Source organism: Rhea americana, unplaced genomic scaffold (genome assembly GCF_003343005.1).
Source record: "Rhea americana isolate MKP2758 unplaced genomic scaffold, rheAme1 scaffold_46, whole genome shotgun sequence".
Lineage (NCBI taxonomy): Eukaryota > Metazoa > Chordata > Aves > Rheiformes > Rheidae > Rhea > Rhea americana.
Genome location: NW_028186601.1, coordinates 4,366,387 through 4,510,565, shown reverse-complemented (window position 1 = coordinate 4,510,565; position 144,179 = coordinate 4,366,387). Strand labels below are relative to the sequence as shown.

The 144,179-nt window shown below is 36.5% G+C and overlaps 2 protein-coding genes across 2 annotated transcripts in view; both read left to right on the top strand.

Annotated features, from left to right (window-relative positions):
* Positions 1-11,551, top strand: part of LOC146589411 (regulating synaptic membrane exocytosis protein 2-like) — a 242,157-nt gene extending 230,606 nt beyond the window's left edge. Inside the window, exons 17-19 of the mRNA XM_085316248.1 lie at positions 489-645; positions 5,573-5,689; positions 11,443-11,551. Coding sequence (XP_085172374.1) covers positions 489-645; positions 5,573-5,689; positions 11,443-11,551 — 383 coding nt within the window. The remainder of the gene's footprint in view (positions 1-488; positions 646-5,572; positions 5,690-11,442) is intronic.
* A 20,527-nt stretch (positions 11,552-32,078) lies between these two features.
* LOC146589410 (regulating synaptic membrane exocytosis protein 2-like) lies at positions 32,079-128,416 on the top strand. Its single transcript, XM_085316247.1, has 7 exons — positions 32,079-32,155; positions 32,681-32,860; positions 33,980-34,089; positions 76,033-76,133; positions 93,684-93,856; positions 114,378-114,660; positions 128,138-128,416. Exons 1-7 carry the CDS (start codon positions 32,079-32,081, stop codon positions 128,414-128,416), a joined length of 1,203 nt encoding a protein of 400 aa, XP_085172373.1.
* Positions 128,417-144,179: the final 15,763 nt, after the last annotated feature.

Genomic DNA, 144,179 nt, shown 5'->3' with positions numbered 1-144,179 from the left:
AGAAGTTGCTATCCTGTTTTTTTTTAATTGAATTTTGGGTAAGTTTTTAATCTTGGACATTTCTGTGTGTAATGTCATGATATTGCATATTATAATTTGCTATAATACAGCTTTTAATTACAAAATGCAGTAATTATTTCTGTATGTTATTTATTCTAAAGAAAAATCAGTTTTAAATGACTGTTATTAATGCATCATATTTGCCTGAAGTAAGTGGTAAATATGCCACTTGTGTATTATAAATGCCAGTTATATGCCTAGTAATTAGTTTCTATAAATTTGAAGTATAACTATAGGAACTAAAGCTGTACTTAAATTAAACATAACAACAGAAATCATGTTTACATACATACATATATATTTTTAAAAGCACCATAAAGAACACATGGCATTCTTGATCAAACTCTATCACATTTATAATTGCTTCAGATATAATAGAAAAGAAAAATGTAGTTTCGGTTTTATTTAATATTTGTATTTCCTTTTAGACTATCGACATAATGGGAGAGACCTTCAAAGTTCAACGCTGTCAGTGCCAGAACAAGTTATGTCATCTAATCATTGCTCTCGATCAGGGTCCCCTCACCGTGGAGATAGTATAGGACGGACTAGATCATGGTCTCCCAGTGTTCCTCCCCCACCAAGGTAAATTGTTATTTAACTCTTCAGGTATATAAATTAAAGTGCTATTGGTCTTGTAAAAATACTAGAGAGAATCACTTGACTTCCAAAATGACAATGAATTAGGAATATCCTATGAAATTATGTAAGGCCAAGAATGTTTATTATACTCTGTATTGATGTTTTGTAGAGATTCACCTTATCTGGTCCTATTTTTTCATCAAAAATCAGAATATATTCCAATCTAAAGAAAGAAAAATATTTATTCCAGATTTTCATTTTCAAGAGTTATTTGGAAGGTTTTGTATTTTACAGCATGTGATGGATCTTCATTTTCTTAGCATTTGTTTGTCAGTGTCCGTTTTCAGTCCTCCTGTCTGCATAGGATAAGGGTTCTAGGAGGGACATAGTTCCTACCTATAGTAGTTTACTTTTTAATAATTTCTTCAAACTTAAAACATCAACAATAAATTGACACACATATGATTTTGCATTGAAAACTGCTCACTCCTGATCTTAGAAAACCTCTGATAGCTATTTATCGTGTGAAACAAAGAGCAGAACATTTCCTGTATAAACTGGCCATTTTGGATAATAACTTCTAGTTGATAGACTATATTGTTTAATTCAGAATTAAGACATTTCCCACATAGATAAACTTTATTTTAGAAGACACAAAAGTATGGATGTAAGAGGAATGAAGCTTTTATTCTAGCCTTTGTTGTCACTGTCTATGGTAGGTTCTCAGCTGGTGAAATTCACTGGAATAAACAGAGTATGTCCTTTGCCCATAAAGTTTACAATTCCCATTGAATACTGAAGATTTCATATCCAGTGTACCTTTCTTCTACAGCCATTTTGATTCTCTTCTGTTCTGCTTTCCTGTTACTTCTGTTACTTTTGTTAGGTTAAAATTCTCTAGACTTCTTATTCTCTTACTTATATGTTTACTTATCATTTCCTCTAACAAATAGAGATTAAATGATACCACTTTCCATTAGTGAAGTGTGAGCATCCCAAATTATCCCATATCATCACAGCTAACTGGCAGAAACTGCAGGTTTCCACTTGAAGTCTTAAAAATATGTAAATATAACTTTGCTTTAAATAAGACATACTGTAATTAGATAAATAGATAAGGGGCCTGTTCTGATTTCTATTACATAAATTTTAAACCAATTACCTGTATTAAATTTCCTAGAGTTTTTTTCAGGTGGACATAGACATAAATGTGAAATAAAATGTGGTTTGTTGTACTATCTGCATTTTGAGTAGAACTTTAAACCAAGCTAGTAATTAACAATTGTCTAACATCATTAAAAAAGCCTTTTCATCTTCTTGTAATTTTGCCAGTCTTTATGAAATATTTCTTGCTTCCTGTCTGTCCTAAGCTATTTTTTTAAATATTATTTTGAACTTACAGAGAAAAATGTTTCAGCTATTTCCTACAATGTTACAGTCAAATACATTACTTATCAAGTATTTCACTCTCATACTCTGAATCTTTTCTTTGAGGATTCCTGGAGAATTGCTTGTTAGAACTTGAGACTTCATAAAAAAGAAGGACCATAACCTTTTTTTAAGTTAATCAATCACATCTGCACATGTTTAGTTGAGTTTGTTATATACGTGCTGCTGTAGACATGTTCTAACTGCAGTAAGCACGCTGCATGTCCAGAGATCTCCCAGTTACTTATTGATGCATCTGCAGGCAAGAGCTCTCTTGGGACATAGAAACGCAATTTACTATTATGCCTTAGTAGCAATTTTGCAAAGATGATTCAAGAGCTTCCACTAGACCTAGTTAATAAACACGTAGCTTAAAGCCCTTAAAATGGACCAAAGTTAAATTACATAGTAGCTAACAAGAAAATTTTATTTTGAACACCTACATTAGTAATGCGGTAACTGTTAAGTTGCATGGTTTTACCTCTGACAGAGGTGAGAACAGATTAAAAGCCTCTAGTAGAGAAGCAAATGCCTCCTGTAATGTTTTCAGCTAAGACTGCATTTGAAAAACAGGATGATGGTGAAATACAGAAAGCAGATAGTCTGAAATGATGTGGTAAATCCAATAGGATGCTGGTCATTCTGTACCATCATCAGCTGCAATTACAGCTTTTCACTTGTCTACCTGTTGTCTAGTTGTTTTACTGCATGCTCATTCTGTCAATTGCAAGGATGCAAGGATGTTCTAAAGGAGTGATGATATATAATGTGAAAGGAACTTTTCTTATGTAACAAGTTTCGTTGGAGAAAGTGTAAATGTCTTTTTCTGGTAAATAGTAAATCTAGCTAACAAAGGCATCCTTGGCAGAGTGGAACAGAACTGAAATAATAATAATGCTTTGTTTGGAGTGAAACAAATACAATTGTGTAGGACTTCAAAAAGCAGCAAGAAGTCAGAATCTGATACAATGCAAAAAATTAAGAAAGAATGATTTATTTAGGACAGTAAGCCAAGAACACAATCCTATTGAAAACAATTTGAGTGGACAGGTTGATACTGAGTTTTTCCATACTAAGACTAGGAGCAAGAAGATACTAATAGTGAAAGTTTGCTCAAGAGTTCTGTTGTGTGGGCAGAGCAAAGGTCAGATCTTGGGAAGTTTTACAAAAATACGACAGCATTTAGAAAACTTTTATGTATAAGTCTTTTGATATTTAAGTCAAAAAAGGGCAGAATGAAAATAAAGCTAACACTACAGAGAGAAAAAAAAACCCAAGGTAGGTAATTTTCTTGTCTGCTGTTACAAAATAATGGAATGAGATGGCCTCAGGGAGAACAATGAGAAGTTCAGTGCTGGCCATGTTCAGTAGCAGTTGATGACTGGACTTCTATGACCAGCAGTAGTAAAATGAAGTTTTGTTTTGTGTGAGAAGGGGATAGGGTTATCAGCACAAAGATGAAATTTAAAGCTGAGTTTGACACTCATATCATCCAGAGATGGGATTGCAGCATGAAAAAAGGAGCTGGGAATGCTATGGTCCAGGAAGAAGATAAAACCCAGTAAATAAAATTCTAAAACACTGTGAGATAAATAAAGACACTGGAGAGGACAGGCTCAGGAAAGCCCAGTGATTACAGAATGGTTGATAATTTTCAAATGCAACTTTCAGTTTGAGTGAATGCATCACCTGGGAAGATGCCAACCAAGCAAAAGAAAAAAAGTTGTTGAATCTTAAGTTAGAAAGTGAATACTTAAATCAGAGTGCACTTTAAAATGAAGGGGAGGAAGAAGGGGGCTTTCTTTTTTCTTTCTCTGCTAGGGAGCTATATCAAAAATGTTGATCTATTTATTTATATTTAATTAACAGAAAAGGCCAAAGTATGCATGGACTGTGGCAAAAAGAACCTGAAAAAAAGAGAAATGGAGGGAAAGAGTTAGACAGAGACTAGAATTGAGAAGGGAAGAATGGGCAAAGAATGGTAGAGGAGGCTGATCAGTATCCATTTTAGGGTGCAAACATGCATGAAAAAGAGGCAATAGTATAAAAATAGTATAAAAGAGATGGTAAAAACATGTACGGAGAAGCAGCTCTGGGCTAGATGGTTGCTGAGTGTAACAAATTATACTAACTTTGAAATAAAAAATATAAAAAAAGGCAAATACAAAGTTTACTATCTCCTCACCATCTGGCCAGGATTATCAGACAATAGATTTTTCTCAAGAAGTAAGTTTTCCCAGGCTGTATTTACCAATATATATTATTTTGGTAAGTATAAGTCACTCTAAAGTGATAGATAGCTGGGATTACAGTCAAGAGAGCCAGAGTGGAGAAATACAGTTACTTTTTTAGGAAGGTAGTAGACCTGGAAGTGAAAGTATATCTGTAGTACAACGTCATCATAGGACTTCCATGCAGAAATAGTCGACCGTGGCAGCAGCCACATGGGATACACATACCAGTCATAACACTGGTCAGGACTGGTGAATGGGAAGGATACTGATGATATCAAAACAGCAGACAGCGCCAGGGGATGACACAGGACCATGAACAAAGTAGAAAGGTAAGGAGGCCCACATTTAGGGAAGAATACAGGAGAGAACAGAAGGCAAAAGAATTTATAGGTCTAACTTCGGAATTTTTGTGGAAGAAAGTGTGCAAACCCTCTTTTTCCAGATCCCTACAAAACTATCCTATTTTATTTATCTGATAATTGTAATGGTTAACTATTGTCTTCCTGTTTTGCCATTCTTGCAGATTTGTTTTACAGAGCAGCAGAAGTGAGGTCAGCAGATATCAGTAGATATTAATGGTTAAAATGGAGCAAACCATTCTGTAGGCAAAGCCTTGGTCTCAAATAGGACTAAACTTAAAGGGTGATTGTACCCTTGAACCATAGTTACACTAAGTATACTGCTTACTGTTGCTATTGGAATAGAAAAGCATTTAATTACAAAATGCTATCTTTCCAGATTCTCTGCTAGTGAGATTAGAGAATAACCTTTTCACAGCAAAACAAATGCCTCCTGTTTTATTCAGACAGCAAGTGTGGTCAGCAGGCTGCACTCTGCCTTAGCAGTCAGGAGTCCTCATTGTGCCTCCCTACAGTTTATACATTTCTCACATAGCCAAGCCCAGTGGCTCCTGGAAAATTCCTTACAGTATATTTTTCAGGTGTGAAGGAAATTCTCCTTGAAGGTACTAATCTGGAAAGAATGATCAAATTATGATGAAAAGTAACCATTTAAATAAAATACTGAAATTCGAACATGACCTCCTCCCCCCACATACCCCACATGTTGTGTTACTACCTTTTCCTATAGGAGAAAAAAATTCAGGAAAGGTTTTTACTGTGAGATTTAAAGTCATGTCAGAATACAAGTGTACAAAAGACAGGTCAACTAAAACATCTCATTGCTGTCATTTTTACTAACCGTCTATACATAGCAGTGAAATATGCAGCTGCACTCAGAACTCAGAATCTGCTGCCTTTTACTTCTAGTCGGAATGTGGATCAGGGACTACGAGGGACTCGATCCACTGCTGCACATTACAATACCCTGAACCGCATGGATAGACACCGTGTGATAGATGACCACTACTCCCCGGACAGAGAGAGGTAAATATCTGACGGGAATTAAGAACAGCTGTAGCTTACGCTCATCAGCAGGAGTTATTTCAGTGTCATAGCTCACTAAAGTAAACAACCAAAGTGCTTAGCTAATCCCACAGATGATAATTTCCTTGCTGATTTATCCATTGGTTATATGCTGTATTAAAACATATACAGTGCACAAAAGGCTGACAAACTGACAACTTAGTTTATCTTTGCTAAGAGGGAAGTTGAAAAATCTGTGAGAAATTGTGCTATATATTAGGTTAGCTGTCCTTTTTATAAAAAATATTTTATGTACTATACTAATATATTCTTCAAGGGCTGAATATTTTTAAAAAATATAATAATAGACTTAGTTGATAATTTTTGTGGTTGAGTAAAGAAACGTAGACTAAAAATTTAAGCTCAGTATTAACATAATACTCATATTGGATGCAGTGGAGTTCATAGACATAACAGAAGTATATTCTAGCACTGTGTTTGTCTTTTCTCAACTTTATGAGCCATTTGGTGATAAAATCAGCTGCTGTGGGAATGTATGTTAGAATAAAATTGGGGTCATTCTGTTTTGAGACACATCTCACCATGACTAACATGTTGCTTAATGGAACTTCCTAAAGAGTGAGCAGAGCTGAAGCAACCTGTATGAATTTTACAGGCTCTAGTTGGCTAATGTAGTTAGTTTTCCTGAATTAACCAAGATGGTGCCTTTGTACAGTTAAAAACAAATATTGAAAAGGGCTTTACCGCCTCATTGTCTTTAGGTTGGAAAATTAAAAGAAAAAGCATTTGATACCTTTAATTTTGAAATGCTTCTGCCTGTTGTATATGTAAAGTTGAAAACCTACTCATAATCAGAGGAATGATTGCTAGATATTGTCCCATTTATTAACTGCACATAGGAAGTAGTAATACTGGTATATTTTTTAATCTTGTGTAGTGCTACTTGAAGAGTGCTTGAAGTTAATATGTCCAGATTATTCCTCAAGTAACATCAGAGCAAACAGTTGCAGTTGCTAACTGTAATGCAAAGAAGAATTTAACAAGTCAGTGGGGTTTTTTTACTAGAGATATTGAACAGAAAGAACGAATATATCTTGAAAGAACATTAATGTGATGCTCAATAATTGTAAGGAATGTAGGACAAAAATCTTCAGGAAGAAACAWATTTATAATTCATTTTTATAAGAATATAAGATAGAAAAAAAGAGTATCAAAACGAAAAATATATGCAGGTCTATTCAAGTGATTTTCAATGAAACTTTTGGCCAAAAACGTCCAAATGGGTAAAAAAATAAAGATGCTGAAATATTTATCATCTAGAATGTTTACTGTATTAATTAAAGGTATAAGTAAATGATAGATGAACCTCATTTTTATACTAAACTATTTTATATTTCTATCTATATTATGAAAAAGAAAATGCTATTTAGTTGTCTGATGAGGCTATTTGATTTTCATATAGAAGGTAATAACTTCAGGATTCTAAGCCATTTCCTTGAAAAGAACCCAAAATATTCTTGGAAAATATTATGTTGCTATTTAGACCAGTCACTCGTGAACTAGGATCTAAGTGTATCCTTGGCATCTCTGTCTGTCTTACGGAATGCTGTTGCGTTTTTTCACCATTTGCTGCATTTGCTTGCTACATCCCAGATACTCATGTGGCAGTAAGACGTAGTCTGAAGTACAGTACTGCAGTCTTTCCTCATCCACTTCAACCAAATCTCCTCTACTGCGTTGGCTTGAGTTAGAGAAAGGAAATAATTTTTTTTGTAGAACATGTCAGAAAAATAATGTCAGAAAGTTGTTGGTGATGAAATTTTGGATGTTAAGGACAACAGGAAGAGCTTCTTCAAATACATCAGTAGCAAGAGGAGGACTAGGGAAAATGTGGGCCCGCTACTGAATGGGGCGGAGGCCGTGATGACAAGGGATACGGAGAAGGCAGAATTACTGAATGCCTTCTTTGCTTCAGTCTTCACTGCTAAGGGCAGCCCCCAGGAATCCCAGAGCCTGGACGTGAGGGAGAAAGTCTGGAGAAGGGAGGACTTTCCTTTGGTTGAGGAGGATAGGATTAGAGACCTTCTGGGCAAACCTGACATCCACGAATCCATGGGCCCGAATGGGATGTACCCACGGGTACTGAGGGAGCTGGCAGATGTTGTTGCCAGGCTGCTCTGCATCATCTTTGAAAGGTCCTGGAGAACTGGAGAGGTGCCTGAGGACTGGAAGAAAGCCAGTGTCACTCCAGTCTTGAAGAAGGGCAAGAAAGAGGACCCAGGCAACTATAGGCTGGTCAGCCTCACCTCCATCCCTCAAAAGGTGATGGAACACATGTGGAGAAAAAGAAGGTGATCAGGAGTAGCCAGCATGGATTCACCAAAGGGGAAATCCTGCTTAACTAATCTGAGAGCCTTCTAGCTGGGTAGATGAGCGAAGAGCAGTGGATGTTGTGTACCTTGACTTCAGCAAGGCTTTTGACACTGTCTCCCATAACATCCTCCTAGATAAGCTCAAGAAGTGTGGGTTAGAAAAGTGGACAGTGAGGTGGACTGAGAAGTGGCTGAAAGTCAGAGCTCAGAGGGTCGTCATCAGTGGCATGGAGTCTAGTTGGAGGCCTGTGGCTAGTGGCATCCCCTAGGGCTCAGTACTGGGCCCCATCCTGTTGAACCTATTCATCAGTGACCTGGATGAGGGGACGGAGTGCCTCCTCAGCAAGTTTGCTGATGATACCAAGCTGGGAGGAGTGGCTGACACACCAGAGGGCCGTGCTGCCATACAGAGAGACCTGGCCAGGCTGGAGAGCTGGGCRGAGAGAAACCTCCTGAGGTTCAACAAGGGCAAGTGCAGRGTCCTGCMCCTAGGGAAAAATAACCCTAGGCACCAGTACAAGCTGGGGGCTGACCTGCTGGAGGGCAGCTCTGCAGAGAAGGACCTGGGAGTGCTGGTGGATGACAAGTTGACCATGATCCATCAATGTGCCCTTGTGTCCAGGAAGGCCAATGGTCTCTTGGGGTGCATTAGGCAGAGTGTTGCCAGCAGGTGGAGGGAGGTGATCCTGCCCCTCTACTCAGCCCTGGGGAGGCCTCATCTTGAGTACTGTGTCCAGTTCTGGGTTCCCCAGTCCAAGAGAGACATGGAACTACTGGAGGGAGTCCAGCGTAGGGCTACAAAGATGATCAGAGGGCTGGAGCACCTGCCCTATGAGGAACGGCTGCGAGAGCTGGGCCTCTTCAGCCTGGGGAAGAGAAGCCTGAGGGGGGATCTTATCAATGTGTACAAGTACCTGATGGGAGGGTGTCAAGGGGCCGGGGACAAACTCTTTTCAATTGTCCCATGTGACAGGACAAGAGGCAATGGGCAGAAACTGAAGCACAGGAAGTTCTGCCTGACCGTGAGGGGGAATTTCTTCCCTGTGAGAGTGACGGGGCACTGGAGCAGGTTGCCCAGAGAGGCTGTGGAGTCTCCTTCTCTGGAGATCTTCAAGGCCCGCCTGGATGCAACCCTGTCTACCATGCTGTAGGTGACCCTGCTTTAGCAGGGAGGTTGGATTAGATGATCTCCAGAGGTCCCTTCTAACCTTACTGATTCTATGATCCTATGAATTTCCATGTGACAATTTTTTTATAAGTAGATACTTGCTTGTTAGTGTATTCTGAATCTCTGAAAGCAGGTTTGTCATCTATATTTTCTAAAACACATGCACAAATCTTCCTGCGCATGCATGGTGAGTGGCTTGCTGAGTAATCATATTTTTTGACTAATTATGCCTCTGTTGTAACACACAGTCTCTGAAGCATATTGGTTCTAGGCAACACTCAAGAGAATAGGAATTGGAAATAGGAGAAAGAAATAGGAGATATAAACTTTTATCATGATTTATATTCCTTATTAGCCTAATAGGTTAAGTTTATGAATGGAAGGATTATTAAATAGATTTAAGATTATTTTACTGAATATTTGTGTGATGCTCTCTGTGTTATATAATAAAAAATGTTGGTGCACACAGTGACAAGTCCCTAAAATAGTGCTTTAATAGTATTAATTCTGAATACTGCCTGAACTGCAGGCAGTGTGGAGAAGTGGAAAAACTGAACTTTTATGTAGGTTTATGTATCTTTCTGTCATCTTTATTTTGTCCCACATTCTCCTCCTCCTTTGTGTACGTCCCCCCCCCCCCCCCCCCCCCCCCCCCCCCCCCCCCCCCCCCCCCCCCCCCCCCCACCCCCCCCCCCCCCCCCCCCCCCCCCCCCCCCCCCCCCCCCCCCCCCCCCGGCCCATAATTTGCTTCTCTATGCTTCTCTACTGCTCTGAGAGTTTATTCATTTCGTAGTGTGTTCATCTCTTAGAGCTACTTGCGAAGAAGGAACTTTGTTTTAGGCGTGCTTAAGCACTATGTTAGGAGATGATTGAGAGCATGAGTGTTAACATTCTTTCCTCAATTTTCTAGATCATAGCTTAGAGCTGTCTAGCATATATGGCATTAAGGAATTAGCTGGAGTGACATATGTGAACCTCTAATGACCTCAAGTCTCAAACAGCCAGTTTGATCTCAGAATTTTCTATTTAAACTGTGGATATAATCAGGTAGATTAGAGGAATAACATGAGAATCCTAGCATAAGTCTAAAAACAAGACATCTGCCAAAAATCTATCGATGTGTATCATTGTGAGTGAGATATCAATAGTTCATGAGAAAGACTTAAGACAGTTATAGCAAATTGTGCTCAACTGTACGGGAAATAATGCTCTAACCAAATTAGATATTATTAAGCAAGCATTAATGTCACTATATTCTTTATCAAAGATGTGCTCTCCCTGAGGCATGAAATTACTCATGGTAAAATTAGCACATGTATAGTAACCACTGCATTCAGAGAATACTTGCCTTCAAAGTATAAGAAATACTCCAAAATTCTGTATGTACCTCTACTAGGTACCTACACGAAACAAGTAAGAAAAAGGATAATATTTTAGTTAATCATTTATAATGTAACTAATCGTTTTCAGGTATATCACAGAGGTAGAGATACTGCAGAGTAAAAAGGGGTAGCTGATGTTTTATGTGGAAGTTCTGAGATGGTATTTTCAATTTTTGTTTGTGTTTTATGATTGGTGTGTTATGTTATTGTTCCTGTGTTTCCACAAAGACCCAGCAAATTAGAAAAAATCAGGAAAAAAGAGCCAAATGATGAAAGAAATGCTTAAAGTTTGCTTATAGCTGTGTTGTGAAATGATATGAATCTACTTAGTAATAGCAGTGCCGCTTGTAAGTACTTTTTGTCCTTTCAAATTGTTACCACGCTCATTAGTTTTATGTGGTACTTCCTAATAATGTGCATCTGTCCATTAACATATACACACATCTTCTGTACACACATCTTGTGCGTATGCATATAATTTCAAATTAAATACATACGTACTGTAGTTGGAGCAAATAGGGATTACTCTAGGTAAGATGGTTCTACTCTTGCTATAAACAGACTGCTTTCAGTTACTTGTAATGTTACCAAATAAAATTTTCTATCCCAGAGCTCTAACTTATGAGCCCAGTTGGATTTAATTGCTGAAGAGATCTCAGTTCTAGCTCTCTGCCATGTTCTGGCCTTGTTACTACAAGGATGGCAGAAAGGACAGTGTTTTCTCTGTAGCAGCTGTGGTTTATAGTGGTCATATTACTTGACAGAAAAATCCCTGTTAAATTGCAGTGGTGGACAATTCCCCCTGCCACCCTCTTGCTGCCTTTGCTACAGGGTCCTAACCTCCAACAGCGGCGTGAAGCTGGAAGGGAGCAAGAAGCAGAGGGTTCATGAAAATGCTGCTATGTCTGAAAGGACTTGGGATACAGAGCCTTCAAGCTGAATTAAAAAAAAAAAAGGAAAAGTCATTGATACATTTCTCAGAATAAAATACACATGCAAGATGCCCATATTAAAAATAATGGAGTTGTTCTGTTAAAAAACTTAGTACTGTGTCCTTAGGAGATCATTGTGATACTGTGATACTGATTTCTCATAGGAAGTCATCTCAATTTGAAAAAATAATGAATGTCAGCTGCGGATTCTCTGCTGATAATTGCTATTGTTTGGCAGCTAAATTCGCCAAGCGGTCAGTTGCTGCAATGAGTTGGAATATTTCTAGGATTTAATCTGCCTGAGGAGTGAGCAGGGGTTTCTGTACAATTTGTATGACAGCAAGCATCCGTACCATTATGGGGTGGAAAAGCTGTTGATGTTTTTACTTAAAGAAAACTCATTTTCTGCTTTAAAAAGACTAAACTATCAAATAAAACCACTCTGTTTATCTTTTGTACAGAATGCAGCAGGGAAAATTGTGTAACCAATGTTTTATTCATAGATGGCATTTGTCATTTTCTAGGACTGTGTGCTTGACTGCACATTTTATTAATACAGTTTTTTAGGTGTAATTTTTCAGGCACTTATAAAGCAACATGGAAAATATTCCAAAAACCAGCACGTTAGCTGCTGGTAACTTTGTTCATTGGAGAATCAAAACTTTTAAAACTGTATCACAGGCCTCAGCTGTTTGGAAAAAGTAACTGACTGTAGTAGTTAACATCTTCAGAGCGAGTAAGCTGCTAGGAGAAGTCGCACACCTTTTCCTTGAAGGCCCAGTCACTTTATCAGTTCCAGCTTCCTCCTCCTTGAGCCTTCTGGGCTTGGTTTTGCAATCCTAACTTGATCTCAGGCCCACTTTCGTACTTGATTCCTTACTATAGTGCTTTCTCTAAATTTCATAGGCCAGACCCATTTCTTCTCCCTCCTCCTACCTTCAGTGGCTAAATTCCATACTAAATCAGCCCAAAGAGACAGCTGTCCCTCTCTTTTTCAACCAGGTTTGATTGGTTCAAGCTGTGGTTTGGGAACAGAGAGTCTTGTCTTGCATTCAAAAATACTTATGGCTGCTTCCATAAGCCCGAGATTGTCAGAACATAATAGTGCTTCACTCACTCATCCTTTCCACAGAAGGATTTTGGAGTCATTTTCGCACTCTAATACAGAGGCTGGAATACTAATTGAATTGTGGGACCTGGTCACAGAGAACAGAAATTGAAAGAGAATGGTTATTTTCTAATGCCTCATCTTCACTGCTGAATAAAACATCCCAAGCTGTGAAGAGCAGATTCAACTCTGCTTGCACAGTAAGAGCAGGAAGTTGGATAAGAGATCGTACAGTGAGGCACCGTGTGTCCGTGTGTGTGTTTTCATGTGGGCTTGTGTGACTATTCTGGCAGATCTAGCCGGCATTTGGAGTTCGGCAGCCTAGTTGGTCTAAATCATTAGCTTGGTTTAAATCAGCTCTGTTCTGTTACCTTGTTGGTTCTTTGAATTTTTATGAAGGTGTAAGGAAATGGGCAAATTGGTGAGTGATATCAGAACATTTTAAGTCATCATTTTCTATTTACTTTGAAAACTGAAAATTATCACATCTCTACATACTTGGAATGTTCTTGTCATAATAATGGAAATTRTTTTCACATGACATTTCTGTGTGTGTGTATGTATGTATGTTTACATTAATGGTCATATTTGTAAAAGCTGTAACATTGTCTCATCAAACTGATTTCATTATCTGGATATAAGCGAAGTGAATTGCTGCTGCAAATGCCCTCTGTATGCTATCTGTAACAAGATCTGTAATCTTTCAGAAATTTGTGAGGCTGCAAAATGATACTTTCATTTTGCCATTCTGTCAATGAACATAGTTCTGCCATTGACTATTGTACTCCAGCAAATAAGAAWTATGAGTAAAAGGCTAAAAGCCTCAGTGAAGGTTGCCAAAGAAAGGTTGGAGTTCTTCTATCTTTTTAAAAATCTGCTGTATCTAAAATGTATTGATGTCTTCACGATATTCCATGAGTTCCCACCTACATGTGCATGTGATATTATGATTTTCACGAACAATTCAGCAGATGTGTTTATTTGAGGTGATTCTGAAGTTGTTCTGCATTTAGGCAAAGCCTGATGGCAGCAACCAATTACACTGTGCTCTAGGCTAGGTATTAGCCAAGTGGAAGTTTTGCATGTCTCAGTTTCGGACATTGAGAATCAAATCAAATTYGGACAGTGAGAATGAGGTAAGTTTAGGCATTGTGGTGTTTTGTGGGTTTTTTGTTGTTAACGTAGTTTTAAATATAAAGAAATTACTTTAAGCTTAATACATGAAGAATAATAATGAAACAAATAGCAGGGTTATGCTTAGAAGATAGATGACATTTAAGCGTTTTGCTGTGCATGTTGTAATATATAAAGCACAGAAGCATGTGCTGCATCCTGAGCGCATACCATCACGTTTTGGCTTAGATGATGTCAGTCATTCTCTCTTCCATCAAGATATGGCATGCARCCTTCCTTTGTTTTTTACTAAGCATACATAATTTATGGAAATCATCACTCAGTTTCCAGAGAAAGAGACATATTTATATGACTAATATCTATATTTTTATTATTATAGTTAGAGGTCTTATGAAAATGCACAAGGATTCTTAAGGCATATTTTCTTGATCTATGATGAGTGTCTTGTACTCTAAGAAGTTACTGAATTTATATGTAGAACTATTTTTTCATGTAAATAACTTCACACACTATTCTTATGTTGCACTTGTAAGAACATTTTATTAAGAGTTATTCTCTATAGTGAGTTAGATAACATGGATTACATGGACTCTAAAGAATAGGGGAAAGTATAAATAGCCAGTAATGCCAGAGGGAAAGGTGAAGTGTAAGCTAAGGTTTACCTGAGTTCTCTGTACAGGCAAACAGAATTCCGAGCAAAGAGAAAGCTTATTTCAAACCTGATTATCAAAATCAGGTCATGTATGAGGCTGGATCTAAATGCCAGCTTATACTGATTATGAATTTCTGAATGTGAAAAATTGCTTGAACTACCTTAGGCTCCCATGCAAAAGTCAATTCAATACAAAAGTAAACTTGATAAGAGCTCTAGAGCTCTGAGTTTCTAGAAGTTTTAGGGAAAAACTTAATACCAGAATTCTGGCAGTCAGAATCCTAAGCAGAGCATTACCTGGTGATGTTTTGTTCAGACGTAAATAAATGAATGGAACAGTCACAAGTGCTCCTTCTTAAGATAGTGAGTTAAGCTGCTTGTAAATAGCAGTTGCATTGCCATTAAATTCATGTTCTATAACACAATTCGAGTTCTATTTTATAAAGCTTTTCCCTTTAAAAACTATTTGAATATATTATATTTATTTGATGCCTTCCATTTTTGAAAGGCTTTCAAGAAAACTTGTCAGCTCTTCACTGAAAAGACAAAGGAGGAAATGAAAGTGAACTGTTAATCTTGAAATGTCATCTACCATCTGGAAGGTCTTAATTAGTAGTTAATGCTAAGGTAATATTTGCAACAATATTGAGATATTTAATACCAAAATTTCAGTTCAGTCATTTAAAGACTTGTTCGCATGGACATAGCTTGTAAATAGAGTGATGGAAATGGAAATGGACTGGTATGCAGTTCTTTGCCATAACTGCACATGTGATAGTTGCCATAGGGTAAATGCCTACGTTTTTATTTAGTTGTTCTTCCTATGGGTGTGCTTGTATTCTAAAGCAAATTTTAAGAACATGATGGAATTAGTTTTTAATGCTTCTTGACAGCATGTTGAATGCCGGACAGTGTTACGGGGAGACTGTTTTTGGTACTCAAGTCTGTACAGTAGTTCGAAGCTCTTAATACTGTTTTCAGCCTGCAGTGCAGCTCTGCCATTATTTTCTTAATTGTTAAGTTCTTCGTAGGAACTCATCCTCCAGTTTTCAAAGATGTGCTGTGCCAAATTGAACCTTACTGAGTTATATAGGCTTGCTCATTGTTGTAACAATCTGTCTGCAAAGTCTAAATTGCATAATCAGGGACTTAAGTTAAAAGCTTTTTACAGTGATGACTGTGCTTTGGTGTGTCTTTAGAAAGCAATGAGCACAGAAATCTCTTCTTCTACATATGATTAATATAATATGCTTATAAAGAATACTTACATGTGACTAATGATATATTATATCCACACAGAAAAAACAAAGATAATATGTGTAGGTAATATAGCTACATGTAAATGTGTATCTCATTATTAGAAAATCACTAATTGTAAAAAAAATTAACAAATGAGAAGTAAAAGCATGGAAGATACCTGGGGTTTTCCATGCTTATTACAAAATCGGCTTACATTTCTAATGTGGGCTTTTGTTATTGGACATTGCATTAAAATACCCCAACTTCAGAGGAGATGCAGACAAGGGATTTTTTTTGCAGTGTTATAATTTATTGTAATTTGAAATTGAAACACTATTTTCAAAACTGTTCTTTCCTATACTGTGTGCATATATTTATACAAAGAGAAATAACATCATTCCCCTTTTCAAATAATCATTGATAATTTGAAGAATTCTTCATGCGATAGCGAATACAAAGCAATATAAAACAAATTACAAAATTGTTGACAGGTTTTCTCAAAATATAAACAAAAGGTAAATACTTTTTTTTCATTATTTTGAAATATGTGCATCTCTTCTGTCATACTCTATTGCAGCTGTTACATAGATTCGTGTTATTTAAATAACAATGGGGCTTTCCTCTAAATTCATTTGTTATCTGAATAACATGTCACTTCTAAATATGATCAAGTTTTGGATATACTGTGATGTGCAGTGATATATTCAATTCCTAAAGCTACAGGTGGTTATGTTCATTACAGTTCACTACATAAAAATTTGAATTGATCAGAAAATGTATTTTCTGTTCTGCAGGAATTACCCTTTTCCCCTCAAATAAATGAGTACATAAATTGCTATGAAACTAAAGTCTGCAGGGCTTCATTTAGGACCACTGACCTCTGGCTAAAGGTTGAAAGAACTGCTTACTGTAGAAGAGGGAAACCTCAGTAGAAAGATAGTAATAGACTTTAAGTATATGTAAGCTTGTTTAGAAAGCAGGTGATACTTGGTTATTAGCTGTGCCCTCCAGAGATAAAACAAGAATTAGTTGGTTTAATTCACATCAAATGGCTGTTAGGATAGATATTAGGAAAACATCCACTCAGGAACAGTAAAGCTCTGGAAGAAGCTATGTGAAGATATTACAGAGTTCCCAGTGCTTACAGCCTTTCAAACAGACCAGTTAAACTTCGGCCAAAGATATTATTGGTATTGAAGTTATTATTGCCTTCAAGCAAGGGAACAGGCAATATGACTTTCTGCGAGTCTATTCAGCCAGAGATTAATACCTTCTTTGTCCTACCTGAAATAACTTAAAAGATTCCAAGTCTCTTGCTGGCTTTTCAGTAAGGTAATTTTATCCACAGGGTAATTTTATCTTTAGAACTCTGTATCAGATTTATACTTTTGTTAATTATTTCAGTGCTCTACAAAGTGCTTATGTATTCCCAGTGTTCTCAGATCTTTATGTTTCTGTTGTGTGATGCATATTCTTCTCCATCTTATTGTCTCATATATGTATTTTTCTTTCTGCCACGTACTCAGTCATTACGTTACTCTACCTCGTTCCCAGTACACTCAGTCCACAGATCACCATCACAGAGATGCCAGGTACATACTCTTCTCTGTGTGACCCTGYGTGGATAATGCATGTGCCTGTGTGTACGTTCATGTCCACTTCTTTCTTTATCAGTTTGTGGATAGTGGTAGAAAACCTAGAATTATTGTACTACTATCAGCGTTAGTATGCTTAGTAGACTGTGTAGACCATCACTGAGTAATTCTTAACTTTTTGCTTCTTTTTTTTTTCTCACTGCCAAAAGTCTATAAGCGATGGTGAAGGAGAATAATGTTATCTTGATATCATTCTGGTATCTTAAAGATGCAATAAAATTATTTAAATCAACCAACCCAACTAGTGGTATTTTAATTTTAATATTTGGAATGTAATATATGTATGATTGTGTTAGAAGTTACAACAGATAAGTCTGAAGTGTGATACATCTCTTGTAGTCTCAGCTGCAGGTTAATATATCTTAATTTTTCTTACGTAATTTTGCTAAATTCACCAATGTTCCAGTTCTGTTGCAATTCTGTTGTTGAATTTTCCTGCTTTTCATGCTTGTCCTCATTTCATCTTTGTGTTGCTTTTCATTGTGTTCACCCTTTATGTTTTGGCAGCAAGGATCACACTATGTATCCTCTATTTTGTGAAGATGCAATCAGATTGCTTCGCTCCCGTAAGATGTGCCGTACCTATTCTGAGGGTGCTTACTGTGATCTTGAGAGGTATAATTGGAGTGGAGCGTTTTGTCTTTTCTACCACTTATACTTTGATAGTGCTGTTTGGTGTCCAAACTAGGAATGTGACCTATGTTTTAAGTGATAAACACATAAAGTGAAGATATTTTGTGGTATTCCGGGAGTCAGTTCTAAGAATGACTACCCTGGAGTTTGGCTAAATCCAGAGAGAAGCTGAACAGTCTTAAAAAAGTCAGTTTCATAAATTGGGTTATATGGATATTATAAATAAGTGTCTTTGTATAACCGTTATTTTTGAWGGAGTTTTCTGAAGTGCTTTTTGTACTTATTTTTCTCTCTGGAATAATGAGAAAATGCCTATTTATTTCAAAGTACTCAGAAATAGTYTTTTTGAACTTCCTTCCTTTGCTTAAATGAAAAATAGAGTGAAATGTACCAGTATTATTTATGTTATACATATTTATATAATACCTATTCTGTAATTTATGAATACTTGTATACATTCACAACAGCTATGGGTGATTACAGAACATCAGAGTTCCTATTGATATAAGGAAAATATGGCAGAGGGAAGTTGAGCCTGTGATAATTTGTATGAAATGATTACACATGAAATACAGTGGATTTTAAGAAACAGTAAGACATGCTGGTGTACTACAGATGCAGAAAAATACTGGTGTAATTATGGTATTTTCATCAAATATTGCAGCTCAGGAAAAAGTTGACATGGATGTGTCTCAATAGAAAGAATTATGTAAAGATTCATATAAATAAACTAGATAAACTGAGTTAATTAAAATAAAGCAATAGCTTCTAACCTCAAATAGTAGATGTAATGGTTGATACTGCCATTGCTTTACAAGACAGGCTAGGTACAATTTTTCATTGAAAGAATTAAAGAATTTTTAATATAATAACTTCATGACTACCTCTGGAAATCATTTTCTCTGAGACACTAAGTGTGAGACACTAAAGCAACACCAAGTGTCACTCTGGTTTCAAACCATACAAACCCCACCTTTTAGTATGTGTAAAACTGGCTTTGGATACAGAAACAAAATGGAATCCAGAATTGTTACAGTATTATAAAAGTACTCCTCCTGAAAAAAATCTTGCATTGCAAAAATTTTCCAAAGCTGTAATGTAATAGACACTATAACCTTTCTAACTCACCTAAACATTTGTGTTGAAATTATGTTGTATTTTATGAAGCTTAATCTGAAGAAGCTGTGTATTTAATAGTTTAGTCCACATGTAGGAATTTTAAAAATGAGAGGGATTTTTTTTTYCTGAACATTTGTGAAGGAATGTACCCAAATATATTCTGCTTCAGTATTTAGTTTTTGTATACTGTTATGATGACATTTGCCTTAGTTTGTCTAATCCAATTCAGGTTGAAGGCCATATCCAGCTATCCAGATACTGCTGAAAGTTGGAGCTTTTATCAGATTGTCCTAGTTTGAGGGTCTTGCCTTGCAAATCTTTATCTTAGTTTCTGTAAATTTAGTCTCTGAAAAATAAAACAAAAACCAAGGAAAATAAAGGRCAAAAGTGGTAGCACGAACATACAGAAGAAAAAGCTGGGATCGAAGTAGTGAGATGGAGTAAATCTTTTCCAGGGCCTTATTTTAGAGGAATCCTATTAAAGCTAATWCCTACTGAGGTCTGAATGAAAATCCTACATGGAGTGGAACATGTCTTACTCACCTCAAGTGTTAGAGCAATATTTTGGGAATCCTTGGGCAGTAGAACCTGATCCTGGACTTTCTAGCCCTCTTGAATCCAGGCTTCCTGTGGGTACGTTAGTGTTCAAGTTAAATGAGTCATCTCACCAGATATGAACTACCCTGAGTACTTGATAGTCAATATGACTTTTCCTGGTCTTTCCTCGTCTTTTTTCCAGTCATCCTTTTTGTCTTCCCATACTTTGAAAGCCATCCTGCAGGTATTTAAGAATCAAATAAATTATAATCATTACCTTATGCCTGATTATCTTTATAAATACCCTGAGTGTTTCCTCTTCTTTATTTTGTGTTTTGGAAATATATGAAAGATATTTTTAAATTTATTTCCTTGTCTATCTTTAAACTTTTTATCCAGTTTAGTGCTTACCTAAAAATACATTATTTTTCTAATGGAAGACCTTAGTCCCATCTTCTTAATCCYGTCAACTTAATCAATCAYGCTGATATTAAGCAGTCACCTCTCYTGAYGTTTTTTATTTTCACTTTTTAAAACATGTAAAAAAAGAATTGTATTTTCCACTGTTAATCAAAATAGTAAACATCATTTTTCTGCAATGTCCAACATTCRAAGAAGAGTCTTGCATCTAGGATAGAGATTGTTGTCTTGTACGTCATTATGAATCTGTCAATGTGAATGTCTGTCAGGCAAATATATCATACGGATACATCAGTCGAGATTACTTGCCRCCTTCTTTTTCATTCATGACTCCTTTTACTGCTTACAATCATTCACAGMCAGCTCCTTAACTGTTGCAGTCTTTTCTAATTTTTTTTTTCACAGAGCTGACCAATTTATCTTCTTTGCTGTTTTCTCTACWGAGGGTTGCTTCACTTACTGTCTTACCAAGTCTGATATTCTTTTATGTTCTAGGATGCACTTACACTATGAGAACCCTCAACTCTGAGTTCGTTCTTAGGCCACGGTGCTGTCATCATTTTGCCTTTGTGATAGTTCCTCCCTTTTGAAGGAGCCCAACCACTGCCCTCCGAAAGGAAACGGAGGAAGCATTGACGGGATAGTTTGCTTGGGCTTGAGAAGGATGGTGGGGGATATGTGTGGCCACAGTGACTTTATTGCTCTTGGGTCCCACTGCTTTCTCAAGAGCTCTCTGCTGTCCAGAGCTCTGTTAAAACTTTTGATGATCTTTTCCAGGTAATAGTCAGCTGCCTACTATTCAGCCTGGTAGCACTAGCTGGCACTGCTGCAGTCACTTGGAATAAACTTACATAAGAGATCGTTGTTGGACAGACAGAGCTTTACTTGCCCTTTTATTTAGATTCCACAGTTCATAAGTCTTATACAGTTGTACCGGTCTAGTTCATAATTTGACAGTCGCCCATTTTAAATTGGCTGACACGCATATGATCTCAATGACAGAATAACATTCCCAAGATTTTCACCCCAAATTTATCAAAAAATAAAAATAAACTGTTTTCTAGGTTTTCTAAGTAGTTCCTCCCAAATGAAAATCTGCTGAAAGCATCACTGTGTTGAACTCTTCCTTTCTCAGCTTTCCTGTCTCAGAGAGCACTATACTGCATGCCATTTCACTTTATTTTTTTTTCCTTTAATCTCTGAGATTGAGTTTGGAGAACAATAAAAGCTGGTTTATGCACATTGTGTGCAAGATGGATAGTTTACTACAGGCAGCATTTCTGTTGCTTCTCTTAAGCAAGCAAACTTTTGCTTGCTTTTTGTTTATTGACTTTAATTTTACCAGTGAGAAATTTCATAACAGCCATACGCTGTTTTTGCTGAAATTTTGCAATTGCATAAATACTGTTTTCCTGCTGATGTAACTTTACACTCCTATGAAATGTGTGCATTGATCAAATTTCTTTAATATGTTGCTGATTATTTCTGAATATAATTCAAAAGTTGAACTTCAAAATGACCTTATATATGAATATATAAGTTTAAATATATAAGTTTATATGAATATATAAGTTTAGAAGATATTGCTGAACATAAAGTAGATAAATGCACTCTATGTACATTGCTGTCTTAATTATACAATGAGGGAAAACACATAATAAAAAAATACTATTAAAATGTCTGAAATATCTGTGCTGTTTATTCCATATTCAGGAGGACTAGGCAGGAGAGAAGAGTGCCTAATACATATTATGATGACACAACCTATACTCCTGAAAGGTATTTTTATTTCTATAATAAAATAGATGAAGTAGAGTGATGTAACAATTTTTATGAAGTGTATTCTAAAATTTTAATTGGCCAAGATTCATGATATTTAAATTTACAGAGTGCTTCATGGAATATTTCTTTTAAAACACAACAACTAATCTCCAGAGTTTTAAATACCTCATTTTTTAGCCCTCCATTGCCTCTACTCTGGATTTGTTTAAGAAAGCTCTTATTTGAAAAAAGGAGGGCTAGAAGATATGAGAGGAAAAGAAATAATACAAATGAATTCAGTATAACTGAAGGTTTTTCCCCGCTTAGTCACAACATACTTCTAATAGCTAACATTTTCAGGCACTATGAATAATTAAAAGCAAAATTTACATCTTCAATTTCAATTTTTTACTATTTACTTAAAGAATGTCTCAACCTTTGACATATTAGTGCCCTTACTGAAGTGCCCTTACTAAAGAAGAATTGAATGTCTTCAAACTAATTTTGAGTGTTTACTCTTCTGGGACTGAAAACACTATTGTTCCTCCTAAATTTTGGTATCACAGTGGACATAATCTATCTCAAATTGGGAATGTATTCTGAAAAATTTTGAGAAGTCTCTAGAAATAGTTATATGATAATAGCATTCCACATTTAGAGAGAAAGACAAAGTCCAAAAAGAAAGAAAAGAAGAAACAAGTTGATATTTCATTTTGTACAATAGATCTTTTATATTTCAGTATCCATTTGTAGGACTGTGTCTGATCTCTATCTGGAGTATGGGAGCAAATAAAGCAAGCAATTTTTACTAATAGGAGGAAATTTTGTTCATTTTCATTAGGTCGCTATGAAGCTAACCTCAGTTTTAAAGATACTGATGATCAGAGAGAGTATAAATGTATACCTGTCCTTCTCCAGCTGTATTCTAATTAAATTAAACTGGGCTAACTTTCATCTGGTTGTGACTATAAACCAGTCAAAAATGCTATTACCTATTGCATCCAATATGATGTACAAGAAACAAGAGCAGCTGGGTTTGAGTCATGTATACTGTGCTCCATATGATCTTCTGTCTCTGTTTCTTCAATATAGCGATCAGGTGTTGTGAGATTTTGTAGTTTGAGAGCACATCTCAAAATCTCAGATTGTGAAATCTGAGAAGCTAAAACATCTGTCCTACCAGGACTCCTGGGAGCAGATTCATCACAACCCTCTGATAAGTCTATTCAAGTCACTGAAAAGTTAATTGTGCAGACTTTGGTTGGGATTTTCAGTACAGACAAAGGAAGATGTATATTCGAGTTGGGAACACTATTATCCATTAGCCTTTTGGTTCTTACTCATTGTCATGTGGAAATCATTGCACAGCGGGACTGTTGCAGTTCCAGTGCTATCCCTGAGCATGATCCTGAAAATCTGGATCTCCAGATAAGGTGGAAGTTGAGTTTTCTTAACCAAATATTGGATGATTTGGATAAAATTTCAACATATGAGGGTAATGGAACAGGAACAGATTATTCCAGAGCTTCTGAAATCAAAGCAGCTTTTTTTCGTCCCATTATTTCTTTTCTCTACAGTTCTACTTTAAGATAAAATGTTTCTATACTTGTTTTTATGAGGTCTCCAACTGATTTTGCTGAAATGATACTGCAAATGTTTAAGCTAGGTTGCCTGTGTTTAATACTGGGCATGATAACAGAGGCATAAAATTTGTTTGTTTTTCATCATTTGATCTGAGTGGAATGTGAGTTTTCTTCCACTTCTTAAATAACTGTGAAAACCAACTACTGATCAAATAGAAAAGTAAACAAAGTTGTAAAGATTAAATATTTAAGTTAAGAGCAACGTTTTATACTATTGGTTCACGGAATATTATTTTAAAGTTGATGTATCTCTACACATATTTTTAATTATTTCTTCATAAGTAAAAGGAAGTAGAAGGAATTAGAGAAAATGATTTCAAAACAATTGGAAAGCTCCCCATTTTATTGAGAAGTGCTCATGTCATATGAATTAGAGTGTTATTTTATTGCATATRTTTTTTTATAACCCTTCTTTATTTTAACCGCATTATAAAGGTGGTACAATGGTGCAAGTTCATGGGCAGATCATGTAGTCAATGGTTCAGCTGAAAATTATGGGTAAGTAAAGAGCGTAGAGTTACAGATACAGCTAAAATGTGTTTTATAGAATTGCTTTATTAGAGTACGAAGTTTATTCCTAATAGGTACATTTTCCTTCATGTCTGTCTTTCTTGACTCAGAGAAGACACATTTTTGTGCTAGTCTTTTTTCCAACATTAAACATTTATAACTTTTATTCAGCTATAAATATAAAATGAACATTGATTATGTCTGAACTATTTTTAAAACATGTTCTCAATGTTCAGAGCTTTTTTAAAGAAAAAGTGCTTTCTCTTTGAGGGATAATACCCGCCTGCCTTCACATGCAGGTACATGTACCTTTGGGACATAATACTCCTTAGCTTTAGGAATCCCAATTCCAACTGTGTGAGCTCTCTCTCCCCTGAGATTGGTGCGTAGTCCATGCAAAGCCCATGTGTGCCTATGTACCTACCAGCCCTCAGGTCTGCCCGACTGCACTTGCCTCCTGATCAAGAGAACGCCCAGATGTTCCTACAGAACTTGCACTGTCAGAGTTCTTCAGCTTTACTGTTTCTCTCTCATTTTGTTTTTGGTCTTGCAACATTTTTTCTTCCATATTTTTACTTCTTCTTTCCTTTGCAAATGTGAAAAAAGMCTGCTTTTTTTTACCCTTCTATATCTTGTAAGTAGGAGCTGCACTATGTCAGTGACATGTTTTGGCTGGCTAAGACAAACATGTGATATAGTCCAAGTTGATGGAAAATCCTAAAGTCCTTAAGTGAAACTCCCAGTGAGCTGCTGGGAATTTTTCCTTAACGAAATTAAATCTCAAAAAAGTTTTTTCTTAAATTATGCAAGCTAATACTATTAATTGGTATCTCAAATGCTGTAATTTCACAAGTATTTAGTAACATATGAATTGTGCATAAGTATTGAATTAGTTACATACTTTGGCTTAATTTTTATTTATTAGTGAATTTAATAGTGAACCTATTTTGAAATTTGTGTTTTTATTTGTCCTTTTTTAGCTGCACAAGTAAATACGTTTCTCTGGAGAAATAGTCATGTTCTCGAACAGATAGTTGGAAGGTTATTAAGCTGTACTCATTTTAATGTAACTATATATTGTATACTGTAACTGTATAAAACGATCCTATATGTTGGAAAGAGAAGTATAAGGGATTAGTTACAGTTTACCAAGGCTATTTAAATAAAAGTTATTCATATTTTTCAGTGTTTATTAGTTAATACAGAAGTTCYCTTAATGGAAGTCAGAGAGTGAGGGAGACCTTAAATGACTTTGCCAATTTGAACTTAAAAAATTCTAGTAAAAAACCCCAAATTAATCCTCCAACATTTTATTTCTCTGCTTTCTGGATAGGTTTATAAGAGACATTAGAGCAGCCACACAAACTTATTTGGGACTGTATTTCTTCCCTAGCTATTTGTGCTAATGTTCCATTGCTTGCTGGCTCTTCAGTTCTGAATGTTAGTAGTATCCGCTTTATGAGTACTTACGGGGAGTGTCAGGCATATGAACTCTTCCTGAGAAAGTACACAAGCATACTGGAAATAGCCAGCAATAAAAATGCTGGAAAGTGCTCAGTGTTTTTTTTAAAAAAAAAGTTCATTCTTTCATTTTTAATAGACATATTACATAGTCTTAGATTACTATTTTAGTTTGGTATTACTTTAGTAATGGTTTTGTTTAGTCTTACTTCACTTTTTAARAATTTAGTACAATATAGATGCTAGCGTAGTTTAGTATCGGGAAAAAATAACAGATTTGTAACTTGAGAAAGAAACTTTTATTTGTTAGTACACTCTGTCCCAAATTAAACTAAGCTCCAAAAAGCTATAGAAAATGGAATAGAATATGAGAACATTTGTTGTGAATCAATATGACATTTAAATAGACCATAAAACATAAAACATWTTTTAATAGAATAAAGACTACAGAAGTGGGACAAGATCTGTTAATATCAGTGGATTTACAGAATGGTTTTAATGGAAACAGTACTTTATTATGCTTATTCATGATTTAAGGGCTTAAAGGAYAATATAGACTTACATAACTTTGTATCTTCTAATGATCTGATTGAAATCCTGGCCTTGGGAAGTGACAAAACTGAGGTCAGAGTTACAGGTCTGCTCCTATTGCTAAATTTAAGTAGATACACACAGATCTGTAGAATTAAGCCTTGTTTGTGACATTTTACTAATTAAATGTTTGTCATATTATCAGTTTTTTWAAATGTTACTGAAAAGAGAGACCAATTAAATACAGTGTACTATGTGTAAATAAAGTTAAATTAAAGATTTGAGAAAAAAAAAGAACAAGCACTTCTCAGATTTAGGGCTTAGTGCTGTACTGTACCAAAGCATATTCAGGCACATCCTTAATTTTGAGCCTCAAACTAATTCCTTTGATTACTCTATAGTCCGGCTATTCTGCTGGATTGAACTTGAAGGTTTAAGGCCTGCTGGGAAAAGCTTCTATATGCATTTCCTTATGCATCACTTATTCTGCAGTCCTGAAATAGATGTTCATTAAAACTCTAAAATATTGCTGCCATTGCTCATACATCTGTCTTCATGATATAGCGTTCCAGTGACTAGCTAAAATAYGTTATTCTGAGGTGGACAAAATTGTATAATGAAATTATAAGGCCGGAACACTCTTACTTTGGAATATTTGTAATATTTTTATTAAAATTTATATTATTATCTTTGAGAAARGTACATCTGTATATTCACTAATAGAACTGGGCTGAGAAAGGGAAGGAGAATCTCACCTCTTTTCCTTGAGAAAATTTAGCTCCCAGCTTTTGAATGTCCTGTATCATGATCTTCAGTGGGTCATGTCGTAGAGATGGAGAGATCTGAGTCCACTATGTGATTTTTTGTGATTTGTGTCAGTTGAGGGTCTATGTTAAAGGTACTGAGAGCTGAAAATAATTGGTAGAATGTGAAGTACTGTAAAAGGCAGCTATCTCCCTGTAGATTAAAGTATAGTTTATAAGTACCAGAAACATTCATGCAAAAACAATAGTTTCTTGTATTGCATTTACAGCAAAGATCTGCTTGCATCTCAAATGTTCAAATTAGTAGTGAAAGAATGCCTCCATACATTTCATATTTTAGGCATAGAATAAAAACATGAATAAATGTTAATGCTAGCAAGTTAATAAGACAAGACAATAAATCAGTAAGGCATAAGGCAACATATACATTGCTTGTATTCATTGTTCCATCTCTGTGTATGGAAATGTTAGCCTGAAAGGGTCATTTTTTTTGAGAAATTACCTTTGAGTAAAATACTGGAAATTGATACTTTAAGTTATGCTAGCACTCATTGTGCTGTGTATGCTTTCATTTGAATGCAGTTATTAGTATGATTTGTGACAACTGGGAGTTTGGAAAGTTCAGAAGCCTTATTCTCAACAGCATGCGATTTGCTTCCTCCTTTTGGTTAACATTGAGACTTTCTATGAGGAAAAAATCGTATTTTTACTATTTTTTCTTCAAGTGTACTAATTTCTTTTCTGTTTGTCCAACACTCATAATTTGAATGCACAGAATTAATAGGCTCCAGTTTTACAGATGGATAGGATATGAAATGTTTCAGCGTATCAATTCAGTGTTAACTGACAACCAACACTGCTTATAGTCTTTATTGACACTTGATACTTGTACTGGCTAGCCTAACGCTCTCATTGCATTCATAGAATCATATAATAATTTGTATTGAAAAGGACCTCTGTAAACAATCTGGTCTAACTCCCTGCTCAAAGCAGGGCACTGATATTATAAACTATTTTACAATCTGTTGATGAAGAAGCATGTTGTGGGGGGTAAATCTATACAKATATAAATTTATGTGCTTTCTCTTAGCATTTTTGTAATTATGTCATGCTATCGTGTGTTAGCATGATTAGGTGTGTCTGCATCTGAGTCATCGAAGTGACTGCARTGCTATGTGCCGATACCCAAGCAGGCTGTAAGCAAATGGGTTTCCACACCTTTAGCAGTCTGTGCTCAGCAGCTGAAGCATAGTGTGCCTGGGACTGCAGCTGAGTCTTCTGCTTCAGTTGCATAGCTGAGTTAGCTAGTAGAATAGTTCAGATACTGGCATGGTACGGTTTGGTCTCTCCTATGACTGTGATGTAGACATACCTGTAGTTGTTGCATCCTCCAGAGTGTAGTGTGTGTGTGAATACAGTATATATATGTGTGCATAAAAATATATATATACATGTGTGTGTGCATATATACATACATACATACATACATATATATATATATATATATATATATAAAAGCAGGATTGACTGTTACTGCAGCAAAAATATCATGCTTTATTTCTTAGTTTTTTTTTTTATTTTACAAGAGTACCTAAAAGCGTTAAATTTCTGGCATTTAAAAACTATGGCAGCACATAATTTTATATGAAGTTTCTCTGTTGTTTTGAGTGAGTGACCTRGAGAAGCTATCCAGTCACCACTTTACCTAGCTACTTTAACAGTGTACTACTTCTCATTTCCCCATTTCCTATTACAGTACTTATATCTCAGATTTGTTAAGCTTCATTGGTACTAGAAGTCTCACTTGTTTGCAGACTTGCTTATCTGTGTTATGCTAACAGACGATCTTGTGTCTGTGACTAAACAGCAAAGTTCCTATAGCTAGTAGAAGAGTAACATGTCCAAGGATTGAAATCCAGCAACCATCCACAGACACTGACAGGTATTACCATTGTATAGTAGCTGGAGTTTGAAATTATGATCATTAGAAAATGTATTGCTGTATTTTTCTTGTTCTGTGCTCAGTGTTTCTAGATGAAAAAGGATGAATGAGGAGCTGAATTATAGTATGCTATAATTCTACTGCAATTCTATTTTTATTTCTTCAGTTTTTTGTTACAAGAACCTAATACTTTTAAATTTTTGATTGGCATGATGTCATAACCTACTTTTTAGTCTTTCACCCAGTTAAAAGAATGTTGTGTGGGGGTTATCAAATGAACTGATTTCAGTTTGGGAAAAAGTAATTTATATTCCTATTGTAAGCTTTCATGATAGCTTACTGCTCAAAAATGTTCATTTTTATAAGGCTTTCTGTATATATAAGTTTAGATCAACTCTCCTTTTTATTTGTTAAGTAACAAATCTGAAAAATTAAAAATTAGAAATGGTTACTTTCTGCATTGGGAAGACTTAGCTTTGGAAATTCTAGAATATGAATAGAAAGCAGTGCAGATAAATTAGCAGTTAATATAAAATGTTGTAGTGCCTTTTGTTAGATATTTTAGTTACTAGAATATACAGCAGTTCCTTGTTATGATGGGGCTCATCTTCTAAATTTTTATGGGTTCAGAATATAAATTTTTAACTGAAAAATCACAGAGCTTTTCTGCATGGTACCTTAGAGAGAGCTCAAATAGCATCAGAGTGATAGATGCTTGGTTGGTTAAGAAATAAAAACCTACTGCTCTACTCTTCCTTCAGCATATGGGAAATTTAGGCTCGCAATATGYGCTTTGATAGGGGACTAGACCACCTACTATGCGTGTTTTCCCTAGCAAAGGTAGAAGGATGCAATGGTTGGTGATAGTAAAAGGAGGCTGCTCTTTGGCATTTCCTTAACTATGTATTTTTTAATGAAAARTCTGTTAGTGATAAAATGCTCTAGCATACATTAAGAAATTATGTGGATATTGAATATTTTGAACTTTGACTATTATCTTTTCCTCTTTAAAAATTAGTAATTCATATTTTATGAATTATAATCAGGCTGGATGGAACTTTCAGATGTCTCTAGATAACTTGGGAAATAAACCCTCCTAAAGGTTATCTGAAAAGYCACAATCTTTTGTTTTCAGTTCATTGATGTGTTTTTAAAATTCCACCTTCCACACTTATGRCTGGATTGTGACATTAATGTGTAGCTGTGTGTTGTGGTAGGTAGGTTCATTGTCCAAGCAGGTTATTGGAGTGGTATTTTTTCTATAAAAAGGGGACAATTCATCTCTGAAGACCTGGGTCTTACAGCACATGCGTCTCYTGTAGAAAAAGAAAAGGAATATGTGAGGACAAAGAATATGGCTAGTTCCCTCCACACCCTAAATCCATCTCTTGAATTGTTCTGCGAATTGGTATAACTAAAAACACACAGTGATGCTTTTAAGTGGAAGGCTGTACTATACTTCCCTAACACTCCATTTTTTATTATGGGTACGAGAGGGTTGCAGCATGTAATCCATAACTTTAGGGTAACAACTCAGTTTCACCTCACRTTTTAATTAAATCCTTCCATTTACAAAAGCAACAGTGGTGCCAAAGCTTGGTCAAAAAGCAAAAGCTTCACTGCCAAAATCCATGTTTTCCTTCACTTCTAGGAACTCCTATTTATTTTTTCACCAACAGTAGATATATATATGTATGTTACATTAACTGTTGAATATAAAATTTCTGCAACATTTATTTCTTAACAGAATGGTTAGGTATAGTGGCTCCATGCTCAGCAGAACATGCATACCAAGCCATTAATATTGGGCCTGACAATAAAAGTGCCTTTCTGTCTTCCGAAGCATGCAATGGATCAGGTCCATAGTTTCCTAAAAATACTTTCTACATAACTGATAAGGAGAATGAGGCCTTAGAAGTAATACAGGAGAGAGGCTTAACATCTCATAAAGTTTCTGCATGAATTCTGTGGTTGCTGCTCACCTGATCCTCCTAATGTTCTGCCTGCTGCTGGGAGAGAAGGATACCTAGAAAAAGGAATTGCACCTCTTGCCAAGTTGCCCAGTTCCTGCCTCACCCCCTGCTGCAGTGTGCACCAGCAACTTGCCAACTCTTTGAAATAAGTAGTAGTAATATAGCTCTCTGTGTGTAGGAGACCAAAAGAAGAAAGAAAGTCTCTATTGGCTCATCAGTGTTCTTACACATATGGGTGCACAGGATGGGGGCTGACTCAGTCTGGACCTTAAACATATTCTCTTTYGCAATTTTGCTTAATTTAGGAATTGTTTTTCTGAGAATTTATTTTCWTAGCCAAAGAAAATTATTTTTAAACACCATGTAGATGGTCGACTCCTTTCTCACCTTCTGTAGCACTGAAGCCCCTCTTAAATGGTTATCTAAGCTAAGCAACATCCATTTCAAAGCTAAGGTTATGTTTCTTTGTTTGCCCACAAATGTAAAAGAAGCGAGACAGTGGATGTTTTTGCTGATGAAGCTTCCCATTCAGAAACAGAACTGGTAGAGACAGAAGAAGATGTGAGGTAATTCTGTTGTGGTTTTGTGCCAGGCTCATTGTACTTTCCTCAAATCTTTAGTGCTTCAGCTTATAATTACCATTACGTGTCTTGCTGTGGTGTGTTTGCTTGTTAGGAGCTTTAGATGTAGGTTCCTGGTGAATGGCATTATTCTGAACTTGTCTGTGGGAGTTCCTTCTAATTCTCTAGGAATCCAATTACTACCTCATGGAAAGCATGAAGAGACACTCATTTTAATGAATGTTTTATCAGCCCCTTCAGCTAACTTAGCAGCCCTTTACTCCATCTCGGTATCGTCTTCTAGAAATACAGTGCTATTAGTAACATAAGACTCTTCATAATAAGGCTGTATTACGTCTCTCTTTTGATACTAATTAAAATTTGGCTTTATGTAATACTGAAATCATTCAGTTAGTCCTCATGTTAACTGGCTCATTGTAAAATGCGCAAGTTAGCTCAAGAAAAAGACCTAAAGGGTCTGTGTTCACCATTTATATTCTACAGCAATTCAGTTCCTCAGAGCTGGAAGGAGTGGAAATTTAATAAGTAGCTCCACTAAGGTATAGATTTTTCTTCTGAGGTTACTATAAATTTATAAATTCTAGGATTAGCRAATTTTACACCTTGCAAACAAACCAATTATATTTTGATGACAGGTGGCGCTTAGTTTCTGAAAGTAATGGCATGATTAATCACCTGTGATAGTAGAAGACCAGATTGGTTGATCCAGAAGTTTACTTCTATTTGGTTCACTTTYTCCCCATTGCTTCTCTAAAGCTGACTTTTCCCAACTACAATTTTGGCACTGTTCTTACAGCTGAGAAGATTTTTTTTTTTTTAATTACAAACCAAACTATGTAGTTGGTGGAACTTCTGCAGTCTGAGTACTGCATATGAATCCATTACTAGAGCCCAGCTTATGTTTTGGTGAACATCATGTGTCTAATAATGTAGTTAACATTGATATATGGTAATTATAACATCTGGCAGTATCTGAGCTTGATGGTACTTGCTGTGGAGTTTATCCCTATGAACACTTGTTCAGGAGAGCTATGTCTAAAGATAATAGACTCTGTAAAAAATCTACTCCTGAATCCTGAGTAAAAATGTGCAATGAAAATGCACAATTAAAAAAAAAAAATCTTAGCTTTGATGAGAGTTAGTATTATGTCAGCTATCTTTTCCTCCAAGATGGATGTATAAATTAACAAAATAAYAATGTTTTTACCCATATATTGTCAGGAAACAGACTATTGCATGGATAGTCATTACTGAGACATTGGAAACATTTCAGCCCATTTATCAAGAGTTTTGATCAAGCTAAAGCATACATCTTTTAAAAAACACTGTATGTTATCAAGAAGCGAACTCAGAAAATCTACCAAAATAATGTACATAACAAAATGATTTTCTCCAAACAAATATCGTGCAGCATATTTTTTAAGTAACAGAAAAGTCAAAGGTCAACTGAGCTGCTTTTTGACTAACATTACAGGAATTGTGAAGCAGCAGATAGACAGCCATATCAAAGATCCAGATCAACAGAGCAACGTGCTGTGCTAGAGCGGACCAACTCCCGCTCCCGATCCACAGAGCGTCCTGACTCAAACCTCATCAGGTCGATGCCTTCATTAATGACGGGAAGATCTGCCCCTCCTTCACCTGCCTTACCGAGGTGAACCAGACAAATCAAGCGGACTAATCCCCTTCTGCCCCTCTCCCAGCTCACCATTTTATTTTCCCAATAGCTAATTGGTATCGCCGGTCATCCTTAGCTGATCACTAGTAGCAATAGATACTAACCTCCTCAGTGCCAACACACTATTTATATTCTACTGTGGATATAATGGTGTGGCTGCCATTGTAATTTGTTTACTAACAGTATTTAACAACATTTGTTTGTGATTTCTCATTTATCAGGAATCCTGGATGGGTTTCCCGCATAAAGCACCTCATAACTATCACATTCTTCTCTTACAGAATAAGAACTTGTTTGTTTTCATCAGACATCGCTTAAGGAACAACCATCATAAAAACATCAAAGGAAACTGTTTTTTTTTAAAAAAAAGTTTCTTTAAATGGATTGAACCAACTTTGTGTATTAACTACCATTTTAATCACCATTTCCTCAGAGTTCATTTTACTGTGCCATAGTCTGTATCGTTCCTGTTTGAGTACAGTTCTGTGTCTTTACTGATTGACACTTGCAGATTTCTATAAACTACTCTTAGCTTAAATAACTATACTACAATGACATAACAAGATGAGTACATTTTGTCTAGCTGAWACTCAGTAAAGCCTCTCCTTGTTTTAGGACTACAGAATACACTCTTCTGCTTTCTGAAAGTGGGAGTTGTTAACATCAAGAATCAGATCCCAGTGCCCTCTCTCAGTTTGTTACTTTATTTTGTTTAGTCAGATCCCTATAATCTCGTTGCCACTCAGTGGAAGTTTAATTAAATATAAACTGAGTAAAGATCCTAGAATTTGGCCTGTACATAATTTTACGTCTATGTTGGTATTATATCCATGTGTACACACAATATACACAAAATAGATTTTTTGACTTGTCTGTGCAAACATGTAGCCTATGGGTCCTTAGCCTTATTTTTGCTTGAGGGAGATTTCTCTTTTTGAGCAGGTCTTTTTCTGAAAAGAGATAATAGTTTTGCTATGGGACTGCAAGGGTCCCAAGTGACCTAAATCTTCTTAGAAATTTTACCAGATCTTTTAGGTGTTTAAGGATGAATTTGTCATTTAATGGCTATGGTTTGTTTCGATATGTGTCTCATAGGTCACATCCTCGGACCGGATCTGTTCAAACAAGTCCATCAAGTACTCCAGTAGTAGGGCGAAGGGGGAGGCAGTTACCACAGCTCCCACCAAAAGGAACGTTGGAGAGAAGTAAGTGTATGTTTTTTTGCTTAATCACATTTCAGAATAGCTCGTGAAGATTATTATGTTTCTTCTGGTGTTGTAGCTTGAAGCTCTTGAGCTTTTGTGCATAGAAATAGGAGTTGATAGTAGTTTTGTATTCTGTACTGTATTTTCTTCTAGTATGTTTTAACATCTACAATGATTGTGATTGAAATGAATCATCAGCAGTACAGTAATCATTAATAATACAATAAATATGAACCAAATCGGACTGTTAGCACGATCCTGTTCCTTTTGAACTCAATAGGTGTTTTGTCATTGACTTCAACAGGCACAGGAAATGAGCTTTTGTATGTTGTTTAGTGATAGAACTCTGGCTCTTCTGAAAGTTATTAGCACAGTTGATCACTTGTGGGCTCATACGCTGTGTACCACAGAGTAGTAATATAAAACCTCTGCACCTTGAAACAGGAAGAACAAGAAAAGAGGTAGTCTTTAAAATACAAAAAGGCAACAAGATATTTCATGATTCGTGATCCTGTAAATGTGGTTATTTTCAATGTTTCATAAAAGCACTGGTCGGTGGAAATATTTTACAAAATGTTTAGAAACAAGAATGGAAACAAATCACTCTTCTACTTCTGGTATCTAGATGCGTTGTGCAAAATCAGTCTAAATGGCCATATACACTCCTTTATTTTTTTTTTAAATCCTTCTGAACATGTATATTGTATCTTTTATAAAACTTCTGTTGTTTTTAACCCCTGTGCTTTGGTTCCCTTTTTTGTTTTTGTTTTGTTACTTTCCCTAGACAATGGAGACAAGGAGATAGAACCTTTTGAAGGTCTGTACATAAAGGAGGGTTTGTTTTTCACCTGAAAGCCTTTTTGAGAGGCATATAGGCAAAAATAAACCCAACTGCAATTGATGTTGCTTGATTGCATAGACTTAGCCTGAATTACTGTGATATACTRGTTAGTCTTTTTTTATATTCAGGTCTGTGGCTCATAAATTGTACAGGGTTCTACATTAAAAAATAGAGAAAAAATAATATTATCTAAATATTATCATCATTGGCAAAGTACCTAGGCAGGTACCCATCTTTAAACACCAAAAACGTACACTGCAGCGAAGAAGTATTTCAAGTTCCATTGAAGCCAGTTAACCTGTGTACATCCCTAAATATTTACGTTGCTCTTTTCAGGATTAGCASTTTAAGAACATATTTAAATTTAACACTTCAGGCTACTTGACATGGTTAGTGTTAACTACCATGCATTTAATCAGAATCTTTTTTTTTTTACAATATTACATGTATAATGTTATATGGTTACCTAAAGCAGTTGCTGAATTAATAGGTAATTTTTAAATGATATAGGAGCAAAAATTGTTTGAATCAAGAAAGCCTTTTGAAAAAGTGATAGTACTTTTGCTTAAAATTATATCCCCTTATACAGTTAAAACTATTTAAGTTGCTTCATAACAAGCCATAAGATATCAATTGCAGTCCTTGATTATACTGCTGAGGGTCTATATGTAGTAAAATTTGTATCTATCCCATCAGATTTTTTTTTATAGTATTTACAATGTTTATGGTGTTTATTTCCATTTTGGAATCAAAATTTCATGAAAACTTATTTTCTCAGATCATCACCCTAGTGTATACATTTCTCCGTTGTCTTATGTGTTGTGAAATGCTTATATGAATTAAAACCCAGCTGTGCCAGGAACTAATTGCATCTGATCACATGATGTTTGCTCTCATTGTTATATATGCTTTCATGTTTTATCAGTTTTCCCTACTCTTTGCTTAGTATATCTGTTTAGACTGTGAGCTCTCTGGGGCAGCAATTGTGACATACTGCATATTTTTTACTGCGTTTGATTAGAGAGACCAGCAGTCTTATTTACATCATAAGTTCATCATAGAAAAATATAATAAATACATTGAAAATAATTATTTTTATAGGAACGTTAGAATTGTTTYCTCCGGTAAGTACTTGTGGGACTTGAGAAGCTGTAAACATTTTTTTCAAAGACTGAGTACTGTTTTATTGTACCTTTGTCTAAGAGTAGTCATTTGACAAATCTGGGTTACAGAAAAATGTGAAATCGATAGATACTAAAGTTTTAATATACAATCAAAGGATCATCAGAGACTGAAGCTACAATGCCTAGACACACTTCATGTTACATTTTGTTCAAATAAAGGCGTTGAATACTGTAATTGAAAAAAACATAACACATGCTTTACAGGCTTTCACACATGCTACATAAATTTCTGTCATGAATTAAGAGCTCATATTCTATTCAAACCATGTAATTCTATTTTAAGGCTTTTGGTATTCTTCTTTAGGGTAGTGAACTATTTTCTTTAAAGAAGTAACACTCTACACAAGGAAGAGATTATTTAACTTTTGTCAGKGAGAGAAACTAATTGCGATTAATAGTTATTTTTTACTGCAAATAATTGCATTTGCAAAAAAAATTGTAAGTKAATGAAGTGCTGGTGATAGTAACGCTGAAATTAGTAGAATCAAAAACATTGACTATAGTCAATATAAATAATAATAATAAAGAAAATAAAGCAGGAAATAAACCTGAAAACTTGATAGTCGTTCCAGTGCATTGTTATGTGTTACTGTATGTTTTGACGATAATCAAGAATTGTCACAATACAAAGGAAGCATGTATGGCGATATTGGAAAACATTATTTTCCCAAGTGAGTAGTCTTTTCTGTCGTTACTGAAACATATCTTTAACTGAAAATGAGAAATAGGATTTGCTATTCCATGGGAACATATTCTGAAGGTTAAGTTTTCTGAATTTTGAAATAAAATGTTTTAATATTGACTAGATGAAGTTAAAATGCTACTGAAGAAAAGAGTTAATTGTAGATACATTACAGACAAAAAGGAGTTAGAAGTCATCTCAGTTTTGTGAAAGGAGAAAACCCACCCGACTATGTTTATAGTTCTTACAGTATTTGCATTTGATCTTTATAAATTTAAACAATATATATTTGTTGCAGGGTTGGAACTGCATTGCATTTTTTAACAAGTAATAGAAATGCTGGGACTAAAGTAGAAATAAAGGATTGATTTGCAACTGGGGAGATTTTTTTTTCTACTGCAGCACTTAGTGCAATGCAGTATGTGCCGTGTTTATGCTGTGGGAATAGAACTGGAAGGGAAAGAACCTACGGGGAAAAAAACCTCTGAGTAACTGCTCTCTGCATTAGGATCAGAATTAAAAGGCCTTGGTTTGAGGTAGATTTAATTTAGTGAACTGTGTTATGTGGTTGCAGGTTTTTGCTCTAGGGTATGTAGGTTGTTCCAGAATAATCTATTTCAAAAGAATGTAAGTGTGTTTGTTTTAAAGAAATTTGGCTGTGGGTAGCCATAAAGAACTGTTAGTAACAGTACTGCATCGACCTGTATACTTGTCAGTGTCCAACATAGTCAACTGGAGAACATCCATGTATCATTAGCTATGTCACACTTCAAACCTTTTATGCTCATCARATGTTGGGTACTTCCTTAGCTTCCACAGCTCTGTTGCTTCCAGTGTCTGATTTAGCCTTTTTAAGRGAGAGAGACTGGCTATCTCTAAAACACATAGAGTTATATTACCTAGTCAGAATATAACATAAGAATATAGGGGGTTTTGGTTTTGTTTTTAAATATTGTTAAATTATTATGTTTTCATGCTAAAATACTTTTAAATCTTGTTTTAAAAAGTCATTTCGGATCACTGAAGGTTTCTACCAGATTTTAACTTTTGAGATGCCAAAATATGCTTTTTTAACCTTTACTTTGTTTTGTATGTTTTCAGGTTATGCTAGATCTAGAGACGTTTTGCTTAAAGTTAACATTTGTAGAAAAACAGTAGTATTAAGTGGAACTTGTTTTTTTGCATTGGAATGGAAATGCACCTTTTACATGTTCTATTTAATGAGCACTATCAACAATAACTGAATACTGGAATATTTATAGCTCTTAAGGGTTAACAAGATTGTTTTCCCTTATGTGTGGCTATAATATATTTCTTTATTCTTACTGGCCTTGATAGAAGAGTAAGCTCAGTGACTGACTGCTGCTGCTAATGAAAACAGAACACCATGAAGAGATATTGACAGTATTCAGTGTTAACCCTTTCAATTTGCTGTTAATTAATTGTAATGAAAGAAGTAAGTATTATTTTCTGAGATAGAGTTTTTCCTTTCCTCTTAAATATAGCTCCTCCCTGAAAAAAAAAAAAAAAAAAAAAAAAGCCGATCAGCTGAAAAACTGGAAATTATATCAGAAAAAACTACTATAATAAAATTTTAAGGTGTAAAAATGAAGTATTCAGAAATTTAACAAATAGTAGAGCTCTGTCAGAATTTGCCCTTCTATTTATGCTCAATGATACAGACTTTAATTACATGGTCTTGTCATATTCTTGTATCTTGGGCAAGTATTTTAGAGAGTGTTAAAGCTGATGTTAATGCTGATTAACTGTCCCCTCTTAATTTCAGGTATGGATGCTGTTATTCTAGAATAAAATTATCTACAAATGGAATTAACAGGGGATTACTGACTAACTTTGATCAGGGATAGCTATCAGCCATAACTCCAGGCTTTATATATCTCAGATACAATTACAAGTCTGTCAGATGAAAATGACAATATATTGTCAATTGTATTGTTGACACACTTTATGCAGTAAGGAACATGAGTTACCGAGATACTCTGATGATTGGGAAAATAAAATTACTCTTGAAGACAGAAAGAAATGCTATCTATTTTAAGGGTTTTTGTGTCATCYGCAGTATAATTTGTGTTAAATGAAACATAATTTTGCAAATTGAGAAGGAATTTTATTATCTTTTTCAGTCCTTTATAATCTTTTGATGGGGTATAGAAGAATACTATTATAATGCAACTGTAGAGAACCAGTATTCATACTGACCATAATTCTGTCATATTCTGGCAACTGTGATTTAACAGGTTTAAAAATCCTGTAATGTGTTTGTAAAAAGTTACAGCTTACAGGTAGTTTGTTCTGTAGAATGTGATTGATCACATATATCATATAGGATAGGAACTTGGACTAACGTGAGCTTGGCAAGGAACTTGATGACTTAGTCAAGCAGTAAAATAAAAACTGAAGATATATTACTCTGCACCCACTTTTTGTGTGTATGTTACTGTGGTAGTGACTATGCAGTCTTAGATACTTTTGCTCTTKCACAGGATAACTCCTGATTTTGTGCACTTGACAACAAAGTAAAGAGAATGGCTTAGTTAACATTGGCTACTAGGTTGCCTTTGGAAAAATGCATGAAATCACCTTAGTTTTTTTATTTCTATTAGATATTTGCAAAAATACACCTTTAGATTTTAGTTGTGGATGCTTAGATCACTATCCTGAGAGGTTGAAGAGTTCAATCTGTACTTGTTCTAAGGGCTATTAAATATTTTATCTGCAGCAGTACAGTGTCCATCGAAAACCTTGAGAAAATGTTACCTATAATACAGGGCTAAGATGCTTTCTTGAAAGGTGTGAAGCAACGATTTGTACTTTTATCTTGGACTGACAGAAGGAGGAATTGAATCTCTCTTACATGCCAGTTTAAGATCTTAACTTCCAGGTCTAGGTCTACAAAAAGCACAAAGAAAAATGAGCAAAGAGCCATACCACTGTGCTCATGACAGCCACTCTTTATTTCTGTTTTAGGGTATTGTCATGCCATAAACATTCTAGTTTAATTCTAGTGGAATTAAATTCTTCTTTTTAAGTCTTTGGCATGCCTCTCCTACATGATTTTTTTTTGTGTGTGTGAGATAAGGCTGACTGTATAGAAGTTGTCCCTACTAATTATTTTACAATGTACAAAAAATAAATTTTCAATTAGAATTTAATTTTTTTTTATTTTGTCATAGATAAAGAGCAGAAACCTGTTTAGAAGTTAGTTTCCATTACATTGACATTAATTATTACCTAAATCTCTCTGCTTGGTAACAATAACCCAATAGAACAAGAAATTTCCAAATTATGATTGCATGCTAACTAACCCCAAAGTCAAAGAATTCAGTGAACTATTTAGTTGCACAAGTAATGAGTTCTTGTGCACAAGTTGCACAAGAACCAGAAGAAATCTGGAAATAGAGAACACAAAAAGTGTTGACAATAAATAACATCTGAACCTTTAAAAACTGTACTGTATGGTATCACATCAAAACAACATTCAAGTAATAACTGTCATTTAGATGAAATTAGACTTATGGTACAACAAGATATTCAACTTAGCACTCTTTTATATTATTACTGTTGTTACCAGGGCATTAGATGAGTTTTACCACAAAAAAAAGTTCAAGTTCTGTCTTTATTACTTAGACAAAATAAGTATATTTCTTCACTGCTGTTTCCAACTGTTTCAGGATTCACTAACATTTAGATATGCTCTAGGCCTCAGGTCCTTTCTGATTGTAGTTCCTGATGGGGAAGTGTGTATCTTTTCTAATTGTTTTGAAATCCAGGTAGAAATTACATTTTTCCCCCATATTAGAAATGATTAATGATTTAAACACACTTTTAAATATGCTCTTTGTTAATGGAGACTTGAACTTACAGTTCCAAAAGAACTAATGCACACTAAGCAGAGGATGCTTTTAAACCAGTTACCTGTGAATATATCTCTGCTTTTTCTGATTTAGTACTTACTGTCTGATTTCCAGTGCTTCAGTAATTTTGTGATAAATTGGCAAACAGGAATATTAAGGATCATCATTACTTGTAGAAAGATTTCACTGGAATAAACCGGAGTTATTAATAACACAAGTATTTATTTAATCTGTGATTCACTCACAGAGTAATTTATGCTACAGATGGAGAGWTTGTATGCTATTGTGAATGTTTTTTGTTTGATGTTTATCTTTTATTTGATCAGGTTGTAATAAAGCATGCATGTTTTTGTCTTTTTTTTTTTCCTTTCTTATATTTCCTTATACAAATGCAGCAGGAGATGAAGAAAACAAGCATGCGGGAGTTCAGGAGTCAGAGGTCGAGGCAGGTCTGTCTCACCACAAGTGCTTATCTCCTTTAGAAATTTTTCCCCCTGAACATGTAGGGAAGCTTTGCCAGCCAGCTTGTAAATATATTACAAATCAAAAGCTAGACAAATATTTCATTTAAGAACAAGACAAAGAAATTCAACACAGAATAGATTACCAATCTGCAAAAATCACTTAACTCTTTTTTTTTATAGATACCTTGTTCTATGAAAGTATTCTAGTTTGTCTATGGTCAAGTTTCAGCCTTCTGACTGAATTAATACCCCTTCAACATAGTACCTTCTGCTTTCTCATTGGTACTTTTGACAAGCAAGAAAGTTAACATTATTGTGTCATGACACTTTTTCATCCCCAGTTTGTGTAGGCACGCAAGTGCTGCTGAGCAAAAAGAGTAGGAAAGTGCACTGCATTGAAGTACTTGGAGTATTTTGCATAATGTCACTTATCCTACTTGAAAGAAACTTCAGTTGGTAGAAAAAGGAAGCTAGTGTGATGAGAACTGATAGATGAAGATCTAGAGATACCCATTTTTTCCTTTTAAATCAAWCAAGTAAAAAACCTTTTTTTAAACTGTCTCAAATACTAAGTGATTAAAATATAGTTTACATTCTAATTTCAGAAAACACACTTCCTACATTTTCAAAGACCTGCAGAGATTTAGACTTCTTCAACCATCATTTTTTTCTTGCCCTTAAGTTTCTTTCTCAAAGGAAGAATAATAAAAACATAAATGTTCGCAGTTAGTAGGTCAAATTCTATTAGCTCTTGAAGTAAGATCTTTTCTCACAAGTAGTATCTCTGCTGATAATTGTCTTTGACATTATATCAACTATGGTGGATGTGGAAGAGCAGCACAGCTGTACTTTTCTGGGTTTAAATATTTAGGGCTAGATCCAATACTAAAGTTAAATGTCTAAAATTAAGTGCTGCTGTTCCTACCTGAAGGCCTATGGATTGAAGCCCAGACAAGGGTAATAAGCTGAGGTTACTGTTGCAGTTACATGGAGAGAATTTAGTGCTCTAGAAGGGTGGTCTATGAAAACCAAAATACTGAGCAAGAACTCCTCTAGGACTAGCTGTTAGGAAATGTTATTATGTAAGCCTGAATTATGAACAAAATCTCACCCCTCCTTAAAAGTAAGGGTGCCTGAATTACAGCCTATTTGCAGTCCTGTGCCCTGGGCCCTGCTGTTGTTGTTCTTCAGCAGAAGAAAATGTGGATCACTATTCTTTTCTTAAAGTGAAGATTTAGTGTGGGTGGGCTCATTAATTGTTCAGAGATCTGGAGGCTATAGTAGTCACCCAGGAGTAGGGAAACAAGGATGCTAGGAATTTCTCTATCTCCAGTGGATCAGTTGTATTTTAGGAGAAGTCAGATCTGTTTGATGTATGTTATGCATGCGCCAAACATATGTGGCAGATTATGTTGCTCAGAGGACTTATATCACACTTAGTCTAGTTTCTGGGTCTCCTGAGAGTTATGCAGGAGTTAAGTGCCTGGGAAGTTGAGGGCTCCTTCCGAATGTCAATGATGAACAAGAAGTAATGTTTGAACAAGGAGATTTGACAGCTGCAAAGCTGGATATTTTTGGAATTCTAGTTTGCACTTAAGCATCCAAAATGTCCTTTTAGACCTTGACCTTCCTGTTTTTCGTTGTAGTGCAGCTTAAATTTTTTTGCTTTTGTTTTGATTTTGTGTACTGTCCATTTGTGTGTGTGCTGTTCATTGTGTGTGTTTTGTGATAGTGCAAGCATAGTGCATGCAATTGTGCTTACATAGTTTGTGAAGTATTTGTGTGTGCTATGGTTAAGTTGTTCACCATAGTACTAGTTCCAATTGTTAATCATCATTGTCTGTTTTTAACGTCATAAAGATAATGAGGAAAAACATCAAACCCCACCTATTAATGGGAGAAAAGGCAAGTCGATGATATTTCTAGTGAATTGTGGGTGTTTGAGAATTATTTACTTATTATTTGTTGCATGTGTGTGCGTTGCTGTGTTCTATTAGTTCAAAATTAGTACCTTCGTGTATGTTCAATTTTAATGTATTGTTTTACTTCTTGTACTTAAAAAAATGTTTTTAGCTATGGTTTTAAAGTCTTACTTGGAATCAAAAATATTTTTTTACACTTACCTGTATTACTGAAGATGTAGTTTACTTGTAGTCATGAGGCCTATTTAGAATMAATAGGATAGTTTTTCTGTTTTTACTGAATCAGGAAATCCCAGTCACAGAATCAAACAGACTGGATGACTGGAGCACTGGAATGGAACATACGCTGTATCCCAGACTTGCTGCACAGGTCAGATGCAGTCTAAAGAATTTAGACTGACATGCAGCTTTTCAGAATAAAGGGACCCTAGTCAAAGGAGTGATCCAAAGTGAGTCTGCTTAACTCACCTCCAGAAATATACATACACTTTTCTGAAAAACGAGGATGTAGTTGTCATGCCAGAAGGACCCGTTAGCCTGCTGGCTGAGCGAAGCATCTTCCGTCTAAGACTGGGATTCTGGGAAATGCAGCTTGTGCTTTGGATGCCTGAACTACTAAACAGGAGGCCACAAATTTTGTTTGTGCTCACTTTTCCTCTGACTCAGTGGATCTAGACTTTGCGAAGAGACCACAGCAGCTTCAGAGTTTTACATGAAGAGTAGACTAAATGTGTATTTTTTGTGAGCTGTGAGAATACCCAACGTATTTATAGATGCTATGAGTACTTAGGGAGAGCAATACTAGATTTTAATTAAATTCTAATTTGAGCAAAGTTAAGTTTAAGTAATACATTGAGACTGCTCTACTTGTAGGTAGGCACATCATTGTAATCCTTCGCTCTGAGAAAATGGTGACGCAAAACAAACAAAAAACCCAAAGCRGATATAAAACACCTGTAAGATACAAATTGTCCAGACTGAGGAACCTATATGCAGCTGAAATTCCTTATAAGTAACTGTTTTATGGATTTAGCTCTAAAACTACCTGGAAATAGGATAGATGAGAAAGAAGCTAACTGTTAATTTACCCCTAGTAGCTTCAAATTTGASTGATTTATACAAAATGTGAGATGGCATCTTTCAGAAAAATGTCATAGTGTAAAGTAGCATTTCTGAAATGGGTACATCACAATGTGATGTTGTTTTGTSCACTAGCCAGATGGAGTTTGTCTCTTTTAAAGTATAATTACAAAGCCAACATTTCTTAAATAATAAGAGAATAAGAGAAGTAATAAGAGAATAATGTCCATAGTTTTGTTATGGACAGCATTTGAATGTAAATTTGAGTAATAAGAAAATGTACAGGTTATTAGTTAGTTAGAAGGAACAGATATTCTGAAGTACCTAAAGCTTTCTGAAGAAACAAATCTGCTTTTTTTCATCTGTCTCTAAGCATTTATTGCATTTTATTGGTTTGTATTAGTTTTTAAAACTAGTGGCTGGTTTTCAGAATCATTTTTTCTGACTGATTAATTTTTTAATATTTTAGAATTGTACCATAAACTTCGATCTTGACTGCACTTAGAGAGGGCAGAACACCTGCACTTGCTGGCAGAGCTTTTTTGTGGTATGCCTGGCCATGCACTAATCAATTATCTTTCTGAAATTCAAGAAATATTTGGTGATTTACTGAACGAATACTCCTTTATATAGGGAAGTACCAGCACTTTAATCTAGGTGACTATTCTGAACTAGGCAGCTGTGCATTATAGTATTCAAACATCAAACTGGCTAGTATTCAAACATCACTTCCTCCAAGCTCAAGAGCRGTGCATCCCTATGAGTAAGAAGTGCAGCAAAAGGGGCAGGAGACCTGCATGGGTGAGCCAGGAGCTCTTGGCCAAATTCAGACAGAAGAAAAAAATTACACAGAATGTGGAAGAGGGGACAGGCTACTTGGGAGAATTAYAGGAATGCAGTCAGAGTATGTAGAGATGCGGCGAGGAAGGCTAAGGCCCAGTTGGAATTGAGTCTGGCAAGGGATGTCAAGGACAACAGGAAGGGCTTCTTCAAATACATCAGCAGCGAGAGGAGGACTAGGGAAAATGTGGGCCRGCTACTGAATGGGGTGGGGGCCCTGGTGACAAGGGATACAGAGAAGGCAGAATTACTGAATGCCTGGACGTGAGGGAGAAAGTCTGGAGAAGGGAAGACTTTCCTTTGGTTGAGGAGGAAAGGATTAKAGACCTTCTGGGCAGGCTAGACATCCACAAATCCATGGGCCCAAGTAAGATGCACCCATGGGTACTGAGGGAGCTGGCGGATGTTGTTACCAGGMCGCTCTCCATCATCTTTGAAAGGTCCTGGAGAACTGGAGAGGTGCCTGAGGACTGRAAGAAAGCCAGTGTCACTCCAGTCTTGAAGAAGGGCAAGAAGGAGGACCGAGGCAACTATAGGCCGGCCAGCCTCACCTCCATCCCTGCAAAGGTGATGGAACAACTCATTCTGGATGGATTTCATCCAGGCATATGGAGGAAAAGAAGGTGATCAGGAGTAGCCAGCATGGATTCACCAAAGGGGAAAAATCCTGCTTAACCAACCTGATGGCCTTCTATGATGGAATGACTGGCTGGGTAGATGAGGGSAGAGCAGTGGACRTTGTGTMCCTTGACTTCARCAAGGCCTTTGACACTGTCTCTCATCCTCCTAGATAAGCTCAGGAARTGTGKGTTAGAWAAGTGGACAGTGAGGTGGATTGAGAAGTGGCTGAAAGTCAGAGCTCAGAGGGTCGTCATCAGTGGCATAGAGTCTAGTTGGAGGSCTGTGGCTAGTGGCATCCCCCAGGGCTCAGTACTGGGYCCCATCCTGTTGAACCTATTCATCAGTGRCCTGGATGAGGGGACAGAGTGCCTCCTCAGCAARTTTGCTGATGATMCCAAGCTGGGAGGAGKGGCTGAYACACCTGAGGGCTGTGCTGCCATTCAGAGAGACCTGGCCAGGCTGGAGAGCTGGGCAGAGAGGAACCTCCTGAGGTTCAACAAGGGCAAGTGCAGAGTCCTGCNGGGCTGTGCTGCCATTCAGAGAGACCTGGCCAGGCTGGAGAGCTGGGCAGAGAGGAACCTCCTGAGGTTCAACAAGGGCAAGTGCAGAGTCCTGCACCTAGGGAAGAATAACCGTAGGCACCAGGACAAGCTGGGCGCTGACCTTCTGGAGAGCAGCTCTGCAGAGAAGGACCTGCAAGTGCTGGTGGACAAGTTGACCATGAGCCAGCAATGTGCCCTTTTGGGAAGGCCAATGGTCTCCTAGGTTGCATTAGGAAGAGTGTTGGCAGCAGGTGGAGGGAGGTGATCCTGCCCCTCTACTCAGCCCTGGGGAGGCCTCACCTCGAGTACTGTGTCCAGTTCTGGGTTCCCCAGTACAAGAGAGACTTGGAGCTACTGGAGGGAGTCCAGCGTAGGGCTACAAAGATGATCAGAGGGCTGGAGCACCTGCCCTATGAGGAACAGCTGCGAGAGCTGGGCCTCTTCAGCCTGGGGAAGAGAAGACTGAGGGGGGATCTGATCAATGTGTACAAGTACCTGAAGGGAGGGTGTCAAGGGGACAGGGACAAACTCTTTTCAGTTGTCCCGTGTGACAGGACAAGAGGCAATGGGCAGAAACTGAAGCACAGGAAGTTCTGCCTGACTGTGAGGGGGAATTTCTTCCCTGTGAGAGTGAYGGGGCACTGGAGCAGGTTGCCCAGAGAGGCTGTGGAGTCTCCTTCTCTGGAGATCTTCAAGGCCCGCCTGGATGCCACCCTGTCTACCATGCTGTAGGTGACCCTGCTTGGGCAGGGAGGTTAGACTAGATGATCTCCAGAGGTCCCTTCCAACCTTACTGATTCTATGATTCTATGATTCTGTAGGTGACAAGAGGTGCTATCATGCTTGACGTTGCTTTAAATGAGCTCATGCAACCACTTTGGCACATTACATGATGACTGTGCGGGCACAGCCAGGGCTGCAGCTCAGCCAGGAACCAGAGCAGGCGCCAAGGGGCGCACGAGGCAGGGCCTTGTCCYGCAGCCCACAGGCAAGGGAGGGGGAGGCTTAGGCTTCTCCCAGCTCTTTCCTGAAGGGCTCGGAGGCCGGCTGAGGTGCCRGCTGCTACGCTCTTAGTGGGTGAAATGTGCTCAAGGCCCTGACGAGACCCACATTAAAGTCTTAATATTCTAGGGAGCATAAAAAATAGTGCACAAATCAACAGAAAAAAAAATCAACCAGAAAAATATTTATCAGGTATATCTAAGAAACATGCCAAAGAGGTAATCATTTCACTCCAGATATCTAAAAATTCTTTATATGAATCATTGTTACATTTCAGAATTTRTATGAAGAAGTTTCATACATGAATTCCACATCTACATTATATGTCTTACAGGTGCATATGCTTGTGTGCATATAAGTGCAGAAAAAAATAAAATCTGCACCATGTTAAAGTTTTTTTCCTGCATTCTGCAGGGTGAATTTGCAGGCTTTTTGCATTGGCTTACATTCATGCAGCATGCACACACTGCCTTGGGACTGAGAAAGCAAACTGAAGAGAGACTGTGCAAAAGAGATGCAGAGCAGCTTTCCTTTTTTTCTACATATATGTTGGCCATTACTTGTAATTTGCCTTATTTAAATAGATGCTAAATTAATTGATCACTGGATTCTGGAAATATTCTGACTTGTCTTTCTGTTTAGCTTTCCTAACAACATGAGGATAGCTATACCAGGTCTGACGAAAAGTCCGTCTAGCCCAGTGCCTGCTCCTCAGCAGGCCAAGCGTGCMTGCTGGGGAAAAGGAATACAAGCAGAACAAGCAGGTAGCAGTGCCTGTCTAGGTGAYTGGATTCCCAGTCTCCTACTACATGTGCCTCAGGGATCTGCAGAAACGTTGRTGGTATCTTTTTGTAGTCTCTCCATCTTTATCCTAAGCTTTTTTCTACCTTTTTCTGCGTTTAGCAGTTCTGCCAACACAAACCTGCAGTTCTTAACCAAAGGGATGAGCTGCTGACCTGAGCTATTCAAAATGTGCCTATTCATWACAGACCAGTAGGCCAGCTGGATCATACTCATTTCTAACATGTTTCAAGCATTTAACCAGAAGAGGGAGCAAAACTGTCATATTTTAAATGCAGATAAGAAGATAYAAAAAACAAAGAAACCTCCTTCAAACAGTCATGGAAAAAAAGCCTTGATAGTGACTTTGTGATATTTAAACATATTTAATTGAACATAAACATAGTTGATGTAGCATTGACTGACTATATTTTTTTCTTCTTATTCATCTGGTACATTTAAGTGTTTATAATGTTTCCCCAGGTTTAATAACTCTATTAGATTTGTTTAAACAGTAATATGATACTTTGATTTATAGCTAAAAGAAGTAGAGTATCACCTGCTAAGTATTATTGCAGCTAGTATTCTCTTTGTGATCTTGCTTGAGTAATAGTACATCTAGAGTTTTGCTTAAAATAAGCAGAGTAGAAGATTCTATAAAATTATTCCCATACAGAAGGACCCACTAGTATAGCATGTTAATAAAACTTCAGAACAGAACCAATGGAGATTGCAACTGTAGATTATGATGAGGTGAAACTGGCACTTGATGACTAGGCTTGTTAAKTGATTTGCAGATACAGATAATTAACATATCCTTAAGTCAATTCGAAGAAAATACTCATAGAGTAAAGAAATAACCTACAGTGCACTATATTTTGTTACACTAGTAATGATAATATAAAATATAGCTATATGGCAATATTTTTATTACCTACCTGATGACTTTCATTAAAGTYGTTTTAATGTATTCCCACTGCAGCCCCAGGGAATAAAGCCCACAGTTTTTTTGCAGAATATGCAGTTCAGTAAAGAAGACGAAATCGTAACAATAAGTAATGAAAATATATCAGAATTTTTATTGCAATGCTGACATTAGTTAAAAACATTATGTAAGTGATGCTTAAGTAGCCATTTACAAACAATAATTTATTTAGTTAAATATGCTGTTAACATAYTCCAAAATTCTTCTGTTGATTTGGTTCCAGTTTACAGACTAGCTTCTTGTGAAGTTGTGTGCAGATGCTGTGCATCTGGCTCATAACAAATTGCAAAGGAGGGATGCTGCCCTGCCTTTGTATCATCTGCATTTCTACCAGCATTTAGGATGATGCTGCAAAATGTAAGACCCACATTCATTCATTTCATTCTCTGGAGGAAGCATAGATCGGTACATCTCATATGAATGCTTTGAGCTCCAATGTATAGAATCATACTTTCATACATTCTTTCAGTGTATGGAAAGAAAAGAAATATATGAACTGTTACTATATGAACAGGAGAAGCTGAGAAATGATTTCCTCAGATTCAGTGTAGTATGCTGGTACAGTGTTGTCTGGAGAGACAGGAGCTTTTGTTCCAAGTTTGTCAAGAAAAGACTGTATAAATGGTGTTACCTCTCTGCAGATAACTGAGCCAGAGYCTAGTTCCTGTTGCAGGTGCATAGGGGGACATCAGCCCCATTTTACTGAGGCAGCTAAAGATGTAGGAGCAGGACAAGGCTGGAATAAAGCTTTCATTGCTGAAAGTGTGTCATTTGGACCTGGCCATCATGCTGTAAGCTTCACGCTGGCAGTGCAAGGTGAGACTGGATTGAATCCAGATATAAGGTAGTACATCTGGGCCAATTTGTGTGTCATGACTTCAAGCCATTTGCCCTTCCTCTAGAGGGGTTTGACACTGGTGAGAATATTTTTCCCTGTATGGACTCTTCAAATTGATGCTTCTTTCTGATTTTTTAAGGACTTTGTTTTGTAAATTAAAATTTGGATAACATGAATTCAGCCTTTTCTGTAATGAAAATAAGTCCTCTTTAATTATTTCTTCTTTTTTGTATTCTTATGCCAGAGTATCTGGGTTAAACTGTAATTTCTCAGCTTTTGACAGTTTATCCTCACAATTCTAATGGCTTTCTATTGTGCTGCTTTGTGTTCAATAAGCTCTAGCCAAATTCACTTTTGACTCATTTTTGCAGTAGTCACCATATATTATTAAGAATATGATTCCTTTCTAAGTATTCATCTTATAGCATTAAAAATAGAAGTTCTGAGAATTTTTTATTTGCAGGAAAGATGACTAAATTAAATATRTCCTAATGAAGGAGTGAAGACATTATGATAACCTAATTAAAAGTCTAAAACTAGAAATGCACTGATAAAAATTGGTTTGCAGGAAGTTCAGATACTGAAAAGAATTAAAAGCTGAGTGAATTGAATCTAAAAAGATGGAAATTCAGCTAAAAGAGAAAGCACATGAAAAAGTTTCAAGCACAGGGTAGCTGAGTTTTAAGTTATAAAGGGGTGTTAATTGTCAGTACTGGAGAGGAGGAGGAGGAGGGGTAGTATTTGCATAAGAAAACTTCATGTAATTTGCATCTTAGTATTTTGCTGCATCATCTTGTACTTATGCAGTTTGCAGCATCATTCCAGTTCAACTGCAACATTGCTGGTGCTAAGGAGACACGGTTAGAAATTCAGAAAAASTGGAGATCTACAACTATTCCTATTATATACTGTTTCTATATTTTTAATATCAATAGTCTAAAGAGAAATGTAAGAAATCCTGCAGTTGTACCTCTTCTAGGTGTACTGTAGTGCACCAACCCCCCTCCCAGGCTGCTCTACTGAGTGTCGTTCTCAAGAGGGAACAGCACACAACCAAGTCGCATCCTGACTTGCAGTGGGGAGACCAGGGCTTGCAGTGGTGGGCAGGTGCCTTGCGGGATAAATTCAACGGGCTGTATCTAATGCGTTGTATCTTTCGTACCGATGGGAAGAAACTTGAATCAGTGCATTTGTCCAATCATTCTAAGCTCAAGGGTGCTTCAGATAACTATAATATTCTGACTCAAGAAATCAGAATCCTGGATGGGTATTTTGATACGGGTATGTTAGGATGCTATACATTGGTTAAAAAAAAAAAAATGTTTCCACTTCTGGAACATAAATTGGGAGCATCAGAAAATCTGATCCTTAACCATTAGAGCTTTTACTAGGCCATATAGTATGAAAATGTTAAATTACTGCTGTATTGGAGGTCATATGCCATACATAATATAGTACGGTCCTACCTGGAAAAACTGTCTTGTGTATGTTCTGTAAACACTCATTGGAGTATAGAGAAAAAGAAATTATATCCCAACTAATTGAAAATAGTTGTGTAAATCTACGCAGGCTGTTGTTAGTTTGGATATGATTAATTTGAGCATTAAGCAGATACTATTAGAAGCTTTCAGAGATTGAGTGATTTAATTTAGTTCGAACTGTGCTGCAGTGAAAAGTCGTATACTCTTTCTTTGTACACAGCACTGATGACTTTAAAACTACTTGAACCTCAAAAATCAAACTATGGCTCATCTGAAGCACAAATCCTGTTATTTCATCTGCAGAAGTCCTGGCAATAATAAAGCTAGTGTTTTGGAGGTTCATAGGATTCTAGAGAGATGAGTTACACAAACCTGTGGAGAGAAGAAAACAGGTGATTCGTTACTGGATGTATTATTAATTACAATACATGCCCTTGTATTTTATGCTGGGCATGATGGAATTATCAGTTGTCTCAGCAGCCTTTCATAGAACATTGTATTTCCCTTGCCAAGGTAGGAGCAAAATACTTTTAGATCTTTGTTACTCGTTTCTCATTTCTAGTACTYTCTCTCAGTAGTGCAGTTTATGCATTGTATTCAATGACTTAAATAGAAGATAGTTACACCATCCTTGGGCAGGACAAGAACACAGGATTCTCCTGCCGGGAAGCGTCTTCCTCACTACAACACAGAGTCAACATCCCATTTCTTATTCTCTCTTTGCCCCAGTGAGCCTTGCGCATCTTCTAACTGATATCACTTTTTTTTTTTTTTTTGTAAGTGCTGACAACGACTGGTAATATCTTTTCACATTTAGAAGTGTTATGGAACAGCAGCAAATAAAAAGGATGCAGATAAGATGACACAGATACATGTTTACATTTTAAATATCAGATATCCATCCTCCTCAACTAAAATAAAAAAATGAAATGTCATGGAATAGTACTGCTTTATGTCAATTGATTTTGAATTTACAATGTTAAAAGATGTATTCCACATGAATCAGATTCTTCTGTACTACTGTTCCTGTGATCATACATGTTTATATCTGTGATCAGAGTTTCTGAGAAACTTGTGCTTTGTGAGATCAGCAGAACAAGCAGATTCTAAACAGATCCAAATAAAAACAAAATTTAGGGAGTTACCTGTTAGTKGATTGGACCAGTTTTGGTTTTGACATGAAAGAACAAGTGTTATGCTAACTGCCCAGTTTAATTTTCAAAAGATGGAGAATTAAACTGCAGATTAAAAATACCTAACAATCTCAGAAAGATATCCCAGAATTCTTCTAATTTCAGAGAAATGAATTTCTCTGGAGCAGAATATACATGCTTCTATTCATAGCTCTTTTACTGGGGGTTGGGTCAAATATACTGGTTCCAGAGTATAGGATCTATAAGGTATTTTCTTGTTAGAGGGTATGCGTTGAGTAACATAATTTGTGTAAAATGCAAACAAAGCAAATCTAATCCTAGATTTAAAAAGGAAACCTGACCTAGTTTTGCCTCGTTTTGCGACTCAATTCATTGTTAAGAATACTTGGTCAATTTAAAAATATGCATGATTGATGGTTCAGTTTTTGTTTATTTGAATTAYAGCTTTGCAAAGCCTCTTTTACTAATATGTTTTTGATGAATGTCTTTTTTAATTCACAGAGATACAAAAATGTTGTAGGAATCTATATATAACATCACCTTTTAAAAATAGAAGAAACTTGTGTAAATAACATTATGCTTTTCAATTCAAATTGCTAAGTTTAACAGAGAGAGAAGAAGATGTTTGATCAAATACATCGGTATTATCTTGTATATAGTATGTTCTGTTCTGTATTTGTGCTATTGACTAATTCTTTTCATCACAAACCTTGAAATTAAAGAACTAAACTAAATTTTTGCCATGGTAATGATAGTTTATTTGTTTACATCAAGTTGTCCCAAATGATACTAGGTGTATTATTAACAAAAGTTGCATAATATTTCTGATTTTTTTTGGTTTATGCTAGAAGTTACATGGGAGGACCAGCAGAAAAAGGTGAATGGTACAATAACTGATGACAAACCATTGCCGAAAAAGAAACACCATTCTGAGCCAGGTTTGTCAGGGTTTGGAAAACCACCTGAAAGCATGAGACTATAAAAACACATTTCATGCTTTTGTAATGCGTGTGTGCTTGATGTATCTTATTTTTTTTCACTTTGGTGTGAAATTTCTAGTATGTAGAGAACATTTAGATTAGTGTTGTATACAATTTTGTTTTAGACTAGCAAAAATAGACTTGCTTTTGTAAGCAATTGTGATAGAATGCACATGCATTAGAAAAGAAGTATTTTGGCTTAATATTAGACTTAGCTTGCTTTTTAGTTTGAATTTTGTTTTGATTTATTTATGTGTGCAAGCCTCAGAACTCCAAGTATGAGTTACGCCAAATCCTATTTAGCTGATCAAACCAGGATATATACTGCATGTATCATGGGAAAATCATCTTCCAAGACTTGAATCTGAAACCTTCTTACACCTTTACATACAGCACAAAAACCAGTCTGACATCATTTTTAGTATGAGCTGCTTTTTATATCTCTATAAATCTAGAGTTCTGAAATCTAAATGAATCCTTCCTCTCTCCTGTACGTGAATGAATTTCTTCTTAAACTAAAAACTATCACAAAACTTCTTCCACCTCAGCTGTAAAGTCCAATTCTTTTTCTTCATTATTATAAATGAATAGCAACAACAAGCAAACCAAATAATAATAAAAACAATATTCTTCTGTCCATCAGACAGTGAAAGATACTAGTCACATTATTTAAATCACTTGCCAAAAAACTTGGGACATCAGGATGATCAACACTGTGTAAGGAATAGAGTAGAGCAGAGAAGAGCAGAATGTTTTAGTTTGCAGGCTTCATGMTGAATAGGAATTTTTCAGTTACAAGAATATTTAGGTATGGTTTTGGGACATGAAGCTGCACATCTCCTTTTCCTTTGGCTGTATTAGTTGTCTCACGGTTTCTAGTAATAAATCTTTTTCCTGCTCACTCAAGTAGAAATTTATATGGTCAGCCATATGTGCCACCTTCTAAATTAGTGCTGTAATCTCCAGTTTTAGGCTCACCTATGAGCTGACCATATCTAAGTTCCTTACTGAAGCTAAACTACCGTACAGCTTGAAGTGCACAAGTCAGGACTGAAGAGGCGCAGCAAAATCCAGACTGACTGTAATTTAGGAATTAGGGAACGTAGGCCAGACCTGCAAATGAATTCCTTGTTGCCTGGCTTTTGCATACGTTAGAGGAAGTTACAGGATAAAACAAGTAGTGCTCCTAAGCGCCAGGATCAGTGTAAGTGTTCCTTCTGTTCCAGCTGAGTGGCTTAACTACTGCACTACAAGTTCAGACAACTATGTGTGCATATCTTTGCTGTTGCCTTCACAGGGCCAGTTCAGCAGAATTGTGCCTCTACCCAGAGTTTTCTCTTACATGATAGCTAGGTACGATCATCATCTCCATCTCCCAGCTGAGATGGGCTTAAAACTGTGGTGCTCTATTGTCTGTAGGCCACTAGCACATCCATAGTTACTAGCAAAACTTGGTGGGGCCACCTTTCCCATTTTTACAAGAGGCAGCCGTATTTTGTAAGGTGCCTACTCTCAGCACATTCTACATTTTTCAACATGAGTGAAATCTTACAAGACAAGAAAATAGGTGCCAGTAATGAAATGGGAAACATATGGACAATAAGAGGTTGTCATTTTGGGAAACATTCTTTAAATCAGAACAATGTTTATCTGATTTCTATCTATTCTTTCCTCAGGAACAGTACCACTGATCTCCAGCTCTACAGAGAATACACAGAGTTGGTTTGGAAAGCTATAGTCACAGTCGGCAGACCCTAGAATAGACAGAGTTGAGTAAAAAGTTTTGTTCTGCGCTCCACAGACCTAGGCTTTTCTGTGAAGGCTGATTTTGGGTCCAAGCTTAAAATCTGCTCTAATTGACATTAGCGGTAACGTCTGCCATGGTACATACATGGGCAGTGACAGCTGATGCAGAAAGATGCGAAGTGGTTCTGAGCACTCTGAACATCAAAAAGGGTGCAGCTATATYAGCGTGACGCTTTTCCAAACTGAGAGTCAGTGTTTGTCAAAAGCACTAAGTATTAAAGGGGCAGGAGAAGCTGAGGAATGCCAGAGTGACAAATCCATGCTGCTTCCAGGAGTTGCATTTTTTTGCCTGCTCTGCATGGTACACTGCTGTCCCCTGTAGACATCCCTATGTAAGTACAAACACTTAGTATCTTCATTTCCAAAGCACAGCAGAGTCAAAACAATAGAGGGGAGACACCACAACGCTGTACTCACCCTGGACGCTGAGATACGTTGGCTCTCTGTTTCTAATCTGCCAGTAATGCAGCATGGCTGAATCTATATAAAGAAGGTTCAGATGCCTTGAAGCTTTCCGATATGGGCTTTACCCTTTGCACAGGATTATGTTTGCTRTCATCAGAGAATGGTCTAAGTGTTGTATTTGCACAGAAAATAACAAGAAAATACTAGCACAGCTCATTCCTTGGCTCCACTCGGCAGTCTATGGAGAGAAGCAGGGAGGGATACAGACACTTCGTGTTGCTGTTGCCCTAATTTTATGGCCTTTTCATGCAAAAGATTTTCTGCTATAGCCTGCTTTGTAAACTTAYAATTTTTAAGTTCGGTTTGTCTTTTAAGAATATAACCTAACCTGTAACATGGACAAGCCTGTGACAGTATTACAGCTAACCAAGTCTGTRAGAAAAATTCAATACTGATTACATATATTGAGTGAAGACTGAAGGTTGAGTGAGACAGTGCAAGCAAATTCTAGATAAAATCATAAATAAATCATAAAAATAATTCCAAGTAACAAGAAAAATAATACTACTGTTTCATGTGAAGCATTAAACTCAAGGTATATATATGACTAGAACTGAGATTAGCAAATTTATTTGAGGACAATTCAAGGTCATTAAATACACAGTAAAATGTTTCTTATGGTTCAGGCTTTACCATGGAAGAAGATGATAAAATTCCTAAGTTAAATCTCTAAGTTAGAGGGCAATTTGCAAAACTATTATTCTGTAAATTACAAAGAGTCGATTGTATTTATGCAAATATTTTGAAGGATAGGAAGGACAAAATTGCAGAATCACAGATAAGCTACACATCAAAATTCAAGCCGTGGGTAGTGTGTGCCCTTCCTTTGGCCAATGTCAGCTCTGAGATTGCTGCTGTCTCAATACACCACGGAGTCAGAGAGCTTGTGGAATACTTATTTGTTGCTACYAAAACTGCTGAACATTTAGTACTTTAAACACCCCTGCTTTTGAGCTGTAATAGATGATGTATGAAGGAAAGAGAATAAAGCTCTAGTCCTGTACTCATATTGCCCTGGTCAGTGAAGGAAGAAAAAAAAAGGTAGTGTGCAAGCATTTTAACATTTTTATACATGTTGTCTTAAGAAAACAAGTTGGAAAATGAGTAAGCTATGGGTAGAGAACAAGGGTCCTGTACAGAGACTGGGCAAGATTCTGTTTCTCTTAAGTTAGCAGTTATTTTCATCTACTATCGTCGGTAATCTTTCCTGAACCCAACAGGTTTGTTAAAGGAGAAAACACATAGTTTAGGCCGTCAAAGAAGGGATACTCATTTATGTTTCATTTCAATTGTTTTTGAAGTATATGACTTGTCTGACTATGCAAAGTTTGAAAGTTGATTGCATCCTAGCAAACTGTATCTGCATCCATAGCTATTATAGGTGATGCAGGAACTACCCGCATGAGATAATGGAACACTACTGTTTCCCCCCTGTTTTTCAAAGTTGGGGCCAGCAGATTTGATGATTATTATCTGGTTGCCCAGATGGTTTCATTATTATTGCCTGTTGAGAAGATTGCAGTGTTATCAAATATGCAGCCCTTGCTCCAGACACTTAGTCTCTAACCAACAGTTGAAGAATACAACCATGGGAAAGTGCTGATATATATTTTAATATGATTGACCAAAAGGAGACAGATTAGTTGAAATGGATTTATACACCTCAGGGTAGAATGAAAGAAAATGAATAATAATTCTGTGTAATAATTTGGAGGAAAGTAGGATTTCTTTAATGTGGTACTRAAGTTTTAAAGGAATTGTAACAATGGTAACTTAAACATGAAAGACAAAGGTTACAAAGGTTAGATGCTTACAAATGGTGAGTATTTTATATATACTGATTGGCTTCCAATTTGAGAGGAGTAGTGGGTGGTTGCATACATGAAACATCCTTTTTTCTGGGTGGGAACAATCCTTAACTGTATACAGAAAAGGTCTTTCATAAATAATTTTTAATATGACTATAGTTTTATAGTTTATGTGTCTTGCCATGGCATCAGTTGAAGTAGTAAACCGCMGTTTAAAGGAGAGGTGGTTATTTTTAAAAAAATTTTTAGTCACAGTCAAAAATATGATAGATGGAAAATATGAAAGAATGAGAAGAAATTTGCCTTACCAGAATCTTAACCTAAACTTGTCTGTATAAAATTATCCTCTTGTGAAAAGGAGAGGTGAGGAGCAGAGCAAGTCAGTGTGTCATTGCTGAAGGGGAAAAGTGAGTGGGCAATAGAACAGTTTTCGAAAGCAATGGATGGGGAAAGAGGAAAAGTCCATGGCACTGATGCAAGGCTCAGAGTACTGTGGTAGTGCTAGGGAGAAGTTATGAAAAAGGATCTTACTAAGATACCATGGGGCCTGAAAGGCAGTGAAGTGAATAAAATCTATGGAAAGAACTACATGATACATGCCATGTTGAATCTATGAGGATCATTTAAGCCATGACAAATAAGAAGTGATGTGGATTGACTGTTTGGCATGAATAATTGGTTTGTTGAAAACCCGTGAGTGCTTCCACACTTATTAGGTACTCTCCTTGCAGTTAGCAAGTGGTGAATTCAAAAGGGGTACTCCTCTTACGTTTTTATTTATTTTGAAATTTACTTTGATTTCTTCCTATACCATTTTGATTGTCAGTACACTTCATCTGTACCAAAGGAAACAACTGAATTCAAGAGATAGAGATTACTTATAATTGAAAAGGGTCTCTATGTGGACAGGAATTGCAGTACAGATGTGAGTGGAGCACAGACATAGTCAAATACTGTTCTTCAGGGTCTCCACCAAATTGCCTGAAGTCAGGAAGGAGTTCACTGTCATTTACAAGAAGTCACAAATAACGAGGTGACCTGAAAATGCCTAGCAAACCACATACCTTTTTGTGCATAGATTTTTACTATTCTTTGTGTTTCAGAAATAGTTCATCCTACCTACTTTCATCTCTTGGACAACCTGGGCAACCTCATTCTGTAGGTGGTAAAACATACTGACACGGCTAGAAGGAGACTAGATTTAGAATGGGAAGATATTTGATTTAAGATAGCTAGTATCTGTCCTTTATTGATGATAGAGGGAGTGTTGGAATTGAATGCTGTTTTGAATTAGAGTTGATGTTTGGTTACCTAGTTACCTAAGTCAGCTAACTTCTTAGTGAGATTTCTTTATTTTCTGTTCASGCTTTATGATATGTCTAATCCAACATGTAACTGTTACATTAATATTTTTACATTAACATTAATATGTCTCACAGGTTCSATGTTCTTACTAGCTTTACCTAGCATATATTATTTAGTTACGAAATAAAATATGTTACTTCTGTCTTCCCTGTAAGTTTATTCTGTATCCTAATCCTCKGCTTATATTTTTGAGGAAAAAGTTGATGCCTGTCTAGTGTGCAGCTGTGACTGTGTTTGTCTGAATTTRCACTTTAAAGAACACTCCTTCAACTCGTAGGGAATAACCTTTAAAAAAATCGGAAGTGTGAGTGAGCTCTGTACCTACAGGAAGGGCAGACGTGATCTAATGCTGTTGAAGAAGATTATGGAATACTGATTTTGTTCACACTTTAATATAGTCAAGTAGTTAGCCATTCATTCTAAATCTTCTTTCAGTGATTATTTCTGCTCTTAACTATTTTGCTGTCTTCTATTCCTCTCTTATCTCTATCCTTAGCAGTTCAGAGACTGAAAGGTTAATGTTGCCTATTTGATTGGGTTTTTGCATGCCTTATTGTGTGAAGTGTGTCAGTAAATGAAGCTTTCTAAATCTGGAAACCACYGGAATATAAGAGGTCTTAAACACAGTAAAACATCTTTATTTTTAAGGAACAAAGAAAATTGAAATTAAGAAAAGCCTTGGGATAAAAAAAGTAACTTACACGGCTCTGGCCGGTGCAACCCTGTGTGGGTTGTGTTTGCTATGTTAAGTTTCAGGTATGGCTGTTTATATATTAAGTTCCTAAATACTTCTCTTTAGTAACTGGCATTACAGACAATGAAAGTCTCTGTGTGAAAGCATGTTAAAATGTTGGGCATGTCTTTTGTTTTATTGAGACCTGTAGTGCAATGGTTTTCATTTACTTTGTGAGTTTGTTCATTGAGAGAGTCTCACTTGTCTCTAAACCTGTGGATAATACCCTCACACGTGCCGCTCTCCTGCGTCAAGAGGAACCTTTGCTAGTTCCACAAGAAAGCAGTGACTATGCAAAGGCAGACTGCCTATTGACATGATGTAAATTTAATAAGAATTTTATGCCATGATATTGTTCTCAGATTTTAGTACATTTCTATCAACGAAGATTTGATTTAGTAGATTAAAAGCTACGGAGATGGAGAGTTTTAAAACTCTATTGTTTAGGAGRTATGGCATGGTTTTGTAGTCAGGAGGTTGATAATATAAATGCTGTTGTGTCTAAATTAATAGGGCTGTTAGTGCCCTATTGTGTTGTTCTTATCAACAATAATTGAAAGAAGTTGGTGTATTACTGTGCAAAAAATTCTACTGAGTAAATCATTAATATTTGCAACAATTAATAYAAAAAATATTAGAAGCAGCAGATAATGAGAGATGAGATATCAGCTGAACTAGTATCCACAGTGAGAAAATACCTATTATCTTTTATTTATCCCCCTGGGTTGTATTAAAATTATTCTTCTGTTTTTTTTTTTTTTTTGTTTGTTTGTTTTTTTTTTATAATTGAAAACATTTTGTTTTGGTCTCTGATAAGTAAACAGTTTTTTTCATAACAAATACTTTGCATGATGACCTTTAAAAATGCAGTTTGTAAAACWTTGCTACAGGGGATGGATATGCAGCCAAATACTGGTCATCCTTGTGTCCATGCTAACCCCTGCTGACCGTTCTGGAACTCCTTTTGGTTGGTTGCATTGCTGTATCCTGGGCCTATTCCTTACTTGAGAATAACATTATTTCATACATCCTTTGACTACTTCTAAAGCAGGATCTGTCTTAATGCAAGTATATGTCTCAAAGCAATGCATAMTTACTCATGTTAAAAATAATAAATGAAATATAAGCAAGTCGTGACAGAGACTTTCTCATGACTTCTTTGGAGTAGGGCTACAAGTCAGTAGTAGCAACATTGTCTTCAGTATTATAGATATATAATAAACATTTTTGTAAAGTTTAAGTACTTTATCTGGGTCTTTGGTGATATTAACAGTGATTTATTTATTTAACAGTTATAGCAATTATAGCCACACTGTATTAATATAGGCTATATAACACCAAGGAAAAGTCAATCTTTGCATTTATATTTTTGTATTTCATGCTACAGGTTCATTGTACTTGCCCAGATAAAAAGATGTTTATACACAATTACTTTTGTAAAAATATGTGAACACGTAACATCCTTTGTCAAAGCTGTCATATATATTTCTTTTATATAGCACTTAGCTGTGTTTATTCTATTAGAAATTTGATTGCCTAAAAACGCATTCTGAATATGTTTATTGCAAGCTGTTTTCTTGCTTTACAACAAAGTCTTGGCATTTGACAATAGATGAAAATTATAATCTGCCAGCTATAGAATAAAATAGTTTAACCATAACAGTGGCTATCAGTGGAAATTTAGTGTTGTCTTTAATATAATTTTATTGATTTATATTCCTTATTCTGATTTTGAATTTTTCAGTGTTGTCTTGAGATGTACATGGCTGTAAAACATGTGGATAAGATTATAGCATATTTTTGTAATGTCCAAACTTTTCTGGAATTCTTAATATGGTWTCTGCAGTATTAATGAATTATGAGCAATGTTTAATGACTCACTAGAAGACTGCAAGCAGAAATCAGATTAGAGCTCATAGATAAATAGATTTATTTTTTTTTCTTTTTAATTCTGATACCTTTTGGAAGAGTGCATTTGTTTTGCTAATATTGGTAGCTTCACTGATCTTTGTAATTATTACTTAATTTCAAGATGAATTCCTCCATTCTTTTGCTACAAATAGATGTTCAGTACAGAAAGTGACACTGTCCCTCAGATCTTCTCCATGTCTGAAATGGCAGTGTGTGTTTTGAATGTGAAGTAATAAAGAAAGTAATGAGATGATTGCTTTGAACGTTGAACTTGCATGCATTTGCTGTAACTTAGACATCTGTTGGCTGTGAGTAACATCTGGTTCTGAACAAAATATCTGCTGAATTGACTGTGAGAGTTGTACATTCCCTTTTCTCRCATTCGGTGTTCTGGTCTCGATGATACCGCTGGTGGCGGAGTGTTGCTATAATGCAGGCCTTTCCAGAGTGTGTTATGTGGATTCTGAAATTCCTCGACTTGTATATCCTTTTCCAAACAATCTGTTTCCTTTTTGTTTTCCATTTTGGATATATGAAAGCTTGGTTCAGCATAAATTAGAAAAATTAAATAAGTCAAATATCTGATAATAGTGCACTTCCCAATGGTGACTTTAAACTGGATGTTCATTAATAAAAAGAAAAAAAGTGATGCTTGCATTCAAGTAGATAACATTTCAAAAAGTTGACTAGTCATGAACAGAAGTGTATCCGCTAGTTAACATACGTTTTACTATCCAGGTTTTTCTTCAGCTCCATTCCAAGGATTGACTTTGCTGTCAGTTTTAACATTTGTTATTTCTTCAGCTCTTATACTAACCCTGTCTTTACTCTTCTTTTTCAACAACAGTAGTTTAACTACTTCTTCTTCAGCTTTCTTCTTCCTTCTGATGTCTGTGGGTTTTTTCCCCCCTCATTTACTAACTCTGCACTGCAGACTTCTCTCTAAGACAATTTTGGGCCCTTTCCCTCAGTGTCAGTTGTAGCCTTCTGAATACATCCTCTCACGCCCATCTCCTTTGTCTATGTCTGTCCATTACACGGTGTGATCCCAGAAGAAGCGGAATCACCAAGGAGAAGAAACTCAGGTCTGTCTCTTCTACTGCTTTTCTCTGTGTTATTTTTTCATTTTACCTTTCCTATAGATTTTATCATAGCTCACCTCACATACTTTTCACTCTCTTTCCCCCTCACTATATTTAAATGAATCATGAGGATTTAATTGTAGATAGAATGTTTATGCAATTTTTATTATCTGTAAGCTATGCATTCTACAAAAAGTAAGTGTTAAAAGCTAACTGATGATACATGCATTATATCTTATCTTAAGACTTTAAACYGATTAGGCTTCTCTCATCTCAGTGCTTATTTCCCATCTCCATTATCTGTGTATTAGCCTCTAAGCTTCCAACTAGCACGTGCAAACAGTCTATAATCTGTTTTATCATCACATCTGACAACTACAATAGAAATTATGAAAACAGATATAACAATCTATTTTTCACCTTAGGGAGGATATAATTTGATAACTGAATAATTTCATTAATGCCATTTCATGCACAGGAATCTCAATCTTAGCTGCATTGAATAAAAGACTGAGATTAGAGGTAGAAATGTTAGTGATCAGAAACTATCCTCTCATGCTAAAAACTGTAAAACATAAGGGTGTGATGACAAATAACAGAGAAGCCAAAACATTAAAGGAGATCTGATTTATCATGTTGTTCATGGCTTATCTTTTTTTTATTGTGTTTCACTCTTTTTTTAATTTTCATATTTCAGTTTTCAGTCTGCCATTTTACTGATTTGTCATTTAATTACTGAGTTTTGTCCAAGGACCTAGACACTTTCATTTCTTCTACTGGCACAGAACAAGGCATTCTTAGCACTGAAAATACAGTAGTTGTTCATGCTTGCCCTGCTTGTTCAATCATGTATGTCAGAACAACAAAGAAATCCCCCGTATATATTTAAAAGCTTTACCATTCTTATTTCAAAGCTGTGGTTTATTCTCTGTACCTCTGTGACTGTCCCAACAAATTAAAGAAGGAATTTGGATGCCATTTAGCTTCTAAAAGCTGAAGTAGTCTATGTTGTTCTTTAGGCCATTAAACTTAGGTAGTATTTGGTCAAATGTTTTTGTATTTCCTCTGCTAGGGCTGGCTCTTTCAGAACTCGGTATCTTTGTTACTGCTCTTGTCATAATCCCCTAGAGTCAGAGATTATCTTTATGGACCCCTGCAAATGGTACTTTTACCTTGATGTCTTCATATTTCACACGTTCCACTTGGAGGCACTCTGACCAACTGCAAGCATAGCTAAAAGCAAGGATGGCATTTCAAAAGAACACATTCCATTCTTCAGAAAGAAACTGGGAACTAAGATTATCTCTTTACAGGTTTCCATGGGAAATGCTTTTCACAGTAATTGCCATGCTACCAAACATGTACATAAAGGATTAGCAATAGATTTTAGGTGTTAAAAGACCAAGAAAGATTGTGATGTTAGATATCTCAATATGAAAATATTATTATAAAATAAAAATACTACCAATTCTTCTCTCTGGACATTATCATCTTTTATAGCAAAAATAACAAAATTTTGTTCCTTGAGGGACATCTAGGATATTTTTAATAGAAAAACCCTATAGGAGTGCATACAAAGTTTATGCTACATATCTCAAACACAAAGATAAATTCAGAAAACTAGCAATCAGAATTATTTTGATACAGATTTTGTTATCTGGCAGCACAACACATTGATAATGATTTAATTATGATTTAACCCTCTTTTCTTGGGCAAATAAGGAGCTTAGCAATGCAGAGGTTTCACARTTTCTTTCCAAAATTGTATTTTTGAAATGATTTAAAATGTTTCATAGGAGTTAAGGATTGTTAGGAAGAAATATGCCTGTTCACTCATATGCCTGTTCATTCAGTGTGGGCAAGTGAAGTAGAACCTCACCTGCCAAAGAACCACAATCACGAAGCGGAGAAATTTCTTTTCACCAGTAATATTGTTCAGACTAACCAGTTACCATTGTGCCAACAAATTGCAACTAATGCTTATTGCGGTCTTCAAGCATATGAGATACMGAAGACATTTTTCAGACTTGTAAAATTAATCTTGATCTAGATGTGAGCTGACACACAAGATCATAGATCAGGTAACTATAGACCAAAACTGGTCACTGAATCTCTATGGAAAGGCTGATTTGTGACAATTTAAGTGCAGTCAATGTACAGATAGCATAAATAATGCTAGTGAATTAATTCTGCTGTATTCTTGGATGAGAAGGGATGTAGCAACATTGCCTAGTCATTGCTGCTTTTTTGAGTAGGTGGATTGAGCTTAGAAGATGGAGTAGCTGGACAGCTCAGTTTCTGAAGGGGAATGAAAAGCAGGGAAATAGAGATTCCAGTTCTTTCTGGGATGCAARATACTTTTTTTATGAGAGTTTTTCYTAAGTTTCTTAGAGAATAAAACTCAGACAAGGCAAGGACTTTGAAATACATTTTTTTTTCTGTTAGAACTTTTTTGTGGAGTRTGATATTTCTTAATAATATAATAATAATAATATAGTTGATGGAGGTAAGCCTATGAAAACTAAAAATCTTATGAAAAGATTCGTGACCAAATTGGAAGAATTGGCAGCAGTGGGCAGTGGAGGRCCAAACAGTAGAAGAATCAAGTGCAAAAAAATTCTTATGATTGAGAGAATTTGGGAGTGGAAGTAAGAGAAGAAGGCACACAGCTCTTTGAAGTTGTACCATGAGAGGTTTCCCAAGAGTGAATTTACTTGCCCTTGATAAAAAGGGCATATCATCCCCATATTTTTAGCTCAATATTATAGTAACCAATCAATGACACACTTTTCTTTAAAGACAAGGATGGCTTTAAAGACAAGGCTTTGTTTTGTTTTCATCTTTTTCATGTTAAAAAGGAATTCCTGGATAGAATTTGTAGCCTTTGAGCACAAATGTCGTTAATTGACTTGTGCATCTCTGTAGCTTTCTGTGATATTTAGCTTAACAGTCATGTTTAAAATCTCATGCTGYAGATTGTGACTGAGACATTTAAAGAGACTAAGCCTGTATTTGGCCAGCAAAGGCCACAGGAATAGTTAAGCWCTGAAATTCAGTTTAAAGGTACTTAGCATACTAATAGATGTATTATATTGGATGTCTGGGAGACTCTTTGCCCTTATTTTTCATTTTGATTAGAATTGGAATTAGAATTAAAACAAAAAAAACTCAAATAACCGTCTGAACCTTACTAGGTAAATAAGGGCTGATCTTCAGCCTGCCAAAGGAGAAACAGCTGCAATATCATTGCATAGCTTAAAAATGAGAGCATAATTTTACGAGAGACAGAATGCAGTACCAGAGCATGCGTATTTTTACCAGCAAAGGTTTACTAGCTGAACTTGTAATTCTCCCTAGTCTTGCRTGAAAGCGCATACTCTACTGTTGTTTTTGTGTTCTTTGCTTACATCTTTCGTCATATTTCTGGTTATTGAGATGCTGATGAAGATTTCTTGCATTCTTAGGACGGCTGAAAGATCTCTGTTAATAAATATTTGCTTTTCTGGAAATGGAGGCATAGTTATCATCAAGTGTTTCTGCCTGTATTTTGGAGTGGCTATATCAGAATGTGAAATATTCTGTGGTTGTGCTGTGGAGGTTATTCAGTGATGGGAAATCTGAGGAGCTTACATGCTTGATAAACAGGGCGTTGGAGAGCATAACAGTAAGATTCTGCTCAAGCTTTCATAAYGACAACAGACAGCTATATTTATAACATAGCTGATCTGAATGTATTTTTATGAGAATTGAACACATCAGCCCACTGACTCCCCTGATGTTTTTCTGTTACATTTTTAAAATCCAGTTGCGTGCCATTTGGATATGGAGGATGGCTCAGAGTTCTTGGGGGAACTGAAATGGGATGTTTTAGCCAACACTAGTCTTACTGCTTTGTTAACCCCTTTTTCCTTGTGGGATCTCAGTAGTCTTCAAAGCCATCAAAATATGTGTATACCTTTGTATGAGGTAACTGGTAGGAGAAACATCATGGAGTATCCTGTAAAAACAACTTTGGAGAAGGCTCCATGGAGAAGCACACCATAAAAAACAAGGTTATATCCCTAGTTATTTTTTTAATTAACATGTTGAATAGAGAAAACTCTCAGGCTTGCTTCAAAAGAGCTTTGTCCTTTGCCAGCTGAACTGATCTTTCCCCAGTGGTGAGGACCTGAGCTCACCCTGTCTGTTTATGAAGCGATGATTCTAGGGATTCGTTAGCTTTCTTGTCCGGCTCACCACACCATCTTACTCAGCTCTTTTGCTAAGCAGCRCTATGTATTCTTCAAATAATCTGAAGAAATATTGCTAACATGGTTTTAAGCATTGTGATCAAAATATCTGTAATTGGCGAGAAATGTCCCCTGGCTTTCAGTCTTTGTTTAATATATCAGTCTGAAGCCAAGATGAAGRAAAAAAAGGTCAAGCAATTCTCAAATAGAAAACAGGAATGTAAAGGCATGCTCCCCCACTAGCAGTGTGGCTTACTGAAATAATCTTCAATCTAGCATTCCCTTTTAAGGACAGTAATTGACACTTCAATCTCATTAAAACTGTAAAACAAAAACACTTAAAAATGCTTCAATTCTTATGCATAATTTTTTATTTCTTTTTCCACATTTACTTAGCTGTCAGTCATATTCTTTTCATCCAGACTGTGATGTGGATCATGCACTTCTTGGGAAGGCCTCGGCTGTTGCAGCAATGGCTCTTTTGTATTTGCCACACCTTGTCCATAAAGCCCTGGAGTGAAGTTCAGCAGCCATTTGGATCAGGCATCACCTGATGTTTCTTTAGATCTGTAGCAGTTAGGCAGTTATATTTTTCACACTGTGGACAGCCAGAATGGGAAAAAAAATGGGGCTAATTTCATAACCTGCAGGTCTTTCAAAATGTAAGATCTCGACAGTTTTATTAAACTAACATGTGGAACATACGGGAGTGTAGACAGTTAAGTCAAGAAGAGTGTGTGAGGAATGGCATTAGTGGCTTCTGTAGGCACCTGGGCTAATCATCTCAGCTAGAGACTTTGCTTCTTGGAGCATTTGAATCGGTTTTGCAGTGTGTGACTAACAATTTAAGAAATTCTAGCTTTACTGACCTAATGCCTGAAGTGGAGGTGAAAAGACCTGTTCCTGGACTACTGCAGATTTATCTGCTCATGGAGTTTTTCCATTATTGTGTAAATGAAGGAAAGCAATAGCATATACCCTGCCTGAATCAGAGCGCGAGGCATACTATAAAATACTTTTTGGAAATAGGAGGAGGTGATAGATTTTCTCCAAAGGGAACAAAATGCAGAAGTAGAATTGGAACTGAATAGCTCTGGAAGTGGAAGGAAATGTAACCCTTTGATTGCAGGACATTTAATTGAGAAGTTTTGATATTTGATGTTAATTTTGATTGTTTCCTTTGTCTACTTTCATAAAAAATGCTGTTGTAGGGTTTTGCTTTGGTATAAAATTGCATTCTTTTATTCTCATAAAGAGCATTTCAGGAAAAAGCTTTTCAATCAGGTATAGGAAGAAGCAATGTTAGTAAGAAATTTGACTACAATTGTAAAAGTAGAAGTCTTAAGTGTATGTTTGATTCTTTTAATTACATGATGTTTGTTAATTCCTACCACTTTGAAATGTCAGGCTCAATTTTTAATAAAACGCTTAAGTAGAGAAGCATCTACTATTTTATGAAATGTAAGTGATCATTCTGATAGCAACGATAATGTGCACCTTATATTATTCGGTTTGAGATATTTTCATGATCTTGTAGTGATTTATTGGTGTTCAGTTTTTCCTAGACATTAAGCCTATTCTTTTTTTGATTTGATTACCTACCAACTGAGGGAACCAAAACCTGTCTTTTAGTTTCAACATTCTGAATCTACACTGTTTTCTTTTAAGAGAGGATGATGAGGCCCATAATTGCTGTGAAGATTTTTGCTGATGAGAAGTCGGCTTTGTTTTCTTTGCTCAATGAATTTCTCAAGATAATTGATACTGCTCAGTTTTGCTGCTTCCCATCCAAATTATATCTTTCTCAATTCAAACTTTCTACTCTTTCTAGCACTTCTGCAGATAGTTCTTTACAATACAACCACAATCTCCTTTTGAAGGCTCCACTGTTGCCAACTTTTCCTTTAAAAATCAAAAGAATTTGCTTGCTCTGGATATTTGTAGTAAATGTCACAGCACTTCACTTACACTTCTACAATTCAAGAATCCAGCAGAATTTTCTGCTTGCAAAGACTGTGGTATTCTTTTCTGTGAGTTAATAATATGGAAAGATTTATTTTATACCTTTTAAAGGATGAACAAGAACAAATGAAACTTAGATTTGTTTCAAGTTTCTGGGTTTTTTTGACAATATCTTCATTTAAAGATTCATGGTTGAGAAGTCCTGTGGCCCAAAAAGATGGAGAAGTGGCCTTATAAAGCATCTCAGAGAAGGAATAAAAAATATAAATTATCCTATATAATATTAATTTCAGTATTATGATGCTATTTCAGGTACAGTAAAGATTTCACCATATATATGAAATAATTCAGATATTATATCATCCTATCTCTACTCAGACTTAAAGATTTTTTAATGCTTGTTACTTCACTTTCATACATGTTGCATTGTACTGAATCAGTGGTATTGCTATAAAATAGTTTTTGCTTTAGAAGGTAATGAGACGGAGAAGCCAGTGTTGTATTCATACCTCTTACATTGGGTACTGCAATTTTAAGACCCTTTAAAAGATTTAAAAGCAAAAACAGCTACCTCTGCTTTTCTGCCTTCTTCATAGCCCACTTATCCATAGCCCAGATAGGGCCAATATAGGCCAGACTATGCAAGGACCAGAATGGTAGGTAGGATGGTAGGATAGGAGGCAAAGGGCAATACTTATGCACTGTGTACGAAATGGAAGAGCAAAGGAGGGGGAATGGGCTGCAAGACAACCCATCTGATACCCGCTGATTTCCGAAGGTGTGAGCATGGTTGTAGGCTTGTGATTTGCCATGTCCCTTCCCCATTTCCACTGGGAGATACCAGTCAAGGTGCTAACCCACCTTGCTCCTGCACAGAATGGTACGTGAATGCCAGATCCCATCAGAAGGTGGTGCATTATTTATGCTCTCTGCAGGACTGTATTTTTCTACGTTACACCTCTGCCTTGCCCTAGTAGGTTTTCTCTCTAGGTATGACTTAGTTCTCTACTTTCGTACTCTCCTATAAACTGGTACTTCTTTAAAATGTAACATCTCTGTTTTCTTCTTCAGTGGTAATAGTCTGTGCACTATAAGCTACATAGCAATTTTGTGGGCAACCCTCAGTAACCAATAATTTGGTAAAAGATATTTAATTGTAGTAGTATATGCAGTTTTGATTTGTGATGGAGGGGTTGTTCCATATGCATGGGATTGTTTTAATTGAAATTAAGATTCTGGCTTATGGTAAGAGAAAGAAACAGACTACTTAAAAGTTCATGTATTTCTAGTTAAAGTAAATTTCATTTGACTTAAAATTGTTTTACATTAATTACCAAGCTCGGATTTCAGAGTGCAGTGTGTATGTGCTGCCAAACAAGTTGATAGGAAACCAGTGTTTCTTTGTGACAGAAGAATGCCTTGAGCCATAGCTAACCTTTGATATGTATTCAGAATATTTGTTGGCATCAGTTAGATGAATTTATGTGTACAAACTGGGTTCTGTGTGTTGCTGTTAGTGTCTTTCATTCTTCATCATTTTATAGCTCTAAGAAAAGCTACAATAATAACATTATTAAACTTTTTAACCTGTAGAAGCTATTAGAATTAATTATCCCAAAGGAAGACTTAAAATATTACTAAAAACTATTCTGAGGAATTAAATTTTTATGCTTGAACCACTTGACTGCATATTGTATATATGCTGCAGAAAACACATAGCATAAGCTATATGTTTTATTTGTGTATCATTCTATTCAAGGGAACTGTAAACTAACTGTAACCTGCCTTGCTGTCTTTTTTATGGAGAGTGTTAATGATACTGGAAGTGCACAAAATACCCCTGAGTTCCCTCCAGTAAGTCATTAGAGTGCAAAAATGTATACAGTAGCATGCAAGGAATATGCCTCTGGAAGTAGAGCACCATACTTGGTTGTGTGACTGAGGACATGAGTTTAAATTAACTGGGTGGATTTTATTCATTTTTCCTTTTTGATGCATGTTTTTGTTACTTTTATTATTATTTCTGCATTTTCTCTCTTCCCCTTTTTTGTTTTACCTATTGCTTTCATTTGTTTATAGAAGAAAAGAAAGCAGATCCAGAGAATGGGGATGCAGGTAGGGTGTCTTGTTCGAAATATCTTCATATTATTTCCCTTAAGTTTTTTGACATAGTATGTTTAAGCAGAATGTGTATCATAGAACTGGACTGCAATATTGATGTATTCTGATGATTTCTGTAGATAACAGAAGCTAAGAAACGTATTTTGAGCCTTCGCAAGTGTATTTCATTTGCTTATATAAGGAAGTCAAATTAGGGGGATAAATGGAAGGAAACAGATGAGAGACAGCTGAAGAAGGCTCTCCTGTGCCCTAGACTTCCATGCTGTCCTCCTGACCCCAGGCACAGAGTGTGCACACATGCACGCCTCATCTGCCTATCGTCCTATCTATTACAAGTTTCCAACCTCCAGAATCCCAGTGTTTCTGTAGTCTCCTCATCACAAGGTTTCCACACTATGCCTGAGCTGCTCTCCTCCCAAATCTTTTCTCTCTCTAGTCCATGTCCCTTCAAAAGTAACCATCCTAATATTAAGAGGAAGAACACTCTACTGCCATACGCTAGATTTTTGATTTCCCTTTTTACTCTCTGTACCTCAGAAGCCTCACTGTACCGTACTTTACAAAACCCCAAATGACCCAAATCCCCTTCCTCAAACATATCAGCATGACCCAAATCCCCTTCCTCAAACATATCAGCATCCCCTGCATATATAGCGACTATAACAGTTTAGTAATTCCCATTGCAGAAGACAATGAATGGAAGAATGGAAGAACATAGCTCTCAGCTAGTTGTCTTTATTATTATTATTATTATTATTAAGGAGGTTTTCCCGGGGCTAAACTGGTTGATAAGGCCATTTCATTTTCCCTTTTGCCTCGAGATGTGGATCATGCGCCATCAACTGCAGCAGATCTTGCCCAAGAGAATAACCAATGTTTGACCATAACAGTCAGTAACAGGCTTTCACTCCAGGCCTAGTTGAATGATTGCTTATCTCCTTAAGAAAATGTGACTCTGTGAACAGCTGAGGTCAGGATAAATTAGATTTTAACTACATTGCTAGTTACAACTCCATAAAATTGTTAGCAGAAAACAAACATTTAGTTTTCAGTCATGATGAAAGCTTTAGTGCTAAAGCAACTGAATCTTATGTCAAGAAAAAATATGAAAATAATGGGTTACATTTGAGGCTGAGGCAGTGCTTGTAGTGCTAACTGTGAGCCCTTGCTGATCCTAGGGCAGAGGGCTGCTGTGCACTGTGTGCCAGAGCCCTATTCCAGCATTTCTGCACTCTGCCTGCACTGTAGTCATGCTGCTTTCCCCCAGCATGATCTTTATTGAAAATGCTGCAAATGGGTAGTATTCAGTCAGCAGCTGGCTCTTCATCAGCCAGGAATTTCCTTGTGCTGAAGAAAACCTCATAGAGCTAACCTTCTGGTCGTGTTTTGTTTTTACAGTAGAGAAGCATTCAAAATGAGCAAGACTTGAGATACAGCTTCAATGATCCCATCCTTTTCTGCAGTTATATTCAGTTAGCAACATCAGGCTTTGTTCTTCTATCAGTTTCTCTTGATTTTTTTCTATTCCTATGCTTGAAGTTTGAGTGACTCCTTTGCTTTTTCTGTTGGAGCCACTGCTGTTACCTACAAGTCAAATTCTGGAAAGAAGTTCAAGACAGAAAAAATGTAGAAGTGAGCTCACTCACTCTTGCCTGGCCAAAATTAATTTGCATGCAGTTTGAAATATGATGGCAATACATGAAAGTATATTAGAACTATATTTATAGTTCAGRTCTCTTTAGCCCTCAAAATAGGTCATGTTGGGCTCCAGCTAACAACCTGAATAACGACCCAAGGGCTCAGTCAGCCTTGTACTACCAGTGTAAAAGCTTGTGCTAACTGCATTTTTACCACATTACCTAATAGATTAGAGTTCATTTTGCTGTATCTACACATACTCCATATATACCTCCTGATTGTAGTAGAGTCCTTAGTGTAGGACTGATGTCAAATCTTGACTTGATTGCTGAAATCATGTTAGGAGATGAAGCTTTCTGATGCACCCAACAGTTACTGAAACCTCTGAAAGTACTTTCTGCTCCTGCTTAAATCCACCCATGTAGGTATCAGCTAAGTGTAGATTTGCCCGTGCAACAGGAGATGGTTATAGCCCTGTGTTCACACCACTTGGTGCAGTAGTACATGGCTCCGTATCACATGAGAGGGAAGCGGCTGTGACACTCTCTCAACCTGTCCTACTCCCATCCAGAGTCTGGCTGCGTCTGGCTTTGGTTGCAGCTGAGATGAGCCTGCGGCAGTCAGTAACCCTGCGCAGTCTTTCTGCACGTCAGCCCCATGCACAGCAGAACCAAAGCTGATTTTCTGCATTACGAACTTTCCACTGCCCCTAGGATTCCTGCTTTTTGCATATAATTGAATTAATTTGTTTGTTAATGACAGTTTCACAAGAACATAGCAAGTTAGATTTTCTTTTAATAAGCTTTTATGGGAATTGAGTAAATTCATTTTAGATTTTGCTGTCTACATTGTTTTTCTCCTGAGATGAAAATGAGACACTAGTTTTGCCTTTTTATTTTGGCTTTTCAGAGACTTAGCCATGTTACGTTTCCTTCCTGTTCTAATCAGAAAATATAGCAAAATGGGCATGAGCCCTTTTGCATTTCCAGCTGCTGTTAGAAATTTTTCACCACCATAATTAGAAATTACAGAATTTTCACCAATTTTACTGATGAGGGCTTTAAGATTGGAGAAGAGAATTGGAAAACTGAGATTAAGAGCTGTCACAGAATCCATAAGCTATGTAGGCCTGGGTGGACTTTTCTGCAGTAAGCAGAAAGTATTCCAGAATACAGAGTATTTGTATTCCAGAGTATACAAATCACAAATCTATTAACTGAAATAAGCCTGAATAATTAATTGAAACAAAAGTCTTTAATGTGGGGTTAGGCTGATATTCCTGTCTATTCAGGTGTAATTCAGACTGGTCACAGAGTCAGGACTAGGCCTGTTTTACTGTGGAGGACTCACTATAGGGGCTTATGTGTTATACTCCCTTTTCAGCTGCGTATTTAGGAGTGCTTGGTTTTGCAGAACACATGGAACTGGGTAGGTGGAAAAGCGCTAACTTCCACTTTGCCAAATGATCATAAATAGGAATGACTGTTTTCACAATTAATTGTGAAATTTCTCGTGCATGATCAGGAGGTGTTATTTCAACACTTCTTGTCGTTTATTTGAGTTCTTATGGCAGAATGGCTGTGGACAGAGAGCATGTGTGATGATTTCATAAGAGAAACTTCATAAGAAAAATTTTCAGAATTTCTAAAATGATACTTACCATCTCTTCCCTTTTGGTGAAAACAACCCATTTCAAAAGATAATAAAGAGCATCAAGGGGATTTGTAGAATGCTCTGATTTCTTCAAAAGGTGATTTCTTTCTTTAAGCGGAAGTTATGTTACCTCATCAGTAACACAGATGCATTATTTCTGTCACTGAAAAGTGGAAATATCACTTTCCCATTTAAAGTTTCTGTGTTGATCAGAGAAAATAAAATTTATAAATATTATTATAAATTTTTGAAACTAGATCATTGAAAAGTCTCTTAGGCTTAGTGACAATTGGCAAAGACTACTTTTAAGGGGAAATTTTGATAGGAAACACTAGATACATTGTATTTTAGGAGCTTTCCTCTGCTGTTGTCTTCTTCATTGTGTCTCTCCCTATAAAAACATATTTTATTGTTTTCGTTTATTACTAATTTACATCTCTATGAAAGGTTTCCATTAACTTTTCATTCCTGTTGTTTGTATGGAGCAAAGATGGAGAGTTTGAATAGGAAGATCAGAAGGCAGGGGGGGTGATAGAGAGCATTGCAGCTTGGCCTCACCCCATTCCCTCTTCTCCTCACCCCCTCCTTCCCGGGTGTTGCATGGTTTGGCTGGCAGGCCTGCCTTGCACAGTGTGGTGCTATCACTACAGTTGCCAAGAAGGAAAATACAAAGCTCAGAGGCTCTACAGAGGCCCTGTACAAAGCCCCATTTTACTGTTATGTTCCCACTTAGATTTGGAGTAAAATCAGATTTACTGGAGACTAATATTCCCATCCCCATTCCATACATAAAAGTCCAGATTGTCCAGTATGAATATAAAGAAGCTTGCATTTATGACTGCTGTTACTCTGAAAATTTAATTCTGGACAACCTTGTTAAAAATGTGGAGTATGTAAGATAAATGTCAGTCAAAAATAATGCTTTTTAGCATTCAGTGAATCCTGATTTTTATCACATTAAGTGGAAGAGAATCATGCCTCTTGTGCTTATAATAGATAACTATGTTTTGTTTGCAAGACTTTTTAATTCTGTGCTCTTATCTTCCTCTCATTTTGTTATCTTTCTCTCATTTTTCTATTTCTGTTTCTCACACTTTCATCTTGGCTTTGGCACTTTCTTCCTCATTATTTTAGAAAGTAAATAATGGTGTTACAGTACCAGTTGGCTGAAAACAACTGATGCCTGAGTAGCATTGTAAGCACCCACCTCTAACTGAGACTAACCCATGTATTTAGTCCAAGGATTGAATACTGAAATTGTTCTTGAAGCTGTGTGTCTCTGGAATGTAATACAGTGATGCCACTGGGTGGCTCTTTAACATTCCTTTACACATTTTAAAAATTATTTTATGCATGTTAAGTAGTGGTAACTGGAAGTTATACCAGCCTGTGGCCCTTACCTGATTAGTAATTTGATACAAAATGCTAGTAGTCTACTATAAAAAAAACTGAACGAGGATTTCCATCCAAAATAAACAGGTTGCCTTTGCATTCTTTGTTAAAGAAAGGAATGTAAATGGATAGAACAGAACATTTTCATGAAATAGGATTTTACTATTACAAAGATATTCAACAATTGAGTCATTTATTTAAAAAAATAAAGAATGCAAAGGTTCCTGCAAAGTCAGGTTCATTTGAACTTTGTAGATAATGCAACTCTTATTCAGATGCTGTTGAAATACTAACTCATCTACTGTTCTCTTTTTGTGACTTTTAAATTTATTTTTCAAAAAAAATTGTAATTCAGAAATTACATAATTAAAATTAAATGCACAGTAATTTAAGCAAATGAGATTTCAACTTTTTCTGTTACAAATTCCATGAGCATAACTTTAAACTTGGAATTTAAGACTGCTTGTGCATTTATTTTCTTTCTTTCTTTTTCTTTTTATTTAACAGGTGCTATGGATGTAGAAGAGAGGAATCGCCAAATGAAAATGAGCAAGTACAAACAGGTAGCAGGATCAGATTCCAGACTGGAGCAAGATTATCATTCTAAGGCAAGGGAGTTTTGTTTTGAAAAGCAGCAAAATATGCTAAATGAAAATATCAATATCCATTTAGAAAGCAATAGATGAGTGAAAAGTTCTTTTTTTCCAGTGGGATCTTCCTATGTATCTATAATTAAATAATTGGAAAAGTACAACAAAACCCATAATAAAGAGTGTTCTTGATTATTATCATTTAGGAAATACAAATTAAAGGATAAAACAGAAGTGGTGATTGGAATGAATAATAAGGCCAAGATTAAAAGACCAAAGAGAAGGAAAAAATTATTAAATGATAAATGCAGTGAGAGCCACTGAAACCTCCTGGGTTTTGTATAATGAAACACAGAGCTATCTCGATCTATTGAAAATTGGAAAACATGATGTTACTTAGTTTAACAGTGGCAGTTTAGCTCTTGGAAAGATTTTTTCTGCATCAACACAAACTTCCACCCCAGCTGTGGCAATCTGCCAAAAATCGGAATGGTTTTGCGGTAGTACAGCCCCAAATACATTATCCAACATTTCCTGCTATCTGGAATGGGGTCATGTCATATACAGTGTGTTAATTAAAACAGTCCAGATATTCTCAATTTAAACTCCTATTATATAAAAATAATTTAGTGTCCTCTAAAAGACTTCATTAATTGAGGTCAGGTTGTAAGTGGGAAACGAAGACTTCTGACCTATAAAAGCTGTCTGAGGAAGAAAAGTTTCCAGGATATAGTTCCTTTATTCTAAGAACTGGCAAAGTTATTGTCAACTGAGCTATTTAATATTTGAAGGCAAAGAAATCCTCACATTTATTAAGTATTATTAGCTTTTTAGAGAATGTAGATTAATTTAATACACTGAATTCTAGTGATGCAATTTCTTCTGAAAAATGTATATATCAGTGTTAGAGATCTTCTGAGAAGCCTGCATGACAAAGTGGAAAGGGCTATTAATCAAATAACTGGGGGAAAAAAAACCACTGTGAAAATAGTTTTAAATGTTTTAACTCTCTACGTGTGCTGCGTGATTTTCAGGGCATTTTCTCTGCATAATTTTTACTATAGAAGACATAGGAATTTTTATTAAGGTGTAGAAGGGTCTTGGGATACTGACATACATACGTATTTGTTTTATGTTGATGTATATGACAAAATTATTTTCACATGTATCTATGCTTAGTGCATCAGTTCACTTTGAAAGGTGTTTTTTTTTTAATACAGAGCTAGGCTTAATACTGTGAGCAAACCTTCTTATAAGTGTTATGATTGTATATATCATACAAATACAAACTTTATGTACTGTATGTATAAGCAGAATTATTCAGCTAATTTTCCTGTGCCCTCAATTTTTGACTCTGAGATTAGGACTGCTTTTGAAGTAACGAGAATAACTGGTCCCTTATTCCCTCATGTAAGGGAACTGAGTAGAATAGAATTATCCAAGGAAATATTTCCTACACTTATTTTTCCCAGTTCACCTACACTGTATTGTTGGGCCTCACTATACATTTTTTATCCTTTTTATTTTAAATTTTACCTTCCATATTTTTGGAATGTATAAAAGAGGAAATTTATAAATCAAATCATTTAATTAAAATGATGATTTAGTTATTGCATGCTAAAACAAACCATCTCCAGAAATTAACAGTTAATTTACTCTTCTGTGAAGGTGTAGTTTCTGTATTTGAAAAAGGAATTACTGTTCTATCACTGAACTCTTGGAACCAGGCACTGAATATTCAGTAGCAGGTGCATGTAATAATTTGAATAAGCATTCTTTAAATTCTGTGGTTTTCAAGCATATGAGAACCATAGCTCTGAGAAGCCATGTAAGAGCTCTGTCTTCACTTTTTTACTACCACTGCTTCACTTCCCCTTAATTAAGTGCTAATAGTATCTAGAGAAAGAAAATGAGTAATTGGTCTACCTGGTTTCTGTGTAATTTCTTCTGGAGTCATGAACTGGAATACATATGTCAAATGCTGACTGAAATCTGATGTTCTGTGTACATAACAGTGATCTTGATTTTCTAACTCTGTCAGCTGGCACAAGCAGGAGGTCAGCTGTATGATGCCTGAGAACAATGTCGTTAAACGCTAAATGATGTTCAAGGAAAGTTAGTGCCTGGAATTGTCTCTTACATTTCCAGTCTATTTTTTTATTTAAATGGAAGGCAACAACAAATGCATTTCACTCGTAATTGCTTTGAATTGAAAAAAAAAATCCTTCCTTCTGAGAAAGCAAAAGCTATAACAGCAAAAGTAGGAAAATATTAAAATAACCATCCAGAATTACATCTGTCTTCTTTTATTCTGCCTCTGGAAGTCAGTATTAGTGACTTCAGAGGAAGATATACACTTCTCTGGTACATAGTTATGCATTAAGAAACTTGTGGGGAAAATTTTCTTCCTAATATCTGTACTCTCAGAAGCTATTGAAATACAAAATTGCCTTTTCTTTATAATTTTTTCTCATGGCTGACATAATTACAGATTGTATTGTTATCATTCATATATTTGCCTCCTCATTTTTGGGAACTAAATGTTTTATTCTGTAATATTCTATATATATGAATTCGGCAGATCATATATTATAAAAGAGTTTTTTCCGTAAATACAGTTTTTTAGTATCCTTTCAGAACAGACATAAGGATAGCAAGTAATATATTTAGATTCAATATAAACATATTTAGACCAAGGAGACATGAGAGAAAAAATAGCATAGGTATAAAGATTAGTTAGAAATATTTCTGATATTGCAACAACTATTTATTTCTGAATATCGAGTGCTAGTAGAATTATACTGGAACAGATACTAAAGTCTGTAAAAGTAAAGTCAGTGCTAGTAGAAGCTAACATGCAGGAAAACGTGAGTTCCCAGTGGCATCAATGTTAAGTACTTGAGCAAGATGAAAAGAGAAGAGCCGCCATGAGAGCCCAGAGAAACGGAGAGCAGTGTGCTGGGTGCAGCTCAGTCTCATTTGGTTCCTAGACTATTTCTTAAAACCTCTCTGCCTCTCCTCACTCAGTGCTGCTGCCGTTAGCTCTCTTGGTGACCAGATCGATGGTGTTATGTTTGATGGGTTACTCCTTCCCTTAGCCGTTCCTCCTGAGCACTCCCGCAGTTTCAGGAATCCTTGCCCTCGAGGGAAGGCAGAAGAGCCGGAGGAATCCTGCTGTTCCTCTGTTCTTGCCCTCGTGGCTAGAACATGCTCTGTGGCTTGACTGGTAAGGCTGGGAAGGCCTTGTTGCTCACAAGAAGCAAGAGTTTAGAAAACAGAATGGCGAGAAAATACTGTATGTATATGATGAAGATGAACCCAGGAAGTGTTTGCAATCAGTGTAACATCAATGTAGGATCAAAAGAGATAATTCCGTTAACCTTAGCTATTGCAAAATGGTCTTAGTAACTAAAAGCACTGAAGGTCAAACTAAATGAAGCTGGAAGATTTACGTAGGAGAAAGAGTGAGAAGAGTGACAAATGACSATTTTCTCTAGGGCCAAAGCTAAAATATGGACTGGCAACTGGTGAATAAGCGTTTAAAGCTCAAGATATCATTAGGCTCATTTTATTTGTTTTATAAGGAGAAAATAGTGACCTATAAAATGGTGCAGAGAAATCCGGTTACATACTCATAATACAGTATATTATAATATAGTGTGTATTTTACAATATATAAGAATATTATATAATGGTAATTGCAATGCAGTATATTATAGCAACAAGCAACAAAGTTGGGGTACAAGTGGTAAAAGATGGGATAAAAGCTGAGAATATAGTCAATAAATAGTTTGGTACTTTTCTTCTGGAAATCCAGAGAATTGAATGAACACCTATGCAAATAAGATACTGAGCTGCTTTGATAGTATTACTGTCTAAAAGTAATTTATGTGTTGTTTATTTATGTTATTCTTGAATTGGCAATATTCTGTGCAAATGCAGACTTAGACCTTGGGAGTCTGAGGAAAGATCATGATCTGCCCAGTAATACTTCGACAATTCRTAACAGCTATGAGTATGCCTCTTTGATCCCAAAATTGTTTCTAACAACTTCTGTTGTTAAGGATGCAATTAGAGATACTCAAAATTGAATTAAAAAGAGGAAGCTAAGTTAGATACCCAAATTCCATCAAAATATTGCAGAAGCCTGCAATATTTTGCAATTTTAGAAGCCCGTTTAACATCATTCGATCTTAACAGACTGGTTTAAATGTTTAAAGTGTTATATATAAAGATAAGACTTAGAAGGACTAAATTAGAGTGTAGCTATGCTGAAGAATAATTGAGAGCAATAATTAACATGCATGCATGTTAAATTCTATGCAATTAATTTCTGCAAGAAAGCAGTAAAATTAAGGGCCTAGCAAATGCGATTTGATAGATTAATAAATGTAAATAGGTATGCATAGTTTTATTGAGTTCCTTCTCCTTCCCCTCCCTTTCCCTATTACAGTAAGTCCTTTGCCCCAGGATGTAAACCGAACAGCAAAATTAGGCAAGCAAAGATCTTTTCCTCGTGAGGAACCTATTTAGTAGCTGCCTGTTACATGGCTCTTGTGCCTTCGTATGGACAGGTCAGTAATTGTGTTGTTGGACTGGAGGCTAGATCAGCTAAACCAGCCCTCTGCTTTGGAAGGACACTTCCTGTCACCCTCAGAAGTCCGTGAGCACTCAGGTCACTTAAACAATSATTCTGATTTGCATTACATAGGGAATTTTACTGCTAAATGACAGAGAGAATCTTTCTGGTCCATAGTGCTGATAGCATTTTTACTTTTAATCAAGTTTTTTAGTWTATTTTTATTACGAAAAGTTTATAGAGTAAAACACTGATATTCCAGTTTTACTTCCTATAAATTTAAGTTTACATTTTGAAATGTAAGAATCAAAAAGATATCCAGAAGAAGTAAAATATTTTCAAAATTCTAGATTTGGACTCTAAATGCCTGACAATGTGGAAGACATCTCTTCATCGCTCCTRTGTTTTGCTCATGGGTGGAATGAAATTTAGTGACCTTGAATACAGATGTGGACTGATATGATTTCTATTATTTTCCTCAGTGATTTTAATTTTCTTCTTTAGTTAATGATATCCAAACTCAGAGATTTCTTTTGCATAGTGATGTTAAGCTTTCCTTTTTATTCCTCAGTTAATTCAAGCTCTCTTTTAATTTATTTCAGTTTTGATGCTCTTCTGATACATTTTTGAGTCTTGAGTAGGCATGTCCMTGATACAGAATTAGAGTATGCTTGAATGTTATAGTCTGGTTGRCACAGATATTTCACTAAGATGTCATGATAATGGCTGAAATAGAAACATGTAAAAGTAGACTGATACCGGATATCTTGATGTGTCTGCACATGCTTTGTGTATGTCAGCCATTTGCTTAGTTTGTGTGTAAGTCTGTGTTGTTAATCATATATCTAGAAAGCTGAGCTTAAAAGTGTTATTAAATATTATTGAAGTACCTGATTTGATGAATCTCAAAGAGAAAAAATGAGTCCTGAATGTAAAAAATACAGTCATCAGCCTAATTTGGCTCTGAATATCCATTAGTTACTGATTGGAAAAATAAGGATTTCATTAACAGAAAATCACAGAAAAAGAGTTACAGAATGAAAAATCTAAGGAATGCAAGAAGCCAATTTAACTGGGAAAGACGTGCTTAATATCTAGATGCCAAARTGTGACATTCAGAAATAGAGAATGTAGGAATTTAACTGAATTCCCRCAATAGTGGGGGAACCCCCAGGAATGACAAGAGTAATGCATGATTATGTGTTGTGCCCCAGCCTGCAGTTTGTAGCTCCTAATTCTGTGCCACGCTGAACAGGTGCAAAAGGGGCACCTTTACGTTTGAAAGCTGGCAAGGGTAGAGCAGTGGTTCTAGCTAAGCCAGAGTGCGTTTGCCAGAGCAGTTTCCTAGGCTCTCAACTTTGGAACGTCAAGGAGAGCGTTGCACGCAGGTGGGAATGGTGGGTGCGTAGCCCCAGGAGACCCGGCGCGCTCGCTCAGTAGCGGGTGGTTCAGCCACCACCCTCAGACACGCGTCTCTCTGTGTACGCAGAGGCTGGATGGCAGGAGAGCTGGCCGGCCGCTCTCTGCATGCCCCTCCGGGCTTGCCCCAATTTCGTGTAGTGCAGCAGGTTGCAGAGTTGCTCCTGTAGCTGCCTCCAGCGAGCCGACCTGGCAGTGCAGCTGGAGCCCACCGCGGATTTAGGATTCGYTCAAAGTTTAGTTTCATCATTTGTAACTCTTCACTAAAGACATTTTGACTGTAATAATGAGTTGTATGTAGTGGTTTTTTCACTGTGGATTTTTGAAGTATCTTAAATACATCATCTTGTAAAGTTAATTTTAGTGACTATAAATGTGACTTCGAGCTTCCAGTTTGCATCTAGCATGTGTGAAGATTTAGGTTGTGTAATACACACTGTCGTTATTCTGCAAGAGCTGATTCTGCACAAAGAAAGAAATAGAAGTCGGATCAGGACCTTGGAGTCTCAGTGTAGGGAAATCTTTCTTTCGATAAAGTGTTCATGCCTTTAGGAAGAGTTTTGGTGAGAATGTTATTAAAACATGAAATTATCTATGTGCCCCTTGTAACCTATATTGTCTCTGACTGTCATTTAGAAGCAGTCTTTGCTTATGAGAGTTAATATTGATTTAGTGTTAGGCAACACAATACTTTCTTTAATAATACATCAGAAAGTATTATCCTGGTACAGATGGAAATCATCATTTTATCACYGATTTCACTGAGAGCAGGCTGGAATTGGTGAATAATAACAAGAAATAGGATGAAAGAAAGAAAGATTTTCTAAAGATTGAAGTCCTGCATCTAAACAAAGTCAGCAATGTACCCAGATAATGTTTGGTTTTTTAAGACAAATAATAAAATGATTAATTATTGTAGCAAACTTTTCTAATAGTAAGGCTCCAAGGTGCAGTAAAAAATGAATTTAAGATAAAATTATCAAATGAAGTTAAATTACAGTCTGCATAAGAAGAAACTCTTTTTTTCTTTCAAAAGAACTTCTTGTCCTATATCTGTATCCTGGAGAATATATGCTTTTTCATCCAATATCCTCTGTATTACAGCTGAAAAGAAGTTTGGAAATTGTTTTTTATAGAGTCAGTTCACCCTGACTCTATAATATACAACCAAATGTACATGATTTTGTCATATAGTTCAGCTTTTATTGTTATAGAAAAATCTATATCATGTATCTTTTACCTTAAGACTGGGCCAAGTCTGTGGTTAATGTCATTGTGGTTAATTACATACTGCATATTTATTGTAGAAGTGAATTCAAATTGTACTTGAGAGCAAGTAAAGCAAGTAAATATTTATAATATTTACAAAGTGATATGAAAGGCATAAACAATACATATTCTCTAATTTCTCCCTCTTTAAGAACTGAAGTGCGRTGGACAAAGAGAAAAAGAGTTCCATGCTTTCATTCCTGAGGCACAGGCTGCATTTTATGATCTCCCTGCAGCCTTTTTTCCCCTCATTACCCGTGTAACAGGGGTAAAGGTGATGAGCAAATCCAGTTTGGGGAAATAAATAAGGTTTTCTAAGCAGCTTAACTTGCCTGTGGAGGAATAAGGAGACGGTGATATCCACATCTTGCAGATTTGTTTCCCCTTTAGTTAGGCATGAATCAGCAGAAAATATGTAGGCCATCAGCTGAGCTCATACTTTTATTTTTGTACAGGATTTTTTCAGGATGTATCTAGAGAATCTGTGAAAGCAAAAAATTAAGAAAGAAAGATTATGGGACCTTCCCTCAATCATACTTGTTTTTGGAGGCTATTCTCTTTGAAATATATGCATTTTACGACTTTCTAAGTGGAGTCATGAAAAGATATATTTATAGCCCGTTCTTGAGCAATTGTGTTACTATGGTCCTTAGGCACTTCTGCTTGCAGGAGCAGGCACTCACCAGATGGCCCGTGTGGCAATCCAGCTGTTCTCTTCGGCATGAATTCCTTTGAAGGTGCCATGTCCCAGGACAAATTYGGTGAAAATCATATTTAAATGTTACATAAAGAGAGTAGGACTAAGGGGAAGGAGTTTTATGCTTCTATTCTCAAACTAGTAGATTTGTTAAAATGCTTAGGAGTCTTTTGGGGTGAAATAAAGTGTGGTGAGACAGAAATTCTCTAATAAGAAAATTATGGTGGTTGCCTTTCCATCTTTTTTGTTTGATCTTTTTTTTTTTTTTTTATGAGAGACACAAAGGCTAACATAAAATTACAGAAATCCAGAAAAAAATCTGGCTCTTCAAAATGCATAGTGTTGACTTGAGCAACTGAGTCTGTACAGTAAGATCTGGAAGAAGCCTAGAAAAATCATGCCTAAAAGAGGGTTTCTTAAACAAACCAAAAGTCCTACCTTCTTTAAAACAATAAAATAAACTGCTTTGAGGGTAGCAGGACCTTATAAAGTGCAAGAGTGCTTGAGTGCAATGGTGACAGAAGTGGCTTGTGAAGCACTTGAGGAACAGAAACAAATAGTACAGAAAGCGYGCTTTGATTCTGTGAGTCCTAGCAGATGCGCCGGAGTTCACCAGGAGATAAAGCACTGGAGAGACTATTAAATGGAATTGCACTGTGAAGTCCTGGACACCTGCTTTTTTGCAGTCACGCTGGCTTGAACAGCTCAGGTTTTTGACAGTGAACACTGTGTCCATGATGATGCATCTTCTTTAGACTTGGACACTGCTCTGGAATACAAAATGACTGCTAATCTCCATTTTAAATAGATTTTATTCCTTCTGTATAAGACAGTCAGCAAGCTAATGTGTAGCAGTTAACAAAAGGCTGCGAAAATAGAAAAGATGTTTTGTATCAAGAWTCCATTTTGCACTGTCACAAAGTAGTCTGTGGACCTGTTTCCCTAAAGTGAAATCTGATGACTGACTCTCTGCCCTTTTTTAAAATAGCAGTTAACAGACCAGGAGATGGTAAGCAATATGAATGGGATTTCGGATAGCAATTGTTTCAAATATATCATAGAAAGAGTTTTGTTTTGTTTTCTATTTGCCTGCTTTCCTTTTGTCTTTCCTTTCACCTCACATCAAAAAGAGGACTAATTGTAGGGCAKACTTCCATCTGCCTTTTAATTATCATTAAAGGGCTTTTTTTTTTCCTGAAGCTCATATTTATTTACCTTCATATTATATAGTCTTATGTTTCTTTAAAATCTTTGCTTTTGGTCAAAAATACTTGGGGATATTCTAGCTGTATGAGAGCAATCTSTGATTCGTCTGATGCTTACTAAGGCATACTGGAATCATCAGATCTTGTATAAAGGTAAAGTTCAATTACTGTTGTATCCTGTGGACACAATGGACACAATGTCCATCCACAAGGCACATATGGGATTTTCTATTTATTCCAATTTATATTGTCAATTATAGCTATGTCATCCTAGCTATATRCTATATTTGGATCTATTTTTTTGCCTCATTTCATCTATCAGAATCACCTTGAACCATATACAAGATCATCTTACTTTAATATTCAGACTATGAAAATTCTTCTTWAAAATCTCAGTTACGTTCCTTGGCTGATAATACAAATTAGGTGTTATTTTTTAAAGTAGCTATCTARTATAGTAGCTATACTATCTGTAGTATACATCAGACATGGTACCAAAGAATGCAGGCTGGTAGTGCCATAGCTAGTTTAAACCTCTTGTTACTATGAATAGTCTTATCCTGGAGCCCAGTGTCAATAACTTAACACTTTGGCCTAGAAGCTCTCTCTACGAACTATGATTGTAARGCAGCTTTTGTTGAGATATTATGAAGTATCCTGCTTGTCCTTTATAAACTTCAGATTTCACTCCAGTGCATAACACATCTTGGATTACTTTTKAGTATTTTTTTCAGGTGATGCTTATAAATTGCTTTATTTATCTTTTCAAATTGCTTTTCAATTGTATTAATCAACTGTCTTTTACGCATTGCACTTTTTGTATGAGTGATGAGAATTTGAGTAATGCCCATTCCAGTCTTTGAAATAGTGTGGTAGCTTGATGATACACCCATGAGAAAATTTGCAGTGTCCTCTCCTTTCARAATTCACAAAATGTAGTCCTGACCTAAGTTTAAATGAGAACACTTAGTTCTCTAGACTGGATGAAGTTATCTTTGTGAATGAACATCAATAACATCTTGATTTCTTTTCTAGATAAGAACAGATATCAGTGCAGCTGAAATTAGAGGTTATCTTACTCTTCCAAAAGTCATACTCCATAAAAAAAGAACATCAGAACAAGAGACTGCTCGGTGTTTTGAAACTAATTACAAGAACAGATTTTTTTGTAAGCAGACATCTATTGGCAAGTTAATTCTCAAGCTCACTAAAGGGCGCAGATACTTTGGAACTGCTTTAGTGCTTTCTACTCTACCAAATATTTGCAGGYCTTATAACTTCTCCTTGAGGTAATCTCAGAATCTTTTCTAACATTCTGCTATATTTATTTCATAGTTTGCACTCAGAGAGTTCTTAAAAGAATGCCAGCATATGGAAGCAGATGATTTTTTGCCTGACTTGCCTCCAGACTACCTCCTTCTAGATTTTCAGTTCTCTTCAGACAATGATCTAGTGGCAGCTTCTGTATTACTGCTGCCCTTGAAGTTTTTTCTTTAGCTCCTGAAGCATCTTGACCCATAGGATCCCAGAGTAATTCAGGTTGTAGGGGACCTCAAGAGGTCTCTAATCCAACCTCTAACCTAGAGTGACAGAGTACTGGGACAGGTTTCCCAGAGAGGTTGTGGAGTCTCCTCTGGAGATTCAAAACCTGCCTGGATGTAGCCCTGTCTAACATGCTCTGGATGGCCCTGCTTGAGCAGGGGGAATGGACTAGATGATCTCCAACCTCAACCATTCTGTGATTCTGTAAAGCTCTTGCTCAAGGCAGAGTCAGCCATGAGATCAGAGCAGGCTGCTCATGGCTTTATTCAGTTGAGCTTGAAAACCTTCATGGCTGGAGACTGCAAAATCTGTTTGGGCAAGCTGATTGACTGCTTCACTGTCCCCAGGGTAAAGAAACATCTGACTTCCTGGTCACTGGAACTGACTTTCGTTATCTTTTTCAAGTGGGCAACAGGATGCTGTTTGCAGGTTGGCTTAGCCCTAGCAATAGAATAGAGGTTCTCTAGATTTCTACCTTGTTTTAGGCTTGCCTTGGAAGACAGTATGCATGAGCGTTGGTCTATGAAATCAGTAAGTAGAGGGAGCACTAAATGTCTAAGGGAAAGACATGAAGACTTGAARTACAGCTTTTTTTTCCATATGTCCAGTTGAAATATAGACATTCTATTTTAGCAACAAGTGGCCTAACTTCACTGGTGATTAGGATGGTTTAGAAGGTGAGATTTGCATATCAGTTACAGTCAGTTCATTTCATTCAAGGTAAAAGTAGGGTGGAATGTTCTGAAAAATGGGGAAAAATGATGTTGGATAAGGAATGGAGCACAGGTGATGATAGCCTGGTGCCTCCCTAGGCACTAATTTACATCCAGCTGGACTTACTGACTCAGCACTATGGTGCTCAGAAGTAGCTACACTAGTTGTAGTGCTTTTATTTATTTATTTATTTATTTATTTWTTTTGCTGCTGCAAGACGAGAATATTGGAGAGGCATGACTGAGCCAGTGGTCAGGAAACCAACAGGTGATTAATGCAAAGTAGCAGCTGTCTGAAGGGGAGACAGGATTGGAGGAGGAACTGATCAGAAGCGTAATCCAGGGCTGGGAAAGAAGGATCCAAGAATTCTGAAAAGAAGTAAAGTATAACACCCAGGACTACAAAGYAAAAGTCAGAGTAAGCAATTAAGGAGTGAGTTTGAGCTACAGCTGGTTCCAGCTGCATGCTGAGAAGCCCAAGGCAACTGTTGAGCTTRTTGTATCCCTTATACCAAAGCAGTGGGGGAATGAAACTCCCTGATCAGACCTTAAATCTCCCAAGGGACTGATGGGTGCCATGTGATTGCAGCTGATTGCCAAAACAGGGCTGGCAAAGGCTGACCAGGCTAGCAGAACTTCGGTTGCCTTGAGGTAGCCTGACAGGAGAGGCAGACATAACCACTGATAATTGAAGTGGCTACCTATAAATTACATGCAGGGCAGCTTCATCATCTGGTTTATCATCTTGGGTTTTTATGCAGTATAAAGCCAAACAAATGTTCTCTCTASATATTTGTGTATGGTATTCGTAAAATTACTTAAAATCTTTTGCTTATATAATGTAATGTTATTGTTGTGAGTATTAGTAATATTCAGTTACTTTTAATGGCATACTTCACTGAGCACCTTTAGGAAAAGATTCAAAAACAATATAAGAACATTCATTCAAATGTTATATGMTAACTAACGTTCACAGTGCCTTTTCAGGCTGCAAACTTGAACCAGAAGCTGCAGTTGAAATTACAGAAGATTTCATACAATTGCTGTGCTCTGGTTTCTCAAAAGCTTTTGTCAGCTTGGCAAAGAACTATTGARAAAGTCCAGAATAGTTCGTAAATCTTGTTGGGGGAGGACAATGGACAATARTCTGAAACTATCTTCCCAACATTTTGATTAGCAGAAACATTGACTAGATTTAATTGGTCCTATGTAAATGCTAGCAAATAAAATCTGATGAGTACACCATAAAAAAGAAAAAAAATAGGCAGTGGGAAATCCCTGACAATTTCAATTGCCTGGACAACAGCATGACTGTGTAATCCAAGATGGAAGACTAAAAACAATAGATTAAAGTAATAAAAAACACTTAAAAAACTTCCTTTGAATTAGAGATTGCAGTACAATTTCTTTTGAGAAATAAGTATCAGAGCAGTTATAATTCCCTATAGCCTGTCAGTCATATAATGGCAGTTCACAAGGGGGTCAGAAAATGTTTGCAGAGAGAAGTTAGAACAGGTATTTATTTTTCAGCTTTGATAATCTTGAATTTACCACTACRGTAAAATATTCTATTACAGTTGTAAAGTATTGGCACAAACACCTACCTGTCACTTTGTTAGAGACCAACTAGTGCTTTTATTACTGAGGGAAGAGTTTTAAGAAGCTTCAGAACTTGTTTGATAGGATCAGTAACAGTGACATTTATCCTGTTCTCTAACACAGAAAAATAGGACAAAATCATCTTACTATTAAAAATACTAAGAATGACTTTTCCTGAACTCCTCTGCTTGCAACACACTTCCTCTTGTTGAAACTTCTGGAAGAGGTGGGATACTTCTGCTTACAGGTTGTAAGGTGCAGAATCCTGACTGTATTATAAGAATCTTGATTGAGTTGAAAATGAAACTGTTTCCTCATTCAAATAAGAGAGACGTATGTCTCCAACATGTGAAAAGTCAAGAGTTTATTTTTATACTTCAGTGGCAGTTAACAAATAAATAAATAAATAAATAAAGAGACAGTATTTAATTAACTTGTATTGTAGGTGGGTACCCTTCACCACAGTCCTGACCTCCTAATTGTCCAAACCAGGAAAGCTGTGAGTGCATATGAGGTTCCCTTGCTGCCCATGTGCCTATGTTTTCTTCTGAAGGAAATCAGAGTATACAGAGGTTTTTCAGCAAGATGGGATCCACACATCAGCTAGGATCCACCCTGGATGATCACAGGCACCCTGCAGTAAATGTAACACAGCCAATGTTAGGTGTGACAGAAGAAGTTGTGAAGGACAGCTGTGGACAGGGAGAGGAAATGGCAGCAGTCTTTCCGAGATGGTGGGAGGATGGCACTTGGTAAATAGTGACCTTTGCAGTGTAATTATTGATCTTGTTAGGCAGTTGGAGACTTGTTTTTTTTWAAAAAAGAAGTCAGTGAAATTTGCGGACGAAGAACAAGGAACGTAATGCATGATATAATGCCTTTGAACAACTTTAGCCTCACAGAAACTGAAAAAAAAAGATTTGCACAAAGAATGTTCAAAATGTTTTGCAGTCAGGCGATATATACAATATGGTACTGGAAATGGGATACTTTTTAAAAACCAGTACTCACACAAGTGAGTGGAAGTGTTGTTTTACTTTATGGCAGAGGGCAAAGGAGTAGTTTGGAAACTGCTTTATACTGGGCTGCAGGTTCAGAAACAACTGTGAAATAAAACTACCAGCATGGCTTCTGTCAGACAAACAGTACATTTYGTCTTCTGTATTGTAGTCACTGAAACAGTAACACACAGTAGACTTAACAGATAGAATGTATATCTTAGAATCAAGTCAGATATGGTCAGAAATGTAGTGAATGGAAATCATTGGAGTAAGAACAGAACAGCAACTGAGATCAGACTTAATGGATGAGTTTGAAGTATTTGAGCTTTGTCCAAAGAAGACAGACAGTTTAGTTTCATGTTACAGATTTTATTTTGACAGGCAGTTAAGAGATGCTTGGACTGCAATTAAGAGAATAGGTAAATATTTAGTGAGGCTTTTAAAAATAAGTATTTTATATTAAGACATTTGTATTTAATGAAAAGTTCTTCTGAAACAGTCTTTATTCCAAATCTAAAATACTCTGAAATAGTAAGGATCAAATAATATTTATTTATCATCTGGCCTAATCTGAAATACTTGATGGGAAATACTTTTACTCGTGAAAGCAAAGATACTAGGTAATGGCCCTTTCACCTCTGATAGTTCAGGAATGACTTACTTTTAAGTTGCTGTTGTTGGTTTTACAGTTCTGCATTCTCGCTGTACAGCGGTAGATTATTACTACTGTACTAGGTTATTTTAAAATGAAAGTAAAATAGGTTTGTTTTATTTAGCAAAATGTCTGATTTGATGTATGAAATTTGTTTCTAAAAAAAATGTGTTTTTAAGAAATGGAGTTAGCTTACCATTGTAGAAATGCAACTGATGGAAGCATAGGGTTTAGAGACTTTCCCTGGGCTCTAGGAATGACCAGGAGTTCCTAGACGTTCGCTCCCAGTCTAGGAGTGAGGTGCTGTTTGCTGCTTCCTGTCCCTCGATGTATTTCGTTCAGAAGCTTCGTTTTCCCTGCCTGCGTGGCAAGCTCGCTGTGGCAGCTGCAGGTCGAGATCTGTTACTCTGTGAATCACCACAAGTAATTATCTGTCCTCTAATTRGAATTTAATTAACAATTCCATCAATGATTTACATCTGAAACTACAGTCTATCTTATTTCCCTCTAGTAGAGCCACATTAGGTCTGCAATGTTAACTGTGTGTCTGCACTGAGGTCGCTCACCACTGTAAATATAACAACTGCTCATATAAACACATGTGATCTAACTATACATTAGCTCTGCTGGGGACCAGTGCTAGTGCAGCCGTGGCAGCATGAGGTTCAGCGTGACAGGCAAAACCTACCTGGGAGCCTAAGCAAACAGTGAGGCRTTGGCCTGAAGGGAGCTCTGTGCTGCCTTTGCTATACGGCCTGCTAGTAGCCCAGGCTGTACTTAGTAGACTGGTACTGTAAGGCTGAACTTAAGGCCGAACCAAGTTTTTCAACACAAACTTCACTCATACTTTAGKGTAGGACTTTAGTGTAGGAGAATCCTAGGGAAAGTTAGCTGGGTGAAACTGAAGAGATACAACTAGATGCACCCACATTTTGCTTGGCTTTACTATTATTATATAGTTACTTTTTTTCTTCTCCGATGTATTGAGCAGTTCCTCTTTTAGCATGAACCTTTGCAAAAGAAGAATCTTCTAGTATARTATTCCAGTGTGTCTGATGATCGGGACAGTTGTTCAACCATTGTTTTTTATGCTTCCAAGAGATTTTGCTAATAAATCTTACATACTTTCTTTTCTATCGACAAAAACATTACTGGCATTAGTAAAGCAGTCATTAAATATTACAACATTTAAACATTAGAAGTACTCCATAGGTTTTTGGCACACACTCATACTTTAAGACCAAGGAGGGGAGGTTGAATGCTCTGTGAATAAATTTGAGTACTGTAAATTATCCCTAGTATAAATCAGGAACCTGACTGCAGCATTTGCAGACCTTTTGCACAGATGTGCAGTACAGATTGCACATGGTCACTTGCTGATTCTGCAACAGGTGTATAGAGTAACCTGCATGAACACTTTTTCTGCTCTTTATTTAATTTCCCTATCTTAGAACAGGCAAAATAACTCATTATTTGTAAGTGTAACACTTATTTATGGTAAATAGGCATGCAAATGCTATTCTTCAGGGAGGCAGATACTCTGCAGTCTTTTAGGTTATTTCCTAGTATAACTTCTTCCTTGCAAGAAAGCAAAAACAAGTGGTCAATGTACTTCATGGRAGACAGTTATGGTAAAACTATAAAAAAGGGAAGAAATTCCATATCCAGACCTCAAGAGTTTTCCCTTGTGCAGAACTACCAAAGGCCAGCACTTTACATTGTGARTTATTTTCTGCAGGAGTCCAATTTCTATCCCTAGCAGTTCAGCAAGCCACTGAAATACTGTGCAGAATAGTTTCTYCCATTATTTTCTCTAAACTCTCTGTTTTGCTCCTTACGTCTTTCAWACTGTCTTCTTTCCATGTCAGGAAAACAGCTACCTGGTGATCATTGACAAGTCATCTTAGAGTGCCATTTTTCTAAGATTATTGATTGTAAGCAGATTTCTATATCCACAGAAATGTCTATACATAGAGAGGGAAAATCTCTCTCTGTGATTTAGTATATGATCATAGAGCACAAAGCAGCGTGTCACAGACTTAGCACTTATTTAGAGCTAAGTTGCGTAACAAGAATAGTATAGCTATAAYGTGTTGTTCAGCTCTAACTTGAATACCCCTGTATAACACTGCTTTACGTCGTGTAGGCTTACCTCTGATCGCTGGTCGTGTGGCAGCTCAGTGTCTGGAGTATGCTGGCAACAAGGCACTACAGTACTGTTGGCATCTTTGAGTGCCTGAGGCATTTCTATATTTTYGGTACAAATTATCTCTAAATCCTGTCCCTTCGTAGTTGTGTCCTTTCGGACTTCCCAGCCCAACAGTTCAGCAAGAAGTGGCTTTGTTTGCACAGCTACAACATCACTTCTGCTTTTGATTTGATAGTCACATCTATCTGTTTACCTTTTTTAATACATTTGTCAAACAGAAGTTCTTGTAAATGGGATAGACCCCAAGAGGGACACTTATTTTGTAGTTTGCTTGAAACAAGTTCTGTCTCCTGTTCTATTTTTCACTAACTGAGCAAACTTGGGCAAGTCACTAAGTCTCTCTTCTTTGCTTTTGTGCATTGTTGAAATACTTGTAAGAAATACTCCACAGTGGTTTATGTAGCTTTGATGAGATTTGTGAAACCTTTAGAAAAGCTGGAAGTTTTGTACAAGTTACTCTGTGGATCAAAGTGAGGAGCTAATAATGTCAACTGGATAGCACAGCAGGATAAAACTAATATGAACCAAGAAATAATTTGTATTCCTTGCCAGTTAAAAGCTTCATTATAAGAATGCCAGGCAGTCTGGTGATGCAGGCAGTTGATATACCATCAGGGACCAAATCCAAAGCTGATTTGTGGTGGTGTCACTGACAACATCCCTATCTTTCTTTGCTCTTACAGTATCGGTCAGGACGGGATCCTCAGCGAGGCTCAGACAATGTTTCCAATAAGTCTTCAGACAGCGATGTCAGTGATGTCTCAGCTGTGTCAAGGACAAGCAGTGCTTCGCGTTTCAGTAGCACTAGCTACATGTCTGTCCAATCAGAGCGACCAAGAGGAAACAAGAAAATAAGGTGAGCTTTACACCAGCCGTGGCCACTTAATTTAAGTAACTATACACTTTCCAATAGCTGTATTTGAAATGAATATTTTGCCTAAATTGAAATATATGGGAAATTTGCAAAATACTGTTTTGAATGCATTCTACATCTAATGATTTTTGAATTCTTAATGCTATTTGTTTGTAGCAAAGTTTGTCATTTTGAGTTATACTAACACACACTAAGATCAAAAATGCCTGCTGTCAGCAAGCATCAGATGTACTTAGATTTGTGTTTTCTGGAAACAGTTTGGTAAAATACTTAATATGGCTAAAATGTCAGTTTAACTTGCAATTTCTTGTCAGTGAGGTGAGAAACATCTTAATTTACTTCCTGAACTAGAACTATTTTACTTTTGCAAAAGTCTTACTTAATATTTAAACAGACACAGATATATATCCACTGTGAATTAATCTTCAACAAGCTGTCCACAGAGCATCCGTGCGCAAAAACCTCCAATCTCCTTTGCCTGCACCCTGCAGGCACACAGGGAGACTTTGGGTTCAGAACAAATGAAAGATCATTTTAACCCACCTGCCTCTTGCAGAAAAATTTGATGTCAGATCAAATTATTAATTCTCAGAAATATATCCTTTCAAGAGAATTGATGATTTTGAAAAATGGGTTAAACATCTCTCTGTTTGTATGAGCACTATTAGGACCACATTGTATTTGTCTTAGGGTTAGGTATGATTTTGTACGTGTGATGTATTGCCATGCAATTGTTATTATGGGACTTAAAAGTCTGTCCTAAGAAAAAGTCCCAATTTAAAGGTTGTCAGGTGTAGGTGGGAGGATTAGCCAGCATGTTTTAACTTATGATTACATCTTTCTTTTAGTTTTTTTTCTTATACATATCCTTTCTTGTGAGTTCATGCATGCTTTTCTCTCCAAACCTAACTTTACKTTTTTCTTTTCTTTTTTCTTTTTGCATGCCTTGTTCAATTTTTATTGACTTCAGAAGGACAAGGGATATAGAGGAAAAAAAAGAGGGAGGGCTGGAAGGGGATGAACGAGATGAGATATTTCCTGAGGAGGAGGAAAAAGAGGAGGAGGAAAAAGCGAAGGAGCAAGAAATTAATGAAAAAGGGGAAGGGCAAGAGGTGACAGAGAACTGTGATAAGGAGGAAATCAAAGGATCAGGGCATGAGGAAAAGACCCAAGAGGACCAAGCTGAGGAAGGGAAAGAGGATGTCAGGTAAAATATATTTCTGTTTTTGTAGAGCTATTCTTTTTCCTCTTGTACCTTACTTGCCTTCCCTTTTTTTTTTCCTTTGCATAGCATACTCTCTGTGTTCGCTGCAGCCTCTTTTATCTATAGCCATTAAACTTTTATGTTTAAGCAAGTTTCACTCTAGGTTCAGTGAACTTGTTCTGCATACCAAATAATGCAGCACACTAACTTTATTCATTATTATGCATGCAACTACAGCATATTATTTTTAAAATTGGTTTAGAGTAGAGTTTGCATTTGACTATATAAACAATAGAAATTGTAAGATACCTCTTTATATTCCATATTTGAGTTGTTATTTCAGGGAAGAAATCTTTTGTTGAGTGATAGCTCATCAATACCAAAACCATCCTTACTTTTCATTTGTGGCTGTACTAAAGAAGATTTGAATTTTTTTAATCCTCTTTGTGTAGGTGATAAATGTGCATATTGATTGACAATTTACATGAATAAGCAAAGAATNNACTCTATGTGAATAATATCGTGGGTTGCTGTATTGTGGAAAGGTTATGTACCTCTGCTTCTGTATTGTCCAGAAACATTTCAGCACAATTGGCTCTGATTTTATCAACTAGTATTCTAGATTTACACATTTTACCACATTTCCYTTTGAATCGTGACTTTTATTGTAAATGCATGACATTTTATATTGCAAAATCCATGTAATTTGCTTTATGAGAAMTACAATATTCTTTCTTATTAGCAAAAAATGAGTTTGAGATTTGCTGAATATTCTTGAACTTCTTTTTACCATATAAGAGTATCATCAGAAAAAATAATGCTTTCTTTTAAGCTTCTAATGTTGGACTACCTATAGATAACTTGGAGATAATGGAGATGCCAAAACCAGTTCGGCTGCAGTGGAATGGAGAAAAGGGTATTCTTAAACCAGTTCTCAGAGTGATAAGAAAAAAGAATCAAAGTGTATAGTGTGCAGACTGGGTTGGTATCGGACAATATAGCCATACTACCACCGCCATATATTATGTCATCATTCCTGTGCTCATGTGAGTGGATTTTAGAACTCAGTGAAACTAGCTGTTTATAAACAGTTGTCTTTATGAGCTCCCTACATACTTGCTCCAGGGACTTCTAAAGGGTCCTGCAGGAAAGGATGTTTYGAAGATCTTTTTCTCTCCAGGAGCCCGTTAAGTTCCCCATTTCATGGGTTCTGGAAGTCCTACCTCTCAAAAAGCAGGACCTAATCACTCAGGTTAATCTTCAGTTGAATGTTGTCCCTTACAGAAACTAAAGTCCTTTTTGAGAGGCAACTTCTTGTCCCATATTCCAGTTTATACCCCTGCTTCTTAGCTGTTCTCTGCCCTCAAGAACACTACTTGCTAGGGAAATGAGGTGTCACTTAGTGGCTGCTCTGCGGTGACATTGTGTGAGATTTCTCCCTCTGCCATGAAAATCAGTCTCTTGCCCACTTTGCCCATTTCTCTTATAAAAGTTGTGAATAAAAAGAATAGTGGCTCGGTATCCAGCTTCCTTTCACATGGTGCAGTAAGTGCTCATATTYTTAGTATTTTCTAAGCAATCTTCTAGGGTAGGAAGCAAGCTGAAAAGCACACAGATTGAAATACATATATCCATAGTTGTGTATCATTTAGCATACTAAAGTAATTCCTCTTAAAGATTAGTAATTATCCTGTCGTTGTGACTTGTACATGCAATGGGCAAAACAGAACGTAGAATAAATCGTGAGCACTGATKTTAATCTAGTTCCTTCTGATGGCGTGTTCTGCAACTTGTAATATGCCTGATTTTCCTTAAAAGTTTGTCTTTTTGTATTTATTAAATGAAATGATTATTAATTATTAGTCCTTATAAAACTTCATATATATTCCCAGCTGCATATGCAGGTGTAGCTTTATTGAAGTCCTAGTGAAATTAATGGATCCACTGCATTAGCTTTTGGAGTACTGGAGTACAAAAAGTTGATAAATCTTGGCAGAAATAGCTGTAGAGTCAGATTTTGCCTTCATTAAACTTTGTAAAACTAAAAAATGGCACATGGTTGATGTATAGCTAAAACATAATTGTGTTCTTTTTGACAAGGCATGTTAGTAAACTGAAAGCATGAATCAAACTTCCTAGTTTAAGTTTTAAGGATACCTTCTGTGCAGTTGTTTTGTGTCAATGCTGCTAAGTATTTTGCTTGAAAGGAAGACATTATTTCTGAAAGGAAGACATTATTTCTTATCCAACTTACTTTTAATCTGTTAGATAAATAATTCCGTGATGATGTCAGGGACAAAATCTGGACCTCTTAGATCTTGTGTGTGAACATTCATAATTTTTAATTGCAAGAAATCTGTTTCAGACTGGTCTAAATCTTAACTTTTCTTAACATTTTTCTAATTATCAATCAAAAATATTAATTCTGATAATCATGGTAGTTTTGTRATATCATGTCAACACAGCAACTGTAGTCATGAACCTGCGTTTCACCATCTTAGGTGATGCTCAAGTACAAAAAAAAAAAATACAGCCTCTGCTCCAAGCATGAACAATCCATGTAGTGAGACAATGTGTCGGTCCAGAGGGGGGAACACAGGAGAACAGGAGAAATAAATGTTGCTCCAYATGACAGGAGATAGTTAGGATAAAGGCTTGAAGGCATTTTGACATGAAGGGGAAAACGTGAAAGAAGGAAAATAAGATAGCATTGCGAATGCTTCTAGAGAGCTCTTTTCAAGCATTTGAAACATCAGGGAGAAAATATGAGGTGCTTATTAGAATATACAGCAAGAGGATGATGGGACAAGCCTGATCAGCAGCAGGAGCTCATATTTAGTCTTGAATGAGAAAAGATAGATGTGATAAGGAACAACAGTTAACATTGGAAAATAAAGACAAGCAACTTATGTTCAACTGGATAAAGAAAAGGGATACCTTTGTACTGAGGTAAAGGCTATGTAAAAGGCTATGAAACTTATCTTTTCTACAGTATTCTGGAAGGAGATAGGCTAGGTAGATTGTTAGGGCCAGGGAAAAGCACTGTGATAACGGCATATGAAATTGTGAGAAAGTGGACAAAATATTTAGCTGTATGGATGGACAGAGGGGTTAGAGATGTGAAACAGGAACTATGTGAAAGACACAACTGTGTGGACCTTACCTGAAGCCTGAGTTAAAAGTCCTGCTCACATAAAAGACATGAACAATATGCATGTCCACCATCACTAGGAGGAGAAGTGTAGGAGAGGTCTCAGAGGGGAATATGAAGGTCAGCAATACTGAGCTGAAGGTATTCGCAGAGAGGTGCCAAAGAAAGAGGCTGCCGTATAGGCAGGAGAAGAGGGGAGGGGAGAGGAAAGGGAGTCCTGGGCACTCTCAGTGCTGAGGGGATAGTATTTTGATGTACTGTTGCTGAAGGTGTGTTGGTTTCAGAGATACCAATGATACAGCCTTGTGGGACCCTGAAAGTAAACTAGGTGGACAGAAAATGAGAATCTACTAAAGACATGTTGAATGAATGATTAGAGAAAGAGAAAAATCAAGAGACAATTCACCGTAGAAGGCGAGGGAGGACAACATTTCAGAAAGAGCGTGGTTAATTATAGCATGGCAAAGGAGAGAGCAGTGTACTTTCARAATGTTAGAAGATCATTAAAGACTTCAGTTGAATGCAAAGGATGAAGGTTCRGAAATTGTCTGAAGTGGGACTGGAAAACAAAAACTCAGCAGAGTTATTCTAAGCAATGTGTTCAGTTAATGCAAGGAGAAAGGAGACGTGGCAATAGTTACAGAGCTGGTGAGAACAAGAATAGATGAACTATTTTACTTTTAAAWGGGATATGTCAAAGTATGTTTCTATTACTTAAGGAAAGAGCCAGTGGTAGGCAGGTGGCTAGAAGTAAGAGTAAGGAGTGCAAGAGAGATGGGAGCGAGGGAAATCAGAAGATAGCATGCAGTCACTTAGGCAAATGAGGCAGCTAAGGAGAAATTTCCTTATATATATATATATATATATATATATATATATATATGCCTTAAATAGATGAGAAACTCATTGAGAAATTTCTACATCCATGTGCAGGGGAGAAGGAGGAGAAAACTGTAAAGGAGAAAATGCAGGGACAGTACAAGAAAAGAATAGATTATGTGTTTTGCTRTATTTTGGAAAAAATGAATGTGATTCTGTGTGGAAAAAAAAGAAAGCTAAAAGAAGGAGAAATAGAATTGATTAATTAATAGTAAGATGATAGCACTGAAGAAGGAGAGAATGAATTTGTAGTCAGAAAAAATCAGCTGGGATGAAATTCTTCAGAGGCACTGCATAGCACAAGAAGCAGAGAGGAGATCAGTTTTAAGCAATGGATTTGTTCAGATAAAAGAATTGTTCTCTTCCTAACAGTTCTTCAAGCTCTCCATGTTACTTCTTTTCTGGGCTGTAAAGATTCAACTCAAGCTCGCTTCCCTTTCTATTTCTTTTATGTGTGTGATTCAGTCGAAAACATTTAGAGAATTTAATTATATAGGTTTTGGAACTGATTCCTGATGAGCATTTGTTTCTTAGATTTTCTTTATATTGTAATTTCAGTATTTCAATTTTTATGAGTCTTCCACACTGATTGCAGCTATTATCAGTTAAATGCAGTGTTTTGCAAAGCTGGATGAAAAAGCAGGTCAGTTCAGTCTGTACAAGCTCCTCTGTAGCAGTGGAGGCCAGTAACAGTCTGTGACAACTTACATTCTGGTAAAAATATCAAAAATTGTGCAAGAGATAASAAGCATTAGGAATCTTTTTTCAGTATGCATGTGTTGTTTGGTTTCTTAAAGCTATTTCAGAATAATTACAGTGTTTGCTCAACTGCACTACTGGATGAAACACCTTAGTGGTGCCTAATCTTTCTGGCAAAATAAGACATATATTTGTATGGGAAAACTGTATTTGGGAGCTCTTTCCCTGTTGCGTGATCAGTCCTTTTCCAAAAAAGCAGTATAGGCAGACTGTGTACTTGAGAGGTCCAGCAATGACTTGCTAGAACTGCTGGGTTTGTGCTTCTGCAGGTCACTTAAACCACACACAAATAGGCCAGTCACTTCAACACAGCATACACAACTGGTAAATTCCTGGCTGTTTCCTAGGTATTTTGGGAAACAGCATAGTCAGAAACATACTACCATCACTAGAACAAATTCAGGCTCTGTTAAGCACTCAGGAGCCTCTCCTAAATGAGCAAAAGCAGGTTATAGCAGGAAGAATGATGGTGGCAGCAGCAGTGCGTCCTCAGCTGCCAACCTCCCCTTTCCTTCCTGTGACTGAGCCTGCTCTTGGCACAGAGCGAGATGGGGTGAGTCCTGAAACGGGGCTCAGCAGAAATGGCCAAGAGGTGTTGGGATGCTGCCACTGCCATAACAGGCACCCCTTAAGCCATTAAAGTTCACTCAACTTTCTCTCTGCTGTGATAGGAGAGAGAACTTGGCTACAACTGTTTAATATGAATGTTTATTAGATTTTTCAAGGATGTCACATTATTCAGGCAGTTGGAGAAAGGATGCTGGACTGAGTGCTTGAATAAAAAAGTATCAACATTATTCTGTGTACCCCCAGCATAGCTGTTCTGTGCACTTCTAATTAGATAAGCAGAGAGCTGTTTACTATTTACCAGTTTGTGGATCTGAAATCAAGATAGCTAAAGCCAACAGTTGTTTTCAGTTAGATTTTTTTTAGTGTTGTTGGCTGTGTAAAGAGGTTGTTAGTAGTTCATGACAAGTTCTTATCCCATTTAAAGCATGAATTCAAAAACATTGCATTCTGTTGCAAGTTGGTTAACTTGTTTAAATGTTCCACATCAATGCAGATCTCGAAGCATTGTGATAGCAACTGCATCTGCAACAACATATACAGCCAATAATTTGGCCACCTTTTTTTGCACTTACACAAATGACACACAGGAGAAAATTTTCAGTGACTTCTGAAGAAGTATTATGGAAAAGGATATCAATATATCAATGGTTTGGAAGAGAACTATATTAATTCATATATTCGTTGTGAAATCTGTACCGAGAGCAAAATACAAATCATTGAAGAAGTCTAAGTCACCTGATTCTAAAATATTCATCACCATCCATCAAACCCATAGGGAAATCTTTTTTTCCTGTTACTTTTCAGTTAGCACAAATGATGTATAAACTTACCTTACAGCTATTAAACTTATTGTTATCCACTGAGAAATACTGAAGTAATCAGTTTGGATGTATACATCATTTACAAGTCCACACTGAGAATTACCGCATTTAGAACAGTCTGTATTTTTAATATGGTGCCCAGAAAGGAACTCTTGGACTTTTTTTTTTTTTTTTTTTTTTTTGACAGCAATACAGTATCTTTCACGACTGCTTCCCTTTCTATGGAACTCCTACACTTCCACCTCTGTGGAGTGTCAGCCGTAGCTTGTGGTCCAGACAACACTGATGTGAACTCCTATTACTAAAGGTTATTTGAAAACAATGCACCAGTATTTTTTAAAAAAGATGTAGATGAAAAGCTATTGAGACATGCAAGAAATAGAGATGAGCATGAAAAATTAAAATGTGGACTTGATGCAAATATAATTATTGAAATTTTTGTTTTTGCACTTTTAAGTGTGTTTTAAAAAAGCTCATTTTCTAAGTCCTAAAGCTTGTCTTTTAAAACTTGTTTGAATTGTAAGTTCTTCAGTGGACAGACTTTTTCTTTCCCTATATTTGGACGAGGTTCAGCACAATAGGTCCATGAAACAATAGCAAGAACTAAATGTGGGGGAAAAAACTATAAAATTAAGGAATTGAATTAGAAAACTCCTTAGGCTTTTCTTTCTTTCATGTTTGTGATTCTGTGGTTCTGTCTTAGTTCTGTACATTTTCACTGTTTCAAAGAATTTTAGCTGAGTATTATTTTTGAATGGAAAAGTAAAACGATTCTGTAAAATTTATTTAATTCTTTTTTGTGATTCCTCTAAATGTACTTCATTAAAACTGGTGAATAAGATTATCAGCTTTCTAATAGACAAATACAAATTTCCTTCTTGTTACTTCATAAAGATATTTCTAAAATATAGGTACTGCTTTTGTCCCAATATAGGCATCTTGTTGGTATTTCTTGTTAGTAATATGATAACAGCTATGGGTTAGGCCCTTGTTCTTCAAAATTCTAGTCAAATCAAAGGCTTTCAAGAAGGTTGCTTGAAATTCATTGAGATGATCCATCTGTCCTAAAATATTTGCAGGTGTGACAGCCTTTTACCTGTGTAAATTCAAGGCCATTAGTGATAAACCTGGTATCATCAGTGTTAAAGCCTATTAAATCTCCAATGTTTAGGATCTATTCAAATCTATCACTGGTTCCAGCTGTATGACGGCAAAGGACTTTAACACAGATAGAACTGAACGTCTTCAGAAACTGCAAACCACATACAGCCTAAGGAGATGTACTAGCAAGACTTAAAAGATTTCAGTTGTTCAACAAAGGACTGATTTTTTACTCTTCTTGAAGGTGGAGAGTACCAGACCACATATAGCAGGCATGGAGCGCAGCAGGAAGACTGTCTGGGTCTGGGAGCTTTGATTCATGACAGAGACTTCTTATCATGGTCACCTAATGAAACTGTCTTTGCTACTGATGCAGGCAGTGGTGATTTCAGGCTTTTCTGGTCTGTCCTTATGAAAATTGTATTACAGAAACCTCAGTCAAATAAGAGAAATCTTTGTAAGCTGCTTGCTGAGAACTGTTCACCCAGTCAGAATTGTGTTTCTGACAGAAAAGGAGTAGTTATGGCAGACATCGATCAGAATAGCACTTAAAGGCACAATGGGTTGAGAAGTGATGTCAGGTCTCAGAAGTGTTAGAAACTTTTTACATTTGTCTGAATTTGGACATCCTAGTTGTGTTGGCAGTACAAGAAAAATCAAAATTGAGTAAGAGTAGGTGTCAGGAAAGGACCTTTGAAGCCTTCCCTGGGAGAAAAATCTCACAACCTCATTTTCCTACGACTATGAAAGATACATTGCAGGCCCATCTGGCAAGTATGATATTTTAACTAAAGGTCATAGGCCCAGGGCCAGCCTTATTTTTATTTATTTAATATGCATTGTAAGATGATGCTCCAGGAGCATGCCATTGACCATCTGTCTGGTTTTAAGGTTATTCGACCAACGTTATCCGAATGTTCTGGAGTTTAGTACTCTCATCATGCCTGCATGGTACTCTTACTCATCTAATGGAGAGTGTGTCCATAAGGTCCATAAAGCACTACCTAAACAAGCAGGAAGATGCTTCATAATGTGGCCTGTATTAGTGAACAAACTGCTTATGCGCTTGGGTTATCACTGTGAGCCCAGCACTTCCCGTGAACATACTTCTACAGCGACCCACAGTAAACAACGAGCTCATGCTCCAAATGTGCATGTAGACCCAGTAGTTGCTTAGGAGGGAGCTCTGCTCTTTCTAGGCTAGAAAACCAAGTTTGCAGAGTTCAGAAAGATGTAAATCAAATTTCCTCACAACACTTTCCTTTTATGATGGTCTTTAGTTTTGTGTATGCCTTTCTAATCCCCCCTCCCCGAGGCCCAAAGTCACTCAAAGTCATTTTGTCAATGTGACAGAAGTCAGACAGGCGAGATCACAGTGTCCCAGATAATGTCTCTTTGGTTGAGGTAATTATGGCTTCAGATCTCTTGCTCATGTCCATTTAGCTCTWAGTCCCAGAAGATCAATTCAAAGAGAAGCTATGGTTTTTTGAGATGTTAGCAGTGTCTATTCTGATCCTGATTTTTTTTTTGCAGTCCTCGAGCAATCTGGATTTACAAAGAATGGAGGAAATGTCACTGTTCCTTTATTCTTTAGACCCCCTCATACCACTTTAGCTGTGCAGAAGACAAGGGGCCTGAGCAGCGCCACTTCATACGCTGCTGAGCAAATAGTCCAGCCTTTGATGAGTGAAGTGTAGATGCAACTACAGTGAAATCCATATTGACTATGACAACTGAATTAAACAAAGCCCTGTCAGGACATCCAGTTCTGCTCTGTGTATTATGTGATTTTCCCCTTAGTGTGGTCTCTGTAGTGCCGGCTATCCAGTTCCTGCATGGTCGTCTTCAGAAGTTTTCTAGCTGTCAGTGTTTGCTAAATAAAAAATCTTCCTTTTAGATGATTTCAGTTTAACAAATAAAGATGACATGGTTCCTCTTACCCTGAGGCAATATGTGATTTCTCTAATCTATGTATATTTTTGAGAGTTTATACCTTCAAGTTCAAAACTTTTCTCACTTTCCAGACTTGATTTTACCTTATTTCTCTGGTAGTTTTAGGTCTGGGGAACAGAGTAGATTTAGGGTTTGCTTTATCTACTCACTGCTTGCTTTTCATTTCAAAGATTTTTTTTTTTTTTTTTTTTTTTAATTCTGCAGGGAATAAACCTAGCCAACATTAAGCAAGCTTACAGTACAGTTGTGTTTTGTGATTTAGTCAGCATTGTTAGTATTTATAGCAAAATTATCCCTTCTGAGTTATCTCTGTTAGAGGACTGTAGTTCAGGAATATGTTCAAATAAGCACATAACAGTCCAACCTTCAATTTAAATACAAACCAGGTGCATTTGTGTAAGAGGCACTCGGTCAAATTGCCCACTGTCAGCTTTAATTCAGTAATCCTACTGTTAACCTGCTAGTAAGAATGCAGGTGCTTTTTTTGGCAGGTTGGGTTAAAGAAAATACTCAGCTTCTTAGCTCTCAAATTTTGGATGATATTCTACAAAAAATTCTGTCTTTGTTTGGAATTCTGATTCCTTATTGCTAAGCTTTCAGCACTCCGATAAACTGCTTATGTTTTACGAATGTGTATCAAACTAAAATGAGAACTGATTAAAGCAAGGTTTTTGCATCTTAGCTATCATTCTTTCTAGTTTTCCTTGGAACTCATATATATATATAAAATATTTTCGTTCACTATGTAAAAGGAAGAGATTTCTGTATAGATCTGCTAACAGAGTGGTAAAGCTTTTCAGTAACTTTGTGAAGGAAGACTTGAAAGTTTGTTAACAGTAGATGAACATGAATATAATATTTTCATTGACCTATAATTTTAATTTAATTTAAATAAAAAACATGTTATGGATTGTATTTTTGAGTAAAACCAATGGCCAGTTATTCTTTCTGAGATAGCAAGAACTTTTATTAAAAACTGCTAAAGTGCTGTTAAAAATTCAACTGCTAGTTTTTGGGAAACAGTTGTCTATTAAAAAGTTTCTCCTCCATCACTCACTTATTGTAGCGATATTTGATAATTAATGCAACAGCATGGCCATGAACAATTTTAAGATTTTTTCCTAGTAAAGAAAATCATCCTAGGCATGATACAGAAAAAGCTATAAATCTGTTGGTTTATAAAATGCAATGGATGGGAATGTCCAAAGCTGGATCTATGAATGAGTGAGGAAGATCCAATTTAAGTCAACCTATGTACTGTAACTGGTGAGGTATTTCTGCTTTGTGATTAAAGAGACTTTTAAAACAGTTATTCCCTTATTGTAGAAATACTAGGTTGTTTTTATTTTCAGATGTGTACACATGATTTCTCCAAATAGTGACATACATAACAAAATACTTTATCATGGCTACTTTATTCACTAATTAATTTCTCTTGAAAAAGACAAATATTCCATGATCAGACCAGTCCATTAAAAAGATTTACTAATTACAAGCTCAGTTGTTTTCTACCACCTCTCAAGAAAATAAACCTAATAATGAAGTCCATCCAGTAACTTTTCAATATTTACATCACCACCGAGTTGAGAGGATAATTTTTGGCCAAGTAAGTCTCAGGAGACTAAGCCATTATAATTTCAAACCTGTAGTGTCTCTCTAAGATGTAAATTGGCAGATGACTCCATGCATTGGCCAGAAGCATTGTTCTTACGGAAATGTTACTTCCTACATCACAGCTGTCCGCATAATGCTATTTCTGTTAATTTTTTCAGCAAACTAATGAAATGAGAACCTTTCCAAATTTTATTCCAATATTAAGAACAGCATTAGAAATCCTTTCCTGCTTGTAAAAAAGCTCTAAAAGAAATCCTCAGTGGTCTTCCAGTCTCACAAGGGATAAGTGTAAGAAAATACCTTTTACAACAGTTGAAAAATGGTTAAAATCCTTTCCCTGGGACATCACAGTACATCACTGAACTGCGCACTTTGCAGAGTGCAAGTGCTTTACTTTAGTTAGGGATCATTTACCAGAGAAGTAAGGTGAATGATAGAGAAGTATTGATACTGAATTTATATTGGGAAAAAGAGAAACCTGCAAAATTCCCCAAATGACTTCAGTGTCAGTCTGATTCTCTTAACACATATACGTATGGCACAGAAGCAAGATGATATGGTCTCATTTCTAGTTCAACAGTAATGAAGATTGCAGAAAAATGAAAGAAATCCTCAGAAATCCCATTAACAAGATACAATTGATAGTATTCTCCTTCATGTTTAAAAATATTAATAATACTGCAGATTGGAAAAGTGTGTTCAGTAATATTGTTTTAGTAAAATGTATTTGTAGCTAGATTAAAAACAAAAAAATTGAGATCATCATGATAGTTTATTTAGTCTTAAGTCATACTTAGGAACATATATAGTAACGTTTTTATTTATTCTTTGTAGAAAAAAGTGGTATTTTTCTTTGTGATTTGTTAGTGATTTTGCAGTCACTGAGTAAGTGTAAAAATTCTGTACTACGTACTGTGCTGCTTTCTGCCACAGACTGTCACAGTTCAGGGCTAGGGTATGATTTATTTTAAAAGTAAGTTTTACATAATGTTAGCTGTACTTTATTCTGGAAGAACTCCTACTGATGTGGTGTCAGCTTACAAGGTTAGTAATGAGGGAAGAGGCTTTTTACATCTGCCAACAAAAAATATCTGTCTTGAAAGTATGTTAGTGAGGAAAATGATGAAAGGAAGAGCAATGAAAGGTGGATTGTGATATTATTTTAACAAATGAGATAAGAAAAGGAGAAGTGTTCTCTTTACAAGAGTCCAATTACTCTTTTGATAATTCAAGGAGACAAAAATGTGACAGTGCCAGAGGATGCCTGAGAGAATATGATCTGTGTTTGTTAAATGACTGTTTGTAGTAAGAAAAGATTTGTCCTACAAGCTATGTACAAATCCACATAATCAAAACTTTTTATCTGGAAAATAGTGATGTAAGGTGTTTTTTACTTGGCTTTGCTCCCAAACTGAAAATATTCTCTTTGATTTGAGTTAGTGCCTATTGGCCTTGTTTCTTGTGTCTTGTCTTTGGAGAAAGACTGGACCAGTAGATAATACCTAGTTTTAGTTTACCCTTTTCTTGTTGCTGCCTGTTGGATTGCTTAATGTACAGAAGAAATGGACAGTACCTCCCTGTTCAACAACGTACAATGCCTGCGGAAATCTTAATACAGTTCTTTAACATGTGGAACTTCGTGATTGCTTTTTATAGCAATGACAGCTTTCAGGGGAAAGTCACTGTAGTTCCTCCATCCCTATTCTGGTTGGTTTGCCACATACTTTAAATCTCAACAGGCATGATAAAGCATAAGGACTCCCAGGTGTCAGATTTATTTTTTTCTTCCCCTCAGCATAAACAAAATATTCCTGAGGAAATCTGGCACTTGCAATACTAATCAGCCAGTTTCTGTAAGAGAGTTTCTGTTTCTTCAGGCAAGAGCCTGACCAGCTAGTGATACCATCCAAGATTTACAAATGGTTAGAAAGCAGGCAGCCAAAGACTGCAGTTGTTTGACTGTGGAGACAGGAGGACGTTTCCCACTTGGTAGATATGAAACAATGAGGATTCAGTGAGTCTGCAGCTGCTCTCATGGAAAGTATGACATCAGCCAACAATATTATTTACTGATTAATTCTAAAATACGTAATTTCTGCAAGCCCATTAAATATGCCTTTGGAGCACAAATAAGCCAGTCAGAAATTTTGAGAATCATAACAGTGAAGTTTCTGACTGTTTTTTTTTTGKTTTTTTTTTTTTTTTCCTTYTTAAGATTCAAAAATCAACCACTCTCCGCTGGTCCACTGATTAAAACAAGTTTTATAAGGAAGCTATTTTTCTAGGATCTGGTAGCATTTGTCCACACTGTAGTCCATCTTGTATGATACAAGATTTCCCAGCTACACTGCTGAATACCAGCTGGCTTTGAGGCACACTCCTTTTGCATTGTAAAGTCTGCCCTCTAGTTAAACGATTTAACCCAAACCACATCGTCTGTCATCTGTCCCCTTCTTTCATGGTCAGATAACAAGGAAATGGTCTGTCTAAAGCAGGAGATACCAAGATTGAATGAAACATGTTCTTGTGAGATCTGCTTCCCTGCCACCCTCCTATGAGGATTTCCTTCGGCACTCTGCAGTATTCCCCTCTGGCTGATGTATCAACTCCAGAAGAGATCATTTTCCAAAGACCAGATCATAGGCATTGTATTTTGGGAGGGTTTCTCTGCCAGTGTTTCCTAATCTGTCTGGATTTTGCACAGGTATTGACAAACCCCAGGGAGAAGAACCAGGTAGTTTCTGATTAGCTGCTCTTATAGGAGTCTGTAAAACATAGACAACAAACACAGATGAATTATTTAAGAATGCATACCTTAAAATTTATCTGTAACACATATGGCCACAAACAGTTCAAGTGAAGAAAATACTTTGTAAAATACATAGGAAGCCAACTTACTCAATTTAACCCTGACTATTTGGAATAATTATCACTTGGGAAAGTACAAACATGTCGAATACCTGTTTTGAGTTTGCTGTAAGTAGGCTGTTCTGATTAATGATTAGACTTCAAGGTTTATTTACGCTTAGCTGTTATGTCATTTAACTTGCATTTTAGTCTTCCCTGTGTTTGTGATGAGATTACAAAAGAATACTGAATTTTAGCACAGATGTGTAAAATTACCTCCCACAACTGAGAAGAGCTAGAAAGGGACATGACTGAAGTGGAAGGCCAAGTAGAGGAATCATTCCTTTTTCTCTACTCACTTGAAAATTCAAGCACTGAAGCATCTCACTGGAGTTTCTATTGTACTTATACAAACACTTGTCTGCAGTTCTGAGTGCCTTCAAGTGATTTCTTGAATTTAGGGGTAACTTGGGCATTCCCTTGAGCTTTGCCCACCGCCCTGCTGTTGTTGACTGCTGGGTGGTGCCCCAATAAGCCAAGGTCGGCAGCTTGTCAAGTTCACTCTGTTTTCTGTTGCTGTTGCTGCAGGCTGCCAGGCAGCAGAAGTTTCTGTATTTTGGATTCTAACAAGGGTAATAATTATGTTGTTATCCACATATGATTGGGAATAGGATAATTCATTCTTGGGTATTTACCTTTCAGTTTTGTCTCCCTATACATACCCTTGTTGTAATGGACTTTTTTTTTAAATAAATATCTTCCATGGCACCTTGAAAACTATATTTTTAGTTTAATTCTATTCCTTTTCTCATAAATTATTTAATGACAGTTTTAAAATGCTGTGGTTATATACTTAGATGTTCCAGGTTTCACAGTTTCCCAAAGTAAAAGCATTTTCATTTCAAGTCTTACACAGTTTGGACATCATCTTATATCCGTGTGTCCATATCACCTATGACATAAGTTACATGCATGTTTACAATTTAGAGCTATATTTAATTTTATTCCATTCTGTCACTAGCTATTTATTAATATACAAGGGTCCAATCTTATAATTAGAATCCAGACTTACAGACCAGAAGAATAATATAGATAGATAGATTATATAGATGATATAGATATGTGTGTTTGAGGAGGTGTATACATGTAAAGAAAACTCAGTGGATAAGTCAGTTTTGTTTCTGGTTAAGAGAAAAGGTTGTGGGATTTACTGTTTAAAGTCCCTTTTTTCAGTACTATTGCTTTGGCAAGGCACCAAACCTGAAGTAAGCCACACCCTATTTTTTTCTGGGAATAATCCCTTTCTGGCACTGTCACAAGTCAGTCCTGGTAGAGGGATAGCTTAATGGGAGAAGATAGCAAGCATCTACCAAGACTGATTACTGAGTGAGGGCTTGGATGGCCAGAAAGTATAAAAGAGAGTTGGGTTCAGACTGTTGATGAAGGATCTACTCATGAGCACTTCAGATATACTCTGAATGGTGCTATAAGCCATTCAGAGTTCCCTCAGTACTTATTTCTCAGACCTTCTTGGAGAAAGAGGGATCAAAGAAAGACAACGTCACTGCTATGTGATGACTTTTTGAAGGAGACGTTTTCTAGGTGGGAGCACAGCAAAGATGTCTTCCCTGCTGTTTTTTTCAGGAAAAATAAACTTGAATTAAAGGAAATATTTTTAGAACCCTATTGGAAAAGAAAATAGGGTTTTGTGGATGAGTGTCAATATTAGTCATTTATACCAGCATTGAGGTATCCACACAATTCTCTAAATCTAAATTCCCTTTTCCTTGAATTCTCACTCCTACTTTTCTTAGTTGGTCAGCAGAACCTGGCTGAATTAAGTCTATCTCATAGTTAGTAGGTATAGAGAGCAAATTTTCATTTTGCCATACTGAAGCCATTAAACAGCAGCAAAGGAGCAGATCTTACTAATGCGTAGTGCTTTCATAATTAACTACCTGGTGAAATTATAACAACTTTTTTTGCATGCCAACTTTTTAAAGCATGTTGTTTTCTTTAATAGGGATAATTGTTGCAATCCTTTGCATTGTAATAGAATTACATATCTTGGGCAAAGGCACATGAAGTACTTCAGTGTGGTAAAGGCACATTAGACTCAGGAAATGGGAGCTTTCTTCTCAGTACAACTTATGTGAGAAAACAGATGATTTCTGTTTTCACGGCTATGACCTTTCCTAAAAGTTAATATCACTTATAAAACCATATGACAGGAACCTACTGATTTTTTGGGTGTCGTTCTTGAAAAAATGCTTTAGTGAAATAGGTTTTTCTGCAAACAGTAGGAATAATACTCCTTCTGTCAACATGTACTGTGAGAATTAAATCCTATGTGACATATCAGAGACTGAATAAAGACTTACACTACAGCTTTTTCCCAAATGGGAAGGTCTCTCTCCAAGGATCTGTTTTCAAAATAGTTCAAAACCAAGAACTAAATAGCTGTAGTTTTCTACTCCTATGTCAAATTTGAATACACCTGATTAAAAATTTTTGAAAAGGAGATCTGACAGACAACACATTCACATTTATCATATTTGCTTAGAAAACATGGGTTAAAAATAGCATTAATGATTAAAGAGCTATAATTTTCTGATTCTTAGAAGAACTTTGCACAAGAAAATGTTGAAGATTTGAGCTCTTCTTGACACGATCTTTCCTTGCTCTCTCTGATATTTATTACGTGCAAGATAGTGTTGAAACTGAGAATTACTTTCTGTAGCATCTCCTTTCAATGAAGCAATACCTAAAGGTGTTAGTTTAAAGGAAAATATAGCATGTGATATAATCATCTTATGAATGAGTTGTCATAGTGTTAAAAAGCCCTAGAAATAGAGATCCACTTTTTTTTCTGTGCCTTCCTGTTTACCCACATCCTATCCCACTTTTTTTAGTGTTAAATTTACCAATGTGCGTCAATATATACTAATATATAATAAGAAGAAGGAGTGAAAAAGGATATGAAAAGAGCTTTCCAATTACCACTGATTTCAAACCTTTGTTATTATCTGTCCAATTATGGACACTATGGCTATCTCTCAACTTGCTTCTTAGCTGTTGATACTACCTCAAATTTTCCCTGATAACTTCCTTAGGAATATTGGGTGTGCTTCCTTAGCACACTCAACATTTTTTGACATCATGCCTAAGGTCTGCTTCCTAGATAAACCAGCTCCTGCATTTCCCCTGTTCATGCTGTGGCTTGACTCCAAGCATATTGTCTCCTCATGCAAATGCAGCTATCAACCAAAGGGCAAAAAACTTTACAGATAGCTCTCAAATATCTTAGACAGTTGGGTCGTTGTTCCAAATTGGATACCTCATCTCACTTCCCCTTGAATCAGCTGGAAGGGACCCAGTAATGTCTTTGCTTTTGAGGGCACTGTATTAATTTATTGGATAAGTTTTATCGACAGCACATTTATTGTAAAACTTCATAAAGAAGCAACATTACCTTCCTTTTTTGAAATAGATTTAAGCCATTACAGGAAAGGAGAAAATAGTGTAGCTATGCCTAACTATAAGCAAAGGAGTCCACAATTACCCATGCCAGATGTGAGCACTTCCACAACCTCTCTGTTCAGCCTAAAGGCACAGAAATGAATGACAGCTGTCACAAAACTATTCCCCAGCCAACATAGCTGCCCTATCAGGCAACGTGGGTATTTTCATACTCCCCGGACAAAGAAGCAAATTTGTATGTGTATGTGTGTGTAGATAGATAGATAGACACAGACATATATATGAATTCATAAATGAAATCCGCTCCAGAGCCCTTTGCTGAAGGGTGAAGCCTCACAGCACTAGGAATAGCCTTTGGAAAAAGCTATTGTTTTGGAAAAAAATATTTAAAAAGCAAAACCAACCTTTTTTAGCCTTTATGTAGTGATGATTTTAATTAATCATTTCCCATGATTTCCAGAAATATGCCACATTCTTTTTCTCTATGGATTGTCTGGCACTGTATCTAGCATGGCTTTATTAATGAGATATGTCATACTGAATGGAATAATAGAGATCTAAGTTCTGTGCAGGAAGTTTCAGTGAAATCAAAATATCCTTTGTGTATATTATCAGGCCTACATGTGCTTTCAGGTTTCCAGTCTGGGGTAATTCTCCAGACATATCACATGGCAGGGCAAAATTTGAATATGTATTGCTATCCTCACTGCAGACTTTAATTTCTGTGCAAGGGAAAAGTCCCTTAATCCGAACCACTGGGAAATCAGGCCCTGGGTCCACTATGCATCAGCCTGCCCACAATTTGACCTTCTGTCTGATGGCTTGAAAACTGTGTTTTTCGCTTTGTACGTCCTGGGATATGATACCCTCACTATGGCATTTGTGTACAGCATTCTTTTGATCTGCTCTCATTAAAACATTTCATTTGCTTTTATATTTCTGAAGTGTCTTGCCTGTTTAGATAAACAGATAAATAACATTTTGTGGATGTCAGCACCATTAACAGAAGAAATTACCATTAAACAAGCATCTTGTCATAAGAGCTAAAAGCTGGGACAATAATTAACAACAGGAGACTCTTTCAGTCTTTCAGTACTTATGTTTCTTCAGTGACAATTAATACTTGGAAATAATGGCAATTATAGGGGGATGGCAACTGTCCAAYATCATTAGATTGCTCTGTCACCTCAACAGGAAAAAGTGTGGACAGAGGTAAAAACTTGATACTATAATAGATGAATCTCAAGAAGAGCATAGAAGAGACATACAAGAAAGATGGGGATAAGCTTTGTACTGAAGAAAATTTTATTTTAACCTAGCTTTTTTTTTTTTACCCTATTCTCAGATCTTTCTCACATGCTATAGTTACTGCAGAAAGATCGTGAGTACAGTAGAGGGAAGCCAGGAGGTGCTTTTGCTCTAGCTACCTAAGGGTCTACCATATGGAAAAGCATGGAAAACATTTCTTATATTAACTATTGATTATTTACATTTATAAGCTATTATAATAAGATGTCAACATATTAAAATACTTTCTAGTAGCAAAGAAAAGTCTGATCAGGTAAAAATTCACATGTAACTACTATTCATCTGTGTTGGGTTTCTGCATCTCTGGCTTCCTGCTGAAAAAAGCACTGTAAATGACATTTTCTATGCTTTATTTGCTTTGTTTTTCTTGCCTGGCCCAGATAATTTTTACTCAAGCCATTTTCAGAGTGGTTTTTCAGAAAAATACGGAAGAGCAATATTGAAATCATTAAGAACTAAATAAAAACGTGTATGAACACACTGGTCTTTTTTGCATATAACTCTTAAGAAATTCTATATATAGTACCTGATGTATTAAATCATTTATGTATTTTTGCTAATAATTACAATCGGTAAATAAGAGCTTACAGTTTAAAACAAAATTTGGATGAGTGAAGTGTATTTGCAGGAGACCAAACAAGAACCAAACAAATAAAGTCGTTCCTCTTTACCTCAAAGAAAACAAACCCTACCTGTGTGAATTAGCTGCTTTTACCCACCAGTGTCCCAAAACCTTCCATCTGAAACCTGTCCTTTTCTGTCTTCCCCTTTTTACTCTTCTTTGTCTGCACTGTTTATCCATCCACTGGCTGACAGTGTCTTTACATCCAAAATGCAAAGCAGACAGATGGGCGCCTCAGGAAAGAACATGACCAAGAGCACCAGCATCAGCGGGGACATGTACACACTCGACAAGAACGACGGCAGCCAGTCGGACACGGCCGTGGGCACTGTTGGTGGCGGTGGCAAAAAGAGACGCTCCAGCATTGGTGCCAAGATGGTCGCCATTGTGGGCCTCTCGCGAAAGAGCCGCAGCACGTCGCAACTCAGCCAAACTGGTAGGAACTGGAATTTTCTTCTCTTGCGTTACGATTTACATGTACGTATTATGCATGTATTACAATTTAATTGTTTGGATACCCTGCTGACATTGCCTCATTAACAGTGTTCTAGGGAGAGAAGAAATTGGTCAAAAAATTTTAATTGCCTGGATATTTACTAAACTTGTTTTTGTAGCAAAGATCCTTTTCAGGCTGGACTGAGGCTTGTATTCTTCCACATGCTAGAGCTGATCTAATGCAATAATCCCTTTGCGTCTCAGGAACCAACGTGAGCTGCTGTACTTATGATTTGGGGAATTCTTATGGATAGTTTGTGAAGGATGGCTAAAATGCAGTTGCAAGATTCCTTCTCTTTTGTTACAAATAGTGCTTGCATATTTCAGTCTTCTTCCTCGTATTCGAACACGGGACATTTATTTTGAAACAACAATTTTCATGAACAAGTTTATGTATTGTACTTTGCTGCATTAGTAAAACCATTTTATTGCTTTTTAATTCCTTTCTTTTCAGCCTACAAGCATATTCACCATCAGTAAAAATTTTCCTCATTTCTGGTTATGTCAGTTAAAATTTGTTCTACCTTGAAAAAATGGACGTATTTTCTACGTTGGCACTCAAAGCATTTAAAATCTTATGCACTTTTTTTATTCCTCCTATTTCAGGGAAAATCCATATAATGCACTCTGAAAAGCTCTCATTGTCAATTAAAGAAGCTGTTTAGAACTACTGTACTGTATGTGGGAAAGGATATTTGTATTAAATTTTTTTTTATATATCTCCATAAATAAGCAATTTACATAGATATGCACATACCTATATTTATATATTTAAAGCTGTATATACATAAGATACATTATATATTCGGTATCTAAGCAAAACAGGTGTAATGTATGGTTCAACATCAGTTTACAAAGAGTGTTTAAAAATATGTGGTCCCATCCGAAGGTCATCATTGTGCGAAACACTCTTCAAGCACTGATAGCAGATTTTTCACTTCTTTTTGAAAAGTTTGCAATTTATATGGTGAAATTGAAATGATAAGTGCTTTAATGTTCAAGTAAATGGAATAAAATGATGGTTTACAATGTCAAAATTATGGTAATTTTGGGAAGTAAAAGTTTGTAAGAGGAGGACTTAAAAACTTGGAAAGAATAGAAGGGAGAAAGAGAGGACACTGAAAGGAAGAATAAGAAAGAGGTGCAGAAGAAGGGGGAGCACAGAAAGAGAACAGGGGATCTGAGTGTGCGTCTTACTGAACACTGTGTGAGAAAGGAGGGAATGAAGAAGCAGAGGGAAATTAATGTACATAGTGCAAGCTCTGAAAGTCATGCGGACACTGATGACTCCGTCAGTAGGCAGATCTTTGCAGGAATTTGTTGTCTAACCAGCTCAGTTACTGGTTATGGAAGTGGCTCAGTTACTGGTTATGGAAGTGGCAGTTTCATACATGTACTTTCTCCAAGGTCAAATGAATAGGGGGAAAGATGAGGTCATCTTTATACAGATCTGGGAAATGGCTAGGGAAAAAAAGAAAAAAAAAAAAAAAAACACTAGCTGCATACTCACATAGAAATCTATAATTTTTGCTCATGTGATAATAAACAGGTATGTAACCATATGGTATGTCTTAATGTAAAAGATTTTAAATAAATTCAAGAAGGATGTTAGCTCTTTCACCTGTAAGCTTCTCAGTGCTCGAGAGAATCTGTATCACTGTGTGACTTGCTTAGACTTGATTTAAAAACCATGCTAAGTTAGTTATTTGAGATGATACTTTTAATCTGAAGCTTCTCTCTCACTGTTGTATCCAGGCAGCTGCCCAATAACTGATTAGATGGTCTAGTTATGGACAAATATGGAATGTCTTTCAAAATAACTCAAGTTCTCTTAACCCATTCACTGTGAAGGGGATATTCTGAAAAACGCGTAAATGCGGAAATGTATTTCAGTCCTATTACAGCTACAGCAGAGACCAGAGGGATCTGCATGGCTTTTGCAGGCCATCATTCTCCCTCTGCTCCTCCCCGGCAGACATCTGTGCTCAGGGAGGTCCTACTGCCATCAGGACTCTGCATGCAGAGCACAACCATGCTCCTGCTGTCCTTTTCTGAAAAGACCCCGTGTATATAGGTTGGCCATGGGTTGTCTTATACACCTGTTGCTGCACACCAGCTCCTGCTGTCCTGTTAGGGGTGTGCTCCCAAGCTCTCTTCCATCCCATGGCCCAAAGGGTCCTGTGGCCACATATGGCTCTTGCTATCATGACAGACATGTACTTCATTTAAATAATTGGTGAGCATGCCAGTGACCACGTCAGGGATCATTTGGACCCTGGCAGCAGCACGTGTGCAGAGACATGTCTCCAGCAATACAAGATGATAGCCTGGTGGTTAGGAGAGGAGGAGGTCATGTCGTGAAGTGTTGTGCATATCTTTAGAGTCTGTCCACTGGCACATGTATTAGTATTCCCTGTTTTATCACATTATGTTCCTGTTTCAGACATTAAATGCCCGTACAAAAAAATTGTGTATTGATACAACCGTTAAAATGAGGCCTGGTATCAAAATACTGAATGTACTGTAGACTTCCTGTAAGTTCTGTAACTGAAAGTCAAGTGATACTCAGATTGCAAGGCCCTGTTATATAGAAGCTAGTTGAAGTATAAAGGGTTTTTAGGTAATTTTTGAAGACATTATGCTCAAGTGATCAGCCAGGTATCTCTTTAGTTGACATAGCAGGGTTGAAAAAGCATGTGGATATTAGGAGATACCAACAATACTAGATCTACAGAAATCTGTCATATTTGTAGCAACCAAGTTTGTATAAACTGTGTCACATGTTGATATCAGTAAAGAAATGTCTATCAGTTTCTCTAAAATTTATTTCTAGTGTCTCGTGAAGCATAACTATATTTCAGTAGTTTTCTTCATTTGTATTTTCTAACGAAAATTATGCTAGAAATCTTTTGAAAGTAGTTTATTATGATTACTTTCAGGACTGGGAATCAGGCATACAATAAATATCATAAGCAATCCATTTTTATTGCTTTTTTCAATATACTTTTATATAGTTTGTTGTTAGCAGCAGAAAGAGGAGGACTAGGGAAAATGTGGGCCTGCTACTGAATGGGATGGGGGCCCTGGTGACAAGGGATACAGAGAAGGCAGAATTACTGAATGCCTCCTTTGCTTCAGTCTTCACTGCTAAGGGCAGCCCCCAGGAATCCCAGAACCTGGATGTGAGGGAGAAAGTCTGGAGAAAGGAAGACTTTCCTTTGGTTGAGGAGGATAGGATCAGAGACCTTCTGGGCAGGCTAGACATCCACAAGTCAATGGGCCCAGGAGGGGTGCACCCACGGGTACTGAGGGGGCTGGCAGATGTTGTTGCCAGGCTGTTCTCCATCATCTTTGAAAGGTTCTGGAGAACTGGAGAGGTGCCTGAGGACTGGAAGAAAGCCAGTGTCACTCCAGTCTTCAAGAAGGGCAAGAAGGAGGACCCAGGCAACTATAGGCCCGTCAGCCTCACCTCCATCTCTGCAAAGGTGATGGAACAGCTCATTCTGGATGTCATCTCCAGACATGTGGAGGAAAAGAAGGTGATCAGGAGTAGCCAGCATGGATTCACCAAGGAGAAATCCTGCTTAACCAACCTGATAGCCTTCTATGATGGAATGACTGGCTGGGGAGATGAGCGAAGAGCAGTGGACATTGTGTCCCTTGACTTCAGCAAGGCCTTTGACACTGTCTCCCATAACATCCTCTTAGGCAAGCTCAGGAAGTGTGGGTTAGATGAGTGGACAGTGAGGTGGATTGAGAACTGCCTGAAAGTCAGAGCTCAGAGGGTCGTCATCAGTGGTGTGGAGTCTAGTTGAAGGCCTGTGGCTAGTGGTGTCCCTCAGGGCTCAGTACTGGGTCCCATCCTATTCAACATTTCACCAATGACCTGGATGAGGGGACAGAGTGCCTCCTCAGCAAGTTTGCTGATGATACCAAGCTGGGAGGAGTGGCTGACACACCTGAGGGCTGTGCTGCCATTCATCTCGAGTACTGCGTCCAGTTCTGGGCTCCCCAGTACAAGAGAGACATGGAGCTACTGGAGAGAGTCCAGCATAGGGCTACGAGGATGATCAGAGGGCTGGAGCACCTGCCCTATGAGGAACGGCTGTGAGAGCTGGGCCTGTTCAGCCTGGGGAAGAGAAGACTGAGGGGGGATCTGATCAATGTGTACAAGTACCTGAAGGGAGGGTGTCAAGGGGACGGGGACAAACTCTTTTTAGTTGCCCCGTGTGACAGGACAAGAGGCAATGGGCAGAAATTGAAGCACTGAAAGTTCCACCTGACCGTGACGGGGAATTTCTTCCCCGTGAGAGTGACGGAGCACTGGAGCAGGTTACCCAGAGGGGTTGTGGTTGTGGAGTCTCCTTCTCTGGAGATCTTCAAGGCCCACCTGGATGCAACCCTGTCTAACGTGCTCTAGGTGACCCTGCTTGGGCAGGGAGGTTGGACTAGATGATCTCCAGAGGTCTCTTCCAACCTTACTGATTCTGTGATTCTATGATTCTATGATTTAGGCATGGTATTGGGAAATTGACATTCTAAATATATACAAATTAACATATATTTGATTTTACTCTTTAATTCTTTTAGCTTATTCAAGCAGGAATTCTTACTTGTGTTTTGGAGAGTAGAGGGTATGTTGATTTGTTGTTCCTGAGGGGAAGAAAGGGAGTAACTGTCTTAATAAGAAGAACTATAATAAGAACTTAATAAGAAGAACTTATAATAAGAAGAACTGTCTTAAAAGAAGAGCCTGCTTGTAACTTAACAGGAGTTGTAAGGAAACAATTGAAAAATCATCAGGAAATCAATTCCTAGGACATTAAGATGCCCTACAAACAGCTACGTAGTAATTATACAAGTCTAAGAGTATTAAAAGCAACATGAACAATATCAAAAGATATAATCCATCACGTAAAGAAATGTTAATGTCCATGAACAAGCACATCTACATAAAAGAGGATGTGATGCAGGCAAGAGAGTAAGTTCTGAGTTCTTTAATGGGGTATCTTGAAAGCAAACAGTGATGTTAGGAAAATTAATGGAGTATCTAACAAGATATCAGTGTATTTAATCAAATAAAAGTAAAATATGAGAAGATATAATTGGTGTTCTGTCCTAAGAAAGGTATTTTGATTTCATTCAATTATAGTTAGTGTATATTATATATAGTATATATTCTGTGTTGGAAGGCCTCCAGAGGAAGAGTTGAATACATCTAAAATATGTCAAAGACCTGAATAAGCAATATAAGCAATGCAGTGTTCTCCTGAGAGATATAATAATACAATTTTAAAATGCTTTGAAAATTACTAAGCCTGTAAAGCTGCTGACCAAGCCTATTAAGGTTAATTTATGAAAGTGAAACTGTAATTCAAGAAGTCGGACAGGTCTGGATCTAACCTCATTAAGACAATCACTAGCAATAGACTCTTTTTCAGTTGATGACAGCAAAAGAATCCAAATATACAGTAAATGTGGGTGACGTCTTTCCTTATGTCTATTATAGGAAAAGAGCTTAAATGGTGCTCTGTGGATCACTATCCCTGTGGGAAAATAAATAGAAGAAAAAATGTCAGTATTAAGATCATGAGAATACAGAAAACGTGAATAAAAATAGCCAAGGCTCATTCTCTGGTTTCCATTTGTAATTAAAGAAGAGCTGTAATTTATTTTCAGAAAGTTCATATTGCTTTGCCTCTTTCTAACAATGTGCATCACTGTTGTGATATTTCTCACCTATTGTTTCATTTAAAGAAAATTTTAAGTGCAAGAAAATACAGGGTTAGTATTTTGCCAAGCTTGAAAAAAGAGCAGTGGACATCCCTGCATTTCCTTTGACCTTGAAATCAAGCTAATGATTAGATGACGAAAGTAATTTCAAAGATTTTGGAAAGTCTACTAATATAAATAAGACTTAGGTAAAAGACAAGATACTCTAGAGTGAGGTGTCAAGGTGAATTGAAATTGACTTCAGTTCTGATTCCTGTACTCTTTTCATTGCATAAAGAATAGCTAAAGGAATACCTTTATATACATATATTATATATAAATGTATGTATGTATATATATATGTATGTATGTATGTATATATATAATTTATATTCTCACAGGAATACCTTTGAGAAATTTCCTCAATTACTGGAGTAGTTAAAAGCAGTCTGTTGTGAACATTGGTCTTGTATGGAATTTTACATTTCTCAATTCAAAGTTGGGATTTATATAAAAGCAGTCTTTTAGCATGCATAGAGTACATATATTTTCTATTAAAAAAGAAAAAATTTATCACTAACCTGGAAGCTGAAGAAGCACCTACATCGGCTGTCCTTTGTTGTCTAAAATGAGATAAACTACAGTAAGCAAACAAATTACTGAGCTAAATGGTTGTTTTCATAATATACATTGTCATTCTTTACCGGTATAATTAATTTATGTGGCCAAAACTCAACTAAAATTTGATGTACTACTTCTAATATTGTTACATCTTTTACATTTTTAAAATCACATATATTTTTCGTGTGATTTGAACCAAGCCTTTTGTATTAGTTTTTTATTTCCACTCCCATTTCAGAGATGGTTTGATAATATTAATGAATTGCTCTAATGTGTAGTATTACTATTCTATCAGTATTCTTTATGTATAATCTGATTTAGTTTCAGAATAAGCCCGTATTACATTGAGAGAAATATAGGATTAGCTGTTGACAGGAGATTAAGGCCAATTTGTTGCACTGATCACTTGAGAAGTGTGACCTGAATCCATTACCAAGGAGAAAGTGTCATTATGATAAATACATTGCCAAGAACATTAATCAACTTTTACTAAATAAACCATAGAAAGTAGTCTAAGAAATAAATATACTTCATAACAGACTAGAAAGGCTGATCACACAAGATTTTAACTACATTTTACTAAACTGATAGATTTTTGTTTTAAAAAAGTTTTCTTCTGTAGGTAGGTAGAGGGGTGAGGAAGAAGATAATAATGCAGTACAAAATTGATAGAACTGTCCATAACAATGTTTTTGAAGGTAGGTACATATGACTCCTGGTATTTCATAAAGTTAGTCCTGATATTTCTGTGAGAGATGTATGCAGTGAAAAGAAATATATTGCTGAGGTGTCAGAACTGAACTCCAGTGAGTACTAGCTGCGATCTTACAGAAGTGATCCTCTGAAAAACATTTCTAACATGTAGCACATAGGAGATGCCTTGTGCCATATGTAAGCAGAACTTCCAGGCAGATGAGAAGAAAATTCTCTACTGAGAAATGGAAATAAGAATAAAAGGCTTACTTTTGGACAAAATGTGCAGCTCGTGTATACCAGCTGAGCAATAGTGCCCCAGGCACAAAACACTCATTGAACTCTGCCTATAACATGTAGTTAGTTACCAACTCAGTGAGATTTCCACCCGTGAGCTTTCCAGCTATGGTGGAGATGATGCTAAATCCCTTGATTGTAAGCATTTATGTGAGTAATAAAATCTACCTACATTTCTAAAAATTATTTTCCATGTTGTCACCCTTTCCTTAAAAAAGCGGCTTACTTACATTACCACTTGATCTCATTAATAAGGAGAAAAAGGAGAAAGCTGTAAGAGAGATCAGAACACCCAGCTTGACCTTCTACCAATTTTCATTCTTTTCATAATTAGCAGTATAAATAGATAAATGTAGGGTGATCTTTCTTGGTGAGAATACTGCTAAACTGCTTTTCTTTATTCAGAGCACAAGAATTCTCACAAGATCCCTGCTAAAAAAATGCACATCTCCTCCCAAAAAAGTTTGTACTTCTTTTATTTTTGTTTTCACAAGAAATATGGTTTGTTATATAAGCAAAGTCATCACAGTCACAGTTCTTCATGAATTAATTCAATTCATAGAGCATTTATCTTTTAGTTTATATGAGAGCTATTTAGCAGAATAATTTAGGCTTTCCATAAGACTATTCTAGTTTGAAAAATCCTTTTGTGATTTTATAATCCTTTACTTAACATGTGATATAATATGATAAAATATATATGAATTTCTTGTTAGATACTCTGTGAAAAAAGACTCTCACTTCATCCTACAGAAATTGGAGAGCAAAAAGAAGAACTTTGTAGGTGATTTCATGCTGCATTCTGCCAGTTATTCACTCTTCAATTCACCTAAAAGATACTGAGATATTTAGCTGTAATTATTATTCTATGTATCTATATAATATATAGTCTATACCTTAGGGAATAAAATTCCATTTTACTTTTTTCCAGATGAAATAATATTTCTAGTACTGCCAATTTTTAACATTGCTGAAAATAAGTGATTGCATTATTCCAGAAGGATAACTTTCATCTAAACATTGCTTCTATCAAGCACCTTTACTGAGTTATGCTGTGCTATGGAAGATTTGCTCCAGATCTCTGAAGGCCAGCAAGAAGAGGGCTAGTGTACCTTGCTCTTGGTCTCTTATCAGAAACACGGTTCTAGCATCAAAAATAAATAAATGCAGTATTTGCATTTACAGATTCATTAGAGCTTCATCTTTTCTAATTCAGCATTTTATAATAACACAAGATTTCCTTCATTGTAGTTACAGAGAAGGAAATACTAGATGTCCTTTGGCAAGTCGTATCTCAGTATTGAAGTTATGACTTTAAAAGTGCCCACACAACCAGCAATACCATTATTATCCTTTTGATAAATGAGGATTTGCTTCCAAGAATAGAAGGTAATTTGTAAAATAACCGTCTCAACGTAAAAATCATGAAAGTGTCCCAAGAAGTAAAAGTGATTTTAAAGATGTGTTTTGTAAACTAACTCAGGACAATTCTGTAGCCTTAACCTATACACAACTGCATGCGTGTTGTGGTATTAGAAAAGATCTGTTTTACTGTACTCTCAGATTGCCCATTTTATCAGGATGTCTTATGCCTGTATTATAAATAAGATTCTGATTTACAATCTCCATAGGATGAAATGGACAGTTTAAACACAGCCCAAGATATACTGCCCATAGGAAATCATGCAGATATTGAGAATACAGTTGTGTAGGCTCCTGCATGTTTCTCAGCTACTTGTGCTGGTTTCCCTTGTAATGGACTGGGATATATATCTAGGCATCTCCAGGCCATTCAGGTTGAATGGCTTATTCTTGCTTTGATGAAGTGTGATGATGCTATCACTCAAAACCTGTATATGCCACTAACAGAAAACTCTTACAGGAGAAATGGTGTAAAAAAAGGTATTTAGAATTGGTTAAATGTAGCAATGATGATTCACAGAAAACACATGAGCAGTGCTGGGACCAGGGAGCTGGACCCTTTACTCATGAACAAAGTGCCTTAACCACTAGCCTGCCGTCTTGGTTCTCTTATCAATGTTTTATTTGACCTCTTGGATCTTGCATTCTTTGCATGCCAGCACAACTTCAGTTGATAGGATAAGAATTATTCTCACTGCAAAATACTGGAGTTGATGTGTGCTTTGTGCTCTCCAAGAAAGCAGAAAATGTTATAGTCCTCTCCAGTAGAGGAGGATCTCTGAATCCAGATCTCCCTCGATCCTGGTTTAGTCCTCTAGGTTGCAATGTAAAAAGGAGAAGAGTGGGATGGAGAGTGGGATGGAGATTCTATTTCTTCTCCTCTTGAATTTTATAAAATAAATCAATTGCCAGCTCGCTTCTTGAGAACAGTCCTGTAGTTGCACTTCAGTGAGGTTTACCAGATTTGTCCCTTGGGCAGAACCTGCAGAATCTACATTTTCTGGATGTTGCTTGTTGGCAAGAGTCAAGGAACTTGACTTATTAAGGTCAGGTCTTAGTAATAAAGCAACAAAGAATTTTTTTTTTTGTCTTTCTGCATGTACGCCTTGCTATTGAAGTGCTCTAGGATATATTTTTTTTTTCAATTTGATGAAGCTAAATTAAATAAATCCAAAATGAGATACTTAGCAATTATCAAATGCTTTGACAATGGATAGTGGGAGTTTTGAAGAAGTCACAAATGCATCTAAATTCAGTGGAAACTTGAGAATCTAGTTCAAGCCATATACTTGTGAACTCAGTATTTTTGCTACATTTTTTTTCTTTTAGTAGTTTACGACTGAGGAATTCATCTAAGATTTTTCTGAAATATCAGTACAGCTTCTGTCATACTTAAATAATATGACTGAATTTTCTCTAATACTACTAGGCATATTTAAGTTAAGTTAAACTGTCTTTTCCTGTTCAGGGATGTATGTATTAAGAAGCAAAAAACTGTCATTTGGAGCATGGCATGGTAGGAGAAAACATGCAATTTGTTCTCAAACCATTCCTACTATTAGAGTGTGTTTAGGAAGAGATGAATGACTTCTTAATACAGGAAAAATGTCTTTTTTCCCCCTTTTGTCAGCTAAAGTAATTTCCTATTTTAATTTATGTTTCTTCTGTATCTGTGTAAGATGAACAGAACCTCTGGGAGATATTTTCTTGGCAATCTTAGCTTTTATTGTAAGTAATCAAAACATAACAATTCTTAACAATTGAGAGGAGTATTTTTCTATACCTGTTTTAGAGAGTTTTTAGTTATTCCTGAAAGTGTTTGTAGAAATGTCATTGAATTGTTTTCACTCTTACAAGCTTTTGAATACACTATGAAATACTACATTATGTATATACTTTTGTATGAATTAAAACTCTGCTTACAAGGTTATATTCAGATTTGATCCAATTTCCTAATTATAGGAATGTAATACTTAGATTTTGCCATTACCTAGGTAGAATTTGGTGCCAGCAAAACCTATTTTTAGCTCAGTCTGTGAAATCACATTGAGACTTAATTGAAGATATTCACACTAATAAGCACTCTTCTTGGTAATATTTGCTGCAGTAAGACCTGTAAAGAATAAATCTGTACTGTGAAAGAAAAATGACTTCCTTGTGATTAATTAAGTTAATGAATAGTGACTATTGATATTTTTATAGGGTGGATATCTTGGCTATTTTGTGAAGTGTAAAATTTAACTAATGTATTGAATGGAAAAGATAATATATTAACACCTTAAAAATATTCTGATTTTTATAGAAACTTTATGTCCTAGATTTTCTAAAAACTGTAATGTACTTTTTGTTCTAGCAAAGCAGTAGTCTTTTTTGTTTTACTATTGCATAAAAATGTGCTATAGTTTAAAAGCATCAGAAAAAAATCTTTATAGATCTTTTTTATACTGCATTAATTTAATCATTGATTTCTGAAGTGTATCAGTGGCAAGTACAAATTCTTTTGTAATAAGCATATATATGAAACAGTGTGACTTGATTGAAATGTCAACATTTTATGATTTTTACACCATTTACTAATGTTTTAGTTTTTTCAGTCATTTCAAGAGTATGCACGATTGAGTTGTTTTTGAAGCCTCAAACTCACAGGTTGAAATAATTCATCTTGTAAAAATTCACATGTCCCAAATGGATCTTCAAAGCTCAAATAAAACCACTGTTAAACTTGTAGTTCTAGTTAAAAGCATTGCCTGTGTTTTCCCAAAATGTACCTGTTTTCTTGACAGGGGGCATTCCTGTTATAGCAGTTACTGTACTTTGCCATTGTATCCAAAGCCTAAGTCATGTCTTCATCCATAAAGGGATAGAAATGCTAAGTAGTGTAGAAAATCACTCGTAATTAAGTAGACAAAATGCGTAAAAATCTGGAGAGTTACACCATTCTGTCAGGCAACAAGAAACTATTTGCTGTGCTGTGCCATTTACTGCCCAGTGGCTGAACACCATACTGGTGTAGTTCTTCAGCCAATGCACAAGCTGAGAGACCCTTCATATTCAGTGAGCATACTGAGAGCAATCAGGTGCTGGCAGCAGCTATAAGTCAAAGGTGAGTCTGCGTGAAAATTAACTGATCAGGCAGTTCACCAGCTTCTTTACAGAAGTGTCTTCAAGTAGGAAAAGGCATTAACTTGCATGCCTTTTACTATTCCATTTAAGCAGCTAAGCAGCTGCTGTCATGCAGAGTGTTGGCAGATTGTAGGAACTGTTCAACAGAACCCTACTGGAAAGAGGATTCTTTGCAATTCTGATATAAATTTTCTCAGGTGGTCCAAGTTGATGTTTGGCTTTTGCCATCATGCTTGTCTCTTTTCAGTAGGGAGATGAATTTAAACATCTGCCAGCTTTGTGTGTTGAGTAGTCTCAGTTTTCTTGGAATGAGGAAGAAACTTTCTACCATTCTTAATTTTACCTTAATGCATCCTAAACTCATGACTTTTGAAGATACACGACGTACATAAAAAGGAGTCCGGAGGTCTCTTTCTGGAGCCTCTAAAGCTCTAACTGTTATGGTTGCTTAAGACTACCTCTGTATAAAAAAATAAAAAGAGTAGAGTCTACTCTTGTTAACATCAAGGCCTGGCTGAGATCTGTATGGCTAACCTATGTAACGCTTCCTCATCCCTAAAATCTACTGGAATCCTCCCATGCCTTTGCTGTCTCCTGAATTGTGCCTATTTGGGAGAGCTCTAACTGGCCTTGGTCACAATATTGATGGGGAGGGGGCTAAGGGTGATGGTGATTGTGGGTCAGTGCATGAGCCACTGCCATGGCCCTGTAGACTTCACTACCATAAATATAGCCTAAGAAAATAAGTTTCATGCAGTCATCTTTTTGTGAGTGTGGGTATATACTTTATCACCCTGTGTAGACCCTCTGTAACATCTTGCAGTTTTATATACCCCTGACTAATTTCAACTACATTTGAATGAATAGATCACAAAGATAATTAAATTCAGGAGGGTTATTTGGATGTCAGAGTATTTCTTAAATACTTGCATGTAAATTCTGCAGCAGCCTCTATCTTCATATTAGTAATTCTGAGTTTTTGATGTTTTCACTGTTCTTTTTCTGTCCATTTGTATAAAAATGTTAAAGGGATGGTACGGACTGAAATTACCATCAGGGATCACACAGGTAAAACTCAGGAAAATCCTTGAACTTGTTTTTTGTTAAATCTTTTGCACATCACCAAGAATTCTATTGTCATATGAAAATATGTTATAGGAGCTAATAAATCTTCGACATTTTTAGCCAATTTGCATTTCTTCCTGTCACCACTGCTAACTGAGTTGTCCAGTTCTGCCTTCAACCCATCACCATCTCTCTTCCTGAGTTATGACATGTCTGTCCAGTGTGTCTAAATACCAGAGAGGTGAATATGCTTTGTTGTGCTGTGTTGTTTTGAGCTAAGAGAGTTTGGATTTGACTGAGAATAATTGGCCAACATGAAAACAGTAACTTCCTGGGAATCATCTACCTTCTAGACAAAAGAATTTTGGATTAAAAATACAGAAACTCCTTTGTTAACTCTTATGAAAACAGAGGCCTGTAAGACATTGATCTTAAATCAGCATGAAAGGAAGGTACTCATATCATAGGATGATACCAGTATTAAAGGAAGGTTAGCAAAATTTGTGAGACTGGTAAAAATGTGTAGATCCAGGATGAAGGGCTCCACATCTGTGGTGAGAGAGCAGCAGCAGACAGTCTGTTGAGAAGTGGTTCATCAAAGGTGAACCACTGCGTGAAAGCCAAAGTGATTGGTGGGGATGAACTGCAGCAGGAGGCAGCAGAGCCGACTCAAATGGAAGAGAAAGTGTCAAGAGGTCAGGAATGTGGAGTATGGGGAAATTCAACAGTTACATCGGTTGAAGAAAGAGAAGGAAGACATGTCAGGAGAGGACTAAATGACAATATGAATTTAACTGCTGGTTAGAGTGTGGAAGCGTGAACAAGAAAGTTAGAGACAGAGGGAGAAGAGCAGCTGGGGAGGAATGTAATAAGAGAAAATCTTTTGTGAGTGAGAACTGCRTAGGGCTGCTTGGAGGGACTAGGAAAATCCTTCCAAGCAAGCAGGGTAGATGAGAGACTCAAATAGAAATTTTCYTTTTTCATTAGGTATGCTTTCTTCTATCTCCCCTTCCAATCCTTCATTCATTTTCTGTTACTGTTTGGACTCAGTCATTAGTGTATCACCTGTTAATTTTTAATATTGAGCAGTTATTAAGGTGTTCTTTCCAATAAGCAGGAACAGTAATTGAAAATCACTACTCAACTGAGGCAGGAAATCAGATTATAGCTTCATAGGCCCATCCTCCATCCCCTTTGGAGGGACCCCAGTTTCTCCAAAAAGAAGACATCTGTGTTAAATATTCTTCCTATTTTGAATTAAAAGTTTATCTCAATTTTTATCATCTGTTACATTAAGATATTTAAGACATAGTACATGCATAGAGGTAGACACTGGTGCCTTTTTGAAGGATCCCATTTAATTTGATAGTAAGTGTGATGTGTTGGAGTGAAAATGACCATTTCTGTGAAACAAATTTAGATTCAGCAGTCTCACAGTAATCAGACCTGATATACATAGGTATATAAATTTGAGATGAACATACATCTGTCAAATATATATATATATATACACACACGTATATATAGATAGATATGTACATATAAACATTTTAGTTTTTTCATTTCATCTTAACTATAGTTATTACACAGATATTTGAGCTATCGGAGTCTACACCTTTCCTGCCCACAATGCAATAATCTCACCTCTCACTTAGTATACCCCAGTTTTTGATCAAATCTCCTAAACCCCTGGAGCTCTCCTGTATCTCTCCCATGTCCCCTGCCTATTGGGAAAAGAGCTGTGTAAATAGAGGTTGGCACAGTCCAACCAGGGCTCTGGCTTCTTGATGGGAGCATTAATTTGTGGCTCTTTGCAGCCATTTATTTTCATTAAACTTGTAGGAAACTATTATCTTTGAGACCTCTATCTACTGTGGATTGTCTAGTAGGTTCAAAACTTAGTGAGGGGGGAAAACAWCCAGATGGGCAGACAGCACAACCATGTAAGAACCTTTACTGTAGGAAACTAGTCTAGAAATGGCATACATACCTACCAGGCTTCCTATCTGTCACTTTACCATCTGACAGCTAGAGCTGCTCTTTCAGCCTGCAGCTCTGGACATTACTAGGTTATCAGTGCATTGTAATAGGATGATTAACATTGTAAAATATATTTCAGTCCTGAAACAGAGCTTTTATCTTCTTCACTTCTTATACTGGGCTCAACACAGAATTGCCAGTTGGATGCTTGATGCCGTCGTGAAGTTTGTTTTGTCCTTCTGATGGATTATGCTGTAAATTGGGCTCTCGGTCAGATTTAAAGCCAAATTTCAAGAAACGAAGCTAGTACATTGATTGCTTTAATTTGTAACAGTTGATGGTGTATTGTAGACATGCTGAGTTATTCAAGAAAATATAATTCAAGCAGTATAGAGCAACCAGTAGCATGATACCAGCAGGGTTTTTGATCCTGTCCTGAATGGGCTCTATATGTCCTATGATGAACACTTCCTCTGGCAGYGGCAATGATTAGCTGGAGTAATAGATTTCTCTGGTTTTAATTTCTGTAATTCTCCCAGTGAGGACTGGTACTTTCTATATAGGTGATACCTACTGTTGTGCTTTATTTTTTCTGCCTTTCAAATTGAGATACAAGGAGACAGTAACTATGTAACAGTGCCTAGGCTGACTTTGGTAGCCAAGCAACAGCTTAATTCCTATGACGTTTCCAGGCAATTTCTTCTACACTGTGTTGGTTCTTCTGTCCATTTTGTAGTAAGTTTTCAGTAACCATGTTATGAGACTTTTCTCCTCTAATCTGTCAAGAGGTGGCTTCAGAAACAATCTACACATCCTTCTCTATATGCAGATCATATGCAAGATTTAATATATTTAGGGCATGAGTGAAGAAGGCCCCAGAACTGTTCCAAGAGGGAAGGATGTGATTCACATGCAGGTGTGTAAATGATTTCTTGGTGATGACTCTTACTCCCACCCACTCCTTACRGGGTTCAAAGTGTGCTAAGGCTTTGATATGCAAAGGCCTAAGCCCTGAGCAAGAAGAAGAACAGACAAAATGCTGTATTATAGCAAGCTGCCTCCCTGCCCCTGCCCTCCAAAATAGACAAGTCTTTACCCTTAGGCTATGCAGTTCTACATGGTATACTCATTTTCTTTCCTACATTCCAGTATTTCTTGGTTTCTCCCGTATGTCAGCATGCCCTTGTGTACTCAGTAATTAAAATAATCTTCCTAACTCCTTGTTCTGACGACCAGTGAGTTTGTCTTTCTTCCTCTTTGTAAGTTCAAGCCCAGTGTCCTTACTTTGAACAACCTTCAGGAATCTTCCTCTTACCCACTTTYGTTTCTCATTGAGTTACTTCTGTTCTTCTCACTCTGACGTCAAAGCTAGATGCACAGATAACATTTAAACTGAATAAAAATTGGCAAATTATGTATGGTTACAACTGTAGGTAGACCATGGTGAGGAGAGTGTTGTCAATATCTATTTAGATGGCATTTATGAATACATTTTTTTGCTTTGTGATGGAATACAATTTTGTATGCTTATAGTCTAGACAGATGTTACCTCTTGTACATTTTTAGGTTTTCCAGCTTGGGTTAGATGATTGTTCAGCACAAAATGTGAACACAGTGTTTCCTCCCAGTGAAAGAAGAGGTAAAATCTAGTAATTGAGGAAATGGAGAATGTTTATTGTAGGACAAGAAAAGGATTATTCTCTCTCTCTCTCTCTCTCTCTCACTCCGTTCATAAATGTTGCACTATGCTGCATGGCAAAAATATTTAGATTATTGTGATTCAAGAAGGAAGCAAGGTGAACCTTCTCATAAGAAAGTTTTCAGAGATACTGTTTACTGATGGGGAAGTGAAAGTAAACTATCAGGCAGGGTAGCGCTTGATGGAAGTAACTTACTTTTATCCGAAGATTTATCCTGTATGTTAGTTTTGTGCATGGTTAATGTGTAAAGTGTATCAARTGCCTAAAAATACTCTGACCAGCTTGCACTACTGTTACAGCATCGTCTCCCAGCATGTTTTGGCAAACGTGGTGCTTCTGCACAACTGACACTCTTCCCACCTCCAGAAAATATGTTGAGCCTTCATTCATATTGTCCAATWTGCATTAATTGTAAGCCAGTAAACTTTTCTTTCATACATCTACACATCTATATTTTGTTTTACAGTACCAATCAGTGACATCTTAGTTTTATTCTAGCCAGTAAGAGATGAGTTTTGGATAAATTTAAGAACATTATTGTATTTTGCTTCCTCTGGTCCTAATAAGCATATCAGAATTAACAAGTTATACTGCTAATAATTACTTAGTATGATCTTAATAATTTAGAGAAGATTGACTRTATTTCCTTCTACTTCATGAAAGCAAATCATACTATATTGTTTGTAAAAGTGGTAACTTGCAGTAATAGGAATATAATATAGACATACTGTTGTAAAATTGTATTGAGAAAGAGCCAAGTATAAGCCAGGAGAAGCCATTTCATAATACAAGTGTTTATGCCAGTGAATGCCATGTATTCTTTTTAAAATAATTTTAATRCAATAACAAAAGCATTAGCATAGAAGGATAATTACAGTGCTACTTCTGTTTGTACTGAAAATAAATAGCCAGTAAAGACATTTGAGAACCATAAAAGGAACAGGAATGCAACTTCATTTCATCCTCAGGTTCATCATTTAGAGGTTCTGAGCATGAAGATTGTTTTTTGATTTTGAAGAAGTATTAAATACAGTATTAAATAATAAATGTATGGTCTGTAAAGCCCAACTTTTTAAAGAAAAGGTCCCTAAATGTATGTCAGTCAAGAGGAAGAACTATTGAACTCAWAAAATCTTTTAGAAACCTTTCAACCTGATTTCTGTATCATTATTTGCTATGATTCAGTATATTTGGTGCTTAATATTATTTTGTATGAACATCATTTTTTTACCCTAAATAACATTTAACTTTGCTTTTCCTCACCGCCTTGCTGATTGAAAGCATTGTTTTGCAGTTGGTCCCAGGTATTCCCATTAGTTGATCTGGCTAAACAGGATTGTTGCAAGCAAAGAATTAGATCCTGAGGCTCACTTTGTCACTCTTGAAGCCATAAAATAAGTAGGGCAGTTGTCGCAGAGCACCTAATACAGTTCTGATGAGTGACTGAAAAAAATGCTGTTAGTATAGCCCCTTGCAAATACTAAGTCTCTTCAAACTTGAGGGATTTGAAAGTCCAGCAGCAAGGGACTAGCCTTAATGACCCAAGAAGTCCCTTCCAGCTATATATTCTTGTCTCAGAAGATGCCCTTCTCCCTCCCCCCCCCCCATCAAAATGCTAAACCAGATTTTGGGTTCAAATTGAAATAAGTAGACYTAAAATAAACGGAGGCTAAAGAATTCTCTCTAATGACATGGTTACATTCTACATATTGTCAATTTGATACTAAAGACTATCTCACAGAACAAGCTTTATTTAGTACTACGATTCTCAGYAAATTTGCTTACCTTTTTTAGAAATGATCTTTTCACATAGAGCTGCTTTTGAAAATTGTTTTAATTTGTAAATTTTGATCATCCTGTACATGATGTAAAGATAGTCTTTAAGTACATTTTTACAAGTCTAAATTAAATTATTATTTTTACTCAGAGTCCATTGGGATTAAAAGCTACAAATTTCTCTTCTTAGCTTTCCTTTCTCCTTTTCAAAACCCTAAGGGAGAAGAAAAGGTTCGCAGAATCCCCTAAAAGTCAGCAAATTTCAACTCTCTTGGCTCAAAGTGGAACTATATTTGAAAGCAGAGGATCCTTTCCTACCTTGCTCTTACGTCTTTTCTGTGTGATAGCTTAGGTAYAGCTGATACGGTCGAGGAATTACAAAAGGAAGAGGTAGTTTTCAAGGTAGCCATGACACAAAGTGTGTAAATCTTCATAATTTAAAATCATGTCATTAGATAGCTTTTAGTGTATGAATTAAGATTGTGAATCAAAGGGAAGATTTTCTCCTGTAAGATGCAGAGCAGCCTTCATGTTAAGGTTCCTCTTGGATGAACAACAAAAGGTAGGACAGTAGTGAAATATCGAAAGTARATGAAAGAAGTCAGTAATCTGACTAACAGAAGATGCAAAACCACAKTTGATGGCTGTTGATATCAGACCTGCCAATTCTTAGGTGCTGAGAAAAGACCTCCTCTTTTGTGCCCTGATTTTTRTTCTCTCACAGCAATTGGCAGTCATGATTTGTGGAGTAGCTGTTCAGTGTCTGTCCCATTAGGGACACTCGGATACCAGACAGAGCTGGCCAGAGAGGAACAGCTGGAAGAATGTGCTTCCTGCCACCGCTGTGGGATTTGAAGGACTGGAAAAGGCAATGACCAATGTTTTGAGTCTGCTGGAAACCAAATCAGATTGTCTGTAATGACTGTTGTGTGTTATCTGAGCGCTCAGTAGAAGCCTCGAATATAACCAAAGCCTCTGTGGCTCCATAATGGAATCACAGTAATGGAAACAGACTTTTCTCTGTTAGTTTCATGCAGTCCAAAAGAATAAATTCAGTCTTTTCTGAGCTGAACAGTGACTCCAAACCTCTCAAAATCTCATGAGCTAGGGACTCAGAATATGATGTCCTGCAGCTGCCACAGTCCATGTTTTCTGTCTRTCATCTACCTTCTTTATATATTGCACATTTCCTCACATGTGCCATTTCTGTGAGAGTACTGAAGTTCTCCATCACACCTAACTTTTCCTGCTTCAAGTCTTTTCTCCTCTTTAAGAAAACCCATCCTTGTTCATATTGAATTCAAAGGGAGAAATAATTTGTATCCCAACTGGCCTATTACTTTAGTTTCTTCCATCTGATCCTGCAAAGGATACAGGGTCCAGGAGTCTTTGTGTATCTACAGAGTTTCCTTTTTCTCACTGGAACTCTGTAGGTATTAGARTTTTTCCCTACAGATTCCCTTATGTAACTAGAGCTGATATTTTTACTGGATAATTGGCTATAGTCATCCTTCAGTTTGGTCTCCTCAGGGTAGCCCAGAATACCCTGGAGGGAAAGCAGGGTTTTTTTCCATTCCGGCTCAAGTTTGGCAGTAATACTCAGTGATTTCTACTAGTCACATATAAAAATTAATTGCACAATTTGCATCAAATCCCAAATCAAGGTGTTTCCAATTATTTTTATTTATTATAACATTATTTATATTACTGTTATTTATTTATTTATTATAACACTGTCCTAGAGTTTCCTATTTAAAGCTTACAGGTTGTTCAAAAATGTGAATGTTTATTTCTTATTAAGTCATCTCACATTTGAAAATCATTTCAACCGTGCCGCTGTTTTGACTCCACAGTCAGCAAGTCCTGTGCTTCTCCCCTCCCCTCCCCCCCAAACATGATGTTACAATTATTAGGAAGAGAATATAACAAAGCAGAGCAGAAAACCTTTGGTTTGTCCTGGTTTGGCCATTCTTACTTACTTATGTTTTCTCTGCATTTGTCTCTGTTCCCATGTTTGGTTTGGGAAAGGAAAGTAGCAGTTGTAATTATCAGACCATATGGATGTTAGAAAGCAGAAGTTTGTGTGTAATTTATTCAATATAGCAGATTCAGCTCTCTAAAGAAATGTCTCTTTTTTTTTTCCTCATTCTGAAGACTTCAACCATTATAAGTTTTATTTGGCTTATTGTAAAAGTCTGAGTAACTCGTATCAAAGCTGTTTTTGATTACTGCAGTTAAAGAGCGTAACATTTTATTAAGCTAATTATCTTTAATCTGTTTAATAATACTTACCTTCTGCAAAGAACAATGTTCTAACCATGTTATTAGCTTAATTATAAAAGATTTTAAAACAGGTGCATATGTCAGTTGATTTGTGGGCTTTGCTGATACACTTCTGTGAAGTCTCAAATGTAATGTTAATTTAGAGGGGGTCACGGAATGACTCTATATTTGTGCAGATGTAAGAAAAGCCAGGAGTCTTATACTGGCATCAACAGTTTAATTACATAGTCTATACCTTTCTATTACATGTCACATTGCACAGCATAAAATAATGTTTAAATTCAAATTTAAATCATTCTCTAAATATTCAGAGGAAAAAATGCTCTCATATGGTCATTCATCACATTTATACTTAGAGAACTTTTTCCCTCTCTTTTCATGAGTGCAGGGTTGAACTCATTTATATACTAAATGACTGTGAATCTGAACAAATTCCCCAAACTGAACAAGCAGATATTAAGATAATTAAAGATGGTAGGATTGAATTAGAATTGTATATAGAGAAAACAAGGAGAGGTTTATTAACTAAACTATATTGAAACATTAAGTAAAGCCCACATTGTAAAATTATGAAGAGTCAACTATCTTTGACGCACTGCATAATAGGCAGATGTAGGAAAACTGTTTTCAAATAACTCATTTGCATTAGTGGGTTGCTTCTATTCTAATTGAGTTTTGAGAGCTCTCTACACAAGAATTCTGGTGCAGAGTGCTGATGAAACTCCAACATTTGTTAAATCCACAAAAGATTATTTTAGAAAGTAACAATAGCTAGTATTCATACAGCAAAAAATAAGGAATTTTAATTAACAAAATATGTATCTATTTTATTTTGTTTCAGTAACAAAAGGAGCAGGGGAGGGGGAGAAATAAGCAAAGAATTATTGCTTTGACTTTTAGGGGTCTGAGAAACCGGAGTTTCTGACAGATCCCTCYAAAACAAGCTTGAGGGAAACTTTTTCAGCTCCTCTGTAAAAAGCACACGCACTGTTCAGATGAAATTTATGGAGAAAGAACTAACAAACAGACGTATTTTTATTAAAAAATRAGTTATATTTATTATTTAAACATGTTTACATGTAAGAGCATTTTAAATTAGGTGTACCTTGCCTTATAGATCCATCAAACAGATGGGCTGTAGTCCTGATTGCTTTTATTCAGTTCATGTCATAACTCCTATTCTTTCTGGAATATAAAACCATTAATGTAATACAGATGTGTGTGTATGGATGGACACACACACACACACATGTATATACTAAAAAGGAACGGTCACAGCTCAGCTAGGCGTCTCAGTCTGGTCTGGGAGGTAGGAGGCAACCTCCCTGTTTGATCTAGCTGTAAATTGGCCCATGGGCTTCTGCATGGGGGAGTCAGAGACCTCAGAGCAAGACATGCAGTGCACTGCCTTGCACTCTGTTAAGAATTTGATGCACCTTAACTGTACTGGTCCAGTAGTCCAAAACTATTTAGCCTGGCCAAAACCAGCACTGATGCATTTTCTAGTATCCAAGCTAGGCCAGGGTACCAGCTCCACTAGGCTTTTTAAGTAAACTCGTTATGACACACAGCATGATCCATTTAGGTTTTTTTGCAGTCAGAGACTCTTCTAGCCTCTAATCCAGAGAAACACCTCTTAGACTCACTCACATGAGTCACTTACCRCTAGCTATAGGGACTGCCATGACTTTGAAAAAGAATGCAGTTATTGGATTTTACACTTCTAAATAGTCCATTATGTACTGGAATCATCTAGGTTCTTTTTTTTATTTGTAACAAATAAATACAATCAAAGAAATGTACACATTTCACTTTTCCTTCTATTGTAGAAACCATACTCCTCACTTCAGTAAGCAAATTTGAATTTACGTTGGTGAAATGCAAATCGATATAAACTGTCTCATAATATGTAGCTAGGCAAAGATGAGGATGTTATTGCTATTGCATTTGAAATATTGCATATTGATAGCAGTTACTCAGATGGCAAAAAGTTGTTGCTCTTGACTTACTGAGAATGATGTAGATTTGATACCATTTCTTTTCTGTTCTGCAGCCCATGGTTTTGATCTGCTATGCCTCATCTTTAAGACTATAGGCTGTTTTGAGCAAAGACTCAAAGACTCCACTTAGAAGTTTTTACAGTGTCTTCTTATTCAGGCCCAAATTTGTCCTCGTCTTCTAGGTTTATCATTGTACATACTTTGACGAGATGTGACAACAGAAGGCAGCCAGATGAAGCTAAAGGACCAACATTTTGAAACAGTAAATATAACATAATCCTAGGAAAATAGATCAAAATGCAAAAAACGAAAGCGTGAAAATTATTAACAGATCCATGCTCATAGGTACTTTTGCACAYGAACAGAAGAGGCTTGATGGTGAAAATGTGGAGTACATCAAATTTTGGAAAGTCAGACAGTGCAGGAGTTTGTTGTTTTTATAGATTATGTCAACTGTGAGCATGAGCACATGTGTATGAGCTATGCCTTCAGTGTGCATTTTCAGAGCACTAGGACCGTTCTGGTAGCTGAAGCAAAGCTATTTCTAAGTGTCTTCCACACTCGCAGTCTCCTGTGGAATCAGTTGAAGTTTGGGGGCTTATCACTTCATGGCTTTCCATTAGTGTTTTTAGCAAACTGCAGTTTGAAAAGCATTATGTGAGTTTTGCCTCTCTGGGTATATTTGCGTAGCAATTGTAAATGTCCAAGAGAGGAGTTGTGTATTGCTGTAAGCATGGCACTGGAAGCAGCTCATCTTTGCACACCAAAGCCTCAGTCTTCTCAGCAGGCTTGACTCAGTTCATTAGCCGTGGCGGACTTTGAAAGGGATGTGTAAAGCCTTGTAAGGAAACATTAGCAAGCACAAAGCACTTTTCCTAGGGCTTATGCTTTGCAAGCTTTTTCTATGTCCTCACTGTTGGGCAATGTACAATCTGATTACATGATTTGTTTGATATTTTTAAGTTACAGGAGAGGTAATCATTCTCTGTAACCTAATGTAAAAGTTCATTGGCTGTGCTAGCTGGCTGGGAAATGTGCTACTKTTACTGTTGTGCTCCATTTAACATTCAGTTTGCTGCATTTAGTTCAGTGTGGCAACTAAATGCAATATCATTCTGCAATGAATGATATTCATTGATGACTAGTTTGATTTTATTTCTAAGCAGGTTAAGGTAGAAAAGAAAATGCAGCTATTCTTCCTGACCTTGACTATTTATTGTGCTAAGAATTTTCGCCTGGAATTGAACATGTTTGAAAAGAACACATAATTTATACAAGAATGTGTATATAAGAAAATATAAATGGATAAAAATATATAATATATATATGTATATATAATGAGCATTACAATATAAAAATGTTTTAAATATTTCATGGTAGTTTATTGTAAATTGCAGCCTATTACACCTTTATGACATCCTTCTAAACTGTTTTTATGCATTTGTTGTGTTTGACGATATGTTGAGATCCTCTTGCACAGATATAATGGAGCACCTCACTAGATAAAGTGGTAAACTTTATTTCCTACATGCCACTGTGCTTAAAGAATCTAGTTGCTCAACATTTTGCAGGATCCAACACAGGTCATGCATGGGGCCAAATTTATATCAGCTGCACATCTGGTCCTTAATCTGTATTAACTAGTTGTAGTAGTAATGGAATAATAGTCTATGGCATTTTGCAGCTCTGTATTATTATCAGTCCCTAAATAGGAATTTGTGAACAGATACCCTTCATGGCCTTTGTGTATATAAAAGGTATGTAAAAGGCCATTGTGTCTTTGGAAATTGCAAAAATGTACACAAAAAGTAGGTAGCATTTCTGTTTAAATAACGTGAAATCTGAGAGAATTAACCTTAAATTGCAACTTCGAATAGAATTTAAATTCTTTGAGGGAATTTCTCAAATCTACAGAACATGTATGTTCTTTTCRTTGTATGATATGACCTTTAAAATAGGCAAAGATGCTTGAAGAGGCATGCATGCCGTTATCAGTAGAGTATTTTTACATTTGAGAAAATGACAATGTATTAGTTACTCCATCTAAAGGTTGCAATAATGTTTTCAACAAAAATAACTTTTGGTTAGGGGAGCTTTTGCATGGAGTAGGATGTTCTAGTGATGGATGAATTTGCTGACAGTGCCCCCTTTTGACTACCTTTTAAACCCACAGTGGTCACTCYGTCACAAAAAGTAGGTGGACTTGATACATGATGGTATACGAAGTGCGAAAAGTTTTGCAGTTATACACACCACTTAAAACTTCATATATGGTGTTTTAACTCACATTTGAACTCATGAGTATAGTGATAGCATGGCAAATTTAGGTGTTTTTCAAACACCTAATTTCGATCACAAGTTATTCATAGTATCACAATTGAAGTCAAATAAGTTGTTGGGCAAGCTAACTTCATCTTAGGTATCTACAGTCAGATTCCTGCCTGTCAGTTTTAAATCCATAGTAATATCAGGTCTGAGAGAAACATGTTTCTTCTGTATTAGTGAATTAAAATGCACAGGGTTGTTCTCTGGCACTGACTCCAGCTGGCAAAGAATTACCCATGTCTGTACTATTAAACTGTCTTACCCTCCAAAACAGCCTTTTGGAAGTGGTTCTTGGCCCATTTAACTCCTGAACCAGGACTTTTTTGGAGAAGTGCTAGAAGGTCAGACTGATACTGTGCTGGGGAGTCTTCTAATGATATAGTGGCAAAAACGATCTAGTTCTAGTGACTCAGAACATACCTTGGTGTTGTGTTTACTAGTGTAGACGTATTTGCAGATTACCCAAATAAAAATAATTACAGAGCAAAATAAAATCGTTTTTCAGCTCCATTGGGATTTTGAGGATCCATGTGTGATCATCACTTAAGCGACACTGCTTTGACTCAATACCATAGAAATGAGGCAGTGTAGTGATAACAGCACACATTCCTCCACAGGGAAGATAAACAGTTTGAAAATCTATAAAATGAAACAAAAAATTATGATTTTATCGGTTAAATATGACATCGGTAGACAAAAATGTATTTCTTTCCTGTTGCTCATTTAGATTTTGTCTTGAGAATGTTTTTTTAATTCTTTTTGAGTGGATCCCAGTGCACATCAAGCCACGCTGTACTTCTGTATTCAGTGACTTTAGGACTGACCATTAAAATTAAGGTGTTTATTAGTGTATTGAACTCTCTGTAGGTCAAGTCCACCCAAATACAGTCCTTCTGCGTGATTAAGCTCCTCGTTAAGGCTTTGAAATATTCATACCACATATTTTTGCAGCCACAGGAGCTCTGTGGAAATTAATGACCTTATTAAATGGGTCTATCTTCTGCTGAAGTTACTGCACTTTTTAGATCCAGAGGTTGCCCCCTAATGCATTAACTGGAAGGATGTAAGTGGAAGTTGGGCTGGCAGAGTCAGAGTCATTGGTGTGAGTGGAGCTGGTTACCCTTGGATTACATAGAGGAGACAGCGCAGGTAATTTGAAAGACTGTGCTTTGCAAGGGATTAATAGATGTGGCAAAGCTCTGCAAGGCTCTGCATAGCAGAAGAAGTCTCAGAAAGCTACTGCTTGATTGTTCTGCAGTGAGGTAATGCACATGGTGGCGGCATTTAGTGTTGCCAGTAAATGTAGTGTTTCCAATAAATGTAATCTGTGATGTAAAGAAAAACAGACAACCTCTTAGGCACAGAACTTTGCAGAATCATCCCTATTTAGTCTACATTAACCTTCTACAGGTGGGTCAAAATTAGGTTGCAGACTCAGAGACAAATGTCTCTTTAAAATACTGACATTTGGACTCTCAAAGCTTTCACTGCTTGATGATAATGAAACACTTGAATATGGGGAATTTATGTCTAACTAGACCTGCATTTTAGCAGCAGTGTCCTCAGCAAACTGTGTACTTAAGTGCTTAAGTGCAGAGACCAGGGAGCAGTGTATAGCAGATATATATTTTACTTCCCATATTGTTGTGTTCATTTGTGATTGCATATGTTTGCAAAAATCTGTTATTTTATCCAGCAAATAAATACCRGCTTAAAAACATCATAAAGTTCTTTACCACAGTATATCTTTTTAACCAGCAGCAGTGGACTGCTGCGTTGGCACAGGTACATTAACTGTGTGTATTTATTGTGCAGTACAGTGTGCACCTCAGGCTTCTGAAGTGCCAATATTTCTGTACTTTTTGTCACATCTGTACTGAAGACTGAATTATAGGGGGAAATAAATCATGTTTCAAGAAGACATTGTTTGAGAAACTAAATTCAATTATATTTTCTTCATCTAAGATATGTTGAAAACCTCCAATGTAGTAGACAGGCAGCTGAAATAATAAGATTTAGGACTGTATGTGAATACCTGCAGTTCATTTTTAAACTGTAGGGTCTGGTGAGTTACAAAGAAAGTTATTCTGTGTGGATTTCCCTTCTCAGAGACAAAAAGGGTGGATTATCATCCAAATGGAGGGAAGGGATAGTGCCCATGTATGCCTTTAAAAATGGTGTTTTTGTAGAGTTTAATATTGTTTCCTATGTTTTTTTTCTCAAAAACTCTTCTTCCTTAAAAAGAGCGTGGACGTTTTTATTTCCCTGCTCTTTATTTCTCACCCCAATGAAGTATTATGAAATTGTACATTTTCTAGAACACCTTGTGGTTTGTAGATTGCCTTGTGATCCTGAAGGTGTGAAATTATTTTAATCAAAATAGAAATACTTGACTACATTAGAGTTTTATGCTCCAGTTCTGACCTTTAAGCTACTTTTGAGCTAGCCCTACACTGCACCACTGCAGGCTGGGCTGTTAACAACTGCCTTTGTTATTTAGAGAAAGTATGACCTTAGCTGTTTTTTATGGCTTTATCATAAACGTCAGAGAGGAAAATTAAAGATATTTTATTTAAATAAGAACAAGATTTTTTTTTTTTACAAATCTCTATTTTCATTAAGGAAGCCATTAAAAAAAAAAAAAAAAGGAATGACATCTGCAGGTAAAGCAATCCTATTATGTTATTTAAGAAATTAAAACTAGTATCTCTGTAGATCTGAAAGCATCCTACTGAGCTTCTTTTCCAGAAAGAGAAGTGTTACTACTTTTCTATCTCTGTGTTTTAAAACAATTTCTTATGTTAAAATTTCTAAATTTCACTTTCAGATATTGAAGCCGGTGTGCTCAGGAGGGACATAATGAAAGGCATTGCTTTCAGCTCTTCAAAGCGTTGTTTGTACTCTCTGAAAATGCGTAAATCAGGACTTTGAGATGATCCCTACAAAGGCTAAATTACTTACCATTAGAGTTACACTGCCATAGGCAGCTAAGGCGATGTGAAAAGTAGAAGCAGTTTTCCATTACAGGAATACTGAAATTCAGTACCAGCAAATGAGTCCTAATTTGGGCATGCAAAACAAGCAATTTTAATAAAAGACTGTTTTGCTGACATAACTACATTTGYAGTAACAACTAAGGGATTCTTCCAGAACAGTTATGTGGGTCATGGAAGCTGTGTGTATCTGGTCAACATCGCTATTTTGGTAAAAATCTGTACTGTAGACCTACACTGCAGATGGATGACCTTACAGTATCCATCCAGGGATGGAGTTGAGCTTACAGTAGAAAATGCCAAAAGAATCAGGAGAATGGAAGAATTTACTGTTACCAGTTAAGCAGAAGCAAAAGTGCAGCTGCGTTCTATATAGAGTTATATAGCAACTCTACGTAATTGCTTCATAGTGAACACTCAGAAAATGCAAAATGTATTGATTAAAAAAAARGAGTCTAGAAAGCAGATACCTGATTATCAAGCACTGAGATGATGTAGGTCATTGTGTCATGAAACAGCAAGGAGAGCAGGAGACCACTGCAGGTCAGTGGTGCCGGAGCCAGATGTGAACTGGGAGCCGTGTCCTGAAGGATCCTCTGAGGCTCCAGACCAGAGGAGATGGGCAGTGGGTTTCACTGGCTGGCTGCAGATTTTGCYGGGCCAGGTAGAGAGAAGAAAGATGAATCTCTCAATGCAATTCARAGTGTAGACACTGAATAGGTGACATTGCAGGACCCTTTGCCAAGTTCAGAGACACWTTTAACAAACACGATGCAGGTACACTACCCAGGCACGTGACGTAGCTGTATATTATAAGAACTTCAGAAGTCTCATGTTCTTTTATGAATGTTCTGTCGTGCTGCTGTAAAAGTGTTCCTGGCACTGCTTTCCTCAGGCTGAATCGAGAAGAGAAATATGCAGTGTTGTGATTCACAACATATACTCTTCAAATCAGATTACATACACAATGTTTTACACTGACTGGGCGATATTTTAATGATCTTTTCAGTGTATTGCTTTAGCTTTTGTTTAATTTCAATGATATTTGCAGTCTTATATCCCAGTGATACTTGACCTGGACAGACTACAGGAAATTCTTTGAAGAATAGCTTATTTGGAGAATAACATTTCCTCCAATTAATACTGGCATTTGTTTTCCTTTTTTGTCTTCCTGAAATTATATAAAAGATGAGTTTCCAAATTTTTTCCACATGTATTTGTGTGGAGGGTGATAATTCAGTTAACTCATTTTCTGAGCCCTTCAATGACATTTATTGAATATTTCTTTTCTCTTGAASTGTGTTGGCTGCCTCTGCTTAGTGAAGGCTGAAGTATATAATAAGAGGAGGCCAATACTCAGTTAAATAAAACATGGTCTGGATTGCATCTCAATGGGAAAGGTGGAGGACTGTCCCATGTATTATAGTAGGAAGCCATTTGCCCTTCTTGTAGCAAACACATTGCACAACAATTTTTCATATATGTTGAAGCCATTGGGTGGAAGGTGGTTG

Bases quoted from the DNA above. Each gene is read 5' to 3' on its own strand.
- LOC146589410 (XM_085316247.1), top strand. From the start codon at position 32,079: ATGAATCCATTACTAGAGCCCAGCTTATGTTTTGGTGAACATCATGTG. The intron at 32,156-32,680 runs GTAATTATAACA...CTAACATTACAG, and splicing joins GTAGTTAACATTGATATATG to GAATTGTGAAGCAGCAGATA. The intron at 93,857-114,377 runs GTGAGCTTTACA...ACTGGCTGACAG, and splicing joins AGAGGAAACAAGAAAATAAG to TGTCTTTACATCCAAAATGC.